Source organism: Nicotiana tabacum, chromosome 14 (assembly GCF_000715075.1).
Source record: "Nicotiana tabacum cultivar K326 chromosome 14, ASM71507v2, whole genome shotgun sequence".
In the NCBI taxonomy this organism is placed as follows: domain Eukaryota; kingdom Viridiplantae; phylum Streptophyta; class Magnoliopsida; order Solanales; family Solanaceae; genus Nicotiana; species Nicotiana tabacum.
Window position 1 is genome coordinate 59,661,262 of NC_134093.1, and position 144,179 is coordinate 59,805,440.

Sequence of the window (144,179 nt, forward strand, 5' to 3'; positions counted from 1 at the left end):
TTGATTTATTTTATTTTTTATTATATTATTTTTTTAGTATTTGTTTTCGTTTTGTAGGACTATGAGCATAGAAGAAAAAGCCACTGGAAGTGTGCAAAAGCGAGCCAGATGGTTGAAACTAGTGTGAGGTACCCGCACAAAGGACCATCTTTGGGAGAAATCTGAGTACCCTGTGAGCTGCTATTGCTTCGACCTTTGGCCTTTCAGGGAGTTTCTTATCCATACTTGTTATTTTTGCTTTATTTGTGCATTGGGGATACTGCACTCTTTTAAGAGTGGGATGAAAGATTCTCTGTGATTTGTATAGTATTATATTAGTATATTATTAGTCTCTTATCTTTTTATTGTTAGCTAACTTCTTATTTTTAATTGCATATGTAGTAGAATTAATGGTGTAGTATAGTAGTAGTAGTTTTAGTAGCTTAGTTTAACAACAAAAAAATCAAAAAACAGAAAATTAAAAAAATAAATAGAAAATTTGGACTTTTCCCGACGATGGATCAAACAAAAAATACAAAAATATGTCCTTTGATTTTCTAGATAGCAATAATCCCCCGCGATTTTTCTTTGTGCCTCGGTTCTTTTTCACGGTATGTAGCTTGAGCCGGATAATAGTTTTTTTTATTTTTAAGAGTAGGACTTTAGGGAATAAATGGAAGAAAGATGAGATTCTTAGGCGCCCTTGACTTTTTTGATAGTAGCATATTTAGGCTTTGGCATGTGTAATATCTTCCTATGTTTTGAAATTGCCTATGATGCGTATACAGACTGGATAGCATGTTATTGACGCCTATGTCTTATTTTCTTGACTTATGTTCACTTTGTGCTTAATGCTTAATATCTCGTGGCTTTGTGAATACTTGCATTAGTTGAGAGTCGAAATAGGACCATCCTTAGTGAGTCATGTGCCATGTGTGGTGAGCTTTTTGTATAGTCTATGTACTGTACTTGTGTCTAGAACTTGCCCGGTATGTGAGTTGAAGCGAAATTTTAGGTGATGCTCGGTTTGAAAAATGATTTTAGGTTTTCTTTGATCTTTTTGAGCTTATTACTTACCATAAATAAAATTTATCCCTAGTTAACCATTTTGAGCCTAGAGACTTTTATTTGGCACCCACATTACAAGCCTATATACTTTTTGTTCTTAATTGATATTGTTTTGATCCTTTTACCTCTTAAAGCACTTTAATTGTGAAATGAGCGCTAAAAGAAGTAAGAAAGGATTAAGTGTGGGGTGGCTTTTGAGTGGAACCAATGAAAGGAAGAAATGTGCATTTGTTTTGTAAAAGAATACGCTACTAGTGAAAATTGCAAAAGAGGAAAAAATAGTTGAAAAAAGGAGAAAAAACAAGAAAAAGAAAAAAAAATGTAGACAAATAAATATCTTGTTTTTGCTAGTGGAGTGTATATGACGATAGTGCTTAAAGAAAAAGGAAATATTTTTGGGGTGTGATTTTGTTTGTGAAATTGAAGTGGATTGAAGAATTTGCGCTTAAGTTATCTGGTGATGTGTTAAAGTGCTTAGGAGGATAAACCATTATCCCTAAAATATATCATACCCGTCACTTATCCCACATTACAACCATAAAAAAGTCCTAATTTATTTTGATTTGAGTAAGCCTACATAAGTAGAGATTCACATTATGGGCAAGCCTATGGTACCAATTTCATGCATGTGACTTCTATGTGAGAGTGAGCAATTTTTTTTTATATGTAAGTCCTTAAAATATAGTTGAGCATTTTGTTTGAATGTGTGAATTCAACTTATTCTCTTGTTCTTGTTGTGAGGGAACATGATTTCATGAGGGATATGTAACGTTATTAGATTTATCTATGATGTTGGGTGTTCAAGCTATGAGTGCATTGTGACATTGAGTCGGTTTTTGAGGTTAGAATTGTTATGAGCGCGTTGTCTTTGTTGCGAATATTTTTGAAGAATGACATAAGTAAAGGGAAGTGTAAGTGATTGCATATGCTACAGTTTAATTGTTGCTATCAACCATGGTCATTGGTGCGGTATGATTCAAATGTGTGAATATAAAGTACTCAATAATAGCGTGAATTATTGGTTGACTCGAAGACGGGCAAGAGTTTAAGTGTGGGTGGTGATGTTCGGCTAAAAAAATACATATAATTAACCATTGTTGCATCACATTCTAATACTTTTAATCATCTTTTGAGTATTAATTATATTATTTTATGATTAATATTATATTTTAATTGTGTAGAAATAAAGCAGTATAACGGTAAAGAGATTTGGAGCAAAATTGAATAACGCGGAAGAAAAAAAAGAAAAATAAATAATTAAAAGGAGCAACACAAAGGGGGACACCCTTTGGTGTTTGTTACCCCAAGTGTAAGACAAGCAAAAAAGGAAATACGATTAAGCAAGGATTGAACGTGCAAAACATTCTGCCTCCAGCGCTAGGCGCTGGTCTGGACGCTGTGTCGCGGGGTCTTTTTCCTATTTCGTTCGGGACAAGGTTATTTCGACCCTATACGATCCCAACTCGTATAAAAGTGGTTCTAAACCTATTTTGGAGAGGGAGAACATTTTTGGGAGGAATTTTTAACCAAAGGGGAGCACAGAGCCGCCGTGGAGGCCGGATTTCATCTTTCTTCCACCAAACTTAGTAATTTTTATATTTCTTTGTATAATTTATTATTTGGCTACCATGTCTATGCGGAACTAAACTTCATGTTCTAGTGTTGTGGTTCTTCCATGAATATTTTTATTCGAATATTGATTTTGATTTCTTAGTTTATCGTATTGGTTCATTTATTCAATCATGCGCTTAATTATTTGATTGTTTGATCACCAATTAAATACTATCTACGGATCTAGAGTTGAACTCGAAAGTGAAAATTCTAGATTACATATAGAATTGAGTAGAGCAAGTTCTTAAGCCCGCTTATCGGGGAATAGATTCGCGGTTAGAATAGACATATGCTAATTTCCTTGCTTGGTTATTATACCTAAATTATGAATGCATTCTTGTTGATTCTAACTCTATAGACATATAGGTATTGGGTTAGATTGAATAGGCGAGTAAGAGATCGACAAATTCTTATAAATAATATTGACCCCATCAACCAATAAATCAGATATAATTAGTCAATTCAATTGAAGAATACAATAGGATGGATAGATAGCCCATGACCCTAGATCATTTTCATCACATTGATAACCTAAAAATCTGCTCTTCTTTTGTTCAAAGTTCATTATTTATTTTCTTTTTAGTTTAATTACTTTAGCATCACTACTTTTGGGTTTAATCCTTGTTTAGATAATTAGGATAGTATGATCTAGTTAATAGTTGTTAATAAGTCCTCGTGGGTTCGACAATCTATCTTATCACTTTATTACTTGACGACCGCATATACTTGCGTGTGCGTTTGGTCGCAACAGAAAAGCTGTGTTGGATTGTTGATTTTGTTCCAGAAAGAGGTAAGTGTGGTGGTGGTTAACTTTGGTTTAAGGGAATTAGGATTTGATTGGTTTATTGGCAGAATAGTTCGGGACCTCCCTAGACTTGACAACTTTTGTTTAGTTCCCCCTTAAACTTCACGTGAACTTTAATACCCCCTAAATTTGGCAATTTCATAGCCTCGACTCTACTGGATGCTGACAATCTATGGGAGTGTGACACATGCGCTGTCACATAGATGTTTTTGTCCATGTGGTATTTTTATACAATAAAATATCTATTTTTATTTTCTCAAGCCCACCAACTATTTAAATCATTTTTTCGTGCCAAAACCTATATAAAAAAAACTTGAAACAATGTTATTTTGACTATAATTTTTTATTTGACTAAAGATAATGATATTTTAATGAAGTTACTTTTACATATTTGGTCAGAAAAAGAAGGAATATACAGTTAGAACATATTATCATTGCACCTAAAAAATAAAAATAAAAATACGTTGTTGAAACTCTATATATTTACTAAATAAATATTTAGCTAAGATAGTAAATTCCGACCAAATATTTGTGAATTTGACTCGGAAAAAATGCATAGTTTAAATAAATAGTCATTGCATGTAAATAAAAATAAAAGTACACAGTACTTTTTTCTTTTTGTAGAAAATATACTATTTGAACTTCATTACTTTGGCTAAATCTTATTTTTATTTTGCTAAAATAAATAGAGTTTTAACTAACTTTTGTAGGTTTGGACCGGAAAAAAAAATAAAAAATACATAGTTGAAACATATATTTATTGTATTTAAAAAATACAATTGGAAAAAATATGCAATGTATTAAGTAGAAAAAATGAGAAATACAATTGGAACAAGTAAATCGTTATATTTAATTATGTGGCAATTAATACTTGAAAAATATCCCATTTGGAAGCTAATTTTTCGATTTTTCTTCCCTCCCACGCGCGTAAAAGAGAGTGTATTCACGCTCTTTGCCACATCAACGTCTATGAGGGTCAAGACTATCAAATTTCCAAGTTCGGAGGGGTGCAAATGTATTCATGGGGGTATTAAAAACCACGTGAAGTTTATGGGGAAACTAAATAAAGTTGTCAAGTCTAGAGGGTCGTGAATATTTTTGCCAGGATTTTTACTTGTCAAGAGCTAGAGGATATGTGTTGTCATAGGTTTAAGCATGCAGGGTGTACTAGTTTATTTCATTCCTTTAATTATACAATATCTTTACTTATTTCATGCTTTTACTTATTATGTGTTCTTACTTGATACATGTTTTTACTTGATATATATGCCATCACTTGTTACATGCCTTTATTTGGCACATGTTTCTACTTGTTTCATACCTTTATTTTTCGTATGCCTTTACCTGTTACATGCTCTTACATGTTATTAGATAGATGTCTTTACCTGCTTCATGCCTTTTATTGATTTACTACCTTTACTTATTTCTTGTCTTACTCCACTATGTTATGTCGGATTGTGTGACCTTTAGATTGTTCTCGTGTTTATGACTTGTTGAAGTCTTTGTTGACATATATATTATGAGGCTAGTTCTTGAACATTAAATTGTATGACACTCTTTGTTTATGCTCGTATTTTCTTGGTGACTTATGCGTTTTAGTACTCTTTTATATTATATTGTGAGTTTCGCCATACTTAGTTGTTTATTGGGCGTATTCATATGAATTGGTATATTGGGATTATGTTGTACACTGTAATGGTATTTATTATTGATATTAAGATCAGGTTGCACGCTGCAATGATATTTATTATTGATATTTGGATCGGGTTGCACGTTGCAACGATACTTATTATTGATATTGGGATCGGGTTGCGCGCGTGTCACGACCCAAATGGTGGGGCTTAGTGCCCGCGTAGCCTCAAATAAGTATAGCTTAGTTCAATATGGGGCCTGGCATACGCGTCACCTCAATATCAATATAAACGTTGCGGCGTGCAATCCGATCCAAATGTCAATATAAATATGACTATATGGCCCACATCAGTCATCAATCCGCTCAAGTCTCAAATATGCAATATCCCACAGTCTATTTTTGCTTCTGCGATCAAAGTGTCTGCATCTGCGGACATGCTTCAGCGCCCAAACTTCCGCATTTGTGAACTCTGCTCCCAGGCCACAGCTTCTGCTTTGTGCCTCCTTTGCCGCTTCTGCGGCTCCGCACCTGCGTCCAAAGCTCTGCAGGTGCGGTCACACCGGCCCCCTGCCAAACCAACATAACCAAAATACCAACAAGTCCCAAAACATAACACGGACTTACTCGAGGCCTCAAATCATATATAACCACATCAAAATCACGAACCATACCTCAAATCAATCTTAATGAACTTTTGAACTTTCAACTTCTAAAACTCAAGCCGATCAATATCAAACCAACTCGGAATAACCTCAAATTTTGCACACAAGTTCCAAATCATGCGTCGAACCTATTCCAACTCTAGGAACTACAATCCAAACCAGATAACATCAAAATCAACTCCCGGTCAAACTTATGAACTTTCCAAACCTCCAAATTGCCAACTTTCGTCAATTAGCGCCAAAACCTTCTATGAACATCCAAATGGAAATCCGCACATACGCCCAAGTCCAAAATCACTACGCGGACCTAACGAAACCATCAAAACTCCGATCCGGATTCAAATATACCAAAGTCAAACTTGGACAACTTTTCCAATTTAAAGCTTCCTAATTGAGAATCATTCTTCCAAATCAATCACGAATCAGCTGAAAATCAAAAATGACGATTCACACAAGTCATAATACATCATATGAAGCTACTCAAGACTTCAAATAGCTGAACGAAATGCAAATGCTTAAAACAACTGGTCCGGTCATTATAGCGCGGCTACAAGTAATGATTATTGTTGGTTTTGATATTGAGATCTGGTTGCACGCTGCAATGGATAGAAAGTCTTGTAGTTATTCTTGGTTGTTATTCTCCATTATGGTGTTGCGTTATAAGGTTGTACCATGATGTTATTTCTTGCTTGTTATCTATTCTCTTATTTAATTTTATGACTTTACATATTTCTCTATATTGCCATTGCTTTTTTGCTTATTACTTGTACAAGTTTATAGTAAGTGCCTCGTCATAGCCTCGTCACTATCTCGTCGAGGTTAGTCTCGATACTTACGGAGTACATATGGTCGGTTGTACTCATACTATACTTATGCACTTCTTGTGCAGATCTCCGGTGTTAGTCCCAGCGGCGCTTACAGAGGTGGTTAGCTCGGACTATTCTGGAAACTTAAGGAGTGTTGCATGGTGTTTGCAGACCCTCAAGTCCCCTGCCTATCCCTATTTACTGTTTATTACCAGACAACATTGTATTTTCTTTGCAGACTTTGTATTTAGTACTCTTAGTGGCTCATGTACTTGTGGCACCAAATCTTGGGATAGTTTTAGACATCGATGTGTTGTAGCCTAATTATATATTTATGAGATTTCATAGTTTGTCTTTATTATTATGCTGTTAACTGTTAAAATGGGCAAATATCACCTGTAGCCTGCGCTAGAAACTATTTACATTCGGTAGTCGAAAAAGTGTATAAAATTTGTATAATTTTTGTATATATCATACAAAAAGTGTATGGAATTTATATATACAGACACACAAAAATATACAATATATATATATATATATATATATATATATATATATATATATATATATATATATATATATATATATATATATTATTTTGAGAGCGGCTATACATTGTCATTTTTCCTTAAACTTGCTTTGCTTATTGTTGCTAAATGTTGGCTTGCCTATCAAGCAGTGTTAGACGCCATCATGACCCCATGGTTGAGATTTTAGGTCGTAACAAAACTAGAAGCACAAACTCCCTCCCTTTCAATTTGTTTGAACCTTTTAGGAGTACGAGTGTCAAATTGACTAATTTTCGGTGTGAATTAGTATATAAATTCTTTAAGTTTTTTGAAATATAATTTATAAAATTATATAAAAAGTACTATAAATCAAAATTATTAATAATTTAAAATATTTAAAAGCTATTTGCAAAAAGTATAATCAAAGAAAATCTAACTTGGCTCCCAAAATAGTTTATACATCTAACAAAATTAATTAAATTGATCACTTTTGGAGGTTTAGAAATCATTTAAATTTAAGTACTATAGTAAACAACAAACAATAATATACCTAGTGTAATTTCGTAAAGTGGGGGAAAAGTAGGGAAATTTAAGTACTATAGTGATGTAATAGTATTAAATTTTTTTATTTTTAAATGATTAATGTATTTTTCCACGCGAATTGCTTTTTTTTCTTCTTATGTATAATTTTCTCATTAATTTATTTTTTTATATAAATAATTGATTAGACATCTCTGTTCCATCATTAACGTGCAACATACGTTTATAACATAGTAACCGATTTGACCAAGCTTCATTTAGCCAAAAGTATGTTTTTTGGACAAACACGTTTGCTAAACGGTATAGTGTTTGGCCAAGTCTTTAGAAGGAAAAAAAATAAACAGTTTTTGAGAAACAGAAAAAAAATAACTTTTTTTTAAAATATTTTTTTTTAAAAAATACTTTAAAAAAATAATAATTAAAAAGACCTTTTAAAAACTTGTCCAAACATTAATTGCTCAAAAAAAAAAAAAAACCAAAGACAAACGGCTTCTATCTCAAAAGTACTTTGTTTGCTATTAATTACGATTTTTTCTGTATTGCCATAATTCTCATTCCCAAGTTTAAAGAAAAGAACCATAGGTTCCCGAGTCCGCTTTCTTTTCTTGCTGCTACTATTTCCAATCAGTTGAACAAATTCTGGATTCATCAATCATCGGCCACAGGGAATTTTAGGGCCGATTTTTTTTTTTTGTGAATTTGAAGAAAAAGAAATTATGTTTTTCTCTGGTGATCCTTCGACGAGGAAGCGGGTCGATTTGGGTGGGCGCAGCTCCAAGGAACGTGACCGACAGAAGCTTCTGGAACAGACTCGTTTAGAGCGGAATCGTCGCCTCTGGTTGCGTCAGCAGAACTGTGCTGCCATCAAAATTCAGGTTTCTTTTCTGCTATTGTTTCTCCTTTTTTTTTCTTTGTTGGGTTTGAGAAAAGTTGGGTTTGAGAAAAGTTTTAATGTGGGTGTATCTCGGGGGGCGGTCAAAATTTGACGTTTTACCCAATAGTTAAAGTTTGGCAACTAATTTAGGATTGAGGCATTGTTGGTTGAGTGATATATTGATACTCAACTCAACTAGTTCGAGACAGTTGATTGATTGATATATTGATAAACCAATAACTTAGAAGTTTACTTTTACTTTAGGTTGGAGTTGTGTATGGTAAGATGTCTTTCTTTGAATCGAATGATGTATTACTGGTGCTTGCCGAGACTATGTATTACAATTCTGCTTTATTATTGTGAGTAAAAGCATGTATGAGTAGAATTGGTGGCAACACCATGTCAGTGTTTTTCAAGTAATATTTCTCATTTAATGCACAATAGAAGCAAAAAATTCGTATAAGCAATGGGATTAGGTGTAGTTATATTAGACTTACATTATTTAATTCTAGTTAGAGTGTGGTACGGAGCAGCAACAACAACAACAACAACAATAACAACATACCCAATATAATCTCACATAGTGGTGTCTGTGGAGGGTAGTTGCGTCATGTCTTGCCTAATCACCTCTCCCCAATTTCTTCTTCAGCCTACCTCTACCTTTCCTTAGGCCCTCCAATGTCAACCTCTCACATCTCCTTACCGGGGCGTCTGTGCTTCTTCTCCTCATATGTCCAAACCATCTAAGCCTCGCTTCCCGCATCTTGTCCTCAATGGGGGCCACACCTACCTTGTCCCGAATAACTTCATTCCTAATCCTATCTAACCTGGTGTGCCCTCACATCCATCTCAATATTCTCATCTCTGCTATTTTCATCTTCTGGACATGAGAGCTCTTGACTGGCCAACACTCATCGGTCTGACCACCACTCTATAAAACTTATCTTTAAGCTTTGGTGGCACCTTCTTGTCACACAAAATACTAGAAGCAAGTCTCAATTTCATCCATCCCGCCTCAATTGGATGTGTGACATCTTCGTCAATCTCTCCATCTCCGGTATAATAGACCCAAGGTACTTAAAACTTTCTCTCCTAGGGATGACTTGTAAATCTAGCCTTATCTCCTCTTTCACTCCCGAGTCGCACCACTGAACTTACACTCTAAGTATTCTATCTTGGTGATCCTGCCCAATCAGCATCTGAGTATCCAACGATCTGCTCATGGCATCGATCTTCAAACAATAATCCTTTGCATGGAGCTGATTTTATATACCGAAGAATGCGAACAACTGCATCCCAATGACAATCCATAAACCGACTCAACACTCACAGGAAAGGAAATGTCAGGTCTAGTCATTGTGAGGCAATTTAATTTACCAACCAACCGCCTATATCTTGCAGGATCGCTAAGCGGCTCCCTTTGTCCTGGCAGAAGTTTAGAATTCAGATCCATAAGATTGTCAATAGGTCGTAGACCTGTCATTCCTGCCTCCTCAAGAATGTTTAAGGCATACTTCTGTTGTGAGATCACAATACCTGAGCTGGACTGAGCGACCTCAATACCCAGAAAATACTTTAATCTGCCCAAATCCTTTGTCTGAAAGTGCTGGAAGATATGTTACTTCAACTTAGTAATACCATCCTGATCATTGCCGGTAATAACAATATCGTCAACATAAACCACCAGATAAATACAGAGATTTGAAGCAGAATACCGATAAAACACAGAGTGATCAGCTTCACTACGAGTCATGCCAAACTCCTGAATAACTGTGCTCAACTTACCAAACCAGGCTCGCGGAGACTGCTTCAGACCATAGAGTGACCGGCGCGACTGACATACAAGGCCACTAGACTTCGCCTGAGCAACAAAATTAGGTGGTTGCTCCATATAAACTTCATCCTCAAGATCACCGTGAAAAAAAATATTCTTAATGTCCAACTGATAGAGAGGCCAATGGCGAACAATAGCCATGGATAGAAAAAGGCGGACTGATGCTATTTTAGCCACGGGAGAGAAAGTATCACTGTAATCGAGTCAAAATATCTGAGTATACGCTTTGTCAACAAGACGAGCCTTAAGTCGATCAACCTTGCCATTTGGACCAACTTTGACTGCATACACCCAACGAGAACCAACAATAGATTTTCCTGAAGAAAGAGGAACAAACTCCCAAGTATCACTGGTATGTAAAGTAGACATCTCGTCAATCATAGCCTGTCGCCAGTGTTGTGAAGAGCGTGAAGCTAGGAAAAGCGACAAGCCCGTTTTCGCTTAAAGCGAGAAGCAGACCGCTCGCTTTTTTGAAGTGAAGCGGAATTTAAAAAAAAAAATTAAAATAAGTACTGCATAGACAACACATGTAACTGTAAGCAAATGTTCAATACTTCAATGTAAAAATTAAAGAGTAAGATCAATTAAAGCACAAAATGAGCATCCTATTCTTCTACAAGATTGTCAAATTCTTGTATTCCACTATCATTATTATATTGCTCGTCATCTTCTTCAACTTCTTCTTCTTCATCAACTAGGGACAAAGAAGCTGCTTCTTTTCCCTTCCTCTGTGAGCTTGAAGTTGAGGTACTCCCCCTCAAACCATAAATCCTCTCCCCAATTCCACGCGCCTCCGCAACATCACCCCAAGTGAAATCAAAAGTTTCCTCAAATACTTCTTCATCTGCATGATCTTCCGCGACTCCCGTTAGCCATTCATTAGTATCATCGATGTTGTCCAAACTAATTGGATCAATTACATTGCGAGCGTTGTAACGACGCCTCAATGTTCTATTGTACTTAATGAAGACTAGATCATTGAGACGCTTCAAGGTTAGTTTGTTCCTCTTTTTGGTATGAATATGCAAATAATAAGTAATTAGTAAGATTAGGACAATTGAGATATAATTTAATTATCTCAATATACTAAATCTTTCTTCTTAGTTCTTACAAGTTCAAACACGCTCCAATTCCTTTCACACCCGGATGAGCTACACGTTAGACTTAGAACCTTGATGGCAAACTTTTGTAATTCTGGAGTGGAATGGCCATATTGCTTCCACCATTCATATGTACCGAGCTTGTTACATATGTAACTAATACGAGGACCATCGAGGGACTTGGTGAAAATATCTGCAAGTTGATCATTCAACATACAAGGCCACTAAACTCCCCTTGAGCAACAAAACCAGGTGGTTGCTGATGAACAGAAGTTGGCCAAAAATTCATAGGAAAAATTTGAAAATAGTGAGACTAAGCCGAATTCCACACTACATAATAGGTTCTAAAACACCACCAGAAAACAAAAACTTTTCTGAAAATTACTTTTCACGCCGGAAAGTACTGTCCACACCGGAAAAAGTGCACTGTTCATGTCAGGAAATTTTTTTTAAAAGTTGTCAGAATTTGATGTAACTTATATGGGTAGGCTCGAAATCATTGGACGAGTAAGTTGTCCTGAAGAAGTTTTGTCAAAAAGTGGCCGGAATAGCTCACACGTGCCGGAAAAGTTATTGTAGGGGTTCCGACGGCGCGTGAAGGACTTTCTGCCGGAGCAATTGACTGGGGTTTTGTCGCCTGACTTTTCCGAACAAGACTTTTCCGAACAAGATGGTAGTGTTGGTTTTCGCACAACAGTTACCGATGAGGAGATAACGCAAATCAATCTTGAGTTGTCAACCGGAAAGACGCGACTGACTTTTCTGTTCCGATGGGACTGGAATTTCTAGGGTTTGGTCGCACAAGGGTTCGGATCTGATGGTGGTACTGGTATATGCACAGTACCACTATAGCAGTGATGAACCCTGGGAATAAGACGAAGTTGCTGGAAAATTGCACAACAATGAGATTTTTCTTCCCGGATGTCGCTGGAATGACGCACAACGATATTCTCACTGTAGTTCTGATACCATTTTGAGAATGCATGGGAGAAAAGTTTATTTTAACAATGATACAATGAGCCCTATATATAATACATATTCTATTCCTACTACATATGGGACTAGGACATATTCTATTCCTACTACATATGGGACTAGGACATATTCTACTCCTACTACATATGGGACTAGGACTATTTACACATAACTATCTAACAGAGCTTCTTCCATCATGATTTCCCTATTCTCGGAAAGTCTTGGCGTTAAAACCTCATGTTCTCAAACTGTAACAGTGATGAGCCCTGGCATTCCTCCGCTATCAAGAATTAAGGGATAGTGATCTGATATTGGCCTCGATTGAGTTCTCCGCATAGACTCGTGATGCTTCTCTTCCCATTCTGTAGAGATAATGATTCTATCCAATTTGGGCTCACATCTATTTCTCAAAGTTATTTTGCTCATGACAAAGTAAAGTCTATAATTCCAATCTTCATTAATACAGTCTAGAAGTCACCTGGAGTGTCTCATTTTCCATTTGCTATTACATCAGCATACCCATTTAAGTCAAATCCCGTAAGAGGTCATTTCCAATACACCTCAAACAACTACTGCTAGAGTTCCATTGTATTTGTCCAGAATTCCAGAAGCCAAGACACCTTAAAATAACTCTTGTTGGCATGCTGAGATGTATGTGTCAGAGTATCAGTGAAGCATCTCCAGAGTTTCTAATATCCTTTTGTTTTATATTATTTGCCCACCATAGTTAAGAAACTATTGTATTCAACAGTTCTAACATTTTGCTCCCCTTAAACATTTCAAGTTTGCTCTGGTTTCTTCATCACACCCTTCACTACCATACTAGGTCTTGATTCTCATTGGCGTGTTGGGAGGTTTTTATTTTAACTGCATACCCCTCCTTCCTTGGATCCTTCCCCTCTCTTTACTTCTCATTTTATAATTCACCTTGAAGACTACTCTTCTCAGTTCAGCCTCCTTTTTCGCAAGTTCTTGTTGCTTTTCTACTTCATGGTCACCTCCCAGTCAGCCTACCTGCTCGCAATTCTATGTCCTTAGGTCTATGCTTTCAACTCAAAACCTTTGTACCAGACCACAAAGTTTTTGAAAGCTAATGCTTTCTTTGGCCCGTACGGAACATCCTGGAAGAGCAATTCTGATATTACCTTCTTCATTGGGCTCATTACTCAGATTGTCATTAACGATATGATAATTCGATACCCATAGACTAGTCCTTTCATACTCTTAAAAAAAAGAACTAGTCACTACGTAGATATTGGATAGTAAAGAAGAGTTTTAATTTGTATAGTAGCTCCAAAATCTAGTAGTTAACCAAGAAATTATTTGTTGACTTGAGTTAGAAGATTCCCCCTTACAAACTAGCTAAACTGAAGGGAGGGAGTATAAAGGGCAGCCCGGTGCACTAAGCTCCCGCTATGCGCGGGGTTCGGGGAAGGGCCGGACCACAAGGGTTTATTGTACGCAGCCTTACCCTACATTTCTGCTAGAGGCTGTTTCCACTTTCCACAGTAATCAGGTTTGGTAGAAGAATACAACATGTAATCAGGTCTGGTTATGTGTTTGTATGCTTTAGAAGCAGTAAAACTGGAGCCCTAAGATCTAGACCACTGCATAATTAGTTGTATCTTAAATGCGTGTCAGAAAACGTGTCATTCGGTATTTGAAATCATTGTATGGAATCACAAATGATGGAATTTCCTCCTTTTTTATCAAGTATATTTTTATTGATAATGAGAAAGCTCCCATATACAAGACACATACCAAAAAAGTTGGCTTTCACCCCGGAGACACATACCAAAAAGTAGAGAACCTACGTAAAGATATGATTCTATACAAAATATACCTAGTGTTCTCTACAAATAGGAATTTCAGTATTGCACCAAAAAGACATTAAAAACAGGAGGCTATTCCTCAGATGTACACAAATCCTTTGTAGGAAAGATTAGATCTACAGAAGTGCTTTTTCTTTCACCAGACAAATTGTCATATGCCTCAAATGCTTGTTTTGTCACTTCTCCCTGGTAAGCTCACATGCTCAAGTTTCAACCTTTAAGTTTTAGGCCCTTAGTTGCTCTTGCCAATAATAGCGAGAGAAATGACAGAGGACTTCTTCAAGGACCATCTTGACATGTTATTTGCAAGTTCACGCTTGGTCTTGTACTTTCTCTATCTTTATGTGCCTGTATCTTCTATTTTTGCTTTATTTGACTCAAGATCGTTTGGATATGTGTTGGTAATCTCTCTTGATAGAATCATCTAGGACTTGTTGCTTTCTTTTGTTTTGACTTGTCGAAGTACTAAATACAGAAATGCTTCAGAGGTAGAAAGGAGGTGGAAGCTGAGTGTTCTAAAGTTCGCGAGAGTTTCTTAAAAACTTATGGGGATCGCTGCCACCGTGTTGACAGGTTTGCTTATATGGCTTTTATGTTATCTTGAGTATTTTGCTTTAGATGCAATGTCCTTCCCCCTGTTGGGTCATGTAATTGGGTACTTTGATAATTTCTTTACGCTTATCCCATGAAGTTGTATGAGTTTCTTTCCAGAATCTTTTGGGGATTAGCCTTTTATTTTTTTTGCTCATGTTTCTCAGGCAATGTTTCGGTCCAGATTCAGATTTTCTGTGTCAGCTACTTTTCTTTTTCAATCCAACATACAGTACTGATGTTTCTATCCTCGTGGAGACATGCCGATCGCTACTGGAGATTGTTCGAGATAGCGGTTTGTTCCTCTTATTGTGTAATTTCATGTAGACCGTAATTTATGTAGCTGCATATTGAGTGACTTCATTTATCTTTGTTAGATAATTATGTAAATAATATGAATTAGTCCTAGTCCCACATAGAATAGGAGTATGATATGTATTGTATAAATAGGGCACATTGTATTATAATTAAATTAAATGATCAATAATATTTTCTCCCGTGCTTTCTCACATGGTATCAGAGCATTAGTGAGAAAAGATCGTTGTGCGTCATTCCAGCGTTAACCGGGAAAAAAGAACTTAGTCATCGTGCAATTTTTCGGGTGACCTAAGGCCTGTCTACGTGAAAGTCACTTTCTGTCAGTATTGTGCAAAAACCAACACCACCACGAGGTAGATCACCCTCCGGCGACCAACCCCTGAAAATTTCTTCGGCAGAAAAGCTGCCACGCGCCGGCAACAAAAACTTTTCCGGCGAGGGTTCTGACCCACGCGCCAGCGCGTGAGCCACTTTCTAGCCATTTTTTCGAGAAACTTATTCAGGACAGTCTGCGCTCCTCACAATTCAGAGCCTACCCATCTAATTCAAATCAAATTCCGACCACTTTTATATTTTTCCGGCGTGAACAATGATTTTTCCGGCATGAACAGTAATTCCTAGAAAATTTATGCTTTTTCCGGCGTAAACATTATAATGGCATTCGTATCAGAAGCCTTTGACTCACAGTCCGTTGGATCCAATGCAATCCATATGGTTTCTTTACCGGATTATATTGAGTTCCTTCATTATAAAGCATGTAAACAGACATCTTCAGGGATAACTTCCGTTGTTCAAACAGATAGTAGCGTAACTTATGTCTCCCAATCTTCTACCTCTGAGTTTTGGGTCATTGATTCAGGTGCATCTGATCATATTTCTGGTAACAAATCTCTTTTCACTACTATTTCATGTTCTCAATCTCTCCCAACAGTCACAATGGCCAACGGGTCTCAAACCATGGCAATTGGAATAGGTCAAGCAAGTCCACTTCCTTCCTTACCTTTAGATTCAGTTCTTTATGTTCCCGATAGTCCTTTTAATCTCATAACCGTTAGTCGCTTAACCAAATCACTTAAATGCTCTATTTTATTTCTTGACGACCTTGTTTTTATACAGGAACGCAATACAGGGCGGATCATTGGTACCGGACGTGAATCAGATGAACTTTATTACCTTATCCTTGCAAAATCACATGGACTCACATCTTGTCTTCCTTCAACAACTTGTCCTGTTATTGATTCACCAGATTTATTACATAAACGGTTGGGACATCCCAGTTTGTCAAAACTTCAGAAAATGGTACCTGGCTTATCTCACTTATCCACTCTAGAGTGTGAGTCATGTCAGCTCGGTAAGCATACCCACTCCCATTTCCCTCGGCGTCTTGATAATCGAGCAGAGTCACCCTTTACTTTAGTCCATTCAAATGTTTGGGGTCCTAGTCGGGTTAGTTTTACCTTGGGATTCCGCTACTTTGTCAGTTTTATTGATGATTATTCCAGGTGCACTTGGATATTTTTGATGAAAAGTCGATCTGAGTCATTTTCTATTTTCCAGACCTTCCACGCTGAAATTCAAAATCAGTTTGGGGTTTCTTTCCGCACATTTCGTAGTGATAATACCCTAGAGTATTTGTCTTCCCCATTTCAGCAGTTTATGAACTCTCATGGGATTATTCATCAAATATCTTGTCTGTACACATCCCAACAAAATGGGGTAGCTGAAAGAAAGAATAGACATTTTATTGAAACAACTCGTACCCTACTCATACAATCTCATGTTCGATTGCGTTTTTGGGGGGATGCAATTCTTACATCTTGTTATCTTATTAATCGTATGTCATCTTCAGCCATCCAGAATCAAGTTCCATTCTCTATCTTGTTTCCCCACTTACTTTTGTTCTCTCTTCCACCCTGTGTCTTTGGGAGCACGTGTTTTGTTCATAACCTTATTCCAGGAAAAGATAAGTTAGCTCCTCGTGCTCTTAAGTGCGTATTTTTAGGTTACTCGAGAACGCAAAAGGGATATCGATGCTATTCTCCTGACCTCCAGCGATACCTTATGTCTGCTGATGTTACCTTCTTTGAAACCCAATCATACTTCACAGGTCCAGGTAATCACTTAGATATTTCTGAGGTGCTACCATTTCCATCTTTTTGGAGATTCAGTCACTGTCTCCCATTCATCTTCCTCTATAACTCCAGCTTCACCACCTACAGCTCCAGTTGCAGCTCCACCACCTATAGCTCCAGTTCCACCACATATAGCTCCAATTCTACCATCTAGTCCAGTTCAACCTTCTACAGCTCCACCACTCCTGACTTTTCATCGTCGTCCGTGCCCAACATCAATACTGCGGACTTGTCTCCTCTTAGTCAACCGATTGCACTACGGAAAGGTATACGGTCCACACTTAATCCTAATCCCCATTATGTCGGTTTAGGTTACCATCGTATGTCATCACCCCATTGTGCATTTGTATCATCTTTGTCCTCTGTTTCCATCTCTAAGTCTATAGGTGAAGCACTGTCTCATCCAGGTTGGTGACAAGCTATGATTGACGAGATGTCTGCTTTACATACGAATGGTACTTGGGAGCTTGTTCCTCTTCCTTCGGGTAAATCGACTGTTGGTTGTCGTTGTGTGTATGCAGTCAAAGTGGGTCCAGATGGCCAGGTTGATCGACTTAAGGCTCGTCTTGTTGCCAAAGGGTATACTCAATATTTGGGCTCGATTACAGTGATACTTTCTCTCCCGTGGCTAAAATAGCATCAGTCCGCCTTTTTCTATCCATGGCTGCTGTTCGCCATTGGCCTTTCTATCAGTTGGACATTAAGAATGCTTTTCTCCACGGTGACCTTGAGGATGAGGTTTATATGGAGCAATCACCTGGTTTTGTTGCTCAGGGGGAGTCTAGTGGCCTTGTATGTCGGTTGCGTCGGTCCCTCTACGGTCTAAAGCAGTCTACTCGAGCCTGGTTTGGTAAGTTCAGCACAATTATTCAGGAGTTTGGCATGACTCGTAGTGAAGCTGATCACTCTGTGTTTTAGCAACCACCTGGTTTTGTTGCTCAGGGGAGTCTAGTGGCCTTGTATGTCGGTTGCGTCGGTCCCTCTATGGTCTAAAGCAGTCTCCTCGAGCCTGGTTTCGTAAGTTCATCACAATTATTCAGGAGTTTGGCATGACTCGTAGTGAAGCTGATCACTCTGTGTTTTATCGGCATTCTGCTTCAAATCTCAGTATTTATCTGGTGGTTTATGTTGATGATATTGTTATTACCGGCAATGACCAGGGTGGTATTGCTAAGTTGAAGCAGCATCTCTTTCAGCACTTTCAGACTAAGGATCTGGGCATATTAAAGTATGTTCTAGGTATTGAGGTTGCTCAGTCTTGCTCAGGTATTGTAATTTCACAACGTAAGTATGCCTTAGACATTCTTGAGAAGACAGGAATGACAGGCTGTAGGCCTGCTGACACTCACTCATATGGATCCGAATTCTAAACTTCTACCGGGACGGGGGAGCCGCTTAGCGATCCTGCAAGATATAGGCGGCTGGTTGGTAAATTAAATTATCTCACAGTGACTAGACCTGACATTTCCTTTCCTGTGAGTGTGGTAAGTCAGTTCCTGGATTCTCTTTCTTCGATATATAAAATCAGCTTCAGGCAAAGGATTATTGTTAGAAGATCGAGGTCATGAGCAAATTGTTGGGTACTCAGATGCTGACTGGGCAGGATCACCTTCTGATAGACGTTCTACTTCTGGATATTGTATTTTAGTAGGAGGTAATTTGGTGTCTTGGAAGAGCAAGAAATAGAATTTGGTTGCTCGGTCAAGTGCAGAAGCAGAATATCGAGCAATGGCTGTGGCAACGTGTGAGCTAGTTTGGATCAAACATTTGCTTAATTAGTTGAAATTTGGTGAGATCAGCAAGATGGAACTTGTGTGTGATAATCAAGCTGCCCTTCATATTGCATCAAATCCGGTATTCCATGAGAGAACTAAACGCATTGAGATTGACTGTCACTTCGTCAGAGAAAAGATACTCAGGAGATATTGCTACAAAGTTTGTGAAGTCGAACGATCAGCTTGCAGATATTTTCACCAAGTCCCTTACTGGTCCTCGTATTAGTTATATATGTTACAAGCTCGGTACATATGATTTGTATGCACCGGCTTGAGGGGGAGTGTTAGATAATTATGTAAATAATATAATTAGTCCTAGGCCCACATAGAATAGTAGTATGATATGTATTGTATAAATAGGACACACATTGTATTATAATTAAATTAAAAGATCAATAATATTTTCTCCCGTGCTTTCTCACAATCTTGATTCTGAAGCTCTTTGTTTCCTGTTTGATTCTGGTTTTGTCCACCAATTAGAGATGATTCATGTGTGGCTTTATGAGGGTACGCAGACTTTACCCCTACCTTGTGAAGGTACAAAGTCTGTTTCCAATAGACCCTCGGCTCAAGAAAAGCATGTAAAGAGAAGCAACGACGATAATCAAATAATAAAATAACCGAAGCAAAAGAAACGTTGTCTGATTTTTCTCCCCGCCTTTGACCCCAAGTTCTTCATAGAAGCGTTGACGCTGCCGTTTTTTGCCGCCGTGCCTGCTAACTTCGCCACCTTATACCCCTCTCTATGTGTCCGCTTATCCTCCCGTCGTTGCTTTCCACTAACCTCATGTAAGCAACCTTCTTGGCTTCCACTTTTCTTTGGACCTCTACGTTCCACCACTAATCCCCCGATGATCACCATCGTTACCCCTCGAGGCCCCTAGCACATCTCTAGTGGCTTCTCTAATGCAACTAGCTGTCCTCTCCCACATACTGTTTGCATCCCCACTACTCCTTCTAGCCCCATCGCCATCAACTTCTCCCCCAACTCCTATCTCTGGTAGTGGTCAAGCCACCCAATTTGATCCTCGGGCCTGACGCACAAGGCCTTCTTATGCCTCTTCCTCTTAATTTTCAAATCCATCGCCAAGAGCTTATGTTGGGTAGTTAGATTCTCACTCGGGATAACTTTGCAATCCTTAAAGAGAACTCTATCAGCCTTCCTAAGCAGTAAGTAATCAATCTGAGTCCTAGCCACCGAACTATGGAAGGTTACCAAGTGCTCCTCCCTCTTCGAGAAACTCGAATTAGCTATCACCCACTCAAAAGTCACCGCGAAATCCAGAAGGCAAACTCCACCTTCGTTTCTATCCCCAAAGCCAAAACCTCTATGGGCCGCATCATAAACCCCCTGTAGTAGTGCCTATGTGACCATTGAAGTTCCCTCATATGAATAGCTTCTTAGTTTGTAGTATACCTCTCACAACCTCATCCAAATCCTCCCAAAAACGCTTCTTGACCTCCTCTCCTAAGCCCGCTTGAGGTGCGTAAGCACTAATTATGCTCAAAGTAAGCCCTCCAATGACTAACTTAATCATCATCATCCTGTCGTTTACCCTCCTAACCTCTACCACCTGCTCCCTAAGTTCTCTATCAACTAGAATGCCTACTCCAATCCTTTTCCTCGAACCTCCCGAGTACCACAACTTAAACCCATCTACATCCCGTGCCTTAGTCCCTACCCATTTGGTTTCTTGGACACAAGCTATATTAATCTTTCTTTTCTTGAGAATCTTTACCAACTCTATATACTTTCCCGTCAATGTCCCGATGTTCCAAGACCCAACTCTCAACCTAGAAGCTCCCTTAACCCACTTGCTACTCCTTACCCTCCCCCCAATCCCAACCGAGGACATGACCTTAGTCTACCATCACTCACTAGAGCCACTACAATGAATATAAACTAAGTAGGGTATACCAAAAATGTCAATAAAACAAGCAACAATAGTAGAGTTAAAGCAAGGCAAGTGCGACTAGGAACAAGACTATACTGGCAAGCACAATGTGATTTTAAAGAGCACAAGAATCAATATTAAAGGACAGGCAAGCAAATAATAAAAGATATACCAAATATTGAGAACACAACAAGGAGCAAAACAAATGGAACCCAAGGGATATTAAGGAACACAAAACCGCATTAGGGGACACAATACAGCAAAGCAAAAGGAACGGTAGAACCTGGTTTGTATGCGAAGGAGTTCCAGTCGCCGGAAATAATGGACCTTGTCGGGAAGCTGACCGGAGTTACTGGATCGCGCCGGAAATCGATCGGCCCTATCCCATGTGCGTCGGTGTGACAGCACAGACCCCCCCACACACCAAAAGAGGGTGAAAGAGGGAGAGAGAGAGAGGCGGAGAGGAAAAAGAAACTGGGTGGTGTGACTGTAGACGACGCTGGTACGGTCGCGGGCAGTGGGGGCAGTACGTGTAGCGATTGGAAGAAAAAGAAAGAAAAAGAAGAGGAGGGGAGAGAAGAGGAGAGTGATGGATGAGAGGAGGGAGAAGGGATAGAGGGAAAACCTACCTGTGGGTGGGTGGTGGTCGCCGGCTGTAGAGTTACCGTTAGCGAAACGAAGAGAGAGAGAGAGAGAGAGAGAGAGAGAGAGTGTGTGTGGCTGAGAGAGAGAGAGGGTGAGAGAGAGACCTTTAGGCCAAAACTCGTAAAGACAAATATTATCACTTCACATCATATGGGTTAAAAGACCTACTAAACTCATATGACTATTTTCAAATTCTAGAATTCAAGCTGCATCACTGCAAATGAATGCTTGCTTAAAAATGTTTTGGGCTTTGATGTAATGTTGAATCATGTCTCCTTGTGTTGGTGCCATGGTTTTAGTAGTTCCTGATACTTAAGGTAATGAATGTCCTCTGTAATGTCGTTGAATTGTATTATTAGGTATCTCTTGCTTTCGTATTCCTGAGAATCTTTCAATCATGCGAAATAATTGATATCATTGTCGTCTAGTAAAAGTCAACTGCATGTTTAATGACTCAGCAAAATTTTTCTTTTGCCAGCTTTTATGGTAGTGTGGTACTGTGTCAAAATTCATTATTTATATTAAATATTTGATTCTTTTGAATTACACAATTGAGCTTGTTTCTTAAGTGCATGTTTTGTGCATAGCATCTGCTTGTTCAAGTTTAACTGCGTTACAAAGACTATTTTTTTTTGTTGAGAATGGTAACTTGTATATATATTAAATAAGACTAAAAGACAGCACAAAAGCAGTGCCAAGTTATATTTACAAAAAGAGCAGACCCCAGCTATGTTAACCTAGGTTACAAAGCACCTGTCAAATCTACTAAAGATCTGCCTCCTCTACAAAAGCTTTCTTTACACCAGGAATGAAACAAAAGGAAATAATTCATTTTAATATTCTGTAATCTCCTTCCAGACTGTGCACCATTTGCAAGTATGAACCAATCTCCACCATTTCTTCTGTCTCACTATACCCCCATTGTAATTCCAACACGTCAACAGATCACAAGTGTTTTCTGGCATACTCCATTTTAGGCCTACAATATTGAAAAAAAGTTGCCATAGTTGGTCAGTGATAGGACAGTAAAGAAACAAATGGCTATTGGTTTCTGTAGCTGTACCACAAAGTGAGCATTTAGAGCATAAATGGAAGCTACTCCTTCTCAATTTATCTTGTGTTAGACATGCTTCTCTTGCCATTAACCATGAAAAACAGACCACCTTGAGAGATTTCTTAACTTTCCAGATTTGCCTCCGGGGCCAATGTTCTATATGCTGGTTTGAATTAGACGCAACAAGATAAGCAGATTTAACAGTGTAGGTCTCATCCCGTTTAGGTTCCAGTTCAGTGTATCTTCAGAATCACTGAAACCTTGAAAAACTTCCATGGTCTTGTAGAACTCCAAGCTTTCTCAAGCTCCCAGTCACTCAAAAACCTCCTGAAAATAACATTCCATCCTTGCTGTCCCCATGTTGTATCTAACCTTGCTTCTTTTGATGTTGCTATGTTGAACAGATCAAGGAATAATTCTCTAAGAGGACCATGTCCTAACCAATCCTCACTCCAAAAATTTTCCTTCCATTACCTACCTTGATGGTGGAATGAGCAGCCATAAAATTCCAGTGCAGTCAGATAGACTTCCAAACCTCAACCCCATAAGGACTGTTGCCAATGTTTGCGCACCAATGACCCTCTTGTCCATAGTTGTCATGACTGCCCTTCTCCACAAGGCATTAACCTCCAGATTATACCTCCATAGCCACTTCATAAGTAAGCTTTGGTTATGAGCTTTGAGGTTTCTGATGCCCAGACCTACATTGATTCTTTTGGTGATAAAAGAATTCCAGTTAACCAAGGGAATAGCTTTTTTTTTTTTCAACCTATGGTATTATCCTATGACATTTTTATGACATTAAATTAAAATACCATTCGTTATGTCATAAGATTATGGTATAACATTTTTATGACATTTTATGAAAAAATGACCTCTTTCTCCTCATAAGATTAAAAACCAGCGTGATAATAGACCCGCGAAGCAAAAGCATTTTTCCTAGCATTGAACCTTACTTCAAAGACAGTCTTTTTAAATTATTCTATTAGCATAGCATTAAGTGGTAAACATTTTACTCATTTTTTTTTTGATAAGGTAAATTGTATTAATCAAAAGGGAGAGAACTCCCGTATACACGAAGTATACCAAAAACGTAGATAGTTTACATCAGAACATGATTCTCTACAAAAGACGCTCAATCTTCTATACAAGTAGGGGCTAAATGAGTGCACCAAAAAGCGATCAAAGATAAAAGACTATTCTTAAGATATGAAAAAGGAGATTCAGTCTCCTCAAAAGCTCTCCTATTTCTCTCCCCCCATACTACTCACATGAGAGCTAACGGGGCGAACTTCCACGCCTTTTGCTTTCTTCTTCTATGGAAACCGGCCCAGCTATATAACATTTCCTTTACAGTGCTTGGCATCACCCATTGAACACCAAAAAGATTCAGGATTGCCCTCCACATAGCAGAGGACACAGGGCAATGCAACAAAAGGTGATCAACTTCTTCTCCTGAGCTTTTACACATGTAGCACCAACTAACAAGTGTAATTCCTCTCTTTCGGAGATTTTCAGCAGTCAAGATCACTCCCCTCGCCGCTAGCCATGCAAAAAAGCACACCTTCGTGGGCGCCCTAGGAATCCAGATCGAGGAGTATGGAAAAGTGGTCTCCTTTCTCACTAACATACTCAGGTAAAAGGACTTTACGGTGAACAAACCATCGCCACGCAAGCCCCATCTCCAAGAGTCGCAGGATGGCTGGGGCCTGTCTTGTCCATATAGCAGTGCCAACAAATCTTAGAGCTCCGCAATCTCCCAATCTTGCATGTTCCTTCTGAATGAGAGGTCCCACACTACCCCCGTTCATGCTACTTACGAATCTGTTGGACTATCAGTTCCTTCTGGTTTGAAACTCTGAAGACGTGGGGGAAGGAGACCCTCAGAGTATCCTCTCCACACCACCTATGATTCCAAAAGCTGATTCTCCTTCCATCTCCCACCCTGTAAGTGATGTTGCCACTGAATGCTTCCCAATTCTTCATGATGCTCCTCCACACGCCACACCCGAAAGGTGTTGTGATTGCCTTGGTCCTCCAACCCCCTCCTGTGGAATCGTACTTTTCTACTATGACCTCCCTCCATAGAGCATGCTCTTCTACCCCGAATCTCCACAACCACTTTCCCATTAAAGCTCTGTTAAATACCCTAAGATCTTTCACTCCAAGTCCACCCCACTTCTTTGGGGAAGTGACTGTCTGCCAATTCACTAGATGAAACTTTCTAGTTCCATCCGCCGCATCCCAAAGAAAGTTCCTTTGAAGTCGTTCCAGTTTTTCTGTGATGCTCACCGGTGCTTGCAACAGGGATAAGTAATAGGTGGGCATACTCGATAAAGTGCTTTTGATAAGCACTTCCTTACCTCCTTTTGACAAATACCGTTTCTGCCACCCTGCTAATCTTTTTTCAACCCGCTCGATCACTGGATTCCAAACCGTAGTATCCTTATATGAAGCGCCCAAAGGGAGGCCCAGGTAAGTAGTGGGAAGGGATCCCACCTTGCATCTGAGAACATAAGATAAGGCATTAATATTAGTAACCTCACCTACCGGGAAAATCTCACACTTGCCGATGTTGATTTTGAGTCCTGATACTAACTGAAACCACTGTAGGACCTGCTTCAGGTAGGTCAACTGATCCATATCGGCATCACAGAAAACCAGTGTGTCATCCGCAAAAAGCAAATGTGAGACTCTTCGGGCACTGAGCACCTCAATCGGAGCTGAGAATCCTCTCAAGAAGCCTCCGCCCGCCGCACGATCCATCATTTTGCTCAGAGCATCCATCACTAGAATGAATAACATGGGGGATAGGGGGTCACCTTGCCTGAGACCCCTGGAGCTGCCAAAGAAACCACACGGGCTACCATTAACCAGGACAGAGAATCTGACTGAGGAAATGCAGAACTTGATCCATCCCCTCCATCTTTCCCCAAACCCCATCCGCATCATAATGAAGTCCAGGAACTCCCAATTGACATGGTCGAAAGCCTTCTCAAGGTCCAACTTGCATAGTAAGCCGGGTTCTCTATTTTTTCTTCTGGAGTCTACAAGTTCATTTGCCACCAAAGGAGCATCCAGGATCTGCCTACCTTCCACAAACGCATTCTGGGAGGACAAAACAGTCATGTCAAGAACCTTCTTAAGTCTGTTGGAAAGCACTTTAGAAATAATCTTGTAAGTGCTCCCCACGAGACTAATAGGCCTGTATCTCTGATATAAGATGCACCTTCTTTCTTAGGCACAATAATAATAAAGGAAGCATTGATACTTCTCTCGAAAACATCATTCACATGGAAATATTCAATGGCTTCCATCAACTCCTCCTTGATGGTGTCCCAAAAGAGCTGAAAGAAAGCCAAGGAGAAACCATCAGGCCCGGGGGCCTTATCTCCAGCACAACTCGACACAGCCTCGTGCACCTCCTCCTCGAAAACCCTTTCTAGCCACTCGCTGTCTCCCTCCCCTATATGGTTGAACTCTATTCCCCCCAAAGTCAGCCTCCAACTAACTTCCTCTTTATATAAGTTCTCATAAAATTTCGCTATCGCCCCTTTTACCTCCTCATCTCCCTCAATCCTCACCCCATCCACAACTAAGGACTCTATGAAGTTTCTCCTTCGATTTGCGACCGCCACCCTATGGAAAAACTTGGTATTCGAATCCCCCTCCTTTAACCAGAGCGCCCTCGATTTTTGCCGCCAACTAGTCTCCTGAGCTATTGCTAACTCGACTATTTCCCTCTTTAACCTTCCCCAATCTCTCTTTCACAGATTCATCTAACTCCCCCGCCCCTTCCCCTCTTTCTAAATCCCCCAATTCATGCATAAGCTCCCTCATTTTAACCTCTACCCTCCCAAAAACCTCCTTATTCCACCTAATAATATCTCCCCTGAGCAATTTGAGTTTCTTCGAAAGACGGTATGAAGGTGTCCCTGATACCCCGTAGCTTGTCCACCATTCTTTCACCTTGTCACCGAATCCTGGCACTTTCAACCACATGTTTTCGAATCGGAAGGGAGCACGCACCCCCCTCCCTCTGCATCCATCTAGAAAAATAGGCAAATGATCTGAAGTCAACCTAGGTAAAGAAATCTGCAGCACATTCGGCACCAGCTCATCCCATGAGGGAGATGTCAGGAATCTATCAAGTCTAGACCTTGAGTTGGAATCCTCCGCCCTGACTCAAGTAAACCTTTCCTCTGACAGAGGAAGGTCAATGAGAAAGTGATCATTGATGAAGTCAGAAAACTCCTCCATGGCCCTCGAAATCACACTACACCCTAGTCTCTCCTCCGGAAATCTAATAGTGTTAAAGTCTCCCCCTAGAACCCATGGAATGTCCCATTCTCCCATAATATTGGCCAGTTCCTCCCAGAAAGACACCTTGGACCCTTCCCTTACCGGCCCGTACACTCCCCCAAATCCCCGCTCCACCCCACTCACTCTATATTTGACGAGAGCTGCCAAAGAAAAAATTCCCTTCCTAATCTCCTTTACCTCCAAGCTTCTATCATCCCACATAAGTAGAATGCCCCCGACACTTCCCGCTGCTGGGACCCAGTCATATTTACCCAACTACCTCCCCAGACACTTCTCACGATCGCATCCGACAAAACTTCCATTTTGGTCTCCTGAAAACAAACTAGGTTGGCACCCCACTCCCTAACTCCCACTTTGATGATGACCCTTTTGTTTGGGTCATTCTTCCCCTCACATTCCATGAAAGGATCTTAACTTCCATAAGCGACAAAAGCCCCCATTTCCCCACCCCCCCTAGCCGAGGTCCCTTTCTCTCTGTCACACACTCGCCCCCTTCTCTGATACACCACTACATCCCCTAAGTTATTTTGCTTAACACATTTACCCAACTCCCTCCCTGCACCATCGTAAAGAGATTGTTGCTCAATCTCCCTCAACAGTTCCAACACCCTATCTTCCTTCCCTTCAACAGAAACACCCAGAAACTTCCCAAAGTTTAGTAGTTTATCCTCCATCCAGAAAGACATCCCCTCCTCCGATCCTTGACGAAATTGGGCATGCGTCTTCTATATGTATCCTTTCCTTGCTACTACCAGAGGAATACAAGACCATAGCATTGCTAGCACTAGGAGTTTTAACCTCTGAAAGGGTCTCACCATTTCCTTGAGGGGCGGCAACCTCTGAAATTAACACCCCGCTGCTATAGGAATGTCCAGAACCATCAGTAGGGTAGCATGGCGGAAGAGAGCATGGAACCCTTGGCGGCATATTAACTGAAAGTACTGGTCCGACACTAACATCAATTGGGGCATGCTCAACAATCTCCCCAGAAGAAGAAGAAACTTTAAGTGTGACCTCAGCATAACTAAGCCCAGGAGCAGGTGAGGGGTTGATGGAACCGGGTCCATCAGGGGGGGGGGGCGTGGATTAACAGCACCATCCTTAGCCGGTTCTGCCCCTGCAGCAGCTGCCATCGTAGAGGGGCACAGGTCACTAGAGCTTGGTGAAGGAGTGCCACTATGTGAAGCACCATGGCCAGAGGAAGGAGGAACGACCGTTCCCATATGCTTAGGAGCCTTATCATGCGCAGCTTGAAATAATCTGGGCCCCTTAGGATCAATTCTAATGGAATTGGGGAAAGTTGTTGGGCCCATGTGAGGAGGCCCAGGCCTATACTTGCTGAAAACTTGCCCGGCCTTATGATAAGTAGAAGAGGATCGTCCCATTCTGCCTTTCCAGCCCTCATCACTAACCCATTCACGTCTTCTCTTCCTGTTAAAATTTTGTCTTCCTCCCCCAATTTCAAACCTCCCGTCTCTTCTCGATCTAACGTCTGATTCCGGCTTAATCCAGTGATCTGGTGAGCCCTCCCCTCCCCTCAGAGACTGATTTCCCCTCCCCTCACTTCTATTTGACCTTTCCTTTTCTTCCGTCGCTATCACAGGCATAAAGATAGGGCGAAATTCAGGGCTCAACCAAACCCTATAACTCAAGTAGTCATCTTCCACCACAGTGGAGACAGGGATTCTGCCCCCTTTCCTCACCACAATCCTCACTCGCGAGAGATCGTGTAAAGTGCAAGTGACATCAATAAAACCCCCACAGATTTTCCCTATCTTCTTGAATAGGTCAAGACACCAAAGATTCACCGGGAGACCCATCATGTTGACCACCAATGTTTCGCCAGTGAAGCGAGGGTCAAGACACCCATCATGCTTCACCCATATGTCTAGATTTAAGAAGTTCCCATCGAACCACCTGTTTCCTCTGACAAGAATTTCTGAAGCTTGAGACTTGTCAACAAAACGAAAGAGATATTGAGTGTCCCCCAATTGCGATATTTTTAGCCCGTCCTTGACGTTCCATGCCTCTGCTGCCCAGTTCCTAACAGCCTCTGGAGAACCAACCCATTTGGAGAAAGACCCAATGAGACTAGATTCCAAGAAACTTTTGCGCCTGAGAGTGTGCTCCTCGAACAGCGAGAAGTGCGGCTCCTGTCCTACGTCGAGCTTTCGATGGCATCTTCCCCCAAGTTCTAGGGCTGGCCAAGAGACAGCTTTGATAAAAGACATGTTTTCCAGTTTTCTAGATTCTAGAGAGAAAAAAGAGCTTCTCTTTGTACAATCCATCATATTCTAAATGCGGCTGTCCCGAAAAATCTGGCCGGAAAAAGCCTCAATAGTTGGAATAACAGTATTCACAGTGGGTGAAAACAATATATAGGAAGGGAGGAAGGTTTTCTCGTACTGAACAAAGGAAACAATCGTCAGAATCTGGGGTTTAAAGGCCGGAAAAAGAAAAAGTCGTCGGAATTTGGTGAAACTGGCACGGGAAGGCTAGGAAAAGCCTCGAGAAGAGGCTGTCTGAAGAAAAAGATTTGAAAGGTCGCCGGAAAAAGCCACACGCGCCGGCGCGTGGCTGAGATCTCGCCGGAAAAACAGGCGAGTTGGCGGCGCGTGAGGGCGCGGTTGCCGGAAAACTTTACTGGGGTTTGGACGCGGGAAGCTTGGCTCTTGATGGGTGTGGTGGAATCTTAGGAAGAAGAAGAGAGGGAAGAGTCTCGGCCATAGAATGCTCTGTTGCGAGGGCCTGCTGGTGTAGGGTTCAAAAATATAAATCCTGTCATCACCTATGTTAACACAAAAAATGAGTTTCTGATCAATCACCGAAAATTGATTGAGGAGAAACTATGCCCTCTGCTGTTGAAATCGCCAGAATTTCCCTGTAAACTGTAGGATTTGAAAGTGTTATACCTCGATTATCGTGTCTGAGAGCATCTTAGCTTAGTTTCACACTTACAAAATCTAATTCTTTGTTCTCTAATTAGAAAATCTCTGTGATCCTCGTTACACGTTATTCCTTTGTTTCTCTGTTATTAACATCTTGAGTTTTGCATATTAGAAACTTGTCACTAGCATTAATAGTGTGCAGAATTTTATAGGGGACGTTGTTAGCCTCTTTGCTGGTATGGACTGTGCCTCCGATCTTGGCTTGGTGAGATACAGACTAAAGAAATTTGTTCATGCTTGTATTCGGGCTGTTTATGGAAACAGGTTAACTCAAGACCTTACTTCATATCTTCTTGCTTTACTTCCCCATATGAATCTTCTGAACTTCATATGGTTACTTGTTACTTTTGTCTCTGTTGAACACAGAGAAGGAGAGTTATTTGACCTTATCTTAAGACTTAAAACCAAGCTATTTTAAAGCAAATATACAATGTTTAAGAAGAAGGTCTTAATCGATTCTTTCATGTTATTTTTGTTTTATTAAGTACTTTCAGTGTACCTCTTTTGGATCGTATTGGACCTGAATTCCAGATCTTTATATTGCTATTTATTAGCCTTCTTTATTTGGGAATTTCATGTTTTTTTTGTGCTATGTGTGTTCTGTTGAAAGACCATTTGGACCTTCACCTTCACTATCCTAAAGATTATTGTCCCCTTGAAGCAAACTGATTTGAACCTTATAAAGCAACCATGTGAAAATCCACTGGGTTGCAAGAATTGTTGCATGTCACTATTTATATTTAACATTAGTGAGCTGGTTAACAATATCATTATAATGCTGGCAACGGTGCTATAAAGCTTCTATGGTTGATTCATTTTAATATGTATTCTCTTCCCACTTTCTTTTCTTCCCTAAAATAGTTAGTAGCTATTCTAGGAGGAAAACTCTGATACAGTAATTGTTTCCTATCTTGTATACTATTTCATGATGTCTTTCATCTTTCCATAAGCATGACCACTCTGATAACATACTCTCTAGTTGCTGGCTTTGAATTTTTTTATTGTGGAGGTGTAGAGGGGTGGGAGTCTTCCTTTGCTAAACCTTGAAATTTGATAAGCTTTGATGAAGTTGCCTTCTGTGGCAGGCATTTATTTTTGATAGTCCTGCTATACCAGTTATAGAACTATGATTACTCATTCATAGTGTTATTTTCTGAAAGAAGTTATTTTATCTAACACCTGTAAGGTACCCTTTTTTGGGGGACAAAGTCCAATTGGAATGCTAAATAAGTGCTGTCGTGTCTTAATTTTACTCATATGAGCTATGTCTGTGCAGGAATAAGTTGAGAGATCAACTATTTATGGAATCTGAGAAGTCCTGTACATCAGCAATCCTCTTGTTGGATGCAGTAACGTTGCTGATTGATTTAAGGTTTCCCTGGGCTTGCAGCAGTGTCACCCATCTTCTTCAAAGAAATATATATTCCTTATTTAGGGAAATCATTCTGATTGGCAAGGTTGCTCCTATAAGTACAAGAGCTATTGAGTTGAATTATTTTACAACTTATGTAATCTGTAACAATGAGTTATTCAAGTATATTTTCAGGGAAGTGATCACAAATTCCAAGTAGTTTGTAATTGTGGATCAATTTCAAATTTTGTTAACTAGCTTTATTGCTTTAAAGTGCTCTTCTACTCTTGGGAGCTAAAAAGTATATCATAAAAGGTGATGGTGTGTGTGACAAGCTTGTGATTTTTTCACGGAGATTTCTAATAATCCTGGCTAATGTTGAAAAGCGGAGCTTTCTTACGACTCTCTACAATCCTATGCTTCCAATACTCTTAAACATTCTTTGAGCTTTAGGAGCTTGGCAATGTACATAAACATAATATTTTCTTCAGATGGAAGATCATATAAATAAGATAACATTGTTTTTATATAAAAGATTTTTAGAATATTTATTTAGCTTGCTTGAGGTAAGTATCTTGCCTAAACTTGTTTGAGGCACTAGTTACCTGAGTTATTAGTGTTGACTACGTGCTATGGGTGGCGCACATGCAAGGGTTTGAGTCCATGTACGTACATTGGGGTTTATCCATGCTCGAGTAGTGCTTAGGCTATGTGATGCCTTGAATGGATTGCTAAGCTTTATACTATCATGCTTCTTATGTTTGTACCCCTTTGTGAGCTAATTGAATCATGTTAGAGGTTACATGTAGGTTAATCTCTTGTTCAAACATGATAATTGATATTTTATGGCGTAATCGCCTAATTTGAGCTATGGTAGTACACATCGCACATGCATATACCTTAGCATATCACTTATATCAGTCCAGAGTATGTAACTTGATATCTATTGTTCGTGTACATGTATCCGTATATATGTTTTTTGTGTGATATGGACTGGATTGATAGCACGTGAGTGGTCTGTGCAGGTCTGAGATATGATATGACGTGAGTGGTCCGTGCGGTTGTTATATATGGCACGTGAGTTATCCGTGCAGCATGTGGATAATGATTCATTCCCCTAGGATCACTATCTCATATTTCTCTCTTAATGGTGTATGCGCGGATGAGGATAACTGATTAGTGTTTGGTTATTGCATCTCTTCTCTATTTGCAAATACCTTGGATGTATACATTTTTATTCACATATCTTCTCTATATACTAGATCTGGAATGCATACATGTATCTGTGCATGTCTTCTCTATATGCTGTTTGGTTTGATTAGTGAGAGCATGGTACATATCCTCTTTACATATCTACCTGTGCACTCGAGACTTGATAATATATGCATATCTTCTCTAGATACTGGGTTGTTAACTGATACAGGACTTGGTACATTATTTCTTTATGCACCGATATTATTTTATTTGTGTTTTATGATTAGATGGTACTATTGATGTGTACTTGTCACTTGTTTCTCTGTTTTGGTATACTGGTCTCTCGAGAATACAAATATCTCATTGACTTGGTATTTATTAAAGCTGAAGGGTGACAGCATGCAGTTTAATTTTTGCAGGAAAGAAACTTTCCAGCTTCCAACAGGGTTGTATCTTCGTTCGAGCGTGTGCTTGGACTGATTATACCTCATATTGGTCAAAGCACTTGTTCTTGTGCAAGTGTTGACCCACGGTGTTGCTTCCCTTCCCAGATTCTTACAATTCCATTTTTATGGCGGTTTTTTCCTCACCTAAAAGAGGTAAATGGATATAGTGTTCCACCGGAACATGATTATTTCTATGGAGGACCGGATCAAGGAATAATCCTTTACCGACCAAGTATCTAGTTGCTCTGTGCTAGTTCAAGTGATGGTTCTGCATGAATCATCAGCTGATATCTGTGCCATATTGTTGTTCATCTTCCTTTGGAAGCTTCAGATTTATGCTTTTGGGGAGCTTTTTTTATTTGTTAGTGTTTGCTTTATATTTCCCGAAGTCTTATTCAGCTGGTTTCATTTCATTATGCAGGTCTTTGCAAGTCCATCTGTGAGTCGTCATTATTTTCATCAGATGGCATTATGCATGAAAGAGCATGTTAATGTCCTCCCTCCTGATATAGAGATTGATCTTCCTGGCTATGCTAGCCTTCTAGGGAATCTACTCGAAGTTGCTAGGCTAGCTTTTGCCCTGCCAGAATCATTCACTATGGTAAAGACATGCCATTAGTTTTACTCAATAAAAAAAAGATGTTTTATATTTCTGTGGTCTAAGTTTTATGACTTTTGTCATTATTGTTTGGAACCTACTACTCCTGTTGCATGGAAAACTTAAAATCTTTCTATCAAGGAATGAACTCTCATGGATTAGGTTAGCAATCACAAATGCTTGATTTGGCATGAATTTCATTCCATACGATGCTTCCTCTCTCGCATTTTATTTGCGCTAATTCAATTGGCCTTGGAGATTAAGGAAGTACTCCATAAATGATTTGATAAGATTGGGGTTCGTTACAGATCTTTTGAAGGAACTAACTTTGAGAGGTGGCTATTGGGAAGCGAGGGATTTTATCAGAGGGGGAGATTTGTTTTATGGAAATATATCATTTCAAGGGCGTCATCTGCCATACTTTTTATTCTGGTGATTGAATCTTTGAGCAAGATGATAGCCAACACTGCAGCAGGAGGCTGGTAGAGTGTTTCTCTGCATCGATCAAGGGACAAAAGTTATGTGAAGATCTCTCACCTCCTTTTTTTAATGATGCATTAATTTTTCTGATGCCGATGCAAACCAGCCAACATACTTGTGACAGATTCTCCTGTGGTTACAAGTAGTGTTAGGACTTGAGATCAAACCTCAGGATATGTGAGATCATTCCCGTGGAGAGCTGAACAACATCAAGCAGATAGCACAGGTACTCAATTCCAAGGTTGGTGCTCTTCCTCTATCTACCACGGGTTGCCATTTGGGGGTCTCAAATAAGGATCAAGCAACATGGAATTTGATCATAAAAGGAGTTGAGAGAGGCTAGTTGGATGGTAAAAGTGATACTTGTTTGTATGGCGGAAAGAAATAGAGAGTACACTGTCCCTGCATATTGCATGTCACTTTTGCAAGCACCGACCAGGTGACTGGGAGGTTGGAAAGGCTCCAAAGTAATTTTCTATATGACTTAGTAAATGATTCTAGAAGAACCATCCATTAAGTTTAACTTCCTCGAAAAAAATAAGGAGGACCTGGGTTGGAGGAGCTTAGCGTATTCAATAGGGCGTTACTGGGAAATGACTGTGGAGATCTGGGACTGAGGATTAGGCTCCATGGATAGAAGTGATAGCACAAAAATATGGACTTACGGACAAGGGATGAAGGGCTACGAATGTTACAGTACTTTTTGGCCATGGTGTATGGAGAAATATCATGAAGGGTGGGAAGGCTTCAGTGGCAACATAACAAATAAGATTGGGAAGTACAACATTATTAGCTTCTAGACTCACAGATCGGCGTGGAGAATCTGATTTTCTACATATGAAGAATAGCCTCTTATTTCTATAGTACCTTTTAGTGCACCCATGTGGTTCCAGTATGTGTAGAAGATTGGATGTACTTTGAATAGAACTATATTTTTCTCTAAGACTATTTTTTGGTGTACTTCTTGTATAGGGGAACTTTCTCATAGATTAATAAATTATACTCCATCCGTCCCAATTTATGTGGCACCATTCGGATTTCGAGAACAAAGAAAAACTCGTTACTTTTTGGTACTCTTCTTGTATACGGGAGATTTTCCTTTCATTAATAAAATTATTTACCTTACAAAAAATAAAAATCATGTCAAAGCCAAGTTAGGGTAATGTAGCCTATTTGTGAAAACTTGAGTTAATGAAGTAATAGTTCTATGAAAGATGGTAGGTTGTTTGGAAGGAAAACATGTAAAAAGTGTTTATTTTTACTCTTAAGAGGCATAGGCGTTTGGGGGTGTTTGTTTGTGGATGGATTTCTGTTAAGGCGAAGGTAAGGGTAAACTAGAGAATGTGTGAAAATTTGGGTCAAGTAAATATGGTTCACGCATTCAGTCAAAAGGATTCAGTCTTCATTAGATGGATTTAAAGGGAAAGAAGGTTAATAAATTGTAGTCAAAAGGAAGTTTTGATAGGGCTCAACATTTGAATATCAGTTTCAAGGTACACATTGTTGTGCACTGAGCATTTGACAAATCATTTCTAGTGCTCGAGGATGATTGGATATGTGATGTTCGTAAGCATCCCTTTTGCCAAACCAAACTTTTGCACAAAATGATTGCATCAGAGGTCCATTGCTAGTTGAAAAGGATGTTCTACAGAACGGTTGTGAGACCAAAGGTGTTATATGTGAGTGAATGTTAATGACCTAATATATCCACAAGATGAATATAGTTGAAACGTGAATTTTAATATGGATGTGCGATTGTACAAAATTAGAAATGATTAGAAAGATTAGAAATGATCATAACAGAGTTAGTGGGCAAGTAGCCCAATTGGATGATAAAATGAGAGAAGGACCATGAGATGATTTGTAGATGTCCTACATAGACCTCCCCGGTCTCTGCTTGCAGTACTGTGGTGATTGAAGGTGCTTAAAAAGATGAGCTAGACCTGAAATAGAATCTCAAAATACTGACAATCTCTGATTCTCTAGGAATCGACACGGATATAGCTAAGATAGAACACAATTAAAGCAAAAGATCCATGTAGGCGACGACAACTAGTTGGGATTAATTAGTTGTTGTTGTTACACTAACACTGAGTCAGGATAGGAATAAATTGAGATTTATAGAACTCCAGTTTTGAGGACCCCTAATTTGCCTTAAAATGCAAAACTTACCAGCGTTGAATGAATTAGGCCCGTATTGAGTAGGATACATAGAGGATTGGTGCGTAATATTTATCGATTGTATTTCAGGAAAGAGACAAAAATAAGTGTTAGTTGTTAAGTGTCCCACATTGGTAGAGAGAATGGTTATTTTCTCCTTATATGATATTGGCAATCCCTCACCTCATGAGCTAGCTTTTAGGGTTGAGTTAGGCCCAAGGTATATTTTCATCACCTCCACTTGGGTTGCAACTCATGGTACTTGTCTAACTCATCATAATCTGCAGAAAAGAGGTCTTATCATTTGCAGCAGATGATTTTATGTGAAGAGGCGTATGAGTCAGTTTATCATCTCTCCTCCACTGCAATTTTACTTGCCAGATCTTGTCAATGTTTCTTGGTATTTTTGGGATTCAATGGGTCATGCAAGGAAGCATAAAACATGCCTTATGTAGTTGGTATAAACAACCATCAGTTATTGGAAGTAGACACTACCGGAAAGCAGTGCCTTGTTGCATTTTGTAGAACATTTGGTCAGAGAAACAACATATTCTTCAATAGAAAAAATGAGCACATTTTATATGTTAAATTTAGATGTTTGAGGAGCCTCTTTTTGTGGTACAGGAAAAGTATTGTATCTGACATTGACGCTCTGTTGGACCTATTGTATTCCTTCAACTTATTGAAGTAAGGAATCATTGCTGTTGTATTCCTTCATAGTACCTTCTAGGTGCTCATTAATAAAATATTTACCTTGTCATAATAAAAGGTCCATTTGCTTCATGTGGTATCAAAGCCAAAGCCATCTCAGTCCTTGGTTTACCCAATGTTTGGCCCCCATGTTATGTAGTTCACATTCCAAATGTGCAGTCCAGGGCATGCGAGATGTTACATTCCGTACATTCGTAGCGAGAATGGAATGTTGTCTTCTTATATGGTCTTGGTCATTCCTCACTTGATGAGTAGCTTTTAGGATTGAGTTTTGTCCAAGGTCCATTTTCTAGTAAAAAGATATGTTGCTGATTTAGTTAACCTTTTATAATGTTGTATCCATCGTGTTTTTAAATGTGGAGCAATTTTGCGTGATTTCTGCTATTTGCATATTGATAGTGTTCTCTTGGTTGAGATGAATCAGATTACTGGATAGATACTTGATGATGACTGATGTACTGCCACAAATAAGGAAAAGGGAATTTGGATCTTGATCATTACTTGTTCAATAGGGAGAATGTTTCTTGTAAATAATTGTAGGATGTGTTTTCTTGGCTTATTTTCTTAAGCATTCACAGTAATTTCCTCTTATACCTGTTCACAGGCTGTTGATTTTGCAACTGTTGCGACTTTTTTGTTGGAAGCACTCCCTTCTCTCCAATCATCAAATATGGGAAGTAAAGAAAGTATGCCCTTGTATTATTTACACCTGAGTTCAGTTACTTCAGTAGATGTGTTCAGTTGATGTTCTAATTCGCACATATTTGAGGTTTCAAAAGAAATAAAAGGATGTAAACACCATTCTTTTAATTTTATTTTGAGCTGATTACACTTTCTTCAGATTCTTCAGTGTCTGAGGATGATATGGTCATTGATGATGAACAAACAGAAAAAGTTCTGAATTTGGGTTTGGAACAACAGATAACCAATGCTATAGATCCACGTTTTCTTCTACAGCTGGTATGCAGTCATAATTTTCACAGTACTAAGCACTAAGGTTCACTTTTAGTTCAGTCAAGATTTTATCCATTTGAACTGAGTCATTTTATGTTTAATGAACAGACTACTGTTTTACTGGGAGGGTATTCACCTCTCAATGGTTTACATAGTGGCCAGCTTGATGAGAAACATGTGGCAGCTGTTAGTGCAGTTTGTGCTTTCCTTCACGTGACTTTCAACATTTTGCCGCTTGAACGTATTATGACTGTACTAGCCTATCGGACAGAGCTAGTTGCTGTCCTTTGGAACTTCATGAAGCAATGTCATGAAAATCAGAAATGGTCATCACTGTCAGAGCAATCAGCATATTTGCCAGCAGATGCTCCTGGATGGCTGCTACCTTTGGCTGTTTTCTGCCCGGTTTACAAGTAAGAGCTTATGGCTTCAACATATTCAGCCTGTATCATCTGGGGGAAGGTTTCTACGGCTGTCTTGTATGGTGTGAGTTGTTACTGTGCACAAGTAAATAACACATCTTCTCCTCTATCCTGAATCAGGCACATGCTTATGATTGTCGATAATGAGGAGTTCTATGAACAGGAGAAGCCATTATCTCTGAAGGATATCAGATGTTTGATTGTTATTCTTAGACAGGTAAAACCTTATATATCAAACAACAACCCAGTAGAATCCCACTAGTGGGGCAAAAAACCTTATATAAGACAATCAATAAAACCTTATATAAGACAATCAATAAACGGGTAAAGAATCAATATAATATATGTTGTACTGATCAAAAGAACTTTTAAATTGTTGTCTCTTCATCTCTGCATCGGAAAATACTTTCGTGATGGTATGGGTAGCACAACAATGATAGGATTAGCATCACACAAGTACACAACATTGATAAGATTAGCAGGTCAGCTGGTTTAAGAATCAAGGGTGGGGATTCATTATCACTGTGATTAATGAAGACTTAAAGAATCCTCAATTTATACTGTGAAAAAGTGTATTTGCTTGCAATTACAGGCTGCTAACCTACCTTATGAACCAAGAACAAGAAAGGATGTTCTCCGCTCTCCCTTACGTGTAATAGTGATCTGCACAGTCTTGTGATTTAAGGCATGATCATATATATTCATCAGTTCAAGACTTCCACAGGAAGTTACTGCTGATAAAAGTTATTCCTTCTATCCTGGGTTATGATTTGAGAAATGCTTGCTCATAAAGTAAAGAATCCGGAAGCAACAGATTAAAGCACCTAGAAACCTTGTGACAGACCTTTTGCCCATTTAGCCACTTGGGTGTCGATGTAGCGGGTACCTAGGAGAGCATGACCGACCACATTCATTACTTTAGTATTCATCACGATTTGACTATTTTACTGCTAGTTTTTGAACCTACCACAATATCCTCCTTTATCTGGATTTGGGACAGTATGATCTAGAGCTAGCACCTGGAGACTATGATAAAACAAAATCTGGTGTTATGGTCCACTGAACTGAAATAGGACCTAGGTGTAGCTGGAAGTGCCCATATTAGTTCTTTTGATTGTTTAAAATGCTCTATATTTTTGGATTAGTAGAAGGTCTTGCATAAGCTAAAAATCCCACTTTTCTTTTACTTGGAGAGTGCAAAGTGTGCAATTGATAGAAGGAGACTATAAGGGCTCATGTTATATTATATCAGGACTCGTTCCCTGCACTAATGCATCTATGCTTTACACACTTAGGCCTTGTGGCAGCTCCTCTGGCTGAATCCTATGGCGCCTGCTAACTTTGGGAAATCGACAACTGATATCTTTGCTATGAAGAAGCATCCATTGGAGTTCCTTCAGCATAGGGTTAGTGTTGTAGCATCTGAACTCCTATCACAGGTATCACAGTCCCTCTTTCAAACATGATTCTTGCAATATTTTTTCTTTAGTGGAATTATTTAATAATTATCGTTTTGAGATATGAAGATTATATTAAATTACTGTTCTAACATAGAGTTATTGTAGTTACAAGATTGGAACAACAGACGGCAATTTACACCTCCTAGCGAATTTCATGCAGATGGTGTAAATGAGTACTTCATATCTCAGGTAATTGTTTTGCAATTGCTAATTTGCAACGTAGGTTTCTTCTGGTTAGGTTCTTTTTCATAAATTTGTCGCAGTAATTGGAAGTATCTTTCAGGCAATGACAGAGAACACTAGAGCCAACGATATACTAAAGCAAGCTCCATTCCTGGTGCCATTTACTAGCCGAGCCAAAATATTTACTGTGAGTGATTAAATCTGCACAATTTTTCTTTGATTTTCTCTTTTTAAGTCTTGTCATTTTCTCTTTTTTTCCTTGCCGTTTTACTCCTTTGGGACTTCATATCTATTATAGGAAAATGAGTGGCTCCATTCTCCTTAGACTTATTTTGTTCTTTTTGGTTAGCTTTGTATAAGATAAGAGTTGCACATTGAGCCAATTGAAGTTAGTCAATTTCTTGTATAGCATGTCACTCTGCTCAACTAACCCATAGTTTATTAATCATCTGGCAGTCACAGCTAGCTGCAGCAAGAGAGAGGAATGGGAGCCAGGGTCTTTTTGCTAGGCATAGATTCAGAATTAGAAGAGACCATATTCTGGAAGATGCTTTTAACCAATTGAGTGCATTGTCGGAGGAGGATCTCCGAGGACTGGTGATGCATTTGCTCTCTGTGTGATTATGTTCACTTTCTATTTGATTATAGACGTGCATGTATATGTGCAAGTATGCGTGTGTGTGTGTGTACACTTTACTCAGAAGAGATAATTTCTTTTCCTGTGGTTAACCTTGTGTTTCCAGATACGTGTAACCTTCGTTAACGAACTTGGAGTTGAGGAAGCTGGTATAGATGGTGGTGGGATATTCAAGGATTTCATGGAGAATATTACTCGAGCAGCTTTTGATGTACAATATGGATTATTTAAGGTGCGAATTTTATCAATGTTGTTAGATATTAGTGCTTGGACCTCCTGCCCCATAACTAGTTGTGGTTCCAGCTATTTTTATATCAAGGACTGTAGTTTTGAGAAATTCACTCTTGCAGCACAGGGCTATACTTTTGTATCCTAGGTTCATCTGATTATGTACATCCGGAGAGCCTGGCACTGTAGAAGGAAGTAGAGCTCTTTTTAGCAGATGAGAAACAGAACATATAAAATGTAATAGGACGAGAAGTATAATATCTAGTGCTAAAGGTCCTTCAATCTATGTTACATGGAGTTGGGTGTGAAAATTTATTTTTTGAGTGTAGGTAAGTAACTGCTACAGGTACTTGAATTCTTTGGCGATTACATTATCTAGCAAGTATTTGGTGTATTTTGAAGGACTTGCATTAAGTCCCCATACCCATGTGACTTCGTTTAAATCAGAAGTACCCATACCCATGTTATACCCTCGATCCAGGTACTTCAAGGTAATTGGAGAGAGTGTGTAACATGGCCTCCAATTGGTAGCCTAAATTAGATAGAACTGACTGGAACTTCTTAGCTGATCAATCTAGTGTGGTCATTAGGGGGAGCTAATGGGACTTCTGATTCAAGATAACGATGGTTGAAATTTCAGAAGAGAAGATGAAGAGTTGAGAAGGCTCCAAACAATTTGCACAGTGACCTCGGGTATTTCTGAATTCGAACTAAGGTCAAAGTTGATGATGTCAAGTGCAATTGGGTTAAAAACTGGATTCTAGTGGGAGGTTCATTATTGTAAATGGATCTGATTTCTTTTTAGGCAAGGTAAATAAATTTCGTTAATGTTTGGGCCAAACCAAAAGCGCATGTATACAAGTAATATACCAAAAAGTAGAAAACCTACAGAAAAGCATGTTTTTTTTTTTTGCGAAAGACACCCAATCTTCTACACAAGGAACATCATGAGTGCATCAAAAATAATAAAGGGATTAGAGGGTACTCCTCAACTTCTCAAAATTGGATCTGATTATCTGATAATTACATGCTACTTCTTGAGCTATGATCAAGGAGATGACCAGTTACTTATTTAAACATATTGGAAAGTATAAACAGTGACCAGAGATATAATGTCCCTACAATAGAGAAAGTTTTAGTAATTATCTAGCAGCAGGTAAATTGCAGAAGTCTCAGAAGTTTTGAACCCAAAACCTGTGAAGTATGCTCTAAATCTTGATCATACTAAGTTCCCTTTGCAGATGCTTCCTGCCTCACCTTCATTTTGTATCATTGAAAACCTATGGAATATGCAGATTACATAATGCTACCTGCTTCTGTAGGAGTTCTGTTAAAGGAAGCAAGATGACATGCTCGTCATACTAAGATGCATTTATGGCAAAAAGCACAAACTAATATTTTTTTCCCCATGCATGACAAATTAATACAAGATATACTTTTAGAACATTAATGTTTATTGAATATTGCTGTAATATAGTACCCTTTTGGTTGGCAATTAATGATTGAATGTGTAGTCCTTGCTCTTAATAGGTTACTCGCTTTAGTCCATGCTGTGGTACAGACGAAGAATCTCTCCCTTCCTCTATTCCCTTCTGAACTTCCTATTCCTTTTTTCTCTTTTGTCCTTTTTCTTCGGTAAATAAAAAAAGTTGAAAAACCATAAAAGTTATTTCTTGACTAAAAAGTTCTCTACCCTAAAAGAGAGGGGCAGAGAGGAGAGAGAGAGAGGGAGAGGGGGGGGGGGGGAGAGAGAGAGAGAGAGAGAGAGAGAGAGAGAGAGAGAGTGACTTTACCTGGTCATGGAGTTTGTTATCTTGCCTGATTGGATGCTAGACAAATCGGCTCTGGCCTGACCTTGTTTGGCTAAAGTGTTCGGTACTTTCAATAAAAGAAAACAAATGTGAGCAATTTTACTTGGGTAATTAGGTTCCTGTCCTGCTCTTTTCTATTTCTCTTTTCTTGTGCTAATGGTAAAAATTTTCTCTGCCAAGATTTTGTATTTTGCTAAGGCCACCAGTGCTTATTTTTACCGTTTCAACCAATCGAGTTTTAGGTTGGCTGTTTGATTTGTACCAAAATACAACATGTGATTTTGGCCTCAATTAATTGTGATTGAATGGTTAACTTCTAGAGGGTTATTGATATAGTTTGTTTATAAGGCTCCAACTACAGCCTGCAACAATAAATTTCTATTGTATATATATTTCACCACTGACATTTTATACCTCCTAGAATAGTCATTTGGAATCATTTCACATGGTTTAGATTCTTTTTTAGTTTTTCTTGTTCAAAAGGGTTTATCAGCCTTATTATGGTCAGACTCGTTTGGATTTCTCATCCAACCTAATTTTTGGAATAGCTAGCCTGTTTATGGACATTAGAGTAGGGAGAGGAGCAGTTTTACCCATTCTCTATCTTCTCGCAAGTAGGACATCAGTTGGGTTTTGAACTTAAGGGAATAGTCTTTTGCTTATGATCTATCTGAAGACTAGCTGGTATAGCAGCCCAAATTTACCTATTGTGGAAGATCAATTGTTGCTCCTCTTTTGAGATTGCAATCCCTGTCGAGTCAGGAAGGAAATGAGTATTGAGTAAGGTAATCGGGCATCGGGGCTCTTGGCTCCGATGGAGCAGGAGTAGGCAAAGGAATGCCTCCTCGAATCTTCCTTGAGTTGACGTCACTGAGACATTTAATCTTGGGCCTGTCTTGTTGGGCATCCCTAGATCTAAAGGGAACTTATCAAGCCATTTCCATCTCCCATTCCTCGGGAGGAGAAAATCAATCTTAGGGCTTTCAGCGCCTTGAAGACTCAATAGCAATTTCATCTCGTCTTTCTAGTTCAATAGCTCCTAGCCCATCTTTTTGAAATATGTCTTTTACTTAACTTGGATAGCTGAGTGGTAAAATCTTGCACAAATTAGTCTATCTTGGGCTCGCTATTTGAAATTGAAAATGAAGGGGAGAGTATCTGCTAAGATAATATGGTGGAAATAAATGTTTGATTTATACTCGTGTTATCGTTTTGTTCATTAACTTACTTATCTTGTGTTAGATAGTTATGCGTAAATAATCCTAGTCTCATATGTAGTAGGAGTAGAATATGTCAGTCCCATATGTAGTTAGAGTAGAATATGTCCTAGTCCCATATGTAGTAAGAGTAGAATATGTATTATATATAGGGCTCATTGTATCATTGAAAAAAATTGATTTTTCTCCAGTGCATTCTCACATGGTAGCAGAGCTTCAGTGTGAAAATTATCGTTGTGCGTCATTCCAGCGACATTCGGGAAGAATGATCTCGTCGCCGTGCAATTTTCCGGCAACTTCATCTTGTTCCCAGGGTTCATCACTGCTACAGTCGTACTGTGCATATACCAGTACTACCATCAGATCCGAAACCCTTGTGCGACCAAACCCCAGAAGTCCCAGTCCCATAGGAATAGAAAAGTCACTCATCGGGCTTCTTTTCGGTTGACGACTCAAGATTGATTTGTGTTATCTCTTCATCGATAAGTATTGTGCGAAAACCAACACTACCATCTTGTTTGGAAAAGTCAGGCGACAAAACCAAGTCAATCGCTCCGGCAGAAAGTCCCTTACGTGTTTCCACGCGCTGCAAGAACTAGGGTTCCGGCGAGCGCGTCTGACACACGCGCCTGCGTGTGGATCACTTTCCAGCTAAAATATTCAAAACTGTTTTAGGACAGTTGTTTCGTGGGGTGATTCCGAGTCCACCAGTACAATTTCCTACAGATTCCGAGAACTTTGGAATTTTCCGGCGAGCTACAGTAACTTTTCCGGCATGTGTGAGCCATTCCGGCCACGTTTTGACAAACTTCTTCTGGACAACTTACTCGTCCAGTGATTCCGAGCCTAGCCATATAAATTACATCTAATTCTGACAACTTATGTTTTTCCGGGGTGAACAGTGTTTTCGGACATGAACAGTAATTTCCAGAAAAGTTTCTGTTTTCTGGTGGTGTTTTAGAACCTATTTTGTAGTGTGAAATTCGGCTTAGTCTCACTATTTTCAAATTTCTCCGGCGACTTTTCGGCTAACTTCTGTTTCTCATCAACCACCTGGTTTTGTTGCTCAGGGGGAGTCTAGTAACCTTGTATGTCGCTTGCGCCGGTCACTTTATGGTCTAGAGCAGTCTCCTCGAGTCTGGGGTGGTAAGTTTAGCACAGTTATCCAGGAGTTTGGCATGACTCGTAGTGAAGTCGAATGATCAGCTTGCAGATATTTTCACCAAGTCTCTCTGGTCCTCGTATTAGTTACATATTTAACAAGCTCGGTACATATGATTTGTATGCACCGGCTTGAGGAGGAGTGTTAGATAGTTATGTATAAATAATCCTAGTCCCATATGTAGTAGGAGTGGAATATGTCCTTGTCCCATATGTAATAGGAGTAGAATATGTCATAGTCCCATATGTAGTAAGAGCAGAATATGTATATTATATAGGGCTCATTGTATCATTGAAAAAAAATTGATTTTTCTCCCGTGCATTCTCACATCTTGCCTCCCTTTGTGTTTTCAGGAAACTGCAGATCATCTACTCTATCCAAATCCTGGATCTGGGATGTCTCATGATCAACACCTCCATTATTTTCATTTTCTTGGGACAATTCTTGCTAAGGTATTGGCACTTGTGTAATGCTTGTTCAGCATATGACCTATGAAGACTGGTGATTAACTCAACTTCTGACATGCTGTTGTATGTTCTTTCTAAACAAAGCACAATACTTGCTTTGGTGCAGAATTACGCCTAGGAAGGATTATCATCTCGAAATGTAGCTCTTTCTCAAATAATTGTCATCTTGAATGAGATTTGCTTTTTCATTGGTTAAAGCTTCTTGTTTTAGACTGGAATATAGTTGTGTGATTTAACAGACTCCAGCAAAAAAAAGAAAAAAAGGAAGAAGCAGTTGTGTGATTAGCTTGGAAGCTGCTTCCATGTGAAAACCATTTCTTTGATGACGGATGGGTGTTTTGTTAGCACTTATTTCAGATTCCAGAATTGTTGATGATGATATTTGATAGTAAATTTCTTCATTATCATCACCAGACTAAGTTCAGCTCAACTTCCAAAAGCCAATACGAAAGGGAATAACGTGTCCGTACTGGTTCTGCTTCAGCTCTGTGTTATCATTTACAATAAAGTTAAATGCGCAATTAAATATGTTTAAGTGCATTGAACAACTACAACACACTGACTAGATAATATTATGAGAAATATGAATGCACATTATTCAAGAGAGAGAGAGAGGGGGGGAGGGAGAGAGAGAGAACTTTAGATGCAACGATTTAGTAATATATTTCTTTGTTAGCAGCATTTATGTCCCATTATTTCTGAGCTTATGGGTCTTTAGCTAGGACATTTTTCTTTAGATCTGCTTCTCTCAAGGTATTTACATTTTGTGCCTTCAAACTTTTATCTTGACAGCAAATGTTTTATTTTCTTTTCCTCTCCTGATGTTGTAGGCAATGTTTGAAGGCATTCTTGTTGATATTCCATTTGCGACATTCTTTTTGAGCAAGTTGAAGCAGAAGTAAGCTTATAGGAAAAGTCTTATGTGATTTAATTTATTTTGTAGTGGTTCGGATATGCAATGTACTCATCTTTATGATGGATAGAGTGCATGATGAAGGCTTAAAATTGAGCAAATTTACTGGAAGAATTTATGTATAAACCTTCCAAAAAAGAAAGTAGATAATCAAACCTTTTTTAACCCAAAAAAAAAAAGAAAAAAAGAAAAAAAAAGAGCAGTTGCTTTCTCCAGAAACTAATGAAATTCATGCAATAGCTCATGCAAGTGACACAAAGTATTGTCTATATTCTCTATGGACCCAGAAAATTCTTTCATGAAATATACCATGTAGTTGTGGTTATTGTTCTCTTCTTTTTTATGTAATGAACCACATTCCTCTTGGATAACAGTGTGAAGATAGTTTCGTAAATAGAATTAAGGAGTTGGTCTTTTATGAATCATTATTTTCTTCTATTGTTCTTGTGAGAATGCATGGGAGAAAAATATAATTATTAACAAAGATACAATGAGCTCTATATGTAATACATATTCTACTCCTACTACATATGAGACTCATAATTGTCTAACACTCCCCTCAAGCCGGTGCATATAGATCATATGTACCGAGCTTGTTACATATGTAACTAATACGAGGACCAATGAGGGACTTGGTGAAAATATCTGCAAGCTTATCATTCGACATACAAGGTCACTAGACTCCAGCAAAAAAAAACCAGGTGGTTGCTGATAAACAGAAGTTGGCCGAAAGGTCGCCGGAAAATTTTAAAAATAGTGAGACTAAGCTGAATTCCACACTACAAAATAGGTTTTAAAAACCACCAGAAAACAGAAACTTTTCTGGGAATTACTGTTCATGTCGGGAAATCACTGTTCACGCGGGAAAAGTGCACTGTTCATGACGGAGAAAATAAAAGTTGTCAGAATTTGATGTAATTTATATGGGTAGGCTCGGAATAACTAGACGAGTAAGTTGTACTGAACAAGTTTGGTCAAAAAGCCGCCGGAATGGTTCACACGTGCCGGAAAAGTTACTGTAGCTCGTCGGAGCCCTAGTTCTTGCGGCGCATGGAGGCGCGTGAGAGACTTTCTGCCGGAAAATTGACTGTTTCCGAACAAGATGGTAGTGTTGGTTTTCGCACAACACTTATCGATGAGGAGATAACGCAAATCAATCTTGAGTCGTCAACCGCAAAGACGCATGGTGACTGACTGGGATTGAAATTTCTGGGGATTGGTCGCACAAGGGTTTCAGATCCGATGGTGGTACTGGTATATGCACAGTACCACTGTAGCAGTGATGAACCTTAGGAACAAGACGAAGTTGCCGGCAAATTGCATGGCGAAATGACTGTTCATAAGATTTTTATTTTGGCATCAAACTGAGTACAAATCATCTTATGAAATGACTGAAAACAAGAGTTAATTTCACTTTTGGCTTTTTAACAAATATACCTAAGCTATCCTAGTGCAGCAATCAATGAAAGTAAAAAACCATGTACTACCAGACAAAGAAACAGTTTGGGTAGGAACCCATGCATCCGAATGAATAGTCATAAACGGAGTTGTGCTTCTATTATCATTTACAGAATAAGAGTTTCTAGTATGCTTGGCACAATCACACGCATCACAGAACAAAGATTCAAATCGAGTCCTTGAAAACAAATCGGGATATAACTTTTTCAAAACGAAGAATGATGGGTGTCCTAACCGTCTATGCGACTGTATTATTTCTTGGTTGACATCCTTACTTTCCCCAAAAAAGGCTTGACCAGAGTTTTGAATCCCATCTTATATATACAAGTCATCATGCAATCTACCATTGCCAATCCTTTTCCATGTTTGAAGGTCCTGAAAAATACAATGATCGGGAAAGAACTCGATTTTACAGTTTAGAACTTTGGTGATGGCACTGACAGGTAAAAGATTGACACGGAACTCAGGAACATCACGAATGATAGTTTGATTTAAGGAGTACAAATGACCGAACATGTTCCAGAGATAGGTGTTAAAAGAACCATTGGCTATTTTAACATTATCTCCTTTGAGACACGGATAATAGTTTTGAATGCCTTTAGAAGAGCCTGTCATGTGTCTATTTGCACCAGAATCAACAATCCAAGAATTAAGGTGAGCAACAAAGGCAGTACCTTTGCACATGATTGGATGTGGCAAAATTAGCGGAGTCAAGTTTGGCTAGGAGGCAATGGAGAAGCTGAATTTCATTCGAAGACAAGATTTCTCCAGAAACCGTCTCCTTAAATGTCTCCATATTTCTGCCCAATCAGAAGCAAATCTAAAGAAAATTGCTCAAAATTAATCTGCTTCGCTGGAAACCAAATCTGTCTCGACGGAACCTTAACTCCGGTGAACGGAAAAATCAAAATTGGTAGCGATAGGCTCGGAATGTTCCAGCGACCCTAATAGAAAAGAAAATTCCAAAAACAAAACTGACCAGAAGGAGTTTATGTTGCGGACAACCACCACAAGAGAGAAAACTCGACCCCTTTAGATAAAAATGGAACCCTAGTGTTGCGAGGGAGATAAATCACCTCAAAAAGACAGCAATGGCTCTGATACCACGTAGATTTTGAGAAGAAGAAAAGGCTTCTTGTATTTTTATGTGTTTACATCCAATGAGCAAGAGAATTTATACAAAGCTCCAAATGCTAATTAAGGAAATAAAATAAATCTATACAATCAATCCAGTTATCAAATCAAATCAAATAAAAAATCTCCTAAATATAATCAATTCTCCTGAAATCATGCTAATCAACAATCTCCTAAATATAATCAAATCTCCTTGAATCATGCTAATCAACACTATTGTATTTTGATTAGGGTAGGTTGTCTACGTCACACCCCTTGGGGTGTAGCCCTTCCCGAACCCTACGTGAACGCAGGATGCCTTGTGCACCAGGCTGCTCTTTATTATTGATTTTGATGTGACATTCTCCTGCTGTTCTCATAGATTCCTACAGTTATTTAGAGATATCTATGTTAAAATTTTAATACAATAACTCTTGCAAACGTAGTTTCTCTGACTCTTCATGCAATTCAAGTAAGTTTGACTATTTTAATTGAGCGATAATATGTATAAGCTTTGTATGCTTTATCAAATATTTTATTACTGCTTTTGCTGTTTTATTAAAAGCTTTACAATCTTTGGTAGTTCCAAGGTAGTAATTATCTAAAAGAAAGCATCACAAAATAGTATTGTCAGCTAAAAGAAAACAATCATTATATTCAGGATCTTAAAGCAACCGAGTCTTACATCAATAATGCATTTTCTGGTTAAGAGTTACAATGCCATATGCCCTTATCAAGGAAAAAGAGAAAAAACAATAACATCAAATATGCGACGCATGTTTGAATTTTTTTAGCTGAAATACTATGGACAGGTTAGCTGGAGAGGTATGGAATGGGAAGATTGATATATCGACCTATTTGGATAGAGACCTTTACATCAACTTGGAACGTCATTTTTAGAGGGCCTTTTCACGTCTAACAATTAGTTCTACTCTTCCACCAATTGCCATTTCTTTACTAGCTCATTGTGACATGCATATTTGGCCTCGCTCACTTAATTCCTTCTTGTAACTTTGCTGCTCAGGTATAACTATTTGAATGACCTTCCTTCCCTGGATCCAGAATTATATCGTCATCTCATTTTCCTGAAGGTGATGTTTTCTAATATCCTTTATAACCGCTTTATCATATTTGAGTTGTTCAAACATGTATTGGTTCTTCCTAGCCATTGTCAAGAAGAAAAAAAAGGAACAAGTGTTGATTCTCATATTTATGTTTGATGCGTTTTGTGCGGTAAAGATGGTTAAGATTTTCTTGCTTGTATGTCATGGACAACTAGCAATATGTTGTGAAACGATGTCCCCCCCCCCCCTTTTCCCTCTTTTTCATTCTATTCAAGTTTTTGTGAGAATGCACAGGAGAAAAAATCTATTATTGATATTCTATTAAGTGTTTTTACAATAGCCCTATTTATAACTATACACAATACATATTCTACTCCTACTCTATGTGGGACTAGCGTTATTTTCATAACTATCTAACACTCTCCCTTAAGACGGTGCATACAAATCATATGTACCGAGCTTGTTACATATGTAACTAATACGAGGACTAGTGAGGGACTTGGTGAAAATATCTGCAAGCTGATAATTTGACTTCACTAACTTTGTAGCAATATCTCCTGGGAGTATCTTTTTTCTGACGAAGTGACAGTCAATCTCAATATGTTTAGTTCTCTCATGGAATACCGGATTTGATGCAATATGAAGGGCAACTTGATTATCACACACAAGTTCCCTGATCTCAGCAAATTTGAGCAAATATTTGGTCCAAACTAGCTCACATGTTTCCACAGCCATTGTTCGATATTCTGCTACTGCACTAGACCGAACCACCACATTTTGTTTCTTGTTCTTCTAAGACACCAAATTACCTCCAACTAAAACAAAATATCCAGACGTAGAACGTCTATCAGAAGGTTATCCTGCCAGTCAGCATCTGAGTACCCAACAATTTGGTCATGGCCTCGATCTTCAAACCATAATTTTTTGCCTGGAGCTGATTTTATCCCAAAGAATGCGGACAACTGCATCCCAATGACTATCACAGGGAGAGTCCAGAAACTGACTCACCACACGTAGGAAAAGAAATGTCAGGTCTAGTCACTGCGAGGTAATTTAATTTACCAACCAACTGCCTATATCTTGCAGGATCACTAAGCGGCTCCCTCTGTCCTGGTAGAAGTTTGGAATTCGGATTCATAGGAGTGTCGACAGGTGGTGTCATTCCTGTCTCCTCAAGAATGTCTAAGGCATACTTCCGTTGTGAGATCACAATACATGAGCTAGACTAAGCGACCTCAATACCCAAAAAATACTTTAATCTGCCTAGATCCTTAGTCTGAAAGAGCTGAAAGAGATGTTGCTTCAACTTAGTAATACCATCCCGATCATTGTCGGTAATAACAATATCATCAATCAACATAAACCACCAGATAAATATTGAGATTTGAAGTAGAATGCCGATAAAACACGGAGTGATCAGCTTCACTATGAGTCATGCCAAACACCTGAATAACTGTGCTAAACTTACCAAATCAGGCTCGAGGAAACTGCTTTAGACCATATGAGGGACCGGCGCAACCGACATACAAGGCCACTAGATTCCCCCTGAGCAACAAAACCAGGTAGTTACTTCATATAAACCTCATCATCAAGGTCACCGTGAAGAAAAATATTCTGAATGTCCAACTGATAGAGAGTTCAATGGCGAACAACATCCATGGATAGAGAAAGGCGGACTGATGCTATTTTAGCCACGAGAGAGAAAGTATCACTGTAATTGAGCCCTAATATCTGAGTATACTCTTTGGTAACAAGGCGAGCCTTAAACCGATCAACTTGGCCATCTGGTCCAACTTTGACTGCATATACCCAACGACAACCAACAATAGATTTACCCGAAGGAAGAGGAATGAGCTCCCAAGTACCACTCGTATGTAAAGCAGACATCTCGTCAATTATAGCATGTCGCCATCCTGGATGAGACAGTGCTTCACCTGTAGACTTAGGAATGAAAACAGAGGACAAAGATGATACAAATGCATAATAGGTGATGGCAGACGATGGTAACTCAATCCGACATAATGTGGATTAGGATTAAGTGTGGACCGTATACCTTTCCGAAGTGCAATCGGTTGACTAGAAGGAGACAAGTATGCAGTAGGAGCTGGGTCAAGTGCAGGACGTGAATCAACTGAGCCTGATGCTGGGCGCGGACGATGATGATAAGTCGGGAGTGGTGGAGATGTAGAAGGTTGAACTGGACTAGGTGATGAAACTGGAGCTATAGGTGGTGGAGCTGGAGTTGTAGAGGAAAATGAATGAGAGATAGTTACTGAATCTCCAATAGATGAAACTGGTAGCACCTCAGAAATATCTAAGTGATTACCTGGACCTATGAAGTATGATTGAGTTTCAAAGAAGGTAACATCAGCAGACATAAGATACCGCTGGAGGTCAGGTGAATAACATCGATATTCCTTTTGCGTTCTCGAGTAACCCAGAAATACGCACTTAAGAGCACGAAGAGCTAACTTATCTTTTCATGGAGTAAGGTTATGAACAATATACGTGCTCCCAAAGACACGGGGTGGATAGAGAATAAAAGTGAGTGGGGAAACAAGACAGGGAATGTAACTTGATTCTGGATTGCTGAGGATGACATACGATTAATAAGGTAACAAGATGTAAGAACTGCATCCCCCAAAAAATATAACGGAACACGAGATTGTATGAGTAGGGTACGAGCAGTTTCAATAAGATGTCTAATCTTTCTTTCAGCTACCCCATTTTGTTGAAATGTGTACGAACAAGATGTTTCAATGATTGATGAATAATCTCATGAGAGTTCATAAACTGCTGAAATGGAGAAAATAAATACTCTAGGGCATTACCACTACGAAATGTGCGGATAGAAACCCCAAATTGATTTTGAATTTCAGCGTGAAAGGTCTGGAAAATAGAAAAAAATTATTCATATTGATTTTTCGTCAAAAATATTCAAGTTCACCTGGAATAATCATCAATGAAACTGACAAAATAGCGGAATCCCAAGGTAGAACTGACCCGACTAGGACCCCAAACATCTGAATGAACTAAAGTGAAAGGTGACTCTGCTCGATTATCAGGACACCGAGGGAAATGGGAGCGAGTATGCTTACCGAGCTGACATGACTCACACTCTAGAGTGGACAAGTGAGATAAACCAGGTACCATTTTCTGAAGTTTTGACAAACTAGGATGTCCCAACCGTTTATGTAATAAATTTGGTGAATCAGTAACAAGACGTGTTGTTGAAGGAAGATAAGATGTGAGTCCATGTGATTTCGCTAGGATAAGGTAATAAAGTCTATTTGATTCACGTCCGGTATCAATGATCCGCCCCGTACTGCGTTCCTGTATGAAAACAAGGTCATCAAGAAATAAAATATAGTATTTAAGTGATTTGGCTAAGCGACTAATAACTATGAGATTAAAAGGACTAAGAACATAAAGAACTGAATCTAAAGGTAAGGAAGGAAGTGGATTTGCTTGACCTATTCTAGTTGCCACGATTTGAGACCCGTTGGCCATTGTGACTGTTGGTAGAGATTGAGAACATGAAATAGTAGTGAAAAGATATTTGTTACCAGAAATGTGATTAGATGCACTTGAATCAATGACCCAAGACTCGGAGGATGAAGATTGGGAGACACAAGCCACGCTTTGTACTCTGAAGCTATCTCTGAAGATGTATGTTTACATGCTTTGTACTTAAGGAACTCAATACCATCCAAGCATTCATAGTATTAGATCCCATTTTTCTACAAACAATTTCTCAAATTCTTGACTAAAAATTGTATGGTTAACCTTGGAATGCCAAATCAGAACACTTTTTTTTTTTGTTGAGAAAACATTGTTCACTCGCCGGAGAATAAAAAGGTTGTCGGAATTTGATGAAACTTGAATGGACAGACTCGGAATAATCTCTTGAGTAATCTGTCCGAAAGAAGCTTCGTCAGAAAAATCACTGTAACCACCGAAAAGTCAGTGTAGTTGCCGAAAAAATCTCAAAGTGATCGGAATAAAAAGAAAAAGATATGGGTAGGCTCAGAATTACTAGTAGATCACACTGTTCAACAGAAACTTCTTCAAAATTTGGCCGGAACAGGCCTCATGCGCCGGCGTGTGGGTCAGATCTCGCCGGAAAGGGGCGCGTGGGAAGGTGTTTTCCGGTGGGGTTGAATGTTGTTTGGTCGCCTTAGCCTGAGGGGTCTTGTGGTGGTGTTGGTTTTTGCACAACACCAATGGAAAGTGATTTTGTTGCGGACAACCTCTTAAGTTGCCAGAAAATTGCACGACTTTGAGGTTTTTCTTCCCGGAAGTCGCTGGAATGATGCACAACGATAAGTTTCTCACTAACGCTCTGATATCATGTGAGAATGCACGAGAGAAAAAATTTATTATTGATATTCTATTAAGTGTTTTTACAATAGCCCTATTTATAACTATACACTATACATATTCTACTCCTATTCTATATGGGACTAGGGTTATTTTCATAACTAACTAACAGTTTTCTTACACTATGCAACTTGGACAACCATGAGTTCTTTGTTTCAAGGCAAAAGTTTTTAAAGGTGGTTGGACGGTGAAACCCTTTATAATCAGGATTCATGGTTTCCTTGTAAGCTCATGGTGGCAATCAATTTTTTCATTGTTGAAGACGGAGTGTGTTTCAAGCTTTGCTGCTTCTTATCTTGTATTTCTCATCGTTAGTTTATATTACATGTACCTTTTTTTACTGAATTGGTAAATTAGTGTTATCGAGGAATCTCGTTTTAGGTCAAGAGTGGTTTTGACTAATAATGATATTGAGGTGTTCGCTTTTTCTTTATTGTTTTGGTTTTTGCCTCTCTTCTTTCTGTTTTTGGGTTTGGACAACTTTGTGAATGGTCTTCTTGCCCTTTGACTGGTTAGATCTTATAACGAGATTCCTCGATAACACTAATTTACCAACTATTTAGGCTCAGTCAAGGGGCTAGAAAACCATTCACAAAGTTGACCAAACCCAAAAACAGAAAGAAGAGAGACAGAGACCAAAATAATAAAGGAAAGATGAAAATCATTATTAGTCAAAACCACTCTTAGACCTGGTAAGATCTTATAACGAGTTTCCTGTATAATACTACCAAATCACACTAGTATTACTGGTCGGAATGTAAATTTGGATCCATAACCAAAACTAAAGACCATAAAGAAATCGCCTGTGCAAGAGATTCGGAAGTTAACAGCAACAACTGCTGTGCATCAATGTCAAACCAGGCGGGGTCAGCTATCCAAATCCTCAATATGCATTTCGCCCAATTTGGACCCATTTCAGTCCAATATTTTATACTTTGTCTTTAAACTAGGGGTTCTCTAACACTAAAGGCCATCCTCATTTTTTCTTCGAAAGGAAAGTTGTGTTATTTTCATCTGTGTCACTTCCTAAGGCATAATAACGGACATATATTTCCTTTTGTAATGTTCTAAGGATGTGAGGAGTGGGAGTTATGAATATTTTACTTCTATTAGTGTTTGGTCTTGTAATGGGGAAAAATCCCAGGCTCTGCAAAAGGATAGGCGAGCCCTATGGAGAAAACTGAAAAATAAAATGTGGTTGGGGGCAGCCGTGTTGATTTTGACTGGGTGCTATTGGCATGGTGTCTTCCTTATCTCTTGTAAATCACTTTATCTTCTACCTATTACCTATTTCTTTAGCTCATTGTATCGTTCTCTTTGCCTGTTTCTGAAATTTCAGCATTACGAAGGTGATGTTTCAAATCTAGAGTTGTACTTCGTCATTGTCAACAATGAGTATGGGGAGCAAACTGAAGAGGAGCTGCTTCCTGGTGGGAAAAGCATACGTGTAACTAGTGAGAATGTCATCACCTTTATTCATCTTGTCGCGAACCATCGTTTAAACTTTCAGGTTATTTAACTTTTGGTCTTGCTTCTTTTCCAGCCTGCACATTGCATATTACAATGTCTCTTTCAAGACATTTTACCTGTGGTGGGCCTCATATCCCTTTTAGAGTTGTTGCTTACTTTGTTTAATTGTGATGATCTAGATCCGTCAGCAAAGTTCTCATTTTCTGAGGGGCTTCCAACAGCTAATACAAAAGGAGTGGATTGACATGTTTAATGAACATGAACTTCAGGTGCTAGCATTTATACCTCTGTTACACATTACATGCTTTCACATCAGAAACAATGTTGGTTGTATCATTTTATAAGAAGAGAACATAATAAACGACATTAGCTTGTCTAAAATATATCCTGAGCATGCTATACCCTGTCAGCACTTGAAATTCAGGAAATTGCCTGTCCCATGCATCTCAACTGCCTATATATATCTTAACAAAGTAAACCAGGCCACCCTCCTTACGCAATATAGACTACTCTGGATGAAGCTACTTGTAGGGCTTTATGTTGTAAGGTTATTGGCAATTTGGCATTAGCTCAGCCATTTACAAAGAGCTAGTAAATGCCGTAGTCTGTCAAGAATTTTTGCTCAGAATAGAGGATTTGATGGAAAAAGCCTGAGCAATTCTGAAAGAACAAGATTAGAAAAGAAGGATTTTCTAGATGCCTGAAAGATTTGAATTTCAAGCACCAATATATTGAGAAATAGTTGTTCCTAATGGCTAATGCTGCCTAAGAAGATGAAAAAGAAAAGGAATTCTGTTTGACATGCAAATTTCAGAATGAAAGGTAAACTGTATCCAAAAGCTAAAATACAGAATCAGGTGAACTGCTGAAATTACTTGTCTGAAAGATGACATCTGAAAAATTATCCAATGGGTGAAAACTGTTTTGGTGTTCTTTTGGTCTAGACTTCTAGTAGTTGTTATGTTCTTAATGAGTAAGAGATCTAGCTTTCTGCCTCTCACTTTTGGCCCTGTTTTCAGCTTCTTATTTCTGGATCACTTGATGGCATTGACATTGATGACCTTCGAGCTCATACCAATTATACAGGAGGTTACCATAAGGTGCTTTTGCTTTTTGCTTCACTTTCTTCCATCTCTTCTGTAAAGGGTTCTCGTGATAATGGTTTCCCATTTGTTTGAATCTAACATAGTCTTGTGACTTCTGTTAAGGGGGACCTTAAAAACTTTTTGAGTGGCTCCTCTAATGGCATAGTCATTATTTTCTTTACTGTACTAGTTTTAGTATACGTGCGTTGCACGTGTATGGTGCAATAACAACAACAAGAACAACAAACCTAGTGAATTCCCACAAGTGGGGTTTGGGGAGGGTAAGATGTACGCATCCTTACCCCTACCCTGGAAGGGTGGAAGGGCAGAGAGGCTGTTTCCGATAGACACTTTGCTAAAGAAAGGATGAAAAGAAGTAAAGGCAACAAGTAATAACAACAACAAAATAAGAAGAGAAGACCGAAGCCAAGATAACAATTAAATGCTAGGTAGTAGTAGCAATCTAAGAATAAAGAGATATCATACTAACACTAATGCTATCGAACTGAAGAGACACAGGGAAAACGCTCGGCTACCTACTACCCGACTACCCTAATTCTCGACCTCCACACCCTTCTATTGAGGGTCATGTGCTCAGTAAGCTTCAGCTGCACCATGTCTCGCCTAGTCACCTCTCCCCAAGATTTCTTTGGCCTACCTTTACCCCTCCTCATGCCCACCAAGACTAGCCTCTCACACCTTCTAACATGGGCTTCTCCTCTTAACATGCCAACCATCTCAACCTCGCCTCCCGCATCTTATTCTCTACGGGGGCTACAGTGAGAGAAAATAAGGCCCGTGATCAATAATAAATCGTATACAAGAACAAATTTTATGAAATAGCAATTGACATTAAAATATATACAACATTTATTTAAATGGCAAAAATAAATTTTACTACATGGCCTGGTAGTTGAATTAAATAATTGGATATCTTCTAAACCTGCAACTTGCAAAGATAAACAATTAGTAATAAGTTAGTTATGTAGTACTTGTAGTTATAGGTATTTTATGGTATGAGATAATAATATCAATATGTTACATTGTTGCATCTCACCTAATATCCCTTCATAGACAATTTCTTGGTGCATGTACCTTTTGTCGCTTCGGTTGCTCTATCATGACCAAAACTCTTGTTGTTGACATTATGATTCATCCTGAAAGTTCAATATATAGTTGCCTGTGTGAGAAAACATGTGCAACAAGTACAGTAAGTATTGTTTGACCATATGCTTTATATGTCATCGAAAAATTGATACGAATAAATATTTACCTTAATCGAGCATATTTGATGTTAAAAAAAGATAGCATTCCGGAGATGCATGCATAATAAAAAAGAATTTAGTTAGCCAAGTTACAATATTTCTCATGGTGCAACTTTTGATTAGCCACAGAAAAAGTAGAATTAAGCACACCAATCAACTACAACAACAACAACTCTAATGTAATCCACAATCAGGGTCTGGGAAAGGTAGTGTATTTGTAGACCCCTTACCCCTACCTTATGAGGGTACTTAGAAACTTTACTATCAATTTGAAAATGTTGACTTCTAAATATGAGAATAGCACGGAAAAATATATTATTGATATTAGTTCATTTACTATAATACAAGAAATCCTATTTATATCTACATTCTATATAATACATACTACTACTATTCCGATGTGGGACTAAGCCTACTATATACATTAATTTTCTAACACTCCCCCTCAAGTCGGTGCATATAAGTCATATGTACCGAGCTTATTACAGATGTAACTAATATAAGGACCAGTGAAGGACTTGGTGAAAATATTTGCAAGCCGGTGCATATAAGTCCACGTGCTTGGCTAATAAAAAGAAATCAAGCCCGCACGTGAGGAGGCGTGTTGGAGACATAATTAAATACATAAAAGTATGTTCTTTCTAACAATTTAAGCTTTTAGATGAGATGGTCACACACTTCAATAGTCCTGAGAGTATCTTTTTTTGATGAAGTGCCATTCAATCTCAATAAGTTTAGTCCTCTCATGGAACACCAGATTTGATGCAATGTTAAGGGCAGCTTGATTATCACACATAAGTTTCATATGACTGATTTCTATAAAGTTTAATTTTTTGAGTAATTATTTGATCCAAACTAGCTCACACGTTACTATAGCCATTGTTCGATATTCTGCTTCTGCACTAGATCGAGCAACCATATTCAATTACTTTTCATTAATAGAACTATATACCAATTATGCAAGAGGTTACCATAAGGTAATAACTTTTGCATTTTGCTTCACTTTCTTCCATCTCTTCTAAAGGGTTTTCGTGACGATGTTTTCACATTTGTTTGAATCAGACATGTCTGTAGTGGGTTGTGTCCCTCATTTTTTGCGAGGAAAATGCCTCATTCTCCCACATGATAATTTTTTTTTGTGTATGTTTCTCTAAAATTAGTGGCAGAAGTGTATACATTTATTTCACTTTTTTATTCTTTTAATAATAAAAGTTCAATTTTAATGGATAAAAGGCTCGGAGATATGGTGTGCATCAGGTTAGAAATAAACTAGTGCTTTAATTAATGATTAAATAATTCAATTACCATAGAATTGAACAAAAAGAATCATTTATATTTAAAACAAAGAGAATTTTGAAACCCCCCCCCCCCCCCAAAAAAAAAAAAGAACAGGCTCATATGTAAAGAGCATGTTAATTTATATTATTATGCTTATAAATATTTCAAGTTATAAAAAGAATGAAATTCACTGCTACGGTGCTACGAGGAAAATGAGCAACCATTTTAAACATTTCATTTTACCTATTTTACCCTTAATGAGATGCTTTTATAGACACACAACTGTTGTGGCCCCACAAAGCTTTTATCCTTTAAGCTTTTGCGGCCTCATTTGTTTGCACTTAATGGAGGTCTGAGTCTTAATCATTCAGATCTCAGACATTAAGTGCGTTTGTTTTTAAAGTCTGAATCTTAATCATTCAGATCTTAATCATTAAGTTTGTTTGTTTTTTTTACTTCAAAACAACTTAGTGGGTCTTAATACATTTAATTTCATTAAGATGCTAACATCCACATTCATTATTAATTGCTATCACCGCCTACCATTATCAACTATTACCATCGCCACCTACCACCACCATACTCAACCACCACTACCACCACCACCACCTCCTCCTCAATCATAGCTACCCCCATTATCGTCAACCACCACCCAGAATCCCTACCACCCCCACTACCACCATTCTCAACCACAACCACAAACTCATCCACCTCAATTACTACAACTAACCACCCCATCCCATCAACAACCATAGCTGACACTGCCCACCATTATAAACTACGACCACCTTCCTCGATCACAACCACAACCACAACCACAACCACTACCACCACCTACCATTATTAATTATTACCACCTACCACCACCATTCTCAATCATAATCGCCATCACTATCAATTACCACTAGCAACTACTCAGAACCACCACCATCAACCACCACCAACCACCGCCTCTAATCGGCATTCACAAGCACCACCGTTAGTAATCACCACCACTAACTACCATATTTTACAAAATATATATTTTATTGATAGAATATTAGATTAATTATTTGAATTTTATTTTTATTAATTATTGAATAAAGATAAATTTTATACATTCAGATGTTAAAAAACAAATAGTCTTAATCATTTAGTATTCAGATCTTAATACATATCTTAATATTAAGATGTGTATTCAGATTCAGACGTCTTAATCTTAATGCACATCTTGATATTCAGATGTGTATTTAGATTCAGACGTCTTAATTTAAAAAAAAACAAATGAGGCCTGAGACCATATGTTTCAAAAGTCTTTTCTTTTTTTTTTTGTTCTTAAACTCCGTGGCGAGTCAAACTACGGCATGTAAATTGAAACGGAGGGAGTAGGCTTCAAATTATGATAAGAAAAAAGGACTCCTAAACCTAAAAGGACGGAAGTCCTAAATATTATAAAAAATAATTAAATAATTATTTTGCCTAGTGTGAAATTGATTTTTGAAGGGTAAAAAGGCGAACAACATTTCGTTAAAGGGCTTCATGCTTTTAATATAATATAGATTATACATGGGGATACCTAGTTGATGTTTCTTTAGTGCAGTTCTCTGTGATAAAAACAAAGTATATTCCCAGCATTCTGCATGGGTGCTACTAAAAAAGTAGTTGTCTGATTGATTCCTCTATTTTTCAAAACTAAAATAAAATTGAAGAACCACACAAAAAATAAATATTGCCTCCAAGATTTTTGTGAACCAAAAAAAGTGGGTCTTGTTTGCGGCCGCACCTCAAAATTTTGCAATTAGGGGCCGTTTGGTTCACAGACAAATTATGAAGGGATTGTTATGCAGTATAATAATACATGGGTTGCTATGTACTGAGTAATAATACGTGCATTGTTATGATATAAGATGCAAGAGTCAATTACTTTTCTTATTAAGTTATGCTGATAAGAGTTTTTTAGCTGAAACTACACACTGTATTAGGAAGGCAAATAATGCAGTTCTATAATAGAAAGCAAATGTAATATTAGTAATCTAATGTTTTGTGCTGGGGTTATTTGTCATTTTATGCCAAACAACACGACTCCATAGTGTTCTCAGTTAAACAATCTGCAGTTTGGCCCTTGCTCTTTCTTTTCCCCTTCTTCACAAGTTGTTTCTCTTTGGCAAAAAAACTTTATTCGGAAATAAGGATTGTGACCTGGAGGGTATTTGGATTGGCTTAAAAGCTGGTCAAACCAGCTTAAAAGTACTTTTTAGCTGGTTGGAGTGTTTGGTAACTTTAAAAACAACTTTAAGCCAAGTGCTTTTAAGCCCAAACAAGCTAAAAGCAACAAGTTAGGGAATCCCAACTTATTTTTTATAGCTTAAAAGCTGATTGAGTTTGACCATATAATTTACTCTTTTATCCCTAATAATCTTTTATTTTCCCAAATATCCCTTCAAAGCCAAAAGCCCAACGTTATTTTCCTTCTTCTCCCTCCACTGTTCCCATTTTTGTCAACCATTTCTAATGCCATTTTCATGGCATATCCCATTTTATATCTATTGCCTTTCCCTATTTTTTAAAAATTTTGTGCCCTTCTACTTTAAAAAAAAAAGAATTGTGCCCTGATTTCATTTTCATGTTTCCTTCTAATCATAACCAAATTTTTATTTTACTCCTCCTTGTTTGATAGTATATTTACTAATAATTATTTTCTTGAATTCTTTGTGTTTTGAATGGTTGCGTTTCTTTTATATTGTCAAACAAACAATGTCATAATTGTTTGTCTCGTACAAAAACTAAAATACAAAAATATTCGAAAAGGTTGAAACAAATATATAGCACTAATATAGTAACTTCAAATGAAAAATTATCTAAACATAAATAATTTTTTCTAATTTTTTTTAAAGGCAATTCTCCAAAAATAACATACTTTAGTGTTAACAGTTTTAAGGATATTTCAGTCATTTTAACAGAAAAAGTGCTTACCAACACTTATTTACCAAACACTTCAACAACTTTTTTTCAGTTTAAGCACTTTTATCCAAACACGTAACTACTTATTTATAAAACAAGCTTCAACACTTAAAAAGTGCTTTTAAGCATAGTGCTTAAAAGTCATTTTTTTTAAGCCAATCCAAACGGGCTCCTGTAAAGATGTTTAGTCGGTTTAATCTGTGAATTTCATCCACACGAAAGCTTCTCAAAAATTGTTTACAGCTTTAGGCAAAGATGTTTAGTCGGTTTAATCTGTGAATTTCATCCACACGAAAGCTTCTCAAAAATTGTTTACAGCTTTAGGCTTCCTTCTGGAAAAACCTGACTCAAAACTTTTTTCTTTCAAAGTGAACTCTGGAACCCACTAGAAACAATTACAATTGTATTCCCAAAATAAAATTAAAAAAGGAACAAAACCTATTCTCCTTGAATCAAACCAGAAATGAAACCCCTTTCCAATCGTAATGTAACCAATGTCATAGTTCTTTCTGTTAGAGAGTTAGTATGTATAGTAGTTTGTAGTATCCCATGTTGGCAGAGAAGGGTTTAGTACTATGTGTTAGTTAGTTAGATGTTGTGTAAATAAGCATAGTACTACATTGAATAGGAGTAGTGTAGGTATTGTGTATTGTTATAAATAGGGGTACTTGTATTATAGTTAACATATCAATAATATATTTTCTCCCGTGCTTTCTCACTTGGTATCAGAGCTGGGTTCCGGCGAGTGCGTGAGCTCACGCGTCGGCGAGTACGACATCTTCCAGCTGTTTTTTGAAAAAGTTTCTTCAGAACAGTTGGGTCGTCTACTAATTCCGACCCCACCCTTACTGTTTTTGTTTTATTCCGACCACTTTGAGGTTTTTTTTCCGGCGACTACACTGATTTTTCCGGCAGCTACAATAAATTTCCAGCGACTACAGTGTTTCCTTCGTCTGTTTCAGTGGATTACAGTTGATTCTTTCTCTTATTTGGTAATAATTTGCTAGACCTCTCTTCAGTCCAACGATGTCTTTGGGATTTGATGTTTTTGGGTCTAAAAATATGGGTTCTGGAAGTTCTAGTGTTATGATTACCTCGGAACCTTTAATGGGAAGTTCAAACTACTTAGCTTGAGCTTCGTCTGTCGAGCTGTCGTGTAAAGGTCAAGGTGTTCAAGATCATCTAATCAAAAAGTCTAGAGAAGGAGATGAAAAGGCCATAGCACTTTGGGTGAAGATCGATGCTCAGTTATGTAGTATTCTGTGGCGATCTATTGATTCCAAGTTGATGCCCTTGTTTCGTCCATTCCAGACATGTTATTTGGTTTGGGAAAAAGCTCGCACTTTATACACTAATGACATATCTCGTTTCTATGATGTGATATCGCGGATGACAATTTTAAAGAAACATGAATTAGATATGTCTACTTACTTGGGACAAGTACAGGCAGTCATGGAGGAATTTGAGAAGTTGATGCCAGTTTCTGCTAGTGTTGAAAAGCAACAAGAGCAGCGACGTAAGATGTTTCTAGTTCTTACCCTCGCTGGACTTCCTAATGATATTGATTCAGTACACGACCAGATTTTGGCTTGTCCGACTGTCCCCACAGTTGATAATTATTCTCTCGATTACTTCGCCTTGCTGCGGCACCCAGTCACCCAAGTGATCTCATCACAGACACTTGACTCCTTTGTTCTCGCATCCTAGACAGTGGACAATCAGGCATCTCAAACTATGGAGAATAGACAAGAAGGAGGTCGTTTTGGAAGATCTAGACCCAAGTGTTCTTATTGTCACAAACTTGGACATACTCGTGAAGTGTGCTATTCCTTACATGGTTGTCCACCCAAAAATGCTTATGTTGCCCAGACCGAGATTGCAGGTAACCAGAGATTTCTTTATCTGAAGGGGAATATAATGAGTTCCTTTAGTATCGAGCAAGTAAGCAGACATCTCCACAAATAGCCTCGTTTGCTCAGACTGATACTTCTGTTGCTGGTAATTCTTTTGCTTGTGTTTCCTAGTACTCTTGGACCATGAGTCATGGACTCAGGCGCTTCTGGTCATATCTCTGGTAATAAATCATTTTTGTCGAATATTGTATATTCACAGTCTCTTCCCACAATTACTTTAGCCAATGGGTGTCAAACTAAAGCAAAAGGAGTTGGACAAGCTAATCCCCTATCTTCTGTCACTCTAGATTCCGTTCTTTATGTCCTTGGCTGTCCTTTTAGTCTTGCATCTGTTAGGCGTTTGACTCGCGCCCTCCATTGTGGTATTTATTTTATTGATAATTTTTTTATTATACAGGACCGCAATACATGACAGACGATTGGCACAGGGCGTGAATCAGAAGGGCTTTACTATCTTAACTCACTCAATCCTTCTACAACATGTCTAGTTACAGATTCTCCAAACCTAATTCACAGACGTTTAGGACATCCGAGTTTATCCAAGCTTCAAAAGATGGTGGCTAGTTTATCTAGTTTGTCTACATTAGATTGTGAGTCGTGTCAACTTGGGAAACATATCCAAGCCTTCTTTTCGCGTAGTGTTGAGAGTCATGCAGAATCTGTCTTCTCCTTGGTTCATTCTGATATATGGGGTCCTAGTAGAGTCAGTCCAACCTTGGGATTTCATTATTTTGTTAGTTTTATTGATGATTATTCAAGATGTACTTGGCTTTTCTTAATGAAAGATTGTTATGAGTTATTTTCTATATTCTAGAATTTTGTGCTGAAATCAAAAATCAATTTGGTGTTTTTATTCCCACTTTTCGCAGTGGTAATACCTTAGAATATTTATCCTCTCAGTTTCAACAGTTTATGACATCTCAAGGAATTATTCATCAGACATCTTGTCCTTATACCCCTCAGCAAAATGGGGTTGCAGAGAGAAAGAATAGGCACCTTATTGAGACTGCTCGCACACTTCTCATTGAATCTCGTGTTCCGTTGCGATTTTTAGGCGATGCAGTTCTCACAGCTTGTTATTTGATTAATCGGATGCCTTCATCTTCCATCCAGGATCAGATTCCTTATTCAGTATTATTTCCCCAGTCACCCTTATACTCTCTTCCCGTTCGTGTTTTTGGGAGCACATGTTTCGTTCATAACTTAGCCCCTGGGAAAGATAAGTTAGCTCCTCGTGCTCTCAAGTGTGTCTTCCTTGGTTATTCTTGTGTTCAGAAGGGATATCGTTGTTATTCACCTAATCTTCGTAGGTACCTTATGTCAGCTGACGTCACATTTTTTGAGTCTAAACGTTTCTTTACCTCTTTTGGCCACTATGATATATCTAAGGTCTTACCTATACTGACCTTTGAGGAGTTTACTACCCATACCAACCGTTGAGGAGTCTAGTGTTGCTCGTCCTAGATCCCCAGCCACAGGAACACCACTCTTGACTTATCATCGTCGTCTGCATCCAGCATCAGGCCCAGTTGATTCTCGTCCTGCACTTGACCCTGCTCCTACTGCGGACTTGTCTCTTCCTAGTACACCGATTGCACTTAGGAAAGGTATACGGACCACACTTAACCCTAATCCCCATTATGTCGGTTTAAGTTATCATCGTCTGTCATCCCCATAGGCGGCTGGTTGGTAAATTAAATTATCTCACAGTGACTAGACCCGACATTTCTTTTCCTGTGAGTGTTGTAAGTCAGTTTATGGATTCTCCCTGTGATAGTCATTGGGATGCAGTTGTCCGCATTCGTTGGTATATAAAATCGGCCCCAGGCAAAGGGTTATTGTTTGAGGATCGAGTTAATGAGCAGATCGTTGGATACTCAGATACTGATTGGGCAGGATCACCTTCTGATAGACGTCTGGATATTGTGTTTTAGTAGGAGGCAATTTGGTGTCTTGGAAGAGCAAGAAACAGAATGTAGTTAGCTCGGTCTAGTGTAGAAACAAAATATCGAGCAATGGCTATGGCAACATGTGAGCTAGTCTGGATCAAATAATTGCTCAAGGAGTTAAAATTTGGTGAAATCAGCCAGATGAAACATGTTTGCGATAATCAAGCTGCCCTTCATATTGCATCAAATTCGGTGTTCCATGAGAGAACGAAACACATTGATATTGACTGTCACTTTCTCAAAGAAAAGATACTCTTAGGAGAAATTGCTACAAAGTTTGTGACGTCGAATGATCAGCTTGCAGATATTCTCACCAAGTCCCTTATTGGTCCTCATATTGATTATATATGTAACAAGCTCGATACATATGATTTGTATGCATCGGCTTGAGGGGGAGTGTTAGTTAGTTAGCCGTTGTGTAAATAAATGTAGTCCTACATGGAATATGAGTAGTGTAGGTATTGTGTATTGTTATAAATAAGGGTACTTGTATTATAGTTAACATATCAATAATATATTTTCTCCCGTGCTTTCTCACTCTATGTAAACACCCTTAGGGCTAATGTAAGACATAAATGAATACAAGAAATGCTTTATTCCCATGTCTTAAACTCTCACATGGTATCAAAGAATTAGTGAGAAAATTATAATTGTGCATCATTCCAGCAACATTCGGGAAGAAAGACCTCGCCGTCGTGCAATTTTCGGCGACTGTGAGTCTGTTTTTTTAGTTATCTTCTAATTTCGTGAGTGTTGTGCATAAACCAGCACCACCACCATGTTAAGCGTCTTCAGGCGACAAAACCCCAGTCAATTCCGATGCCGTCTGACCTTCCACGCGCCTTCATGTGCTGACCAGAGAAGATTTTTCGGCAGGAACTGTTCATGTGCCGGTGCATGAGAAGCGCTCCAGCCACTTTCCGACAAGTTTCTTTCTTCAGTGAGACTCGCCTCTTCATTCCAAGACTACTACCTATCATATTTTCTGAATATTTTGACAACCAGAACTAGGGTTCCTGCGTACCAGTCAGATTCCGGCGTAGTTCTCCTTTTCAGCGAGTTCTCTTTCTTGGATTTTCTACATTGGGAGTCAGATAAGGGCTCACAAGTCATGTCTGAGCACACTTGGAAAATCAGACTCTATTTCAATCAAATCTGAGTAAATTCCAACAAGGCAATAGTTGCCGAGTGATTTTTTCAGGCAAGTTCAGACATTTTCCAGCCATCTTTTTGAGCTTACTTGACTTTCTGGAAGATATTTGAAATTCGGTTGCAGCGAGATGGAAACTACTTGGATGGTTTTTTTATCGGATTATATTTAGTTACTTCAATATAAAGCCCGAAAGCAGACATCCTCTTAGATAGCTTCGATTGCCCAAACAGGTAATAGCGTGACTTGTGTCTGTCAATCTTGTTCTTCCAGTAGTTGGGTCATTGATTCATGTGCATCTGATTATATTTCTGGTAACAAATCACTACTATTTCTTGATCTCAATCACTTCCAACAGTCACAATGGCCAATGGATCTCAAACCATGGCAACCGGAATAGGTCAAGCTAGTCGACTTCCTTCCTTATCTCTGAATTAAGTTCTTTATGTTCCTGGTAGTCTTTTTAATCTAATATCTATTAGTCGCTTATCCAAATCACTTAAAGTGTCTGTTCTATTTCTTGATGACTTTGTTTTTATACATGAATGCAGTACGGAACGGATCATTGGTACCAGAAGTGAATCAAATATACTTTATTACCTTATCCTTGCTAAATCACATGGACTCATATCTTGTCCTCCTTCAACAGCTTGTCTTGATTCACTAGATTTATTACATAAATGATTGGGACATCCAAGTTTATCAAAACTTCAGAAAATGGTACCCGGTTTGTCTCACTTGTCTACTTTAGGGTGTGAGTCATGGCAGCTCGGTAAGCATACTCGCTCAAATTTCCTTCGGAGTCCTGATAATCGGATAGAGTCACCTTTCACTTTAGTCCATTCAGATGTTTGGATCCTAGACGAGTCAGTTCTACCTTGGGATTTCGCTACTTTGTTAATTTCTTTGATGATTATTCCAGGTGGACTTGGATATTCTTGATAAAAAATCAATCTGAGTTGTTTTCTATTTGTCAGACCTTTCACGCTGAAATCCAAAATCAATTTGGGGTTTCTATCCGCACATTTCGTAGTGATAATGCCCCAGAGTATTTGTCTTTTCCATTTCAGTAGTTTGTGAACTCTCATGGGATGATTTATGAAACATCTTGTCCATATCGCAACAAAATAGGGTAGCTAAAAGGAAGAATAGGTGTCTCATTGAGATTGCTCGTACCTTGCTCATACAATCTCAGTTCCGTAGGATGTAGTTCTCAAATCTTGTTATCTTATTAATCGTATGTCATTCTCAGCTATCTAGAATGAAGTTCCATTATCTGTCTTGTTTCTAAACTCACCTTTGTTCTCTCTTCCACCCGTGTCTTTGGGAGCACGTGTTTCATCCAAAACCTTAATCCAAGAAAAGATAAGTTAGCTCCCTGTGCTCTTAAGTTCATTTTATTAGGGTACTCGAGAACGCAAAAGGGATACTAATGCTATTCACCTGACCTCAAGCGGTGCCTTAATTCTGGTGATGTTACCTTCTTTGAAACCCAGTCATACTTCAGGTCCAGGTGATCAGTTAGACATTTCTGAGGTGTTACCGGTTCCATCTTTTGGAGATTCAAATTTCAATCACTATCACCCCTTAATCGTCCTCTACAGCTCCAGCTCCACCACCTACAACTCCAATTCCGTCACCTACAACTCCAGCTCCAACTCCACCACTTACAACTCAACTCCCATCACCTATAACTCCAATTCCATCATCTACAGGTCTAGTTCAATCTTCTATAGTTTTAGCACTCCTGACTTTTCATCACCGTCAACGTCCAACAACATATCCACATGATTCACATCCTGCATTGGATCCTTCACCTACTGCAGATTTGTCTCCTTCTAGTCTACCATTGCACTTCGAAAAGGTATTCAATCGCTCTTAATCCCAATCCCTACTATGTCGGCTTAAGTTATCATCGGCTGTTATCACCCCGTTATGATTTTGTATCGTCTTTGTTCGCTCTTTCCATCCCTAAGTCTACAAGTGAAGCACTATATCATCTAGGAATACGACAGGCATGCGAGTGGTACTTGGGAGCCTGTCCTGTTGGTTATTGTTGGGTTCATGCCGTCGCAGTTGGCCCGGCCGGCCAAGTTGATCAACTTAAGGCTTGTCTTGTTGCAAAAGGTTATACTCAGATATTTGGGTTAAGGCTTGTCTTGTTGCAAAAGGTTATACTCAGATATTTGGGTTTTGATTACAATGATACTTTCTCTCCCATGGCTAAAGTAGAATTTGTTTGCCTTTTTTTATCCATGGTTGGTGTTCGTGATTGACCTCTTTATCAGTTGGACATTAAGAATGCTTTTCTCTATGGTGATCTAGAGGATGCAGTTTATATGGAGCAACCACCTCGTTTTGTTACTATGGGGGGGGGGGGTCTCGTGGTCTTGTGTTGCATAGGTCATGTTATGGTTTGAAACAGTCTCCTCGAGCCTGGTTTGGTAAGTTCAACACAGTTATTCATGAGTCGGCATGACTCGTAGTGAAACTGATCACTCTGTGTTTTATCGGCATTCTGCTCCTAATCTGTGTATTTATCTGATGGTTTATGTTGATGATATTGTTATTACTAGCAAACAGTTAGATGGAACTTGTGTGTGATAATCAAGCCGCCCTTCATATTGTGTCTAATTCAGTGTTCCATGAGAGGACTAAACAAATTGAGATTGACTATCACTTCATTGGAGAAAAGATACTCTCTGGAGATATTGTTATAAAATTTGTGAAGTTAAACATCTTGCAGATATTTTCACCAAGTCCCTCATATTAGTTACATATGTAACAAGCTCGGTACATATGATTTATATGCACCGGCTTGAGGGGGAGTGTTAGAGAGTTAGTATGTATAGTAGTTTGTATAGTCTCCCACATTGTAGAGAAGGGTTTAGTGTTATGTAAACACCCTATATAAATAGAGCTAATATAAGACTCAAATGAATACAAGAAATTCTTTCTTCCCATGCCTTAAACTCTCACACTTTCCAACTCACTGGATAAGTCAAATCATGAGTCCATAACCTTACACTACATAGTGGAGAAGAAACTCCGTCCCGTTTATGGTGTTCTGAAAGAGAACAATCTTCAACATTCTACTGTAGCACAGTCAACAAGTCCCCCCTCTATAGAATCTTGACCAAAGATCAATAAGTAATGTTTAAAAAGTCTTCAAGTTAGGAGCGGCAAAATCTCCTCAAACAGTCCATATATTGTTTGTGATAGATCGCTTGCGAAAGAGTAATGCAAAAAACAAATGACTATTATTCTTCTTCCTATAGATAATGAAACTATTAACGCTTATGGATTTTAGGGTCTTCTCGACTATATTAGGTCATGGATGATTCTTTTGATAGGTCTAGGTCATGTTTGATTGGGTTTTAAGCTGCCCATGTACCTTGAAATAAAGCTAGACTCTAATTATCAAGAAGCTGAGCATAAATAACAATCGTTTAGGTTAATGAGCTATATTGTTGTTTCGTCAGATAAATGCTTTCAGATCTTTTTATATTTTGAAGTACGCCCTTTTGCTGTGCATGGCTAACTGAAGTACTCCTCACAGGAACATTACATTGTCGATATGTTCTGGGGGGTTGTGAAAAGCTTTTCTCTGGAAAATCAGAGGAAATTTCTTAAGTAAGTATTACCCTTCTCATATGTTTCTGATTCATTGTTGTTCGGTAACAGGGAACTGCTAATACTGCTAAAGCTAATCTGGTTTAAATGGCCCATAGGATATAGTTTAAGTAACTTGATATTAGGATGAAATAAGATGTCTGGCACTTTATGTGTTTCTTTGCTGCCATCTTTAAACATGATGTTGTGGTAAATAGTATGTCCCTACCTGGTAAACATGAATTTGGGAAGTGAATTGGCATTTCTTAATGTCACGACCCAAACCGATGGGCCGCGACGGGCACCCGGTACCTTACACAACCGAGTACCAACGTAACGTATCTTTTCGTATCATATTATTATAGGTAAATGAGCCGGAAAGGCTGTCGTGAGATAACTAGAATAAAACATGAGAAAATACTCGACATAGGATGACCCAACATGATGTACCGACTTATACATATGACATACGGGCCTATAAGGCCGGCACGATCCTTTATATACTCAAAACATAGGCCGACAAGGCCATACAAGTATCCATATACATGACATCTGTCTATAAGCCTCTAAGAGTAGATAAATACCATAAAGGTCGGGACAGGGCCTGCCATACCAATCAATACATGTCCAAATCATACTGACCAAATAAGAAACTCCGGAGCAAATGGAGCGCAACAACACCTTCCGCTGAGCTGATAGCCTACTTGGAGGACTCTCAACCTGTCTATCGGGACCTGCGGGCATGAAACGCTGCGTCCCCAGGCAAAAGGGACGTCAGTACAAATAATGTAGCGAGTATGTAGGACCGCAGTACGGGACAGACAATTGGTACAGGACGTGAATCAGAAGGCCTTTATTACCTTAACTCTCCCAGTCCTTCCACAACATGTCTAGTTACAGATCCTCCAGATCTAATCCACAGACGTTTAGGACATCCGAGTTTATCCAAACTTTAGAAGATGGTGCCTAGTTTATCTAGTTTGTCTACATTAGATTGTGAGTCGTGTCAGCTTGGGAAACATACCCAAGCCTCCTTTTCGCGTAGTGTTGAGAGTCATGCAGAGTCTGTCTTCTCCTTAGTTCATTCTGATATATGGGGTCCTAGTAGAGTCAGTTCAACCTTGGGATTTCGTTATTTTGTTAGTTTCATTGATGATTATTCAAGATGTACTTGGCTTTTCTTAATGAAAGATCGTTCTGAGTTATTTTCTATATTCCAGAATTTCTGTGCTGAAATCAAAAACCAATTTGGTGTTTTTATTCGCATTTTTTGCAGTAATAATGCCTTAGAATATTTATCTTCTCAGTTTCAGCAGTTTATGACTTCTCAAGGAATTATTCATCAGACATCTTGTCCTTATACCCCTCAGCAAAATGGGGTTGTTGAGAGAAAGAATAGGCACCTTATTGAGACTGCTCGCACATTTCTAATTGAATCTCGTGTTCCTTGCGTTTTTGGGGCGATGCAGTTCTCACAACTTGTTATTTGATTAATCGGACGCCTTCATCTCCCATCAAGGATCAGATTCCGCATTCAGTATTGTTTCCCCAGTCACCCTTATACTCTCTTCCAGCCCGTGTTTTTTGGGAGCACGTGTTTTGTTCATAACTTAGCCCCTGGGAAAGATAAGTTGCTCCTCGTGCTCTCAAGTGTGTCTTCCTTGGTTATTCTCATGTTCAGAAGGGATATCGTTGTTACTCTCTAGATCTTCGTAGGTACCTTATGTCAGCTGACGTCACATTTTTTGAGTCTAAACCTTTCTTTACTTCTGCTGACCACCATGATATATCTAAGGTCTTACCTATACCGACCTTTGAGGAGTTTACTGTAGCTCCTCATCCACCTTCAGGTTTCACTCATACCAACCGTTGAGGAGTCTAGTGTTGTTCCTCTTAGTTCCCCAGCCACAGGAACGCCACTCTTGACTTATCATCGTCGTTCGCGCCCTACATCAGGCCCAACTGGTTCTCGTCCTGCACCTGACCGTGCTCCTACTGCGGACCCTGCTCCTAGTACACCGATTGTATCTCCCCATTATGTCGATTTGAGTTATCATCGTCTGTCATCTCCCCATTATGCTTTTATATCTTCTTTGTCATCGATTTCCATCCCTAAATCTACAGGTGAAGCGTTGTCTCATCCAGGATGGCGACAGGCTATGAGTGACGAGATGTCTGCTTTACATACAAGTGGTACTTGGGAGCTTGTTCCTCTCTTCTCAGGTAAATCTACCGTGGGTTGTCGTTGGGTTTATGCAGTCAAAGTTGGTCCCGATGGCCAGATTGATCGACTTAAGGCCCGTCTTGTTGCCAAAGGATATACTCAGATATTTGGGCTCGATTACAGTGATACCTTCTCTCCCGTGGCTAAAGTGGCTTCAGTCCGCCTTTTTCTATCCATGGCTGCGGTTCGTCATTGGCCCCTCTATCAGCTGGACATTAAGAATGCCTTTCTTCACAGTGATCTTGAGGATGAGGTTTATATGGAGCAACCACCTGGTTTTGTTGCTAAGGGGGAGTCTCGTGGCCTTGTATGTCGCTTGCGTCGGTCACTTTATGGTCTAAAGCAGTCTCCTCGAGCCTGGTTTGGTAAGTTCAGCACGGTTATCCAGGAGTTTGGTATGACTCGTAGTGAAGCTGATCACTCTGTGTTTTATCGGCACTCTGTTTTAAGTCTCTGTATTTATCTGGTAGTCTATGTTTATGATATTGTTATTACTGGCAATGATCAGGATGACATTACCAATCTGAAGCAGCATCTCTTCCAGCACTTCCTACTAAGGATCTAGGCAGATTGAAGTACTTTCTAGGCATTGAGGTTGCCCAGTCTAGCTCAGGTATTGTTATTTCTCAAAAAAAATATGCTTTAGACATTCTTGAGGAGAAAGGGATGATAGGTTGCAGACCTGTTGACACTCCGATGGATCCGAATTCTAAACTTCTGCCAGGACAGGGGGAGCCGCTTAGCGATCCTGCAAGCGATAGGCGGCTGGTTGGAAAATTAAATTATCTCACAGTGACGAGACCCGACATTTCTTATCCTGTGAGTGTTGTAAGTCAGTTTATGAATTCTCCCTGTGATAGTCATTGGGATGCAGTTGTCCGCATTATTCGGTATATAAAATCGGCTCCTGGCAAAGGGTTGCTGTTTGAGGATCGAGGTCATGAGTAGATCGTTGGATACTCAGATGCTGATTGGGCAGGATCACCTTCTGATAGACGTTCTATCTGGATATTGTGTTTTAGTAAGAGGCAATTTGGTGTCCTGGAAGAGCAATAAACAGAATATAGTTGCTCGGTCTAGTGCAGAAGCAGAATATCGAGCAATGGTTATGGCAACATGTGAGTTAGTCTGGACCAAACAATTGCTCAAGGAGTTTAAATTTGGTAAAATCAGTCGGATGGAACTTGTGTGCGATAATCAAGCTGCCCTTCATGAGAGAGCTAAACACATTGAGATTGATTGTCACTTCGTCAGAGAAAAGATACTTTCAGGAGATATTGCTACAAAGTTTGTGACAATAAGAACACTTGGGTCTAGATCTTCCAAAACGACTTCCTCCTCGTCTATGCTCCATAGTTTGAGATGCCAGAACATCCACTGTCTGGGATGCAAGAACAGAGGAATTAAGTATCTGTGATGAGATCGCTGGGTGACTTGGTGCTGCAGCAAGGCGGAGTAATCGAGAGAATAATTCATCAACTGCCGGGACAGTCGGACTAGCTAAAATCTGGTCGCGTACTGAATCAAGATCATTAGGAAGTCCAGCGAGGGTAAGAACGAGAAACATCTTCTGTCGCTGCTCTTGTTGTTTTTCAATACTAGCAGAAACTGACATCAACTTCTCAAATTCCTCCATGACTGCCTGTACTTGACCCAAGTAAGTAGACATATCTAATTCATGCTTCTTTAAGTTTATCATCCGCGATATCACATCATAGAAGCGAGATATGTCATTAGTGTATAAGTTGCGTGCCTTTGCCCAAATCAAATAACATGTCTGGAATGGACGAAACAAGGGCATCAACTTGGAATCAATAGATTGCCACAAGATGCTACATAACTGAGCATCGATCTTTGCCCAAAGTGCTATTGCCTTTTCATCTCCTTCGCTAGACTGTTTGATTAGATGATCTTGAACACCTTGGCCTCTACACCACAACTCGACAGATGAAGCCCAAGCTAAGTAGTTTGAACCTCCCATTAAAGGTTCCGAGATAATAATAGCACTAGAGCTTCCAGAACTCATGTATCTAGACCCAAAAGCATCAAATCCCAAAGACATCGTTGCTAATTATTACCAAATAAGAGAAAGAATCAACTGTAATTCACTGAAACAAATTAAGGGAACACAGAAACAGAATAAGGAAATACTGTAGCTGCTGGAATCTTACTGTAGCTGTCGGAATAGTACTGTAGCTGCCGGAAAAAACTCAAAGTGGTCGGAATGAAATGAACACAGTAGGGGTAGGATCGGAATTACCAGGCGACCCAACTGTTTAGAAGGAAGTTTTTCAAAAAATAGCTGGAAGTGGTTGTATGCGCCGGTGCGTGAGCTTCTGGTGGCGCGTGGAGACGCGTGAGGAGGCTGCTGCCGGAGATTTTCACTGGGGTTTGGTCGCCGGACAGTGAAGACTCTTGTGGTAGTGTTGAATTTTGCACAACACTGACGGAGACGAAGCAGACGCAAAACAACCTTAAAAAGAGTCGCCGGAAAAAGACTTCCGCTGACTGATTTCTCTTCCCGGAATCGCTAGAATTTATGCACAGCGATAAATCTCTCACAATTGCTCTGATACCATGTGAGAAAGCACGGGAGAAAATACATTATTGATATTGGATATTCAATACAATACAAGAGGTCTTTATTTATAGTTATACTATATAACGACATACTACTCCTATTCCAATGTGGTTATATACATAGCTGTAAACTAACAATACTATTATAGGTAAATGAGATGGAAAGACTGTCGTGAGACAGCTAGAATAAGACATGAGGAAATACTCGACATAGGATGACCCAACACAATGTACCGACTTATACATATGACATACAGACCTATAAGGCCGGCACAATCCTTTATATACTCGAAACATAGGCCGACAAGTCCATACAAGTATCCATATACATGATATCTATCTACAAACCTCTAAGAGTAGATAAATACCATAAAGGTCGGTACAGGGCCCCGCCATACCAATCAATATAAGTCCAAATCATACTGACCAAATAAGTAACTCCAGAGCAAATGGAGCGCACAACACCTTCCGCTGAGCTGATAGCCTACTTGGAGGACTCTCAACCTGTCTATCGGGACCTGCGGGCATGAAACGCAGCGTCCCCGGGCAAAAGGGACGTCAATACAAATAATGTACCGAGTATGTAAGGAATGAAAATCAGTGAATAAAAGACATGAGAGAAACATGGAGTAAAAGACTCAACATGTAAGTCTGAATAGCTCTGTGAATCGTTTAATATTTATAATGTTGTGCATATGCATATAAATGTCATATCATGCATAGGTATATGCGTACATAACATCATCAAGCCTCTGAGGGCATCCCATCATATCATCTCGGCCACTGTGGGCAAAATCATCAACATATACCAGCTGATCAGGTGGTGGTGCGTATATAACGCCGTAACCTTACCCCTTGTTGCGTGCATACAATGTTGTAGTGAGACTGTTTTTACATGACCATTTTTTCTTCAAGTTACTATGCTTAGGTTGAAGCCTTCTTCCTTATTTCCTCAGCTAGTCTTTCATTGTAGTACTTAGGGAGGACCCTCTGACTCTTGTAAAGTTGCGAGCTTATTACATCGTATACTCGACGGAATTTTTTGATGTCCCTCCTCGCCTATAATTATCCGTAATTACTTACTTCCACGCCCTTATGCTTGTAGGGTTGCTCCTGAACTGATATTTTGACTGTCTTCCCAGTGGTACTCTCTTTTATTTCCGCAACACTCATACGGTACCTTTAACTACCCCAACTCTTATCTGAGTATTTCTCAAGGATCACGATATCATTATCTGCGAGACTGGATTCACTATGTTTATCTTGCACGATCTGTTGATTTGTTTGTATCCTCTTGTCTAGCCATAACTAGGCTCTTCCTGAATCAACTGCTAACTATTCGTTGGCCCATTCTCATATCAATATTCCGCGTAATCTTTCTTGGGTTATTTCCTTTGTCTTAACTTACCTCTCGCACTGGCTCCTTATTTATTACTAACATCTCGGGCAAGAAACCTTACTTCCTTTCCTTGACGTCGTATTTGCATAATGTTCTGAAATCGTAGCATATCTGTAGGATTTGAATAAGTGCAATCTCATCCCTTTCTCATTTTTATCGCATTCTTCCTTTATCATTCCATTGTTACTAGAACCACTTAACTCTGATTTGCCACATCACTCCATATTCCCCCCTTTAGGGGAGTATTATGATTTAGCTCTACGACAATCTACCTATAGATGTTTTACCTCTTTATCTTTGGCGTCTTTTCACATCATCGACAACCCTTACTCGCCTTGCGGTAATCCTTCTGTACCAAGGATAACAAAATTCCTTACTCACGAGGGAGACACCTAGTGTAACTGGCACACACAGTCCCTTAAGCTTAACCTTGCTCACATTGCTTGCTTTAGGGAAGCGTCTTCCTGAATGACCTTTAAAGGTTATTCTTCTGTCGTCCATTCTATTATCGCCGGAACGCAATCTCTGAATTTCTCATGATGCTGACTATTATCAAATCACTCAGTCCCTAATTCATGTTTAGTTTATCTTGTTCACCAGTCCATACTGATTTCTATTACTCTGGGGTCTAACTTTTCCTTTTGGTAATCATGTTAGAGTCACGAACTTGTATCTCGAAATGAGGATATGATTTTATGGCCTATACTCTTTTGTTGTCTCAAGGCCTGTCATCTCTCGTCTTTTCCTTCCCTTGACCATAGACTCTGTAATACTGTCATCTTATCTTTTTGATCTACCGTTGTCATCCATGTATCACATCTTACTCATAATGCTTCATTATCTCTCTTCTTATTTTCCTGCTAATATTTCTGTCTATCACTTTATTCTGAAAACTTTAACAAGACATTCTTTTGCTTTTAGCTCCCCTTGCCCTATCCCCTGGCTCTTCGGGTTGCCTAACATCCTCGCTCTACTAGGGACAGGAGCCACACTAAGGTAATATTTATCCCTTCCAGGCTTTCAGTGCCTATCTTTGAACATTCTAGTATTCATATCTAGCTATACTATTCTAGAGTGCACCATCTGGGTGTCTCACAAGGAGATCTATTAGTACATTTGCAATATCCTTCGGAAATGTCAACTAACGCAAACAATCCATCCATCATTTTGGGTTACTCTAACCCCAGCGGGATCCTGATATCCCGTCCTTCTCTTAAACCATATCTGTTAGCTCCCATAGGGCATAACTGAGATGGGTGTGGCCGATTGTACATACATCTGTTACTGTTGAAGGTAATTCAAAATGCTTATATTTCTCTGCTTGAATTGTAAATACTGATAATCTTCATTAACTGGGTGCCTCGTACCCTTCTTCACCTTACTTCTTTTACTTGTTGAAACTTGTATCTACCTTCTGAATCTCTCATTGCTTTCACCATATGGGTGGATATATATTCCTGCCTTAAGGCTCCTTATCAAGAGGCTTACACGTCTTAGTACACACATGTTGTGTTGAAAACCTCACCTTTATCCATCATTCGCAAAATCGAGTTCCTCTAACTCAACTCTTCCACTACCACATGCAATCTCTTATCAACCGTCTTTTGAGATATAGGCATCGTCGTATTATGAATAAGATAGGGTTTAGAAAATTGAGTTCTTACAACTGAGCTCTACCACACGATTTAGAGTAAGAAGAAAGAGTGACAGTCCTAAATGCCCTGTAGCCTCCTGCTTATAAGTGTGGTGCACAACACACCCATAAACAAGACTCTACTAGACACGGCTTGTAGACTCCCTAGGACGGAACTGCTCTGATACTACTTTTGTCACGACCCAAACCGATGGGCCGCGACGGGCACCCGGTACCTTACTCAACCGAGTACCAACGTAACGTATCTTTTCGTATCATACTATTATAGGTAAATGAGATGGAAAGACTGTGGTGAGACAACTAGAATAAGACATGAGGAAATACTCGACATAGGATGACCCAACATGATATACCGACTTATACATATGACATACGGACCTATAAGGCCGGCACGATCCTTTATATACTCAAAACATAGGCCGACAAGGCCATACAAGTATCCATATACATGACATCTGTCTACAAGCCTCTAAGAGTAGATAAATACCATAAAGGTCGGGACAGGGCCTCGCCATACCAATCAATACATGTCCAAATCATACTGACCAAATAAGCAACTCTGGAGCAAATGGAGCACACCAACACCTTCCGCTGGGCTGATAGCCTACTTGGAGGACTCTCAACCTGTCTATTGGGATCTGCGGGCATGAAACGCAGCGTCCCCAGGTAAAAGGACGTCAATACAAATAATGTACCGAGTATGTAAGGAATGAAAATCAGTAAATAAAAGACATAAGAGACACATGGAGTAAAAGACTCAACATGTAAGTCTGAATAGCTCTGTGAATCGTTTAATATTTATAATGTTGTGCATATGCGTATAAATGTCATATCATGCATAGGTATATGCGTACATAACATCATCAAGCCTCTGAGGGCATCCCATCATATCATCTCGGCCACTGTGGGCAAAATCATCAACATATACCAGCTGATCAGGTGGTGGTGCGTATATAACGCCGTAATCTTTTCCCATATCCCATATACATTTAATATACGCGTATATTACGTCATCTGGTCATGGGTCAATGTACATGTATAAATGAATGAAATGCATAAGAAATACGTTAATAAGATTTCTCGGAATGTCATAAAATCAATATGTCTTTCGGATAAACCTACGTATTTTTCTGACACCCATGAACATGAGATATAAGAATAATTCACATGGGGAATCAAGAACATAGACACCCCTAGTGCTTCTATGAATAGAGTCATTTATGAAAGCTGTGCGTTTACTCGTTTCGTTTGTATCTTATGAATCATGCCAAAAATAAAGAAGGGATAGCCTTAACATACCTGAGCCGATTCTCTTGACAATCCCTCTAACACACGTCAATCGCGATAAAACACGTAACGGTGAGATCGAAGTAGGGGAAAATCGTATGATATTCTTGAGAAAAATTGTACCATGTTCTCTTAGAATTACATCTCACGCTGTTATTACATAATCTTGTACTCCCTCCGTTCCAATTTATGTGAATCTGTTTGACTGGGCACGGAGTTTAAGAAAAAATAAAGACTTTTGGAATTTGTGGTCCTAAACAATTCATAAAGGGGCCCAGTGTATTTGTGTGGTTATAAAAGCTTCTCATTAAGGGTAGAATTGTAAGTTTAAGCAAAATTATTTTCAAATTTAGAAAGGCGTCATTCTTTTTGGAGCGGACCAAAAAGGAAATAGGTTCATATAAACTGGAACGGAGGTAGTATGAAATTTGGTTGAAGCAAAATCACGTTGCCATTCCATATGATATAAGCATCTCTCAAGCAAATCATGTTGCTATATAGATTAGATATAAACATTACTCTTTGTGATTTTGAGAAGTCTTTTACCTTAGTGGGTGTGGGCCCCACTTAGGTGATGACTTAGCCAAAAGTTCCTCCAATTGTGCCACCTTGTTTTGTGATTTAAGAATCATTATAAGGGCATAGTTTGCTGCCACGTTGGGGGCTTATCAAGCCTATCCAATAATTATCCACCCATTTCCTTAATTAACTTCCTAATTATCTTGCTAATCTTCCATTAAACCAATAATTAAAAATTATCTCAAATTACTTAAAATACTAATCACTTTTAACACACTTTATACACCTTACTATCATGGTCATGTGGTACCTTGTATGACACTAGTCCATAAATACGGGATATTATAACTTGGACCATATTTTATCCCAAATTGACAACCTTCAACGAAACTCATTTTTTTTGATTCGTTTACCCTCTAACCTTCACGGCACTTACTTATCGCCTGTTATAAATAGCATGAATGCTTATAACCTCAAAAATAATCTCATTCCCGAATCTACGTCGATTAACTTACGACGAAACTTTAACGTACGAAAACGCGAAATGTAACACATAATACTTATAACCTCAAAATAATTTTGTGCTTGAACTGATGTCAATTATCTTACGGCAATTCTAACGTACACTACTACGGGGTGTAACATCGTCGTAATACTGTGAGGTGTAACACTTTATTACTCTGAGCTATGTTGCTCGAACTTCCAAAAATGTTGCCGCACACTTTTGGAGGATCCGACACGCACCCGTCAATATTTTTGAAGAGTCCGAGCAACATAGACTCTGAGTAAAATGCTTTGATTGTTCTTCATCTGATGGATATCTGTCTCTGAGGTCTGAAAGGTTTGTTTTAATTGCAGTGTTTTGGTGCTTCTTTGATACTGTCTTTACATTTTTCAATCAATGGATCTTTAACTCAGATGCCTGAAAAGGTTTGTTTAATTTTTACAAGATCACCCGCTGTATAGCCACTGTTGTTAACTTGAGAAGACGTCCTTAATTGAAATAGCTAAGTATGCTAGCACAAAAGGGGTGGAAGGGGAACATGTGGTTTTTTGGTCCTTTTTCCTCTCTTATTATATCTTCTCAGATTTTCTTGTTGTGTTTTTGTCCGAAGTAAACTGTCCGTAATGTAAAAAAAATTCTTGTTTCCATATGTCCGATTGAATAATTAGTCGGATGTACCCTCTAACCTTCACGGCACTTACTTATCGCCTGTTATAAATAGCATGAATGCTTATAACCTCAAAAATAATCTCATTCCCGAATCTACGTCGATTAACTTACGACGAAACTTTAACGTACGAAAACGCGAAATGTAACACATAATACTTATAACCTCAAAATAATCTTGTCCTTGAACTGATGTCAATTATCTTACGGCAATTCCAATGTACACTACTACGGGGTGTAACATCGTCGTAATACTGTGAGGTGTAACACTTTATTACTCTGAGCTATGTTGCTCGAACTTCCAAAAATGTTGCCGCACGCTTTTGGAGGATCCGACACGCACCCGTCAATATTTTTGAAGAGTCCGAGCAACATAGACTCTGAGTAAAATGCTTTGATTGTTCTTCATCTGATGGATATCTGTCTCTGAGGTCTGAAAGGTTTGTTTTAATTGCAGTGTTTTGGTGCTTCTTTGATACTGTCTTTACATTTTTCAATCAATGGATCTTTAACTCAGATGCCTGAAAAGGTTTGTTTAATTTTTACAAGATCACCCACTGTATAGCCACTAACTTGAGAAGACGTCCTTAATTGAAATAGCTAAGTATGCTAGCACAAAAGGGGTGGAAGGGGAACATGTGGTTTTTTGGTCCTTTTTCCTCTCTTATTATATCTTCTCAGATTTTCTTGTTGTGTTTTTGTCTGAAGTAAACTGTCCGTAATGTAAAAAAATTTCTTGTTTCCATATGTCCGATTGAATAATTAGTCGGATGTACAAAAGTTTGAATTGGTTGGGGTTTTGCGAGGAAAGGCTTTTGGTAGGAAAAGATGAGTTAAGTGTGGCAGCAGTGACGAGCTTAATGCGATTGGTTCATGAAAATTATTTAGGAAAATGTTTCTACAGTGTCTACCAAATGCTGGAAAATTTACAAGAAAGCAACTTACTCTCATGGAACTCCTCTTTTGATTGAAAAGCATTTAATCATACAAAACTAAGTCCAAATCATGTCATTAGTGCTAGGAGTTTCTACATGGAGCTCCGTATAGAGATCCATGTGGATTTCTATGAATTCTTCTGTTTTTGCTCACTCTCTTTGGACCAAGTCTGTGGAAACTATTAACGATTGAAGATGTGGATTGTTTCCTGGACAATGAATGATGCCTGCAAACAAGTAGGTTTTCTTTGAAGCTGAGAAAAAGAAGAATGTTGATTATGGATACAATTTGCCCAAAAGAAATAAGTGAAGGGCACCATTATGTCTTCCCCTATGAGATTCTCTTAGTTTCTCATTATAACTTGTGAATGATCTGTTTTCTGAATAGCATCTTTAGGAATAAGCAGCTGTTGTTTTTGATAATATCTTTGGCATAAATTACCTTCTTTTCTGGATACCCATAGGTTCACTATATTTTTGTTTTGGAATAAGCGAAGCATCTGCTTAAATGATCTTTAGTGCATTAAACCAGCTTGACCTGTCTTTTGAATAGAACTTTAGTTTTCTATTAAATGTGTTGATCCTACCTCCTGGACTTCAGCATCTCCTAGAGAGCAAAAATGAATATGTATGAAAATGACTTATCTCATAGTATCTATGTTGTAGCATCTTTGGACTCCTAACGGAGAAAAGATGTATTCGAGCTGTGTCAGAAATTTCCAAAACGCACTATGAAATGTTTACCGTAATGTTCTGTAGGAGTTCAATGAACAATGTAACATTTCCCTTTTGGGTCCAGGTTTGTGACAGGGTGTTCACGAGGACCCTTGCTTGGATTTAGATATTTGGAGCCTTTGTTCTGCATACAAAGGTTGGATTAACTCTTTTATATGATGTCTGTGTTCCAAGCGTTTACTCAATTTGGTTTCCAATCCTTTTTTTCTTCTGATTTTTGCCTTCCGATTAGAGCGGGCGGGAATGCTTCCGAAGAAGCTCTTGATCGATTGCCGACATCAGCTACTTGCATGAATCTTTTAAAGCTTCCACCATATAGAAGGTTAGCCCTGTTCCGGTGACATCTATTGTTGTTACATATACGCAAAACAATCTTAGAACTTCAAAAGCGAAAGAAATAAGTATGTAGTTGGAGTGGTATCGACTTCAAAGAAGTAGTTTCTTTGATATGGTGCTTCTAACTTAACTGATGTTAGTGTACATCCTTATTTATTCTTTATGACGGAAAAGACTGCTAGTAACCGTTATTTCCTTTATGATGCAGCAAGGAGCAGATGGAGCAGAAATTGTTATATGCCATAAATGCTGATGCTGGTTTTGATTTAAGCTGATGGATTGTGTGCATAATTTTGGAACATCCAACTAATACCTGAAGCAGCTTTAGTTCTTCACCGGCAGCATAAAGGCGAAAAATGAATGGTACAATTTGTTCATCACTATCGTAGTCTACTGGTAAAGAAACTGCTAATCGTTGAATAGTCAGAAGCACGTGTAAATAAGAATCCATGACTCTGCCGCTTGACTAGATGTGCGCATACATAAACCCAGGTGCATTGTATATCATCCTTTGGGAAGTAAATGGAATGCGTGCTATACATACATCTGAAGCTCATTGAATACAGAGGTTGTAATTCAAAATTAGTGTGAAAGCTTATATGTTATGATGATGTTAGTTTTCGGAAGTTTTGTCAGTCATTTGTATTCATTGTACAAGTTAATGCAGCAACATTTTTACGAGGTGTCCAATTCCAGCTAGTTGTTGTCCTTGAACAGATCTTACTTGTATAGTAATAAATATATTTCTTCCCTGATTATGCAGCGGACCTATATGTATAACTTATGTTAAGGAAAGGAAAATATCTTGCTCAAATGACGGTAGGGGGCACTGGATGGGATTTAGCTGCTTAAAACTCTACTATGTGCACGAACATGATTGAAAAATAACATTGGTTTCGTGCTTTGTTAAGGCTACCAAATGTGAACAGTCATGATTGTATGAGATGCAGTACACTGAGCATGATCAATAACTGTTTTAGTAGTTACGCGTTAGTGATATCACCTCCCCCATAGAATAATTCATTCTTAACTAGAATCCGATGCATTTTCTATCCAACAAATAATATTCCCAAAAAAACACTTCAATAATTTTTTGGATCTCTCTTTTTTTTGAGTCACAAGACCAACTTTTTGTAATAAACAACTTGACGGGGATTAGTCGAAAACAAGAGGACAAGAACGACAAATACTCTTTTTTTAGAACTACTTTCAGATCTTGATTTCAAGAACTCGGTAAGAACAACACATAAACTTTTACTCTGATACTAACCGTATGATCCGAGATACAAATAATAGTGAAATGTAAAACAATAACAATTCAAAGTAAAAATAAAAGATAAATTTCGATCAGAAGTAACGGAAAATATGGATAAGCAAATAGAGAAAAAATCTAAAATCCTATATGAACATTTCAGGCAACAACCGATGCACTAAAGAATTATCGTCTCCAAAGAAGGCGAAATTGAACCCCAAATGCAAGTTAACGAGAAGACGATTACCCTAAAGAATTTCCAATTATTGAAAAATGGTAATCCGAAGTTGAATATGAAACAAGAGATCCTAGTTCTCTCTTATAGGGTCCTCCAATCTCAAGTATGAAAGCAACCTACAGTCTTAAATTTATAGTCCCCTTCTTGAATTCCTGCTATGAGTGGCGCAATTGCATGATAGCGCTGAACCTTCTGTTTTGGCTCATGAACATTTTGGCTCCTAGTGAAAGTTCCCGTTTGGCAAAATTGTACGGGGTTCGCGCTGTTATGCACACCTTCTAAACGATCTTCACTCAGCCACTTGTTTCAAGCAATCTTCAAGATTCTAAATATGGTAATCTTTGCATGAATCATCAAATTATCTCTCCAAACATCTTCTAATCCACGCTTGAAGATTATGCAACTTCCTACTGTGCAATCCTTGGATGTTCTTAGACTTGCAACGTGTCAATGGTCCACTAAACAATTCGAGATTATTCGCATGCTCCACTTTGTTGGTCTATCCAGGATAATATCGACATGTCTGAATATCAATATAACGATCATCAACATTTAGAAAGTTAAACAACTTCAACAAACCATAAAATAATTTTAAAAGCCATACAAGGCGTCAATATAACCATAAAGGCGTCAAACAACCTTAAAAGTATCAAATATTTAAAACTTTTCCAGTAACACTTTATTTATGTCAAATTATGCTACTTATAATATTTAAAATAAATAAAAACTCCAAGAGCGTTAAGAAAGACATTTCAATATTCAAACACTAAGTCTCATGGTCAACATTCAAATCGTTCAACAAATATGGTGAATCAAGCACCCGCTCGTCCCCATAAGCACTTGATCTCAAAATATTTCAAATAATTCGTCTAGGAAATTCGTCAAACACTTTGGATGCATGCATTTCAGAAAAATATTTAGATGGTCAAATCTCAACTTACCCAGACCTTAAGTATGATTCTGGCCTTCTCAACCCAATAGTACAATCCAAGAGTGACAATTCACATATATTAGGGCTTAATCATAACAAATAAAGCGTAACAAGTTCAATTCATCAAGATTGAAGTAGGCCCTAAGACAACCAATCCATTATTCTATAGGGGTGGCATGATGTAGAGTTACCCATTTCATTCTTATGCATTTTTAGTCAATAAATTCTATGTACAACTCTTTATAAACATGCATTCCACCCTTCGACTACATTTTCGTCAAACTTAACCAATCACTTACAACAATTAATATCAATAAATACCCATAAAACACCATAATGATCATAAAATATCAAGTCTAAGTGAAGGAATTACCTTTAATGTTCACAAATTCAAAACCCTACCCTTTAGGGTTCTTTGGTGGATTCCTTGATATTTATACAAATCACAAAAGTTTGATGCTAAATTTCACATTATGGAGGGCAAAGTAACATAATGAAGAATTAATATTATACCTTGATAGTTGACCTTGTTGAAAATCCTCTCCAAGAACCAAAACTTAGTCCCAATATTGTGTTCTTCATTCTCTCTCCCTGTTGTTGCCTTTTTATAGTTAAGTAGGCATGGCGATGGTCCTTGCGATGTGAGGCTGATCATGTCTAATTCACACCCCAATTAAAGGAATATGAAACGGTCATTCCAATAATAAATCCAACGTGAGTCGGGGTCGAATCAACAAGTAGTTTAGAATGGGTGTTGAGGTAAATACTTAAGAGAAAAAAAAGGGCTGCCCAGTGCACTAAGCTCTCCCTATGCGCGAGGTTCGGGGGTGGACCGCAACGGTCTATTTTACTTAAGAGAGAGGAACTCAAAATAACTAGATTTAGGTTCCAAACAGAAGTGGGTATTAATTCTTCTAAATTAAACTACCAAGAAATTTGACTAACTAATGAACAAGTAATGATTGAAAGTTTTTGAGGTTTTATCAAATAGAGAAAGGCCTAGGGTTGTAACCTTAACCTAGGTGTAAACCTAATGGGTAGAGTAAATCTATGCTTGCTTGGTAGATCGAGGTTTGTTATGACTCTCAATACACAAGTACCCACTTAACATCTCTCGGCTAAAGAGTTATTATGCCCAAATTGGATCTCTCAAATCCAAATGGGTAGAAATCAAAGCAATTGAATATGAGTCCAAGTTAGATTATCCCTATCTCTATTTCAAATCCTTTAATTAATCTAATCGATACATCAACTAGTTCAATTCCTTGTTAGCCAAATTTTCCTAGACTAAATTCCTCTTTCTCAAGTAAGAACAAAGTCAAATAGGCATGAATCAATATTTGCAACCATGAATTCTAACTATGAAGTATAAACAAGGCTAAATAACTTTAACCCAATCAATAGCAAGCATTAATATTAAACACCCATAAGTTTTACACACTAGGGTTGGATTACAACCCTAGATAAAATCTAGATACTCATAGCAATTGACATAGAAAAATAAAAATAAAAAGTAATTGAAGACATAAAACTAAATTAAAATGAAAAAGTAATTGATCCTCTTTAATTGTAGCAGAAAGTTACCCCAAATAGCTAAGAATAATTACCAGCTCCTGCTACAATACAAAAAGATACCCTAAAATAATATTTCACGCCTATTTATATTGCTCCGAAATTCCTGACAAAATACCCTTCGGAGGGTTCTGCGGCCACACTTTAACATCTGCAGTCAGCACTTTGCTGGGTTACTACTACGAGTGCTTTCAGTTGGAGGAGTTTTGCTATCGCACAGTAGCTTCTGCGGCCGCACTTCAACTTCTGTGGCCGCACATTTATTGCTGCGGGCCGCACTTTGAGGAGGCTTCAGACTTTGTTCAATTGAAACTTCTCTGATCTTTCCCTTAATGTATGACCGTTTCAAGGAGTCATCTACAAGTCATTTATATTCAGTTGGGACCAACAATTGCCCACAATACTCATGCATTCTAAACAAGGTGTCAAATTTTTTAAAAAAGTGCAACTTTCTCATCTCATGTAATTCTAGTGTGACATTTGAGGCTCAAGAGTTGACTTCATTCATCAAGGATTCTTGTTCTTTCATGTAAATCATGGTATACTCCAAACTATTCCTATTCTACCTTCCATATGCACTGCTCACTTCATGTTTCAATACTCAATTTCTAGAGCAACAAAGGTTTCACTCTTCTCTCATAAAAGAATGTCACAAGTTAAGTGATGACGTTCAAATCCACTACTAAAATAGTATACGGGCACGGTCACATACAATATAATATAACCAACTATGATTCGGGGTCGAATTCCACAGAGAACAATATGTAGGCGATTAGGCAAGTAAGAGAGTTATCGCTTATTATGCTAAGCCAAACACTAATAGGTGCTTTTGAGACTATGTTATAACTAAATGTAAACTAACCTAGAAAGTGGGCGAAATGATCAATGGCTACAAGCATGGATACATGGGGAATTACACTCAAGTAACGATCCAATATATTTTACGATTTTACAAATATGAGCGAATTTATGTAAATTAGCCTCGGATAATAATTCTTTATTAGCTTCTTCCGAGGACTAACAAGACTTCCTAATTGAATTACCCCTAAAATAATTAAGAGGATTGAATTATCCCTAAAATAATTAAGAGGATTAAGTGCACCCGATGTGGCTACAAGTAGTTCAATCCTATCCCTAGGTAGAATCTATAAAATGAGGGTTAACGCCTCAAGTTCTTGTTAATTAATCTTTTCCAACCCCAAATTACATTTTTCAATATTAATTCGAAGTTAATGGGCGAGTCCTAAGATGAGCTAATCCTTTAGGAAATATTAAAGAACAAAAATAATTAAAGAAATAATTAACTCACTTCATAATTAATAAAAATCATTCAATACATAAGCACAACATGATATTTAATCCAATCTTTAATAATGAATATTCCCATCAACAAGTTTCAAGTATTGGAATAAATACTACACACTTAAATATTCAATACAAAACAAGAAAATGAACAAATGAGAAAAAATGGGAATAAGAAAATATTCTCATCCAAAGTCTTCAAATCTTCAAGTCCTAAGTGTGTGTCCAAGAACCCTAGCTCCAAGCTTGTTTCTCTTAGTCAAGAAGACCAAAAATTAGCCAAAGATGTCCCAAAGGAAGCAAAGATGTCTGCCCAAATAGGCTAGGTCGTGTATTAAAAGGTTTGGGGCCAAAAAATGTGAAATTACATGACTGCCCAGAACTAAAGCCCGTTATTCACAAATGCGTCGCATTTGCAATCCGGATGTTCGCTTTTGTTAACCGGACCTTGTTCACTTGATTTTCGCATTTGCGATGAAGGAGTTCACATTTGCGAAGGTTGACTTGTCTGGTTGACTTAGCATTTGCGATCCTGCAATCGCATTTGCGACCTCTGCTGTCCTTACTTGGTTTCGCAATTTCGATCCATCAGTTCGCATTTGCGAACATTGACTGGCATGGTTGACTTCACAATTGCGAGCTCCTGCTCGCATTTGCGACATCTGAGGCCAATTTCTAGATTTCTGCATTTGAGCTCCTTTTGACTTGTTCTCACTTGATTTCTTTCCCGACCACTTCTAAATCACATAAACTTGTAAAATAGAAATAAACGACATTGAATACACTATTTTATCAAGCAAACGTAGCAAAAATCTAAGATTAAAGAAGAGATAAGTTAGTAAACTTATCAAACCCCGAAACTTAAACTATTGCTTGTCCTCAAGCCATCAAAGCACACAATCTCCTTCCAAGTAATCAACGCAATAGTGCACCAACGTCATACCAAGTAAAAAAAATCTACTTTATCACAAACACATGAATTTGATTGGTATCAATAATTAATCCATAACATATGAATCACCAACAACTTCTCATAAATTTCTTTTCAATTCAAGTGCTCAAACACCATGTTAATCAAAGTAGCAAGCAAGTCATAACACTAAAGCTTCAATTTTTTGCCTCATTATCACAAACAACTTTTCCTTGTTCATTCCTCCCAATTGAAAATTGGATTAAATTCACAACTCAAATCTCATATGCCGTCATACTTAAGAGAGAATTCTAACTTTTAATATGTAATTTAAAACACAAATGGGATATCAAATGGAAAAAAATAACTCTCTCTCTCTCACACACAAAGATGTTCAAATGCACACAAGTAGTACCATAGGCTTGCCCTTCATGTATTTCTCCACTATAGACACACTTGGTTCAAAATCAATCAGGACTTAAAGGGTTGTAATGTAGTATTTTGATTAAGGTAGGGTCCAATGTGGGTAATAGTGACTCAAAACCTCCCTAAGCACTACACTTCGCAATATAAAGCACACTTCCTTCAAAAACTTTTCCATCCTTTCTTTATTTGTCATTTCATCACCTAGTCTTTCATTTATTCACAATTCCTTATTTTTCCTTCCTTTTACTTCTTTCTTATATATTTTTACAAAAGCCAAGGAAGGTTCCCTATATTTTTATTATTTTATTTTTGTCTTTCACCCGTTCCCTTTTTAAGCAACTTTCACATCACAACTTTTTCCAACTGTCACCTCCAAACTCAGGCTTTTAGCCTATATTTACACTTTCAAAGCACTTAGGGAGGTGGGGTGTCAAAGGATAGATAAATAAATAAAAAAAGGTTAAATCTTGTAACATGGTTGCCAAAGAAAAGGTTAAAGTCTCAAAAGAGCTTGACTAGGAAGAATATGCATGGGTAGAAAATTTAAGGCAAAAGAACGGTCCAAGGAAGACCTAACATCATTTTTCAAACCAAGTTAATCTAGGATTTCGCTTTGAAGTACATTCCGGGAAAGTTTTAGACTACAAATAATGCAAAAGAACTCACAATAAATCTTACCACACATGGTACATACAAACTTGAGTGAAATATAAATCCAAAATCAAATTGAAACCAATGAACTCAAAGAAGTCACATATAGCCTAAAAGACTATTTAATGAATTAAAGAGCCAAATATTGAGTCTAAAAGTCATGACAATAATCCTTACTTCAATCATTTTTCTTTTTCAAAGATCAAGAATTCATATTCCAAAGTTTAAATCATGTTGGTACCAAGCAAGCCACAAATTGGCCAATGGACACAAACCCTAACTCATACCACTTATTCCCCTAAACTAACCAAAATTATATCTAAACTACAAGACTAATTCCCTTAAGAAAGTCTCCTGGCTATCATCATCGGGAAAAGTCGACACAAAAATTTATCCAAAAATACCCGATTCAAAAGAAAATTGGCATCCTCGAAAAAAGAATCGCGATACAAAGAAAATTAAAGATATTACTAAGTATTAATAATCATACATAAGATATATATATATATATATATATATATATATATATATATATATATATATATATATATATAAAAATCAAGTAAATAAAACATACTATATTATAAGAAAAAATCAAGAAGCAAGTAAACATACTAATATTACACATCACAAACAATGAAAACAAAATATCAATCTACCATATTGATAGTTATATAAGGAGCCACCCCCAACTACAAATGTTGCAATGTCCCTAATGCAACTAAACAAAATAGTGTAAAGTGCTCCCTGAATACTGCATCAAGTGCTCTCTTTGCTATCGGACTCAGTCGCAGCCTCCTCCTCTTCCTCGGACCACTGAACTGGAGCATCATCATCATCTTCCGGCTCGGTCTATGGAACTGACTCTTGAGGCTTTAGAACTTTCCATAGCCCCATCACACCCTTCCACATGCGGGTGAAGAATTTATCTCTCTTCTTCTCCCTCTTTTTCATTCTGGTGTGTGCATTTGCCAGCTTGGCATGAGAAGTACTCAAAGCACCTTATGCCATGGCCAAATCAGTATATGCTTTCTCCAGCTTCTTAAGGTGACCCCCTGCTTCTTTTGATCATCAAGATACTTTTGAAATTCTTTCTTGAGACGCATGCGGAGGGTTCCTCAGATGTCTCACTGGGTCATGTGGAAGGCCAGCTACTAAGTCTCGAATCTGCGATATTTCTTCGGTGACTATAGCAAATGGTCCTCCTGCAGGCTTCTACCATGGTCGGTCTGAGAAGATGAACTGAACTTTCTCCTTTTGCTTTTCACGGTACTGCCTTCTCCTCTTTTCTTCAATGGAGCAATAGGCTTCGCCAGATCTACCCAGTTGTCTTCCGGATCCTCCTCAACCCCCGCAGTCTGGCACAACTCAGTGATGAGAGATGGGAACATCAATGATTGACCATCCTGCCTCAGATAATCCCTCAGCTCACTGATGAAAATCGCACCAACATTGAGCCGGATATCATCAAGAATGGAAGCAATCATTTGAGCTCTCAATATTGGTACATTCCAATATTCCCCGCATGAGAGATGCGACTGCATATGATGGCTAGCCATATCTTTGCTTCGGCAGTGAATTCTTTGGATGTGATCCCTCTCTTTTCAGCTGCCCATGGAACATCCACACCTAGGCACAATTTGGAGACCAACCACTTGCCTGAGGCACAATCCTTATCACGAAATGGTGTCATGTCATGATCCCGTAGGTTATAGATTTGATTCACAGCTTCAGCTCCGAAATTCACCATCTTTCCCTGTATCCTCATGATTGGATTTCTTAACTTGACGGCTGGGAGATTTGCATAAAATTCCCTCACCCATTGCTCATTTGCTTTGCAAGGTTGAGGGAAAAAAGAGGTCCATCCCATAGCCTCATGCCTCAGATGGAACTCGGGAAGATGTTCGGGGACCTTTTCTATTAATATACCGCTTTCTAGAAGCAACTTCTTTGAAATTAATTCGGCGTAGTACCATCGCTGGTATTCCCAGTGACAAGAACCGGTGTTGGTCATAGTGCTCCTCAATTTCCAAAGGGTTTTCATGCACGGACTCATTAGAGTTAGAGCTCATTTTATGCTTATGATACTTGTAAACAAAGTATTGGAGTGAAAGCGTGATATAGGTATGAAATACATTGCAAAATGAGTCAAATATGCGAAAGAAATGATTGGACAGTTGAAACCTAGCCCTAGAAAATTTCCAGCTTTTTAGTTGAGTAGAGTCAGGCCTCTGACGTCGCAATTGTGATATCTGCTTCGCAAATTCGAAGGAAGAAGAGATCCCAAAAGTCGGAATTGCGATATCATCTTCGCAAATGCGAAGGTTGCCAAGACTGTTGTTTTCGCAATTGCGAAGATTGGAAATGCGAAGAGGTCATTGCAATTGCGATGTCGTGGTTCTCAGCAGACTTTTTCCCACAGAACAGTCCCAACCCTAAAATATTTCGAACAAAGACATACTTTTAGAAATCCCCAACAATTGTTTTAAGCACAACATCATGCAATACATCACATACATACCTAAGAATCAAGGAAAATTCAACGGTTTGGCCAAGACTTTCATTCGGGCCTTTGATAGAGCATATAGAACGCGCGACTGAAACACTACATGTTTAGCAAGGATTTGGGTACTCAGAATTCCCCATTTTCAAGCCAAGATAGGAGAACACACTCTCAACCAAACTCACCCAGAAAACACTATAACATTTTGAGCTATTTTCAAACAATTTTGCACAAAAGAAAAGGACCAATTTGAAACCTAATTTTTGAGAGAAAAAGGAGAGAAGAAGAAGAAGAAGAAGAAGAAGAAGAAGAAGAAGAAGAAGAAGAAGAAGAAGAAGAGGCGAATTACACATTATAAAGAGCATAAAGATTAAGCTTTCATAACTTGATGCTTGCAAGTGGAGTGAAAATGAAGGAACTTGAGAGTTGGGAGAGTGAGGAAGGGGAAAGTGGGCGAAGTAGCCAAAAATCATCAGAGTTTGCAATTGCGACCCTTTCTTCAATTTTGTGATTGGCCAGTAGTTCGCAAATGCAATAATTGAGGCCTGGACATGATATTTTTTCATTGCTTAATCTCCCTACTTTTTTTCCCAACCACTTCCAAACTTCCTACAACTTGGTAAATTGATCAAAACTTGAAAACGATGGGTTGCCTCCCATCAAGCACCGCATTTAACGTCGTGGCACGATGCTTACCAACTATGTCACTTTTCTTGCCACTTGAAGGATATGAATTGGGTACCTAACTTGGACTCAAGATTGTGATCACGAGCAGCGGGGGGTGGTAAGTAGATGATCAAGCCAAACAGCATTTCCTTCATTTTGTATTTCTTGGCTTTCTTTTGAGAAGTGTCTTTTTGCGTTCTTGAATTTTCAAATTGCAAGATGTATGGCTCTTGTATTTCTTCCTTGCACTCCCATAGGGATTCACATGGCTCAATATACATATCACCATGCAATTCCAAAATTAAAAAATGCTTGGAATGAGATATCAACCTCCCAACCTGCTTCTTTTTCGGGATTTTAACATCCTTTTTCCCCCTAACTAGAGTCAATTTCAACCATCTTTTCAATTACGTCGGTTGACTCTAATTCCATTTTTTTTTGGTATCACCAACGAGCATGGAGTTGTTTGGAGGATGTTCGATTCTTGATTCCTCATAATGAAGCTCACTTTCTTCCTCGAAGTTGGACTTTTCTTGAACTCCTTCAACACTTTCAACTTGGTGAGCATTAATGGACCTCAACCAATGGTTTCATTTGTTCTTCCAAGGTGCGGATAGTCTCATCATTTTGGTTTAGTTCTTGTTTCAAGTCCTCATGTTCCAAGTTGTGCTTCTCCTCATTTTCAAGAATGGCCTCCAACATGAGTAGTAACCTCTCATTTTGAGAATTTGAGAGTTCTTCTTGATTTTGATCAAGTGCCAAAGAAGGATTTCCGGCTTCAACCTCTAAGGGAGGTTCTTGGCTATCATCCACTTCCGAGGCTTTTTGGACCTCTAAAGCTTCAAGCATTTCTCCCATTCTTGAGTTCAACCTTTCAAGTGCCAAATCATTTTGGAGACTAGTTTTCAAAATCCCCTCCAAGACTTTTTGCTCTTTGTTTCCTCCTTCAAGTTGGCATTCCATCACGAGCTTGAACTCTCCATTTTGACTATGCTCAATTTCTTCCACTTTCATATCCCTATAATTATCATCACAAAAAGTAGAATCGTCATAGTGGGGGTTCGGGGAAAGGAAGGACAAATAAGCACAATGAGCCCAATGACCATTTTGACCACCACACCTATAACATATACTCTACTCATGGATTTGAGATTGCGCGCACAATCCGGCCTCGAGAGAATTTAAATAATTTTGCTACGAGTGTGGTCCTCCACAATAAGGACAAGGGTCATTAAAATATGAACAACTTCCATCCGACCAATTTTTATTACATGATGCCATTTTCAAAAACTATGAAAATAAACAAGAAAACAAATAAGAAAATGAACAAAGATAAGAAAAAATGACTACACAAATATTCACAAGTTTGGACTAAAGCACGTACATTTACTTCTCAAACAACCTAAATGCGCCAAATTGTTCCCCGGCAATGACACCAATTTTGTTGACATCCAAATCCACTTCTCAAAGAGTAAGCGGACATGGTCGCATATAATATAATATACCCAACTATGAGTCGGGGTCGAATCCCACAGAAAACGATATGTAGGTGATTAGGCAATGTAGGAGAATTATCACTTATTATGCTAAGCCAAACACTAATAAAGATGTTTTGAGAAAATGTTATAACTAAATGCGAAAATGTAAACTAACTTAGAAAGAAAGTAAAATGAGCAATGGCTACTGTTGCACCCTATTTTGCGCTAGTCAAGATAGGATTCAACTTGTGGTTTCTTCGTTGTTGATAAACAAGAGTCGCCACCTAATATTTAAAGGTATACTAGGGTACCAATTTAATTACTAAGTCATGTTCTTTATTAGTTTGCTAACCGGTGAGATTATGAGTAATGGTTCTTGTTCATCTAAGGGGAAGGTGTTAGGCACCCCTTAAAATCTACCTGAGGTAGCTCCATAGGATTTAGACTAAGTTTGGGATCAATTATTTATAAAATGCTTTGACTAGTGATAAGGAATGCTGCTTACTGTATACCTAAGTATGATATTGATAGAAAGAATGCGGGGTCCTAAAGGGATATGAGTTTATGAAGAGGTTTATAAGATACATTGAAAGAGTCTTGAAATCGGTGTATAAATGGTCTAGATTTTATAAGTTTATAAAAGAGATTGATTTATGAAAATACTTTGATTTGGGGGATGGTTATTTACATAACTCTAAAAGGATTTTTTGCAAGAAAGTGAGCCTAAAATTACCTCAAATTTGGAGGGTTTTCAAAGAAGAGTTTATTTTGTCGAAAATTCCTTAAGGGCGACAGTTCTTGAAGTTCTGATTTTTATTTTGAAAATGAAGCTGAGATCTGATTTCCCCTTTTGAAATAAAGCTGTTGTTTTGCTTAGTTCTGGATTTTAAAAATATTTAAAGGAGAGAAAGGTGAGCGAAAAACATAATAATTTGCGAGCATATTATAATTAGTGAATTAAGGATCTACTTCTAACTAATTTCCTTTTTAAATCCTATATTGTTTAAGGCTTGCCTAAGTTTATATGATAATAAGCATAAAAGAAAATCATGTGATCTAATATATGAGTGTTATATACATGAGAAATAAAACAACAATAAAGACATAACAAATACAACTAACATCAATTATAAACTAACAGAAACAGTGAACTACACTTACGAGATAGTAAATAACGATAAAGAGTTGAGGAAAAGAGGATTGGACTCTGTGATTGGGCCTCAAGAAGGTAGGCCCAGCAGTAAAGAAACGCGAATACAGCTGACTTTGGGCACCTCGACGAAATGCAATAAGGCTGGAACTGGGCCTGAGTTCATCAGGAACTCAGAGGCCCAAACAGATGTACATGTTAAAAGAATAAGAAAGTCATTAGACACATATTCAATATATTTAGCATATTCTAACTACAAATCATATTTTGATGTACATGACAAATACACAAAGAGATAACTGAAGCAAGAATAAGATTAATATGGTAGAGAAAATTATATATTAATGTGATGGCTTTACTTAGTGTCACGCCCCGACCTCGGGGAGCGCGATCGGTGCTCAACCGAGATAACCCGTCCGAGCAAGTCTGCTAGATGCCTTCTACCCAACCTTGTCCATTAACGAAATAAGAATCAGTACAAGTGATAGACATAAAAAGAGTCAAGTGTTCCACATTCTTTTTCCATTACTTAAAGGATATTCATTTACGATTTTCAAAATATTACAAGTTTATAGATATGATGAAAAATAGGTTTGCCAAATACCAATACTTCTAGTTCCATTCCCAACATCAGACACCACCCATAACCTGTTTACGGAGCCTCTAAGTACAACATGAGTGAAGAATGGAAGTTCCGGCGACAAGGCCCTGGCTATACCTCAAAGCACAATATACAACGTCAAATGACATAAAGCCCGGAACCGAGTAGGGCTCACCAAAACCTGTTGAATGGGGAGTAACTACTATCGAGGATCATGACCGCCCGTTAATGAACCACCTGCATCCATTGAAGATGCAGCGCCGCCGAAAAAAGGGATGTTAGTACATGTGGAATAGTACTAGTATATAAATCTAAATGTCCCCTTTCGAAATAGAACGCCAATATAAGAAGGGGAAAAACTATGGAAACAACAAGTAACAATCAACAACATCCAAATGCCAAGTTTAAAACATAACAATTTTCAAAATACAGATATAATATATATATATTTTTGGTTGGGAGATCATTAGCACCGATATACCACCGTGTTTTTAGCATCGAGTCCGATCTCCGTCCGATCGGCTAGACCATCTCACCCAAAGACATTTGATCTACACAAAGCGGCCCCGCCGCCTCACCCCAATGTGTGCGGGTGGAGGTGCAATCACAATCATAATCTCAATCACAATTTCAGTTACAGTTTCCAGCACAATCACATGGTATCCGATCACGACCCGATCGGCTAGGCCGTCTCACCACAATGCCATGTGGATCGACATCACCCTTTTCTAGCAATCATCTCATCCCAATAAAGGGGAACATTCTCATCACATCAATCTCATCCCAAATGAGGAGAATAATCACAACGCACTCCTACACCGACACGTGTAGTTTCGGGGTTAGGTTATTTCAACCTACCCTTCCTCGGTGACTAACGATACTCCCAAAAATATTTTTATTTTGCACACAAGGGAAACAAAAGTACAAATATATTTTATATTCACCTCATAACCTTTCACACTATAAATAGCTTCATTAGTACTTTTAACCATTCACAACATCATTATTTCCTTGGCTCTCTTGGCCATACTTATGATTCATCATTCATGGCACGTTGGCCGTATTTAGTATTCCACATTTTTTATTTCTTGACTTTCCATGATCATCATCACAAACATCAACATTCGAAAATCATAATTTTAAGTTCATCAGTAGTGGAGGCTTTAAACACATTAGATCCCTTTCCAAAGCATGGAACATAATGACTTGTAATCACAACACGAGTTAAAAATCATAAACGAGTGAAATACCGTATCTTTCTAAATACTTCTTCACAAAAGGAAATACACAATTTCAACTCTTGAGTACGTAAGAACTCAAATCACATTGAAAATATTTATAAAGGAGAGCATGATGATTTACAATTTACACACGACTTCAAATCAAATGCACTAGTTACAACAACCATGGCCACGTTTTATATCTCACTCTCAGTTCTTTAACTTTTAAGCATATTTATAGATCATCGTCAAAAAGAGCATTTGGGATCAAGGCCTTAAGCATAAATATGAACAATCGGGGTCTTAGGCACATTGAGTTTTCTTTTACAAATGGGCATAACAACTTGCAATTTAAACATGATTTGAAATCATACTATCTCGACATATTGGGCACACTAGGATACATTCCCGACGGAGAACACAAGACGATAGGAGAATTTGGTGCACATTTTTAGTATATATCTTTCAACACAAGCTTATTCGGAATAGTCAAATATATAAGAAATAACTCGGAACATGGGAATTAGGAACTTGGGCCAACCATACTTGAAACTTATGGGAACATCATGGAATTCGATTCCAAGAGAGAAGTTTAGCCAACATAACTTGATTGAGCTTTCCTTAAGTTACTACAACGTCCCAACACTCCTAGCAATAACAATCTATAGGAAGATAGCGAAAATCGGATAATAATTAGAAGGATTCCTATGGTGTAATTCTGCTAGGAATTTTATCAAACACCTAATATGCAAAATAGACTACAAAGCTCTACATTGGTAATCCCTTCCTCCCTCAACCAATTTCAATAAGAAACTAACCAAAATGGTTCATTAACCCCACATACTACAACCTATTGTCACTTGCATAGCCCATTTCCATTCCCACAATATACTTGAACTCATAACCTCTTGCATGAAAGATTAGGAGTAGGACTTACCCGGATAGATGATAATCTAGTGATTGGCTTCCTTGGTTCTTGAAGATTGGTGCAAGAATATGTGATTAGAATGCTAGATTTCCTCCTTCTCTCTCTAAAATACTCTTACCTCTCTCTAAAATCATCAGACATTCGCTTCAAAATGAGCCCCTTAGGCTATTTATTAAAATGGGGTCGGGTTATAAAAATAGGAAAATGGACCCTCAGAACTCAGGTTTGCAGTTGCAGAATGGATCGCAAAATAGATATGTGGCTCGTAAAATGGACCGCGAAAATGATGCCAAGAACTGGGCTGGTCTGGACCGGTCTACGATAGGTCTGCGGTCCGCAAATCACTTATGCGGCCGCAGAGTGGACTGCAGAATCACTCTCCAGAATTCTTCATGCCAAATCTGCGACGGATGTGTTGACCGCGAAACAATTATGTGATCGCATAATGGACCGCAGAACAACCTTCAAAATTCAACAAATTCTCTGCTCAACTCCGCGATGATTATGCGGTCCGTGAAATAGTTCTGCGGTCGCAAAACTGACCACCTAATTGCCTTCTTTAGCCAAAAATTTCCATCAACTCCTCAGTGCATTCTTCAATCCAAATAAAGTCCGTACCGCAGTGAGCAAGCTCGCCGCGAAGAATTTCTACAATCCTCAAACACGTAAGTCTACCTCGGCACCACAAAACCTTAAATTCCTTGGCAAAATTTACGGGGCCTTACACTTAGCAAATAATTCACATTAAACACTAAACCCTTAAAGAGCTGGATGCATCAACGAATTAAGAGCTAAGGAGGGAGCCTCACTTAAGGTCGATGCTCCCTTTGGATCCCCCAACACTTCAAAGTTCCCAAGGGACTCAAGGCCCATGGCAATGCTTGTGCCGGGGAGGGCATCCCAACGTAAAGTCGAATTCCGCTCCCAAATACCCTTAATCACCGACGACATGTTTTCCTTATGGGTTTAAGTGCCAATGAGGCCCTTCTAATGCAAACTAAATACTAAAGTATTACCTACCACAAAATATATACTTTCCTCTGAATGAAAATAATACAAGGGAATACAAATTACTTTGATACTTAATAAGGAACACATATAAAGTAAACCTAAAGGTGGGCTGACTTCAGAATACATATAGATAAAAAAGAAGTTTCATAATCATACTGCTATAGGAATGAATCATTAAGGCACAACATATTCAAACAGGTATTAATAGTATTACTTGGAACCTTAAAGATCATCAATGCAGATTCAAACCAAAAGTCCTGGTCAGCCATTGTTACTGAGAGGTTATCAAGGTCATCAGGAATGGGTTTAAACTCTCATCATGACTACAAATTCACAGGTTCAAACATGGTACTCCTAAGGTCTCAACAGGGACATGCTTCTAACAGTATTAGCAAGTCAATGTGTTCAGATAATATCAACAAATGGACTTCATAAGATTTGAGAGTCAAGTTCAACTTCAGGTTAACAATAAGGAGGAGGATTGAGCATAACTCAAGATAGAACATGGTGTTACAGAGTTAAGCAAAGATGCTTACAACATTTAATCAACTACACATAGGTAGGGTGAGTGAGACAATGACCTCATATAAGTAGGGGAACTTGCACATTACAGAACCAATTACCGAACCAAATCAACATGTTGGTAAAGAAAGGAGATGGAAAACATTGCATCAAAACAAGTTCAAACTCAAACATAAATCTAGTTCAGCATACAGGTATGAAGTGATCATGCTTCAACTCCTAAAAGGGTCACTTGATTATAACATAGTGTCTAAGTCATTTCTTCATAGCAGATAAGTTAATAATAGATGCATGCAAACTTTACAAAATCAACAGGGGCTCAAAAGATTAATGACAGGGATATACTGCACAAGTTTTGAATTACACATGTATATGAATATCTCAACTAATCATGGGGCAAACAAACTTAGTTATGCAACAATTACCAGTTGACTTTATCCAAATAAGATCATGACTTTCATGTGAAGAGGAAGATAACTTAACTTTAACAGAATATATATATATAACAAAGATTCATGAGAATAGGACATTTTGATACAAATAAGATAGCTTCCTATAAATGCATACAACAGTTAAGTATGATCATGAGAAGGTTATAATGATAGCCTAGATATCATCCTCAGAGTCAGTAGATACAGATGTAGGGAATGAAAGTATCTAATCACTTAAATTCTTTCACCTTAGCTTAGCGATATAGACTCGTTAAACTTTCAGATGTATACCAGTTAAGATTACCAAATAATGAACTCGATCATAAAGCAAATAGGATGCAGGGAGTGATATGCAGAAGTGAAGATCACAACAATATCACTAGTGAAGGGAAAACATGAACATGATTGGTTTAACAATGATAATAATCAAACAAAGTAAAGACTATAGTGGTAACTCAGAATCAGTTTAACAAACACAGGCAGAAAGGAATGTATTTAGACATTTTAAGTTCAAACATAAGGTTAAGAAGCAGGGGAATATAAGTCATCTTAGTTCATGTTTCATTTCAGTCATAACTATCAGGTAGTAAAATCAGCTTCAAGAACTCACAAAAATACAAAAGTGCAATAAGACAAAGATGAGTTTACTGCAAGTCACTGAGAACTATGAAGTTTGTATTGAACATAAACATATAAGAATTTAGGCATGGAGACTATAGGAGAACTCAGAACAAAAATCAACAATTATTAATGACTTAATCGATTATCACTTTAGAGAATCATAACAGAACAAGTTGACCATAAAAGGTTGTCAAACTAACAAAGCATAAATATCAAACATGTCAAACACATACAGAATAATTATAATCTACAGAACTTAACTCAGACATATCTAAATCATTTGGAGAGATGAACAAAAAGAAAAGGGAGAGAAAGATGCCGACCTTCTTAAGGGCAGCAGACCAAACTGATTCTTTTTGTTGCTCAAGATCCCAGAACCTTCGAGCTTGAACCAGCAAAAGAACTCAACAAAAGAGAGGGAAAACAATAAGAGGAGCTAAGACCAGAAACCCTAATTTTCTTAGTGTTTTCTTTTTGTGTGCTTAGTGTGTTCGTATCTGTGTATGTCCGTTCATTTTTCTATTTTTGAGAGCATTAAAGACCCCCTTTTATAGTGCCAAATAAGGCTTTAGGGTTTCAGATTTCAAACTAAGATAGTGGAGAGTGACGATGAGTTGATGATGTGAGCAAATCGAAAGAAAATCAAGAAATAGAGGTTGATTTCAGTATTTGAGTTTACCTGAGTGGAGAACAGTCGATCGCTGAGGGCAAAGGATAGATGGACAAATCCCAAAACCCAGAGGTCACTACGTTTGACCTCTAGGTACAGAATATTCATGATGAACTCTGAATCGTGCACATGCATGCTCCGATTTGGCAGAACGAGTGAGGGAACCAGATGAAATGAAAACTCATCAGTTAGATCTAGGGTTTCGAATTGGGTTTTTGAATCTTAACAACGAGAACGGAAAACTGAGCTTACTGGCTTTATCTCCTAGGAACAAAGGAAGTAGATTTGCGAGTTGATTTGAAGGAACAATGGAATAGTGCTTCGATTTCAAGGAGCCAGGTCCTGGAGTTTCTGATTTGGCGAACAAAAGAGGGAAAGTCAGCAGGATTCATGGATAATGAAGCAAGAGAGGATGATTTGATAGGGTTTCACGACCTTGCACTAATTTGTGCAAGGTCTGTTGAGTGATGGAGCTGGGCAGACGAGAGAAAAGAGAGAAGGGGAAAGAAGGGCGGCTGGGTAGGTGACAAATGATTTAGGGTTTCTGGGGCGTCTCTAAGGTTAAAGTCAAGGGAATGGATCTGGGCCGTTGGATCGTTTGATCAATAGCCCTGGTAAATCGAGGTGTTACACATTTAAGAAAATCAATTCCAGGAAAATACGGGGACCGTTAGATCTGTGTGATCCAACGACTGAGATAATGTCTAATACTGGGTCAAGATTAAACGGAAAATAGGGATAATTTATGACTGTTGATGATTTGAATCAACGACTTAGATTGCTTGTGTTTGGTTTGTGAGTGGGATTAGAGAGTGACGTGGCGCGACCTGGTTGGTTCGCAAGGAGTGACATGGATTGCCAACTTGGAATGAGATGGGCTATTTGAACTGGGTCAAGTCCGGATTGGGCTTGGTATTTGGGCTGGTTTTGATTTAATGAATAACCACTTTATTTTTAATTAATGAATTACAATTGTAGCCTTTTAGTTTTTAACCCTCTTAAATTAATTTAAATAAGCTTAACAATTTCAATGAAATATAGTAAAATTATAATTACTATATGTTACTAATTATTTTAATTAATTATCTATAAATAACACATATTTCAAATTATAGCACTAATTTTAAAATATTAACATAGTAACCTAATTCACTGGAAATTAAGGAGTAATTTTGTCAAATTGTAAAACCTATGTAATGTATATACAAAAGTTATTTTTATAATAGTAAATACATTTGTAGTTACACAATATCAGTACTACATGATTCATTTCAAAACTAATGCCTAATTAATTTATAAAATAGATATTCATTAATGAAAAATACTTTTAAAGTATTTATCGTAAATTGTTAAGCGTAAATAAATTAATTTTAAAAGGGAGGGTCAAAATTGACTGTCAACAGTTACAAGCATGGATACACGGGAATTACACTCAAGTAACGATCCAATATATTTCACGATTTTATACAATGAACGAGTTTATGTTAATTAGACTTGGATAATAATTCTTTATTAGCTTCTTTCGAAGACTAACAAGACTCCCTAATTGAATTATTCCTAAAACAATTAAGAGGATTAAGTGCACCCGATATAGTTACAAGTAGTTCAATCCAATCCCTAGGTAGAATCTATAAAATGAGGGTTAATGCCCCAAGTTCTTGTTAATTAATTTTTTCCAACCCCAAATTACCTTTTCCAAGAATTATTCGAAGTTAATGGGCGAGTCCCAGGGTTAGCTAATCCCTTTGGAAATTTTAAATAACAAGAATAACTAAAGAAACAATTTACTCACTTCATAATTAATAAAACTCATATAATACATAAGCACAACAAGATATTTAATCCAAACTTTAATAATGAATATTCCCATAAACAAGATTCAACTATTGAAAAAAATACTTCACACTTGGATATTCAATACAAAGCAAGGAAATGAAGAAATGAGTAAGAAATTTTCAACAAAAGTCTTCAAATTATCAAGTCCCAAGTGTGCGTGCAAGAACCCTAACTCAAAACTTGTGTTCTTAGTCAAGAAGACCAAAAATAAGCCATAGATGTCTCAAAGGCAACCAAAGATTTTGTCCAAATGAGCTGAGTCGTGTATTAAATGGTTTGGGGGTGAAAAACGTGATATGCCAACACTGTACAGATTTTCTACCTAGTTATTTGAATCGCGTTCACGACAAAGGCTCTGCGATCGCGATGAACAATGCTTCAAAGAACCGCGATCACAAATTGGACCTCGCATTCGCGTAGCAAATCTGACTAGCTACTAACCAGCTTTTCTTCACCGCGTTTGCATAAAGTCAAATGCATTCGCGATAGACTTCTTACAAGTTGACTGCGATCGCGTCTCTCCATTTCGCGATCGGGTAGAGTACTTGACTAGTGGCTGACCAGCTTTTATTCTTCGCGTTCGCATCATTTCAACTGTGTTTGCGATGACTTTTATTCTAGACTTCCTCGATCGCATGCTACTATTCGCGATCGGAAAGAGCATTAACTGGCAGCAGTAAAAATTTCCGTTTTAACACATTTTGACTTGTTTTCTTCCGTATCTTCTCTAAATCACATGATACCTGAAATATGCCAATAAACGTCAACAAATGCCTTAGTTTCTCAACAAAATCTTAAAATAAGTCTAAGTATCAAGAAGAGATAAGTTGGTAAAATACCAACTTATCATTAAGCTTCAAGTACCATAGGCTTGCCCCTCATGTAAATCTCCACCAATGTAAGCATACTCGGTTTGGAATCAAATATGAAATATTTTGGGTTGTAATGAAGGATTTTGGTTCGGGGTAAGATACTATATGGGATACAAGTGGTTACACCCTTCCTTAAGTACTTCACATCTCATTTGTTGGCTCACATTTGTCAAACCCTTAGAGATATTTCTTCTTCTTGAAGGCTAGAGAGACTTATCAACATTCTTTGTTGACAATTTCATTCTTTTTCTCCCTTGATTTTTGTATTAGAGGTGCTTTACTCAACCTCCCTTTTTGTCCCTCTTTGGGCTTTTTTTTGTTCATATTACTTTCTTTTCTTACTTTCTCTTTCATGGAGGTCATTTCTTTCTCTCTTTTTAATGCCTTGGTACCTCTTTTAAATTTCTCAACCCCCCCCCCCCCCAAACTTAGGTTTTGAGCCACTTACTTCATATGAGTGATTAGGAGGGTTCGGGTGCCAAGATGAGATCTTGTTCAAAACGGGTAAATGCTTTGTCACAACCCAAACTAACCCCTGTCGTGATGGCGCCTATCATAGAACTAGGCAAGCCGACTCATTTTCCAAAACAAACCGATATTTTCATTTCAAAGATAATTTCAATGTTATTTAACACAAAACCTTCGTAAAGGAGTTCCAATCAAAATAAAAGTGCGGAAGGAAAAGCCCGACATCGGGGTGTCATTAGTCATGAGCATCTACTACAATCTGTCTAACAATATCAAGGCTAACTCAGACTGGAAAATAGCTAAATACAACTTAGAGGAAGATAAGAGGGAGAAGAGCAGTGGCTGCGATCGCCAAATAGCTACCTTGCTATCTCCAAGAAAATCTGCAACCAGAACAATCAATAACCTCTACCATGTCCAGCTACACCTGAATCTGCACACAAGGTGAAGGGAGTAACGTGAGTACGCCAACTCAGTAAGTAACAACAATAAATCAAGACTGAGCAGTAGTGACGAGCAATAAAGCATATAACATTCATATCAGGAAATCTCAGTAAAATACCACATGCTTTTAAAATCAGGATTTGAATCAAAACATCTCCTTTAAACCCAGTTCCAGTAAAAATCATTTAAAGATATTTTTCAACAGTTTTCAAATAGAGGAAAAATGCAAAGGTGAGCAAAATGATGAAATCATAAACAGCCCCTCGGGCAAAACATCACTCATATACAACCCGTCGGGCAAACCTCACAGTCACTCGTGCCACTTGGGCATACCTTACAGTCACTCTTTGCCACTCGGGCATACCTCACAATCACTCATGCCTCCCAGTCACTCAGCACTCGGCACTTGGCACTCGCACTCAGTAGGTACCTGCGCTCACTGGGGGTATGTACAGACTCCGGAGGGGCTCCTTCAGCCCAAGCGCTATATCAAGCCAAATCATGGCATAAATCACTTAGGCCCTCGGCCGATATCAAACATGCTGCGGCGTGCAGCCCGATCCCATAAATATGCAACATGCTGCGGCATGCAGCCCGATCCCATAAATATCCTCACAAATCAGGCCCTCGGCCTCACTCAGTCATAAACCTCTCAAGCCACTCGGGCATTTCAGTAAAACAGGGCATTCGGCCCAAAACATTTATATGCATCAAAATAGAGTCATAAAACTGAGTTATGCGGTAAACAAGTAGAAACATGACTGAGTATAGATTTTCAATCGAAAACAATGAGAGGATAGTAAGAAAAAGCCCCCTAAGGGTCCAAACAGCACTGGCACAAGGCCCAAACATGGCATTCAACCCAATTTACAGAAACTCTTTCTAAAACATATAAGTATCATATAGTTTCAACAAAGTATGCAACTTTACAGTTGCTACGGGATGGACCAAATCACAATCCCCAACAGTGCACGCCCACACGCCCGTCACCTAGCATGTGCGTCACTAAAAATAGTAGAATGATACCCTCAGGACTAGATTTACAATCGTTACTTACCTTAAACCGGTCAAATCTCTACCCCGCAATGCTCTTGCCTCTGGACTCGGCCTCCAAATGCTCCAAATCTATTCACAATAAGTACAATACCATCAATACGCGCTAATGGAATAAATTCCACAAGAAAAGCTACAAAATTAGACCAAAACCCGAAATTGGCTCAAACCCTGCCCCCGGGCCCACGTCTCGAAATCTGACAAAATTTACAAAACTAGAAAGCTCATTCACTCACGAGTCTAACCATACCAAATTCATCAAAATCCGACATCATTTGGTCCTTCAAAACCTTAAATTACTTCTCCAAAAATCCCAAGCCCTAACCCCTCATTTTTCACTAATTACATGATTAAACAACGGAAAATCACCATATATACGAGTATTAGAGCTCAAGTAACTTACTTCAATGAAAACCTCCTTGATTCTGTCTTCAAATCTCTCCCAAAAGCTCCAAAACCGAATAGAAATGGTGAAGAATGCACCAAAATTCACGAAGTGTGCAATATGTACCCTCTGCCCAGGCTTCTCGCACCTGCGGCCATTTACTCGCACCCGCGCGACCGCACCTGCGCAACTCACTTATCCGCCCAGTCTCCGCATCTGCGGCAAACTCATCGCACCTGCGCTTGCGCACCTGCGCATGGTGCGCCGCATCTGCGAAGCCTGCCCAGCATCCCCCTTTCCGCATCTAAGCCCCAGGTTTCGCACTTGCGGGCTTGCAGATGCGACCTCCAACTCGCACCTACGCAACCTGCCTAGCCCATCATTGCATACACCTACGAACTCCCCATGCGCACCAGCGGCCTCGCACCTGCGACTCTTTCTTCCGCAGGTGCGAAAATAGCAGTAGCAGCAACTTCAGCTGCATTTTTCCAACTTCGACAAATCCGTTAACCACCCGGAATCACCCCGAGGCCCTCGGGACCTCAACCAAAATACCAACAAGTCATATATCAACATACCAACTTAGTCGAACCTTCGAATCACTAAAAACAACATCAAATCATCAAATTACCCTCGGATTCAAGCCTAAGAACTTCTAAATTTCCAAATTCGGCAATCGATGCCGAAACCAACCAAACCACATCCGAATAACCTCATATTTTGAACACACATCACAAATGACGCTATGAACCTACTCCAACTTTTGGAATTCCATTCCGATCCTGATATCAAATTTTCCACTGCCGACCGAAATCGCCAAATTTTCAATTTTGCCAATTCAAGCCTAATTCTACCACGGACCTCCAAATCACATTCCGAACGCACTCCTAAGTCCAAAATCACCTAACGGAGCTAACGGAACCATCAGAATTCAAATCCGAGATCGTTTACACATAGGTCAACATCCGGTTAACTTTTCCAACTTAAGTTTCTACTTAAGAGACTAAGTGTCTCAATTCACTCTGAAACCACTCCGGTCCCGAACCAACTAACCCGATATAATATAATATAGCTGAATAACACAAAAAGAAGTAAAAATGGGAAAAATGGGGCTATAACTCTCGAAACGACCGGCTGGGTCGTTATATGCTTGTAGCATGGTTATCAACAGAGAACGGCTAAAAGCTCAAAGAGGGTTGACTAGGGATAATGATCATATGGTGGCAATTGAAAGCTCAAACGGTCCAAGGAAAGCCTACAATCATCTTTCAAACCAAGCAAACTTAAAATTCTGCCTTGAAGCACATTCGTGGCAAGTTCTAGACTGTTCACTCAAGTACTTGGACTAGCAACAAAATTTCATCTCACCTCTCATACAAATAGACCGTAAAAGAATATAAAGTCTAAAACCCACAACAACCACAATCAAGTTAAGGATCTATATGGACCACTCAACCACCTAATGATTATCAAAGACAAATCAAGAGCCTCAAAGTCACTTTAAGTAGAGTTACTTATTTAAAACAAAATGATTCACAACAACCTTGTCTCAAACCATAAGCATGCAGTTAAGTATGTTGGTACCATATGATGCATAAATAACTCATTTTTATAAACTAACTTGATTAGGGATTTTATTCATTACTACTTACTACTACTATTACCTAAACATGAAACAGACTCATTCTCCTAAGAAAGTTTTCACACTATCCATCCTCAGGAAGAGTCACTCTGTTCACACAAGAAACTATCTTTGGAAAGAACGGTAGAATTAATAAAACCAAAGGCTTATTATCAAAAAAAGAAGGAAAAGCATACTATTTACACTACCAAAACAAACAAAAATATAGATTACTACTAAATATATCAAAGTACTAAAAATAAATAGAATAAATCATCCAGTTATTACATCCCAGTGTCATCAAATGTATCAAACCATCCAATTCTCCACCCCCCAAACAAAAGTAAGAATTGTCCCCAATGCTTAATAAATCTAAATCAACAAGTAGAGAGGGCGAAGAAACTCCCTAAGGATCCTCAGCCATCATGCTATCACTAGCAGGATCAGTCTGAGCCGACTCACCTAACTGAATGGTGTCATCATCCTCTGTGGGATCTACCTGAGAGGTGAACTTCTGTGCAAGCTTCCTGAGAGGTGAAAGGCAAGGCTCCTAAGCCTGAGAAGTGGGATCCTCATGAGAAGGTTGATCTGGGTGAGGTTAGGTGGGGTCTATCAGCATGACAAACGGCAAGTTGCCGGCCTCAGCTATCCTAGTCACCTCAGCTTGGAGTGAGTCAACCGACTTATTGTTGGCCTGTGTCTTTCTCATCTTATTCACCTACTTGGTCAACCGCTCAATCAATGTACCATGTTGTACCAGTGTGTTCATAATCACCTTTTGGTTGACCAAGGCCTTGGTGAGCTTCATGTCAATGTCAAGGGTCTGGCTGTGTAGAGGTCTGCTCCGCAACTATACTCGATATCTCGGACAACTTTGATGTAGCTGTCTGCATCCAGTTGTTGAGACTCACCAGCATTTGAGAAACTCGTAAAGTAGACAGTGGGCTAGTAGGCAAAGGTACCAACCTCAAAGATGGTGTAGGCAATGGAGCAAGGGCTACTGGTGGCTCCGCAACAGTATCTTTGGCACTGGTGGAAGGCTCAGCTGAAATAGAAGGAATATCAGAGGGACCAGGAGCTACTACTACAGGCTCATCAGACTTGCTATTAGTAGTGGGAGGCTGACTGCTCTCTTTTGGGTTCCTGGTGTCTTGCAACTTGTACACATCAAAGGGGCCATTTGGTGTAATCTTCTTATCAAACGGCCTGAACTCCACTTTGGATTCTGTCAACTACTCTGTGATGGTACTGGATTAGGGGTAGGAGGTGTTACCCTACTGTGCTATCAAGCGATATTTGCCAACATCATAGCACCCACATTGATTGGGTACCCGGCCATGATAGAAGCTACTAGCACTACTCTCGCCAGAGGTAAGTTGTTCTCATTCAGGCATGGATCAAGTCTTGTGCACACAAAAGTTTGCAACCTCTTTGCCTTGAAACTCAAAGTCTGGCAGAGGATCGGCACTCTGGCACCTATCCAAGGGGGAGTAGGCCCATGCGCAAGAATCTCTGCAAGCCACGGTCTGACCTCCTCCTTTTCAACCAACTTAGTCAAGTACTCCTTTGCTTCCATATTCTCTAGTCTGAGGTAGGCATTCAAAGTGCGCTGATCAAATTTCACTTTTAGGTTTCGCACTTTGGTAACCTTGGTCCCTTTAACAATATGCGCCATGTTGGCGTAGATTTTTCGGACAAGGTGTTTCTTGACATCCATTAGCTCCTCAGTGAATTGCATCCACTCTTTTCTCTTAGTAATCTGCTCGAGGACTGCCGGATTGTACTTATCTAAGTCCTTGGTAAGGAATTTCCTTTTGTGAGTAAGGGACCTTTCCTTCCACCACCTTCGGAACTCCAAATAAGAATTGAGGCTCAAAAACCGATCATCCTAGACCACCTTCTTCTTTGTTCTTACTATTCCATCTCTTGCAACCGTTCCCCCTTTTCCATTATCAGTGGCATCATCAGAATCAGAGTCTTGAGCAGCTGCATTTGACTCATGACTGGTACTAGATGTGCCCTGGGAGGTGCTCTGATATATGAAGGGCACATCTTGGGGATCAGAGGACACATCTTGGGGCTCAGACTGCCTATGTGGTCGAGACTGCTCCTCATTGTGCTCTTCAAGTAGAGACACAAAATTTCCTTCGGAGGCTTCCCTAGACGGGACGTAAGAATCTGACTCTGAGAGTCTTCTACCTCTCCCCTGGCCTATAATTGTTTTCTTGGCAATTGCCTTTTGTGCACTTGGTGCATGACACCTCTGCCTTTGCCCTTTCCTTGGGTACCCCTTCCTTTGGAGGTTTCTCCTTTTCCTCTTGATCGCACCATTATCTGTGTATGCACGAAGAGAGTTGTCAGTTGATACACAAGTTGCAAAGATGTTAAGAGTCATATTAGCAGTAGATGATAGCTTAGAAGCTGTCATGACCCCAAACTCCCTCCGTAGGATGTCCTGATGGCACCTAGTTTCTAAGACTAGGTAAGCCTATCAAGGCAGAATGATAATAAATATCTGAAATAAATAAACTATAATTCAAACAATTTCAACTCCCAAAACCCGATAGAAATAAGTCACAAGCTTCTAAGAATTTATTCTCAATGTCTCTATATGTGAAGGTCTAAATAAAATATAAGGAAGCAACATAAAATGATAGAAGGGGACTGGCAGATATACCTCGAAGTCTCCGTGCGCAAGTAACTCACTGACGTCTAGGCTGGTAAAATGTACCTGGATTTGCACAAAAAGATGTGCAGAAGCGTAGTATGAGTACACCACAGCGGTACCCAGTAAGTGCCAAGCCTAACCTCGGTAGAGTAGTGACGAGGTCAGGTGAGGCCCTACTGGAATATAATAATGGCATGGTAAAATGGTTATCAATGTAGTAAAATAAAATGACATTGGAAATGAATCAATTAGTATGTCACATTTAATGACATCAAATAATTACAAATAATATCTCGTGGAATCAAAACAGAATTTCCTTCAACTTTATAAAAATCACAACAATTAATCGAAAGCAACTATGGCCATAAATCAATATCAACAAGGGCACTCCCGAGGTACCGCCTCGTAGTCCCAAATCATAAATAAATTCACAATATCTCATTTCCTTATATCACCGCGGGAGCCTTCACAATTTATTTAAAGAAAATATTTTTTCCCGAAATAGCATCCCGCGTTTTAGCCACCCTTATCACACCGCATGACTTCTAGTAGTTCCCCTACTAGCCACGCGTATCAAACCACCCTTATCTCACCGCATGCGTTTCAACACCCAGACCTTATACCACCGCATGCGTATCAATATCACAATATATCACAATTTGCACCTCAAGTACTCAAATAATTTAACTTGCCAAAATAATTCAACAACATTATTTTTCCACAATAAAGAGCTCACGGCTCATGCCAAAATAAATCATCAATAATAGTTTTCCACAATAAAGAGCTCACGGCTCATGCCAAAATAAATCATCAATAATAGTTTGCCACAATAAAGAGCTCACGGCTCATGCCAAAATAAATCATCAATAATAGTTTTCCACAATAAAGAGCTCACAGCTCATGTTAAAATAATTCATCAATAATATTCTTCCACAATAAAGAGCTCACGGCTCTCTCACAATGAGTATAAAAATATTCAGGAGTAAATAATTTAGGAAAATAATATTTCAAAATCTTTACTATGTTGCTTCAATATCAAGTTTAAAAATGTCAAATACTTCATATTAATAATATTTAATTTAAAGAAAATCAACCTTCAAATAATGCACAGAATAAAAGAAACCAAGTTTCAACTAAACAGGTAAAACCATTAGTAAGAAAAGATCAAACAAATTTGAAGTATATATCTCACATCAATGATGAAGAATATAACAAGATAAAATAATTTAATAAATGCGCAACAGTGATCTACACAATTTAAAAATATAATCTTTTATAATTTAACCCGTGTACACACTCGTCACCTCGTGCACACGACTTTCAACATATTTCAATAATCACATCAATACCAATCCTAGGGAAAATTTCTCCCACACAAGGTTAGACAAGTCACTTACCTCGACTTGCTCCAATTTAATCAAGTATTATGCTTTTTCCTCGATTTTCCGACTCCGATCGACTCGTATCTAGTCATAATTAATTCGATACAGTCAACAAAAATTATAGTAATCAATTTCATAAGAAAATATTACATTTTCATTAAAATCCGAAATTAGCTCAAAATTTGCCCGTGGGGCCCACATCTCGGAATCTGACGAAACTTATAAAATCCGATAACCCATTCAATTACGAGTCCACCCATACCAATTTTACCAAAATCCGATAACAACTCGACCTCCAAATCTTAAATTTTTGTTTTTGGAAGATTTTGCAAAAATCTTGATTTCTTCCATTTAAATCCGAAATAAATGATGAATATGACCATGGATTTATGAAATATAATCACATTTGGATATAGAACACTTACCCAAGTTGAAGTCTTGAAGAAATCCTCAAAATCGCCCAAGAACCGTGCTCCAAAACTCCAAAACGAAATGAAGGAAATGACCATTTTTGGTCCTTAAGTTTCTGCCCCAAAAACACTATTCCGGTCGCTAAAAGTCCAATCCCGTCGCTAAAAGTATCACATCTGGTCGCTAAAGGTGCACACCAGGACTATTTACACTAGCAGTTTTATTTCACTAAAAAAGCTCTAACTCCATCATACGAACTCGGAATTCGACGATTCTTATTCCTATGAGTCACAAATAAAACTACGAACCCATTCGTTCAATCAAAACTCAATTCGGAGCTCATTTGCTCAATGTGATACCAATTTCGCTCGTTAAACAATTAACTCATATTTCGCGCTTAAAACTCAATCGTGACTTGATGAAATTAGACCAAACTTTCCAGATCACTCCTATAATTCATTATCAAAATGTCGAAAGTCTCAAAATCGAATTTCGATCTCTAGAACTAAAAATGGACTTTTAGATCATTACATGCTTATGTTGAAAATATCAAACTCTTCCTCGACAGCCTGTAGTGTATCAATCATAACTTCTTGTACTCAACTCCAACTGCCAAACGGTTTAAATTTCTGCAAACTAGATACAAAGTACTACAACTTTCATGTTTTGATCATCGCCCAACTCCTTATAGATTGCGAGATATAAGCTCCCAAAGTCAGCCCTATGCAGCAGAAATTTCTGGCGATGCACACTGCTGTAGCAACAATCTGCAGTGGCAGCTTTAGTCAATCGATCATAACATTTTGTATAAATGTCCGAATGATAAATGGTTTATCATTCTGGAAACTAGAATCAATGGTCTACAACTTTCATGTTTTGAAAATGTTCAGATTCCTTATAGATTTCGAGATATAAGCTTCCAAAGTCAGCTCTGCGATTGCACCGGTTGCTGTCCAAAAACAGCTTCTGCAGCAGAAAAATTCCAGCAGCTCCTTTTTGTCCGAAATTCATTCCGTTAACCTTCCGAAATCAACCCGAGGCCCTCGGTACCTTAACCAAATATACCAACATGTCCCAAAATACAATATGAACTTAGTTGAGGCTTCAAACCATGCCAAACAATGCCAAAATTACAAATCGCGCATCGAATCGAATTATGAGTTTTCAAATCTTCCAACTTCTATATTTTGCGTCGAAACATATCAAATGAATTCCGATTGACCTCAAATTTTGCACACAAGTCATAAATGACATAATGGATTTATAAAAAATTTCAGAATCGGATTTCGACCCCGATATCAAAAAGTCAATCCCTCGGTCAAACTTCCCAAAAATTTAACTTTCGGCATTTCAAGCCTAATTCTACTACGGACTTCCAAATAAAATTTCGATCACGCTCCTAAGTCCAAAATCACCATACGGAGCTGTTGAAATCATCAAAATTCTATTCCGGGGTCGTTTGCACATTATTTGACATCCGGTCACTATTTGAACTTAAACTTTTAATTTTTTTATCAAAATTCCATATCTCTGGCTAGGGACCTCGGAATTTGATTCCGGGCATACGCCTAAGTCCCAAATCACGATGCAGACCTACCAAAATTGTCAAAATACTGATCCGAGTCTGTTTGCTCAAACTGTTGACCAAAGTCAACTCAGTTGAGTTTTAAAGCTCTAATTCACATTTTAATTCATTTTTCACCTGAAAACTTTCCGAAATATTTTTACGGACTGCACGCTCAAGTCGAGTAATGGTAAATAGTGCTTAGATTACATAATTAATCATTAAATTTAAAGATGACATTTTGGGTCATCACAGAAGCAGTTCGGGTGTGCAGTATGTAGCATGCATAAGACAGAGTGCAAGTGCGGTCCACACAATTCCAAGTGCAGTCCGCAAAGAGGAAGTGTAGTCCGGCTGCACAGATGTTTCAAGCCCTCAGAAAGAAGTCTCTGAAGGACAATGCGGATCTGCATCTGCAGCTGCGGAAATCAAACTGCGATCCACATAATTTTATTGAGGCCCGCACATGAGTAAAAGTTCTCAGGTCCAAGAAAAAACGTTCTCTGAAGGACAGTGAGAACCTCTCTTTATAGACACAAAATTTCAAGTGCGGTCAGCACAAATAAAGTGTGGCCGCACAACCAAGGTTATCAGACAAGCCACTCAAACCAAAAATTACGGATCGCAAAATTTCAAATGCGGTCCGCACTATCGAGAACAGTGACAGATGAAGGTTATTTTCTACCTAGGTTATGCAATTATGTGTTCAATCCAACTGGGTAACATGGTAAAGGCATGATAGTAAAAATCCCAACCCCATCTAAGCATGATTTCACAAATACCTAATGGTAAACTACCCCCACAGAGACATAGATACATGATGTAATCATAGATGGCCTAAAACGAAGTTAAAGAAAAAATTAAATTCAATAATAAAATTAACAATATTGAAGTGATGCATACCATATTGTGGTAGTGTGATAGGGCGATTGGTGTGTGGGTAGTTGTGTGTGTTCAAATGTGCAAGCAACTTGTTCCTCAGTTGAGTCTCAGTTAGATTGTGATAATGGCGAAAAATGTAAATGGGAGACCTACTGTTCTATTTATACTCACGCGTTGGTATGGTAAAAGAGGGCGAGTACAGCCGCAAAATTCTAAATGCGGTCTGCACTCTGTTACCTGAGCGGTGGAGAGCTTGTAGTTGTGCGGTCCGCACTTTTTCAAGTATGGCCGCACTTCTGTCAACCTAGTTTTAGTGACTTCTTTGAGAATTCTCTCCTTCGACCGCAAAATTTATGATAGGCCACAAAGTTAGCTTCGCACTGTTAGGAGAAAAGTTTAGAGGACCTTCAATTTAGCACCTAAGTAGCTTCTTGCAAATGCAGTCCGCAGGTAAAATCTGCGACTGCGAGCAATTTTTTGCGGTCCGCATCTCCTCTTCTGCGGCCATACAAAAAAATGTGCGGTCCGCAGTTTCCCATGCAGGGCATATCTTCAGCCATTATCTCAATACCTAGCACCGATCGCTGCAACACACTTCAAATCTAGTTATAAACAAGAAACAACATCTAACTAAAAGAAAAGAAAAAAAGGAAAAGAACTTGGGTTGCCTCCCAAGAAGCACCTTATTTAACATCGTGGCACGACACAATATCCTAGCATCGTCAATTGAAGTAGAGTACTGTCACCACGTGGCTTTCACCAACTTTTCCCAAGTAATGCTTCACTCAATGTCCATTAACTCTAAATATTACTTTGTTCTTGTTCTTCAAGTCCAAAGGACCAAAGGGTGTTACACCAACAATTTCAAACGGACCACTCCACTTTGACTTAAGCTTCCCGGGAAACATTCGCAACCTTGAGTTGATCAACAACACTAGATCACCGGCCTTGAACTCCTTGTTCCAAATATACTTTGCATGAAGGTACTTCATCTTTTATTTGTACAAGGACGAACTCTCATATGCATGGTACCGAAATTCATCCAATTCATTCAAATGTGCAACCCGTAAGTTAGCGGCTACATCTCAATCAAGATTTAGCTTTTTCAAGGCCTGCATTGCCTTGTGCTCTAATTCCGCCGGAAGATGGCAAGATTTTTCGAACACCAACCGGTATGGAGACATTCCAACAGGTGTTTTGTAAGCCGTTCTATATTCCCATAGAGCATCATCAAGCTTCTTAGACCAATTCGTCCAATTTTCATTCACCATCTTGGACAAAATATTCTTTATCTCACGGCTGGAAACTTACACTTGACCACTTGCTTGTGGATGATAGGGAGTTGTCAGTTTGTGTGTGACACCACACTTGCCAAGCAAAGTATCAAAAGCCTTGTTGCAAAAATACGATCCTCCATCACTTATGATTGCCCGCAAAGTCCCAAACCTTGTGAAAATATTCCTTTTCAAGAAAGCTACCACACTTCTAGCCTCATTATTAGGTAAAGCAACAACTTCAACCTATTTAGACAAATAATACACCGCGACCAAAATATAGGTGTTTTCACCAGAACTCACAAAAGGGCCCATGAAGTCAATGCCCCAAACATCAAAGATATCAATCTCCAAAATGGTTGTAAGGGGCATCTCATATTTCTTTGAAATTTCACCGGCCCGTTGACATTCATCACATATTCTTGCCAACTCATTTGCATCTTTGTGGATAGTAGGCTAATAGAAACCACAACTTAGTACTTTAGCCGCCTTTCTTGCTCCACCATGATGACTACCATAGGGCAAAGAATGACAAGCCCCAAGAATATCACTTTGTTCCTCCTCCAGCACACATCTTGTAATTACCCCATCCGTGCAAATCTGAAAAAGGTATAGTTCATCCCAATAGTAGTCTTGACAATCCCTCTTGATCTTCTTCCTTTGGTTTGAAGTGAACTCTTCCGGAATGATACCACTCACAAGGAAATTTTCCAAATCCGCGAACCATGGAACCTCCTTCACTAAAAGTGCCAAGAGTTGCTCATCGGGAAAAGAGTCATTAATCTCAAGGCCATCATGTGGCCTCCCCTCCTCCTCCAAACGAGACAAGTGGTCTGCCACTTGATTTTCACTTCCCTTCTTGTCTTGGATGTCAATATCAAATTCTTGTAACAAAAGCACCAATCTCATCAAGCTAGCTTGAGATTCCTTTTTGCTCATAAGATAGCGAAGCACCGCATAATCCGTGTGGATAATAACTTTGGCACCCATCAAGTATGGGCGGAACTTTTCAATAGTAAACACAATATCAAGGAGCTCCTTCTCCATAACAGTATAATTGACTTGAGAATTATTCATGGTCTTACTATTATAGTTAACCAGATGAAAAACTTTATTGATACATTGCCCCAAAACAGCCCAACCGCTTCATCACTTGTATCGCACATGAGCTCAAATGGCAAACTCTAATTTGGAGATGTAATAATAGGAGTAGTTGTCAACTTGAGCTTCAATTGTTCAAAATTTCTCATACAATCATAATTGAAATAGAACTTGGCCTCCTTCTCGAGGAGTTTACACAAAGGGTTCATCACATTAGAAATATCTTTGATAAATCACTGGTAGAATCCCTCATGGCCCAAGAAACTCCTCACACCCTTCACCGAGGTGGGGGGTGGAAGCTTAGAAATAACTTCAATCTTCTCCTTATACACGTCAATACCATTCTTTTAAATCTTATGGCCAAGGACAATGCTTTTCTCAACCATGAAATGACATTTCTCCCAGTTGAGTACCAAATTTGTTTCCTCACATCTAGCAAACACCTTGTCTAAATTAGCAAGACAATCATCAAATAAATCCCTAACCACCGAAAAGTCATCCATGAAGACCTCAAGGTAGTCTTCCACCATGTTCATGAAGATATCCATCATACACCGTTGAAAAGTTGCCAGCACATTGCACAATCCAAAAGGCATCCGTTTGAAAGCAAAAGTACCATATGAACATGTAAAGGTGGTTTTCTCTTGATCTTTTGGTGCAATAAGAATTTTATTGTATCCCGAGTAACCATCAAGAAAGCAATAGAAGGCACGACCGACCAACCTATCAAGAATTTGATTCATGAAAGGGAGAGGAAAGTGATCCTTCTTTGTGACTTTGTTGAGCTTATGATAATCCATACAAACTCTCCAATCGGTGACCGTTCTTGTAGGAATCAACTCGTTCTTATCATTGGTAACAACCTTCATGCCCCTTCTTTGGGACACATTGAATCGGAGAAGTCCATGAACTATCGAAAATGGGGTAGAAAACCCCGGCATCCAACCATTTGATAATATTCTTTTTTACCACCTTTTTGAATAGCTTCATTGAGTATTCTTTGATGTTCAATGGATGGTTTAGCACCGTCCTCCAACTTGATCTTATGTATGCAAATATAGGGCTTATACCCCGAATATCTGCCAAAGTCCACCCAATAGCTTTCTTCCTCTTTTGCAACACCGCCAATATGGAATCTACCTGCATGTTAGTCAAACAAGAGGAAAGAATAACCGGTAAAGTAGAACAAGGGCCAAGAAATTCATACCAAAGGTGAGGTGGCAATGGCTTCAACTCCAGTGTCGGTGGATCTTCAATTTATAAGGCTTTGTAGGAGGAGTCTTCCTATTCTCAAGATCCAATGATAACTTTCGGGGTGCATAATTGTAAGAACCCATTCCTTGCAGCGAATTCACACACTCCATGAAATAATCTATCTCATCATCATCATCAAAGTTGAGCAAAACGACTTCCAACATGTCACCGACATTGATTATAGCACTGGATTCATCAACAATGACATCGGTCAACAAGTTGAAAAAAGAGCACACCTCATTGCTATTTGGTTGACGCATGGACTTGCACACATAGAATACCACTTGTTCATCACCAACCCGAAAAGTGGGTTCTCCGGCTTCAACATCACAAATGTCCTTATCCGTATCAAGTAAAGGACTCCCACATATGATAGGCACTTCATAATCAACCTCACAATCTAGAATCACAAAGTCCGCCGGAAGAAAATATTTGTCAACTCGGACCAATACATCCTCAATCACTCCTAACGGTCTCTTCATTGTGCGATCGACCATTTGCAACCTCATAGATGTGGGTCTTGGTTTTCCAATCCCCAAAGTTTTGAACACTGAATACGGCATCAAATTGATACTCTCCCTAAGATCATAAAGAGCTTTAGCAAAATCGACACTTCCAATAGTACGAGGAATTGTGAAAGCACTGTGATCCTATAACTTAGGATCCATGGAATGAACAATTGAACTCACTTAATGAGTGACCTTGATTGTTTCAAAGTTCATCGACCTCTTCTTGGTCACAAGATCTTTCATAAACTTGGCATTACCGGGCATTTGTTCCAAAGCTTCCACCAATGGCACATTGATAGTGAGGAATTTCATCATTTGAATGAAATTCTTAAATTTATTCTCACCATTTTTCTTAGCAAGCCTTTGAAGGTATGGAGATGGAGGCTTAGGCAATGGTTCCTTGTCTTTTTGCACCACCGGATCCGGTCTGTCAATGACGTGTTCCCTAGATGGGTTCACCTCTTCTCGGGTCTCCTCCACACTATTATCAATATCAATCCGAATGTAATCATGTACTTGAACATCATTTTGTGGGATTTCCTCCTCTTGGATCACTTGGTTATCATCCACAAGTTGCTTTTCATTTGAGGTTGGTGCATTCCCGCCTCTTCTATTTCTTGTGATAACCGCCATAGCATGCCCCATATTGTTACCACCCTTTGGGTTCACTACCTTATCACTTGGTAATTCACCCTTAGGACGAGTATTAAGAGCTTGAGAAATTTGACACATTTGAACTTCAAGATTACGGATTAATGTGCTATGTTAGGCAAGTTGGGCATCCGAATCCATATTCTTTTCCATCATTTGTTTTAACATGTTCTCATTACGACCCATTTTGTTGCTTGAAGAACTTGAACCATGGGAAAGATAGGGAGGTAGGTTGCTAGGTTGTTGGTACATTAGGGGTATTTGAAAACCCGAACTTCGATTTGCATGATTATTATTGTTTTCCCAACTTTCTTGATTATTGCCTCCCCAATTCCCTTGGTTGTTGTTGTTGTTGTGACAATTACCTTGATTGTTAGAACCCCAATTTCCTTGGTTATTTTGATAACGCCATTGATTTTGATTGGAGCCTTGAAAATTGATCTGTTGCCCTTGGTAATTATTCACAATGTACCTCTTCTTCTTGCTCTTGATAAGAGTCATCTTGTTCATAGCTACTATCATCATGTGCATAAGTCTCCACCCGGGATTGAAATTGGGGACCTTTATTCCTCTTCTTGTTGGCCAAGACATTCTCTCCTTCCATAGCATGAACTTGCTTAGAAACTTTAGTTCGATGAAGTTGAGCCTTAGTGAGTTGAGTAATGGTTGTGGTCAATTCGACAATAGCTTGCCCATGTTGGGATCACCTTGGGGAACATTAGCTCGGGATTTCCAAGCGGAAGAAGTTTCTGCCATCTCATCAAGAATCTCACATGCCTCCACATAAGGTGTTGTCATGAAATTGTCTCCAGCCAATTGATTAACCACACATTGATTCATGATATTAATACCACGTTAGAAAGTTTGTTGGATCATGTTTTTAACGACCCGACCGGTCATTTTGTGTAATTGTGTCCCATTCCCCCTTTTGATGATTCACACATGTGTGTTTATGGTTTTATGACTTATGAGGTTGATTAGTTTTGTTCCAGAGAGATTTCGAGTTGATTTGGACCCTTTGATTCTTGGCTTTGAAGCCTAAGTTGTTTATGTTGATCAATGGTTGACGTTTGAGAAAATGACCCCGAAACGGTATTTTGATGGCTCCCATAGCTTTGTATTGTTATTTTGGACTTGGGTGTATACCCGAAATTGAATTTGAAAGTCCGTAGGTTGATTTATTTTGTTTTGCCGACATTTGGCAATTTGAAGCTAAAAAGTTTGACCATAGGTTGACTTTTAGCTATCAAGTTCGAAATTTAATTTTGGGACATGGAATAGGTCTGTTATGCTATTAAGAACTTGTCTGTAAAATTTGGAATCATTTGGAGTTGAATTGATAGAATTCAGACGCTTAGTTGCAATTCTAGATGTTCTTGAAATTTTCCTTGAAATTCATGCGTTTTGGTGTCTGATTCATAGTTCTAGATGTTATTTTTGCTTTGATACCGCGAGCGAGTTTGTATGATGTTTCTAGTCTTGTGTCGATATTTAGTTTGGAGCCCCGAGGGCTCGGATGAGTTTCAAACATGTTTCAAAATGTTTTGGACTGAAAACGGAATTGCTAGTGTTGCTGGTGCTCTGTTATCGCAATTGCGAGCACCAGCCTCGCAATTGTGAAGGTGACAGGGGGGGGTGTTCTGATGTCGCAATTGCGACTGGACCCTTCGCAATTGCAAAGTCAACAGGCCTGGGCTTGGGTTACTTTTGTGAAGATGTCCAGCTTCGCAATTGCGAAGCCTTTGTCGAAATTGGGACAATTGTTGAGGCTGTCAGGGTTCGCAAATGCGATCCCTGGTCCGCAATTGCGAGGGTTGGCAAATGCATAGCCTGTGTCACAAATGCGACATCTGCATCTGGACAAAAGGGCTGAGAGTCGGGATTTTTCAACATATGCTCTCATTTTAGAACTCTAGACTCGGTAGGAGGCGATTTGGAGAATGGATGTTTATCTATAAACATTGGGTAAGTGATTCTAATCAATTTCCAACTATATTTCATCAATATATCTTAGATTTAACATTAAAATCATGTAAATCAAAGTAATATTTTTTAAAACTTTGTCAAGTGTTTGAAAAATAAGAATTTTAGTTTTGAGAGTCGATTTGGACTCATATATTGAAACTAATCATATATATGAACTCGTGGAGTTATGGGTAGTCAGAATCTACCCTTGGACCCGGGTTTTGATCGGGGGCACAGGGTTGACTTTTGTTGACTTTTTGGGAAAAGTATAAAGATCACAGCTTTATCTACTGTAATTGTTTTCCCTTGCATTGTTTGATGATATTAAGTCAATTTTGTTTAGATTTGAGCTTTGAGTAGGAGAATTTTTGAGCAAAAGCTATTTCCGAGGGTTGAGTTTCCCTAGTTTAGGTAAGTATCTTGCCTAACTATGTGTGGGAGAACTACCTCTTAGGAATTAGTTTGTTTGTGCTAATTGTGTTATGTGAAAGCCTTGTACGCAAGGTGACAAGTGGGTACACGGGCTATATTTGGTATTGACCGGGTTAGGCTATTTAGACTCTTATCATGCTTTTGATTGAATTGTCTTAACATGTTATATCTTTTATTGATAATCCACCATTTCATGTGCTAATCTACCCTTACATGCTTTATTTGACATCGTTAACACATTGTTTCACCTCTTACTTGCTAATTTGCTCTTTTATGCTTTAGTTGAAGTTATTGCCTTCCTTGTGTTTTGTTACATCTTTAAATTGTTGAATTACTTGTAATTGGAGTTGTTTTTTCGTGAAATATCTTATTGTTGACTTATTGGTGTTGAAGTTTAGAAGGTCGTTACCACATTGAGGCGAAAATGTTAATTGTTGAGATGTCTCCCTTGTTGAGCAATTCAGATTTATTATTAATGGTGATATTCCATTGTCATTGTTGATGTTGATATTCTTGTACACATTGTAGTTGAGCCATGAGCTATTATTGTGGAAACATTGATATTGTTGATTATTGGCAAGTTGTGGCATATGGGCACTTGTGGTGCGAGTTATGATTATGTTGTGATATTGATACGCATGTTGTGGTATAAGGCATAGGGTTGATACGCATGCAGTGAGATAAGTGGTCTTGATACGCGTGTTGCTAGTAAGGGAACTACTGGAAGCCATGCAGTATGATAAGGTAGGCTAACACGCGGGTAGCTATTTTGGGAAAATGATTTTTAAAACTAAATGTAAGGCTCCCGCGCTGATATAAAGAAATATTGTGATTGAAATTGAGAAATGTGAATATGGGGCGGTACCTCAGTTGTGATTCTTGTTATATACGAGGTGGTACCTTGGTTGTGATTCTCGTTGTTTATATCATGTTGTAAAGTGTTATTGGTGAAACAGTTCTTGTTTCTTTCATTCTTCCTTGTCTTATCAGTTTTGTCCGTATTTGACTATTGCGGTTCTCTTTATTTGTTTCCTTTTTGTTATCTCTATGCTTACAATCCTGTCATTAGTCTATGTTGTTAACCTACTTTGTTATCACTTATTTCTCCGCTTTCCATTACTTCTCGTTAATATATTTTGTTCTATTTATTATTTTCTGGTAGGTCTCTTGACCTGGACCCGTCACTACTCTACCGAGGTTAGGCTTGATACTTACTGGGTACCATTGTGGTGTACTCACATTACGCTTCTGCACATCATTTTGTGCAGATCCAGGTACGTCTGCCCGTGCTAGATGTTAGTATTGATTTGTAGTTATCATCCGGAGACTTCAAGGTATCCTGCTCAGCGTCTGCATGCCTCGAAGTCACTCTTCCCTTATCTTTCATTCTGTTGTATATATTATTCAGACAGTGTTGTAGTAGATATTCCAAATTATTCTATAGAGCTTATGACTCAGTTCCACTAGTTTTGGGAGAGATGTTGTTGAGATCTTATTTTGGGAGTTTATTTGAGTTTATCAGTCTTGCTTTAGTATTTCTGTTAAGTTATTATTATTAAATGTTAGGCTTACATAGTCTTAGAGACTAGGTGCCATCATGATATCCTAAGGTGGAAAATTGGGGTCGTGACTAGTTGGTATCAGATCTCTAGTTTCATAGGTGCTACGAGTCATAAGCAGGTTTAGTAGAGTCTTGCGGATTGGTACAGAGACGTCCGTACTTATCTTCGAGAGGCTACGGAACTGTTAGGAAAACTCCACTTCTTTGATTCTTTATCGTGCGAATTGGTTGATTAGAAATCTAAATCTTGACTTTCTATGTAAGGCCCCGTAAAATTTTTTCAAAAGAAAATAATGTTTCGTGGTACCAAATTGGTTTTACGTGTTGAGTATTATAGAAAAGTGCACTTCTGCAGTCCACTATGCGACCACTGAATGACTCTGCGGACCGCATAATGGCCGCAGAGTGAGGCAGTTAATTGGGTCAGTTGGAAGAAATTATGCGGTCGACTATGCGATCGCATAACTTTATGCGGTGCACTATGCGATCGCAGAACAATTATGCGGACGGCATAGTGATCGCAGACTCGGGCCGATTTTTGGTCATTTTGGACACCAATTATGCGACCGATATGCGGTCCTCATAACTCTTATGCAGTCGCATATGCGACCGCAGACAGAACCTGTTCCGGAGCTTCATTTTTGGATTTTTAAAATCCGATCCGACATCGTTAAATACACGTTTTGGGCCATTTTTCGAGATATAATCTGACATTTTAGAGTGAGAGAGAGCGCCCCTAGAGTGAGAAGGTGTTCTTCAATAATTGTTCTTCAATTCTTGCTCAAGTTTTGGAAGATTAAGAAGGCAAGCTCACTAGGTCTTCATCCTAGAGGCAAGATTCTACACCCTAAACCCTAATTTCGAAATCATCTGAAAATGGGTAATTAGCAAGATAATATTTGAGCATGAGAGTTGATTATTTTACATGCATGTGATAACAAGGGGTGTAGGAAGATTGTTGAACTAAGCATGGTAAAGATTGGGTTGTGGGATGATGGAATCCTCCATAAAAGGACCTTGAAACCTTGTGCACACCTAGTGTTTGATAAAATGCTCAAATGAGCTAGAACCATGATCATCTTCCTAATTTTGATTCAATTTGTTATATTTCCAAAATAGATTGAAGTTTCTAAGTATTCCGGAATGTTCTAGAGTTTAAGGAAGCTCAATTGAGGTATGTTGGCTAAACGCTTCTCTTAGAATTGCATCCCACGATATTCATATAAATTATGTAAGTCCCGATTGATTCATTATGAAATTGGCTATTCCGAGTAAGATTGGGTTGAAAGATATATGTTCAACAAGCACCCCAAATTCTCTATTCATGTTATGTTACCAATTGAGGATGTGTTAAAATATGGGTTGTGCATTAATAATATTTCGACTTTAAGTCAAGTTCAAATGAAGGCTATTCTGCCAAATTTTGTGAAATATCTCTATGTGCATTAGACTCTAAATTGCTCACATGTGTACTACACACTTTGATTTGAATTTTGTTTGTTGTTGATGATGAGGATGATATTTGAAATTGATAAGGTGATCATGAAATACTGAATATGGCCAACGTGCCAAGAATGATCTTATAATTATAGCCACTAGTGCCAATGAAATGAAACGATAAGAAAGTATTATGAAATGCGATGACTGATATAAAAAGGTTGATGTCTCAAATAAGACAGCCTAGCCGATCGGGTCGTGATCGGACACCATGCCGCATACATGGTGGTGATTGTGCTGGAACTTGTAATTGAAATTGTGATTGTGGTCGATGTCCCTAATGGATAGCCTAGCCGATCGGGTCATGATCAGACTCTTTGTTAAAGACGGTGGTATTGATATTGAGAGTAATTGTGGTTGATGTCTCTAATGAGATAGCCTAGCCGATCGAGTCGTGATCGGACTCCATACTGAGAATACGGTGGTACTGGTATTGTGGACAATGGTATATCGATACTAAAAATCTCCCAATATGAGATATGGAAATTAATTTGAACACTGTATTGATTCTACATTGAGGCTTGATGTTAATTAAGGCTTTCATTGATATTATGATAATTTTGTTTGTATTATTTGTTATTCTATTGAGAGGGTGTTTAGTTATACATACTAGTGCTATTCAACAGTACTAACGTCCCTTTTGCCGAGGGCGCTGCATCTTTCAATGGATGTAGGTGATTCCACAGCAGGAGATATTGGTCAGTGATAGCAGTGCACCTTCTTCCCAGCTGACTTGATGAGCCCCACTTCATTCCGGGGTTATGAATCTTTTGTACTTTGTGTATTCTGTTTGAGGTATAGCCGGGGCCTTGTTGCCGGCATTATCATTGTATTCTTCTTTATCTATAGAGGCTCCGTAGACATAGTGTGGGTTGTGTATTGGTGCTGGGAAAGACAAACTATGCTATGTTGTGGTTGTATTACTTGTCCATTTGATACTTTACAAATGGTGAAACTTATGGAAGAAATTGGTAATTGCAGACATGACCACTTTATTGTTTAATTAAGGAAAACATATATTATCTTTATTCATGAATGAGTTTGGGTAGAAGGAATCTAACAGGCTTGCTCGGTCGGGTTCACTCGGTTGGGCGCCGGTCGTGCTCCTCGGTTTTGGGGCGTGACATTCTATTCTCTCACAGATGGTGAAGACACGCACTACTGAATTCGACGATCAGACACCCACACCCCCTGCTAGAGCCGCGAGAGGCCGGGGCAGAGGCCGAGGAGGGGCACGTGGTATAGCTAGAGCACCTGCCTGAGCTGTGATAGAGGAGCCACCAGTAGTTCCAGTTGGGGGACAGGCACCCGAGGCACCTGTTTCCACCCCTGCAATTCAGGAGACCCTCGCACAGTTTTTGAGCATGTTCGGTACTCTAGCTCAAGCAGGGTTGATTCTACTTGAACCAGCCACATCTTAGGCTGGGGGAGGAGCTCAAGCTCTCGCGGCCCGTACTCCAGAGCAGTGGGTCCATGTTGATCAGGTCCCAGAGGTTATGCCAACACAGCCTATTGTTCCAGTTCAGCCTAAGGTTAGGGCAGTGGCATTTGAGGAGGAGCAGCTTAGACTTGAGAGGTTCAAGAAGGAGGTTCAAGAAGCATCATCCTCCTACTTTCAATGGCTTAGCTTCAGAGGATGCATAGGGTTTTCTAGGAAAGTTCCATTGTATTCTCCATACCATGGGTATTGTGGAGATGAGCGGAGTTACTTTTACTATATTCCAGATGCTAGGAGCAGCATATCAATGGTGGCGGGCTTACAAGGAGGGTGCACTCACATAGACTCTGTTTTCAGATATGTTCTTGAGAGAGTTTGTTCCCCAAAGTCTTTGGGATGCATGGCACGTGGAGTTTGAGCAGCTATGCCAGGGTACTATGACAGTGTCAGAGTATGCTGTTAGATTCAGTGAGTTGTCCAAACATGCACCTGCTTTGGTTTCTATAGTCAGCGAGCGAGTCCGTAAATTCATCTAGGGGCTTAACTATGGTATTAGATTCAGTATGGCTCGAGAGTTGGAAACAAATACCCCATATCGGTAGGTGGTAGAGATCGCACGGAGGCTGAAGGGTATGCAGGGTCGTGAGAGAGAGGACAAGGAGGCCAAAAGGCCTCGAGATTCTGGCGGATATAGTGGTGCCCGTGCCCCAGTTGCAGCCCATCATGGTAGAGGCTATGTGAGTCATCTAGTTCATTCAGCACTTCCAACTTCTAGTGGTGCTCCGGTGATTCTAAGGTCTCAGGTTGCACACTTTGCTCAGCCACTTTCTAGTGCACCTCTTGCATGGGGTGCCTTCAGCAGTCAGTCAAGCCGACCAGGCCAGGGCCAGTCCCAGCAGCCATGCCCACCGAGAGCTTGCTTTGAGTATGGTGATACCCGTCATATGGTGAGGGACTGCCCCAGACTCAGGAGGGGTGCACCTCCACAGACTACTCAGGCTTCACGGATTCACTCACGTCTAGAGACTTCACAGGCCATGGTCGCTACTGCAGTTGCCACTCCACCTACACAACCAGCTAGGGATGGGGGACGGGCGGGTAGAGGTCACCCTAGAGGGAGAGGCCAGGCCAGATTCTATGCTTTTTCGGGTAGGACAAAGGCAGTCGCATCAGACGTAGTCATCACAGGTATGGTTCCGATTTGTCATAGAGATGCATCAATCTTATTTGATCCGGGATCCAGTTATTCATATGTGTCATCGTACTTTACTCCGTATCTAGATATATATGATGATTCTTTAAGTTCTCCTGTTTGTGTGTCCATGTCTGTAGGAGATTCTATTATTGTCGATCGTGTGTATCAGTCGTGTTTGGTTGTTATTGGTGGGATTGAGACCATAGTTGATCTATTGTTACTTAATATGGTAGAATTTAATGTTATTTTGGTCATGGACTGGTTGTCGCCCTATCATTCTATTCTAGATTGTCATGCCAAGACTTTGACATTGGCTATGCCGGGTTTACCACGGTTGGAGTGGAGGGGTACTTCGGATTATGTTCCTAGTAGGGTTGTGTCATTTCTAAAGGCTCAGCGGATGGTTGAGAAAGAGTGTGATGCATATCTAGTCTTTGTGAGAGATGTCAGTGCTGATACTCCTACTGTTGAGTCAGTTCCGGTAGTGAGAGACTTCCCAGACGTATTTCTAGCAGATCTTCCGGGCAAGCCACCCGATAGAGATATTGATTTTTGCATTGACTTGTTGCCAGGCACTCAGCCTATTTCTATTCCACCATATCATATGGCCCCAACGGAGTGGAAGGAGTTAAATGAGAAGTTGCAAGAGTTGCTTGATAAGGGTTTCATTTGGCCCAGTGTGTCGCCTTAGGGTGCTCTGGTTTTGTTTATGAAGAAGAAGAAGGATGGTTCTATGCGCATATGTATTGATTATCGGCAGTTGAACAAGGTTACAGTGAAGAACATGTATCCATTTCCGCGCATTGATGACTTACTCGATCAGCTACAGAGTGCCAGAGTTTTCTCAAAGATTGATTTGTGGTCAGGGTATCATCAGCTAAAGATTCAGGATTCGGATATTTCGAAGACTGCCTTTAGGACTCGGTATTGTCACTACAAGTCCCTTGTGATGTCATTTGGGTTGACCAATGCCCCAACAACATTTATGCACCTAATGAACAATGTATTCCAGTCATATCTTGATTCATTCTTCATTGTGTTTTTTGACGACATCTTGGTGTACTCCCACAGTCGGGAAGATCATGAGCAGTATCTAAGGATCGTGATCCAGACCTTGAGAGAGAAGAAGTTGTATGCAAATATCTCAAAGTGTGAGTTATGGTTTGATTCAGTGGCATTTTTGGGTCATGTGGTGTCGAGCGAGGGGATCAAGGTAGACCCAAAGAAGATTGAAGCAGTTCAAAGTTGGCCCAGACCATCTTCAGCTATTGAGATTCAGAGTATTCTTAGTTTGGCTGGATATTACCGCCATTTCATTAAGGGTTTCTCATCCATTGTTGCACCTAAGACCAGATTGACCCAGAAGGGTGCTCCTTTCAGATGGTCCAAGGAGTATGAGGCGAGCCTTCAAAATCTCAAGACTGCTTTGACTATAACCCAGTGTTGGTGTTTTCTGCGGGTTCGGGGTCTTACACTGTGTACTGTGATGCGTCACGTATTAGCCTTGGCGCGGTGTTGATGCAAGATAGTAGGGTGATTGCCTACGCGTCTCGGCAGCTGAAGACCCATGAGAAGAATTATCCGGTCCACAACTTAGAATTAGCAGTTATTGTTCAAGCATTGAAGATTTGGCAGCACTATTTGTACGGTGTCCCTTGTGAGGTCTATACTGACCATCAGAGTCTACAACATTTGTTAAAGCAAAAAGATCTTCATTTGCGGCAGCGGAGGTGGTTAGAGTTGCTTAAAGACTATGATATCACCATTCTATATCATCTCGGGAAGGCCAATGTGGTGGCCGATGCCTTGAGTCGAAAGGCGGAGATCTTGGGCAGTTTAGCATATCTACCGGCAACAGAGAGGCCACTAGCCATGGATGTTCAGGCCTTGGCCAACTAGTTTGTTAGATTGGATGTTTCGAAGCCCAGTCGAGTTCTTGCTTGCGTGGTTTCTCGATCTTCTTTATATGATCGCATCAGAGAGCGTCATTATGACGATCCTCATTTGCTTTTCCTTAAGGACACGGTGCAGCACAATGATGCCAAGGAAGTTTCTATCAGAGATGACGGTGTGTTGCGAATGCAGGGCCGGTTATGTGTGCCCAATATAGATGGGTTGCGTGAGTTGAACCTTTAGGAGGACCACAGTTCGCTGTACTCCATTCATCTAGGTGCCGCTAAGATGTATCAGGATTTGAGGCAGCACTATTGGTGGAGGAGAATGAAGAAAGATATAGTAGAGTATGTAGCTCGGTACCTAAATTGTCAGCAAGTGAAGTATGAAAATCAGAGGCCATGGGGTTTGCTTTAGAGACTTAAGACTCCCTAGTGGAAATGGGAGCGTGTTACCATGGACTTTGTTGTTGGGCTCCCACACACTCAGAAGAAATTTGACATTGTATGGGTGATTGTGGATAGGTTGACCAAGTCGGCTCATTTCATTCCGGTGGTGACTACCTATTCTTCAGAGCAGCTGGCTCAGATCTATATCCGTGAGATTGTCTGACCTCATGGCGGGCTGGTACCCATTATTTGTTAACGAGGCATGCAGTTTACATCACATTTCTTGAGAGTTGTGCAGCATGAGTTAGGAACACGGGTTGAGTTGAGTACATTATTTCACCCCCAGATGGACGGACAGTCCGAGCGCACCATTCAGATATTGGAGGGTATGCTTCGTGCATGTGTTATGGATTTTCAGGATTCTTGGGATCAGTTCTTGCCGCTTGCAGAGTTTGCCTACAACAACAGCTACCAATCGAGTATTCAAATGGATCCTTACGAGGTCCTATATGGGAGACAGTTTCGTTCTCTAGTTGGTTGATTTGAGCCGGGAGAGGCTAGGTTGTTAGGCATGGATTTGGTTCGGGATGCCTTAGAGAAGATCAAGTTGATTCAGGATCGGCTTCGTACATCCCAGTCTAGTCAGAAGAGTTATGCTGATCAAAAGGTTCATGATGTAGCATTTATGGTTGGAGAGCGAGTATTGCTCCGGGTTTCACCCATTAAGGGTGTGATGAGGTTCAGGAATAAGGGCAAGTTGAGCCCTAGGTATATCGGACCTTTTGAGATCCTTGGGAGGATTGGTGAGGTAGCCTACAAGCTTGCATTGCCACCTAGCTTATCTGCAGTTCATCTGGTGTATCATGTTTCTGTGCTCCGGAAGATTATGGCGATCCGTCTCATGTTTTAGACTTCAGCTCAGTCCAATTGGACAAGGATTTGACTTATATTGAGGAGCCAGTGGCTATGTTCGACAAACAGGTTCGAAGGTTGAGATCAAAGAATATTTCTTCAGTGAAGGTCCAATGGAGGGGTCATCCGGCCGAGGAGGCGACCTGGTAGATCGAACACGACATGCGGAGTCGTTATCCTCATATATTCATCACTTCAGGTATGTCCTTATGCACATTCGAGGACAACATTTGTTTTAATAGGGGGAGAATGTTACGACCCGATCGGTCATTTTGTGTAATTGCACCTTGTTTCCCCTTTTGATGCATTACACATGTGTGTTTATGGTTTTATAACTTACGAGGTTTATTAGTTTCGTTCCGGGGAGATTTCAGGTTGATTTGGACCCTTTGATTCTTGGCTTAGAAGCCTAAGTTATTTATGTTGATCAATGGTTGACTTTTGTGAAAATGACCCCGGAACAGTATTTTGATGGCTCAGATAGCTTCGTATCGCGATTTTGGATTTGGGCGTATGCCCGGAATCAAATTCGGAAGTCCGTAGGTTGATTTGTGTGGTTTTGCCGAAATTTGGCAATTTGAAGTTAAAAATTTTGACAGTAGGTTGACTTTTATCTATCGAGTTCGGAATTTTATTTGGGGACTTGGAATAGGTCCGTTATGATATTTAGAACATGTCTGCAAAATTTGGTATCATTTGGAGTTAAATTGATAGGATTCGGATGCATAGTTGCAATTCTAGAAGTTCTTGAAATTTTCTTTGGAATTCATGTGTTTTGGTGTCCGATTCGTAGTTCTAGATGTTATTTTTGTGTCTAGATTATGCGAGCGAGTTAGTATGATATTTTTAGACTTGTGTCGATGTTTTGTTTGGAGCCCCGAGGGCTCCGATGAGTCTGGTGCTCTATTATCGCAATTGCGAGCACCGACCTCGTAATTGCGAATGTGACAGGGGGATGTTCTGATGTCGCAATTGCGACTGGCCTCTTCGCAATTGCGAAGTCAGCAGGCCTGAGGCTTGGGTCGCTTTTGCGAAGCCTTTGTCGGAATTGCGACAATAGTTGAGGCTTTCAGGGTTCGCAAATGCGATCCCTAGTCTGCAATTGCAAGGGTTTGCAAATGCGAACCCTGTGTCGCAAATAAGACATCTGCAGCTGGACAAAAGGGCTGGGAGTCAGGGTTTTTCAACATATTCTCTCATTTTAGAACCCTAGACTCGGTAGGAGGCAATTTGGAGAAATTATTTTCATCTACAAATATTGGGTAAGTGATTCTTATCAATTTCCAACTATATTTCATCAATATATCTTAGATTTAACATCAAAATCATGTGAATCAAAGTGAAAATTTGTCAAGTTTTTGAAAAATAAGAATTTTTGTTTTGAGAGTCGATTTGGACTCGAATTTTGAAACTAATCATATATATGAACTCGTGGGGTTATGGGTAGTCAAAATCTACCCTTGGACCCGGGGTTTGACCGGGCAAGACCCGGGTTGACTTTTGTTGCTTTTTGGGAAAAGTGTAAAGATCATAGCTTTATCTATTGTAATTATTTTTCCTTGCATTGTTTGATAATATTAAGTCAATTTTTGTTAGATATGAGCCGTGAGGAGGTGAATTTTAGGAGAAAAGCTATTTCCGAGGGTTGAGTTGGCCTTGTTGAGGTAAGTATCTTGCCTAACATTGTGTGGGTGAACTACCCCTTAGGAATTGGTTTGTTTGTGCTAATTGTGTTATGTAAAAGTCGTGTACACAAGGTGATGAGTGGGTACACGGGCTATATTTGGTATTGACCGAGTTAGGCTATTTAGACTCTAATCATGCTTTTGATTGAATTGTCTTAACATGTTATATCATTTATTGATAATCCATCCTTTCATGTTCTAATCTACCCTTACATGCTTTATTTGACATCGTTAGCACATTATTTCACCTCTTACTTGTTAATTTGCTCTTTTATGCTTTAGTTGAAGTTATTGCCTTCCTTGTGTTTTGTTACATCTTTAAATTGTTAAATTACTTGTAATTGAAGTTGTTATTTCGTGAAATATCTTATTATTGAGTTATTGGTGTTGAAGTTGAGAAAGTCGTTACCACATTGAGGTGAAGTTGTTAATTGTTGAGATGTGTCCCTTGTTGAGCAATTCACATTCATTGTTATTGTTGATATTCCATTGTCATTATTGATGTTAATATTCTTGTACACATTGTGGTTGAGCCATCAGCTATTGTTGTGAAAACATTGATATTGTTGATTATTGGCAAGTTGTGGCATATGGGCACTTGTGGTGTGAGTTGTGATTATGTTGTGATATTGATACACATGCGGTGGTATAAGGCTTGTGGTTGATATGCATGTGGTGAGATAAGGAAGGTTTGATACGCGTGTTGCTAGTAGGGGAACTACTTGAAGCCACGTGGTGTGATAAGGTGGGCTAAACCGCGGGTAGCTATTTCGGGAAAAATAATTTTTAAAATTAAATGTAAGGCTCACGCGGTGATATAAGGAAAGATTGTGATTGAAATTGAGAAATGTGAATATGAGGCGGTACCTCGGTTGTGATTTTTGTTATATACGAGGCGATACCTCAGTTGTGATTCTCGTTGTTTATCTCATGTTGTAAAGAATTATTGGTGAAATAGTTCTTGTTGCTTTCATTCTTACTTGTCTTATCAGTTTTTTCCGTATTTGACTATTGCGTTTCTCTTTATTTGTTTCCTTCTTGTTATCTCTATGCTTACAATCATGTCAATAGTCTATGTTGTTAACCTGCTTCATTATCACTTATTTTTCCGCTTTCCATTACTTCTCGTTAATATATTTCATTCTGTTTATTATATCCTGGTAAGTGTCTTGACCTGGCCTCGTCACTACTCTACCGAGGTTAGGCTTAAAACTTACTAGGTACAATTGTGGTATACTCATACTGCGCTTCTGCATATTATTTTGTGCAGATCCAGGTACGTCTTCCCATGTTGGACGTTAGTATTGATTTGTAGTTGTCATTCGGAGACTTCAAGGTATACCCACTCGGCATCCGTAGGCCTCAGAGTCACCTTCCCTTATCTTTCATTCTGTTGTATTTCTTATTCAAACATTGTTGTAGTAGATGTTCAAGATTATTCTGTAGAGCTTATGACTCAGTTCCACCGGTTTTGGGTGAGATGTTGTTGAGATCTTATTTTGGGAGTTTATTTGAGTTTATCAGTCTTGATTTAGTATTTCTGTTTATTATTTCTGTTAAGTTATTATTATTAAATGTTAGAGACTAGGTGCCATCACGACATCCTAAGGTAGAAAAATGGGGTCGTGACAATGTTGTCAGTCATATCATTGTTCGGGCACTCCTTCACCATAGTCTAATATCTCTCCCAAATTTCATGCAAAGGTTAATTGGGCTCTTGCTTGAAAGCCAATATATCATCCTGTAGAGTTTCCATATGCCCGGGAGAGAAGAACTTTAAAATAAACTTCGCCTCCAGTCATCGCATGTATGGATAGAATGACTAGGCATGCGTTCTAACCAATCCAAAGCCTTACCCCTTAGTAAGAAGAGAAAAAGCCTTAACCGCAAATCATCCTCCGAAATATTTGTTTGTTTGCTTCCATAACATGTATCCGCAAAACCTTTCAAGTGCTTGTAAGCATTTTGAGTCGGCGCCTTAGTGAAATAACCTCATTGCTCGAGCAAAGTGAGCATCACATTGGTAATTTGAAAGTTGCCCGCCCTAATGCGAGGGGGGCAATGGTCCTTGAATACCCTTCATTGGGCAAAATCCGATGTTGCGCCGCTTGTGGTTGTGGAGGTAGTGGAAGTGGGGGAGGTGGAGGCACATTGTCTTGTTGCCCACGGCCTCGGCAGATTTGTTGTGGAACTTGTGGCATTTCATCAAGTTGTTCCTCTTCACTATCCACCTCTCCCAGTGGTATGTTTCCAAGTTCGTTGTTCGTCATTTGGAACCTACAATCACTTCAACAAGTTAGAATCACGAAAGTAAAAGAAGATACTTCAAGAAACAAACTCAAGTATATAGCTAACACCGTAAACTCCCCGGCAACAGCGCCAAAAATTGATCATGTCCAATTCACACCCCAATTAAAGGAATATGAAACGGTTGTTACAATAATAAACCCAACGCGAGTCGGGTTCGAATCCACAAGGAGTTTAGAATGGGTGTTGAGGTAAATACTTAAGAGAGAAACTCGAAATAACTAGATTTAACTTCCAAACAAAAGTGGGTATCAATTCTTCTAAATTAAACTATTAAGAATTTGACTAACTAATGAACAAGTAATGAATGAAATGTTTTTGAGTTTTTATCAAATAGAGAAATATTTAGGGTTGTAACCTTAACCTAGGTGTAAACCTAATGGGTAGAGTAAATATACGCTTGCTTGGTACACCAGGGTTTGTTATGACTCTCAATACACAAGTACCCACTCAATACCTCTCATTTAAAGAGTGAATATTCCCAAATTGGCTCTCTCAAGTCCGGGTAGCAATCAAAGCAATTGAATACGAGTCCAAGTTAGATTATCCCGATCTCTAGTTCAAATTCTTTAATTAAACTAATCGATACTTCAACTAGTTCAATTCCTTGTTAGCCAAGTTTTTCTAGACTAAATTCCTCATTCTCAAGTAAGAACAAAGTCAAATATGCATGAATCAATGTTTGCAACCATTAATTCTAACTATGAAGCATAAACAAGGCTAAATAATATGAACCCAATCAATAACAAGCATTAATATTAAACACCCATAATTTTACACACTAGGGTTGGATCACAAACCTAGATAAAATCTATCTACTCATGACAATGGACATGGAAAAATGAAAAGAAGAAGAAATTAAATACAGAAAGCAAAATTAAAATGGATAAGTAATTGATCCTCTCTAATTGTAGATCAAAGTTTCCCCAAATAGCTAAGAATAACTACCAGCTCCTGCTACAATACAAAAAGATACCCTAAATTAGTGTTTCACGCCTATTTATAGTGCTCTAAAATTCCTGACAAAAATACCCTTTTGAGGGTTCTGTAGCCACACTTTAACATTTGCGGTCCACACTTTGTTAGGTTACTGCTGCGTGTGCTTTCAGTTGGAGAAATTATGCAGCCGCACTGTAGCTGCTGCGGCCACACATTAATTGATGTGGGCCACACTTTGAGTAGGCTTCAGACTTTGTTCGATTGCATCTTCTCTGATATTTCAGGCTTGTCAGTCAGACCTGCTTTGTGAAACAAGTGCGACCGCATTTTTTAGTTTGCGGACCGTACCTCTGCCAAAAATCCCTGAAGCTTCATTTCCTCTTTTGTGGCCGCATTTCATCTTCTGTGGGCTGCATTTGCTTTTGCGGCCGTAGATGGAATTCTGCGGACCACACTATTCTTCGCATTTTTCCTCTTTGTGGATCTTAGCTTGGACATCTTCTCTTTGAGTTATATTTCTCCATTGAGCTCACATTCTCCAGCGCACCTGCAATTCAACCAGCTTCATTAGATTTGAAGACAAAAATTAGTACTTTGGGACTTAAAACTAAAGCAAGAAGGTACTAATACATGGTTAAAATTCACACTTATCAGAGGCCATCATGCACCTTTACGCCCGGCCAAAAATCTATTCTTGAGACATAAGCTGATAGCAAGCATTAGGAATTCCATAAAGTTGCTCCCTTAGGAGGGGTTTGCGTCACGAGCCCTAGTCCCATCCCTTGACTCTGATCTCATATGGGACTAATGTTACTGGAATATGCCTTGGCTTTTTACCTAGCCCAGGATTCTTCTTTCGCGACACGAGGTTAATGATAAAGGTTATTGTGAGTTCATGTAACATCCTAATCGGTTGTTTTGAGTTCTAAGACCCCATTTCTCTATTTAAGACTTCTCATAGGTTCATTTGGTATTTTATGACTTGCGAGTATGGCTAGTTCGGATTTCCAGAGGTTCTGGAGTAATTTAAAATACTTAATTCCTAACTAGAAGCTTTAAAATAAGAGAGTTGATAAAAGTTAATATTTTGGGCTAACATGCTCAGATTGGTAATTTGAAGGCTCTTATAAGTTCGTAAGAGGATTTTCAACGTATGTTCATTATAACATCCAAGGGGCTCAGGTGTGATTCAAATTTATTTTGTAAAAGATAAGACTTGAGGAACTCAAGAAAGTTCATAGTTTGGTTTGGATCATGATTCCTAGTTGTGATATTTCCATATGTGTTTTGAGCCCTTCGACAATTTCATATAGGGTATATCAACTAGTTGGAATGATTGAACAAGGTCTTGGGAGGAAAGAGTTGGGGGAGAGGGGGGAGAGTGTAATGACCCGACCGGTCGTTTTGAGTTTTAGAGTTCCATTCGGTTGGTTGAGACTTTGAGTAGCTTCATATTATGTATTATCACTTGCGTGTATGGTTGGTTTTTGTTTTCGAGCGGTATATGATTGATTTGGAAGAATGATTCTTGTTTAGAAGCTTTAAGTTGGAAGAGTTGACCAAGGTTTGACTTTTGGGTAAACAGACTAGGAATCGGGTTTTAATTATTCCGAATTGTATGATGATTTTGGACTTATACGTATGTTCGGATTTGGTTTCGGAGGTTCCTAGAATAATTTAACACTATTTGTCGAAAGTTGACAATTTGAAGAACTTAAGAGTTCATAAGTTTGACCAAGAGTTGACTTTGATGTTATTTGACTCCAATTGGTATTTCGAGACTTTGGATAGGTCTATATTGTTGAATTGAACTTGTGTGTAAATTTTGAAAGTAATCCAAAGTGTTTAATTATGATTCGGATACTCTTTTGAAAGAATGAATATTTAACAACTTAAGAGAAATTCTGTTTGGTTTGAGCCTCGATTCTTTGTTGTGATGTTCCCGTGGGTGTTTTGAGGCTTTGGATAAGTTTGGATGATGTATTTGTAGTTGTTGGTATGATTGAACAGGGTCCCTGTCACTCCCCGACCTTGGGGAGCGCGACCGACGCTCAACAGAGTTACCTCGGTCGAGCAAGCATGCACAGTGTCGTCTACCCAACTCACCCTCAAATAAAGAGAAGAATACAGTTCAATAATAAGTCAATAAGAAGTCATGTGAACAACACCGGTTCATTTCCATTAGTTACGTCATTAACAAGTTTTCAAGTCAGTACATTGTACAATCATAGTTAAAGTGGAACAGATGATAAAATTACAACATTTTTAGTTTAAACTTCCCAAAAACTGACACAACCCACACTATGTCTATAGAGCCTCTAACAGGAACAAAAGAGTGCTATGACAGTGCCGGCAACAAGGCCCTGGCTCTACCTCAAAATGCTATGTACAAAGGATAGAAGATACAGGACCCCGAAATGAAGTGGGGCTCACCAAATCAGCTGAGGAGAGGGTGTGCTGCTATCACTGATCAATACCACCTGCTATGGAACCACCTGCATCCATTAAAGATGCAGTGCCCTCGGAAAAAGGGACGTTAATGCATATGGAATAGTACTAGTATGTTAAACTAAGCACCCTCTCAATAGAACGACCAACGGTAAACAGAGAATAAAACATGATATCAATAAGAGACTCAAACGGTATCAAAGTGTCACATTAGGGGAAACGTAAATTTTAAGTAGGTTTCGGTAATTTAAGTTAGGAGATCTTTAGCACCGACATACCATCGTGTTTTAGCACGGAGTCTGATCTCAGCCCAACCGGCTAAGCCGTCTCACCTCGAGACATACACTCACAATACCACTATGTGCGCGGCATGGCGTCCGATCTCATCCCGATCGGCTAAGCCGTCTCACCACAATGCCATGTGGGTCGACATTACATCACATCTAGCTAGCAATAATCTCATCCCATTTAAGGGGAAAACATCTCAACACACCAATCTCATCCCATATAAGGGGAAACAGTCTCATCACATTAACAAGGGGATTTATCCCTCGATCACTCCTACACCGGCACGTGTAGTTTCGGGGTTAGGTTGTTCCGACCTACCCTTTCTCGGTGGCTAATCAATACTCCCAAAGCATTTTTTTATTAAAAGTATTTACCTCTCAATTCATATTCTTTTACATGTCATTCATTTCATTGACATCATTGGCCATAACGCAATATTATTTTTGGAACATTGGTCGTACTTCATAATTCAGCTCACTATTCCATTTTCAATCATTATCGTGGATAATCAACAACAAGGCCTTTCAAATTAAGACTTTAATCACATACTTGAGCAAATTAGGGTCTTAGGCACATATGACTTCTTATACAATTGACGTGATAGCTTTCATAAAACTTCACGCTTTTAAATCATAACAAAGTAACACACAGCCCATACTTAAACCACATTCTCAAACATTAACTCAACATAACAAGAATCTTTGGAATACATATTGAACGCGTAATTATTTCGACACAAGGCTTATTTGACAAAAATTCAATTTATAAGGGCATCACGAAACTTATAAGGACATTGCGGGGTTCAATTCTAAGAGAAGTGTTTAGCCAACATACCTTGCCTCGAGCCTTTTTAAATTACTAAAATATTCCGAAATTCTTAGCTTCTTCGATTTATTTGGAAATGTAGCAAAATTGAACACAAATTAGGAGAGAGTTTATGGTTCCAGCTCATTTGAGCATTTTATCAAACACTAGGTGGGTATTATAATTTCAAGGTCCTCCCATGGTGGATTCTTTCACCCCCCATTACCCAAAGTCTACCCAATTTAGCTCAACATTCTTCCCCTAACCCTTGATAGTACATGCATGTAAAAATAAACAACTCCCACACCCAAGAGTTGCCTTACTAATTACCTATTTTTAGTTAAATTAGGAAATTGAGGGTTAGGGTGTAGAATCTTACCTCTAGGATAAAGACCTAGTGTGTTTTCCTTGTTAATCTTCCAAGATTTGAGTAAGAATTGAGGAACAATTGGTTGAGGACTCTCTCCCTCTCTAGAGCACTTTCTCACTCTCAAAATGTCAGGTTCTTACTTAAGAAATGGTCCATAGAGTCTATATAACGAAATGTCGGTCGCATATGCGACCACATAATGCTTCTGCGGTCTGCGAAATGGGCCGTGAAATGGCCCTCCGGAACTGGGCCCCGCTGCCTGGGTATGCGGTCATTCTGCGATCGCAAAGCGGACCACAAAATCTCCTCCCGGAATTCCTCATGTCGATCCTGCGATGCAATCTGCGGCCCGCAAAGTAATTCTGCGGCCGCATAATAGACCGCATAATGGCCCACAAATTTTGCTCAAGTGTCTGCTTCACTCTGCGGCCATTTTGCGGCTACATAGTGGGCCACAGAAATGTCTTTTTCTACCATCACCAAACATATTAGCCTATCTCGCCACCACAGAACCTCGGGTTTTAGGTGAAATTTTACGGGGCCTTACAGTCCCAAGGGGCTCGGGTGTATTTTAGATCATCGGTTGAGAAACTAGTTATGTTAACGATTTGAAGTTTGACCATGGTCAATATCAGGTCAAGATGACCTCTTTTCGGTGTTTTGAGTGTGCGGGCAGGTTCGTAGCGTGTTGTATGATTAAAATGCATATATGGTTTGTGTCTGAGAGGTTCCGAATGAGTTTTGGGTGCTAAAACGAAGATTTTCTTGTTGGTTTTTTTTTTTTGTGTAAATAATTACAAAAATGCCATTGAAATTATCAGATTTCTTTTAAAACATCATAGCTCCCTCATTTTAAGGCCAAATGGGATTATTCAAGAGGCTATCTTGGGTGTAATCTCACAAGGATCGTGCTGGGCTTATAAAACGTAAGTTTCGGGATAATCTAGGACCTAAACGAGCTGGGACAGCTGGTGCATTTTTTTTCTTGTTTCGAAATTTAGTTATTTTTTCTCACAAGGTTTTAGATCTCGGTTTTGGAGGGGATTTTCATATTCAAACATTGGGCAGGTGATTCTAATCTATTTTCAACTATATTTCATGAATATACCTTAGATTTTAACATCAAATTTATGAGAATCAAAGAGAAAAATTGGGAAATTTTGTCAAGTTTTTGAAAAATGAAGAATTGCGTTTTGAGAGTCTATTTGGACTCGGATTTGGAGATATATATATATATATATATATATATATATATATATATATATATATATATGGGGATCGGGGGATTATGGGTAGTCAAAATCTGCCCTTGGATGCGGGTTTTGACCGGGCAATCTCGGGGTTGACTTTTGTTGATTTTTTGGGGAAAATGTAAAGATTATAGCTTTATCTATTGTAATTGATTTCTCTTGCATTGTTTGATGTTATTAAGTCATTTTTCATTAGATTTGCGCCGTGTGGAGGCAAAATTTAGGGAAAAAGCTATTTTCGAGGGTTGAGTTGGCCTAGTTGAGGTAAACTTTCTGTGGGGGAAACTACCCCTTAGGATTTAGATTGATTGTGCTATTTGTGTTATGTGAAATCCGTGTATGCAAGGTGACGAGTAGGTACACGGGCTATATGCAATTTTTGACCGGTTTAGGTTATCTAGACTCTTTCCATACCTTTAATTGAATTGTCATAACATGTTATATCTCTCATTGTTAATCTACTCTTACATGCTCTATTTGACGTTGTTAGCACTTGTTCTACCTCTTACTTAATATTTTGCTCTTATATGATTTTGTTGAAGTTATTGCCTTATTGTCTTGTTACCTCTTAATTGTTGAATCACTTTTAATTGAAGTTGTTGTTTCATGAAATATCACCTTGTAGAGTTATTGGTGCTGAAGTTGTAATTACTGTTATCACATTGAAGCGAAGGTCTTAATTGTAGAGATACCTTTTCTTGTTGAACATTCTCATTCATTTTTTTATTATTGAAATTCTTGTACACATTGTGGTTGTGCCATGGGCTATTTGTTGTCGAAACATTGGTGTTGTTGACGTTGTGGCAAGTTGTGGCATATGGGCACTTGTGGTGCAAGTTGTGATTGTGTTGTGATATTGATACGCATGCAGTGATATAAGGCTAGGGGTTGATACACATGAGGTGAGATAAGGTGAGCTTAATATGTGTGTTACTAGTAAGGGAACTACTTGAAGTCACGTGGAGAGATAAGGAGGGCTCAAACACGTGTAGCTATTTCGGGAAAAATAATTTTCAAAACTAAATGTAAGGCTCATGCGGTGATATAAAGAAAGATTGTTCTTGAAATTGTGAAATGTGAATATGAGGCGGTACCTCGGTTGTGATTTTCATTGTACATTCCATGTTGGAACAACTTATTGATTTGAACGGTCATTGTTCTTCCTTCAATCATTCATCCGCATTTTAATAGTGTTTGGTTATGCTTTGTTATCTTCGTGTTGGAACGATTGTGGTTTCTTCTGTGAGTCATGCATACTACGTGATTTGTTGTGTTACATTAACATGTCAATCTGTGCCTCCGTTATAACTTGGTGAATTGACTGTCAATGTGAATTTAATTGTGTGGAGTCACTATATCATATTCTGTTGAGTTGTTGGTAACATAATGGTTTAAATAAAAGAATTATTAACATGCTTTATTCTATGTGCCTCTTAAGATAGAACTCGTTATCTCACTCGGTGCCTTATTATTCTAAATGGTTATCGCATTTTCACTATAATTGGGTTCTCAAATTATACTCATCACC

The 144,179-nt window shown here is 38.9% G+C and overlaps 1 protein-coding gene across 5 annotated transcripts; it reads left to right on the top strand.

Annotated features, from left to right (window-relative positions):
• Window positions 1-8,141: 8,141 nt before the first annotated feature.
• Window positions 8,142-84,578, top strand: LOC107792520 (E3 ubiquitin-protein ligase UPL6). 5 transcript variants are annotated; one of them, XR_012698675.1, is made up of 27 exons: window positions 8,150-8,488; window positions 14,704-14,801; window positions 14,987-15,114; window positions 30,062-30,173; window positions 31,186-31,366; window positions 32,874-33,053; window positions 33,322-33,501; window positions 37,454-37,535; window positions 37,691-37,809; window positions 37,912-38,216; window positions 38,346-38,442; window positions 39,521-39,664; window positions 39,791-39,874; window positions 39,969-40,055; window positions 40,325-40,465; window positions 40,612-40,737; window positions 45,277-45,375; window positions 46,221-46,288; window positions 49,899-49,965; window positions 55,658-55,828; window positions 55,968-56,057; window positions 56,808-56,888; window positions 70,928-71,001; window positions 83,549-83,620; window positions 83,717-83,806; window positions 84,029-84,183; window positions 84,313-84,578. XR_012698675.1 is itself a non-coding variant. In XM_075229589.1 (26 exons), the coding sequence occupies exons 1-26, from the start codon at window positions 8,330-8,332 to the stop codon at window positions 84,093-84,095; spliced, it is 3,102 nt and encodes a 1,033-aa protein (XP_075085690.1). In that variant the 5' UTR covers window positions 8,142-8,329; the 3' UTR covers window positions 84,096-84,510. The 5 variants fall into 5 exon arrangements, 4 of the variants coding, with proteins under 4 accessions (XP_075085690.1, XP_075085692.1, XP_075085691.1 ...); XM_075229589.1 differs by having other exon boundaries at window positions 8,142-8,488; window positions 84,029-84,510; XM_075229590.1 differs by having other exon boundaries at window positions 8,160-8,488; window positions 37,700-37,809; window positions 84,029-84,510.
• Window positions 84,579-144,179: the final 59,601 nt, after the last annotated feature.

Coding starts and splice junctions, on each gene's coding strand:
- LOC107792520 (XM_075229589.1), top strand. CDS start 8,330: ATGTTTTTCTCTGGTGATCCTTCGACGAGGAAGCGGGTCGATTTGGGT. Junction 8,489..14,703: donor GTGCTGCCATCAAAATTCAG/GTTTCTTTTCTG, acceptor TACTAAATACAG/AAATGCTTCAGAGGTAGAAA. Junction 45,376..46,220: donor TTGGGACAATTCTTGCTAAG/GTATTGGCACTT, acceptor CTGATGTTGTAG/GCAATGTTTGAAGGCATTCT.